Source organism: Camelus bactrianus, chromosome X (genome assembly GCF_048773025.1).
Source record: "Camelus bactrianus isolate YW-2024 breed Bactrian camel chromosome X, ASM4877302v1, whole genome shotgun sequence".
Taxonomy (NCBI): domain Eukaryota; kingdom Metazoa; phylum Chordata; class Mammalia; order Artiodactyla; family Camelidae; genus Camelus; species Camelus bactrianus.
Window position 1 is genome coordinate 46,221,005 of NC_133575.1, and position 144,179 is coordinate 46,365,183.

General features: G+C 36.7%; 1 protein-coding gene and 1 pseudogene across 4 annotated transcripts; one reads left to right on the forward strand and one right to left on the reverse strand.

Moving 5' to 3' along the window:
• Positions 1–9,322: 9,322 nt before the first annotated feature.
• Positions 9,323–106,945, reverse strand: HEPH (hephaestin). 4 transcript variants are annotated; one of them, XM_074359027.1, is made up of 21 exons: positions 106,802–106,945; positions 98,630–98,835; positions 96,728–96,972; positions 95,523–95,735; positions 94,618–94,800; positions 93,245–93,499; positions 90,778–90,946; positions 89,464–89,600; positions 79,805–79,936; positions 76,696–76,907; positions 75,578–75,728; positions 73,039–73,251; positions 66,628–66,841; positions 64,937–65,076; positions 64,016–64,147; positions 20,605–20,711; positions 19,283–19,508; positions 16,616–16,755; positions 15,587–15,749; positions 12,615–12,659; positions 9,323–10,224 (listed from the first exon to the last, which is right to left on the reverse strand). In XM_074359027.1, the coding sequence occupies exons 2-21, from the start codon at positions 98,803–98,805 to the stop codon at positions 9,992–9,994; spliced, it is 3,486 nt and encodes a 1,161-aa protein (XP_074215128.1). In that variant the 5' UTR covers positions 98,806–98,835; positions 106,802–106,945; the 3' UTR covers positions 9,323–9,991. The 4 variants fall into 4 exon arrangements, with proteins under 4 accessions (XP_074215128.1, XP_074215127.1, XP_074215126.1 ...); XM_074359026.1 differs by lacking the exon at positions 106,802–106,945 and adding an exon at positions 105,179–105,464 and having other exon boundaries at positions 9,323–10,221; XM_074359025.1 differs by lacking the exon at positions 106,802–106,945 and adding an exon at positions 105,179–105,463 and having other exon boundaries at positions 98,630–98,832.
• A 6,914-nt stretch (positions 106,946–113,859) lies between these two features.
• Positions 113,860–113,956, forward strand: LOC123613897 (U6 spliceosomal RNA; annotated as a pseudogene).
• Positions 113,957–144,179: the final 30,223 nt, after the last annotated feature.

Here is a 144,179-nt window from a genome sequence, read left to right on the forward strand (position 1 = left end):
CTCTGTCTTCCACTTCACTGATCAATTCCTCTGTATCATTTAATCTGCTGTTGTTTCCTTCTAGTGTATTCTTCAATTCAGTTATTGTATTCTTGATATCTGTTTAGTTGTTGTTTATCTTTTCTAACTCTTTGTTAAAAGCTTCTAACTTCTCACTCTGTACATCCTTCTTTTCCTGAGTTCTTTCATCATCTTTATGATCATTACTCTGAACTCTTTCTCTGGTAGACTGCTTATCTCTACTTCACTTAGTTTTTCTTCTGAGGTTTTTATCTTGTTCCTTCATCTATATCTCTTAACATAGTATTATACCAGATGTGGTCTAAGTACCCCTGGAAATGCATGAGACTCTTCTAAGGTTAAAGTATCAAAGACTGTGGAAGAAATTGAGAGTAGTGATTGATTCAGTTGTTAGAACTCAAAGGTTTATGCAAATGAAGGTATTATCCTGGGACTTTGGATTAAAGCAGGAAGAGGATTGAACAGGTAGTCAGGAAGCCTAGGTTGGGGACTTCCATTTCCAGTCGTGAGCAATGGGAGCTGGACTTATCATCTTACTTTGAATGACTAGAAGAATAAAATATATTTATATTAAATAACTGTTGTAAGATATTGAAGAACAGGCAACATAGAACTGTGATCTCTGAGACATGAGAGTGAAGTGAACTTTATGATTTCCCTAGCTTATTACCTGAAGGCAGAGACTAGGTAATAAAGCACCACAAGGAAAAACCAAAACTTCCCAGTGGTCTTACCAAATTGATGAGACAGGGAATAGAATTCAGAGAGAGTAAGGAAGCTAGAATATTCAGGGGAGGATACCAGAGAAGAGGTAGCTGATTGGAGAAGTAACTCCACAAGCTGTAGAATGTTCCTCTTCAGACTTCAGCTAAGTACTGAATAGTAAACATATGTAAAGACTCTTCCCAAAGCCAGTGAAAGAACCAAAATGATTAGAGGAAACAGTCCTTAGGTAATACATGGACCAGAAAAAATCCCTGTTCCTTGCAGCCAGACTTATAATTAATGGGGTATGAGGTAGAGAATTCAGAAGGAATTTGTCTCAGCAGCTTAGAAAATCTAGCCTTAGACTAACTGCTGCTATAAGTCTGTCTAACAAAGCCTAAAAACAATACTTGAAATAATTAAATTGTCTCCAAGTAGTTTAGCTATGCTTCAGAACAAAGATCAAAAATACTTATAAGAATAAGAAAATATACAGCATGAGCTATTAAAATTTATAAACTAAGCCACCACAATTAGTAAAAACAGACATATGGATCAATGGAACAGAATAGAGAGCCCAGAAATAAACCTACACACTTTGGTCAACTAATCTTCAACAGAGAAGGCAAGAATATACAATGGAGAAAAGACAGTCTCTTCAGCAAGTCGTGTTGGGAAAATTGGACAACAGCATGTAAATCAACGAAGTACAGAATGGGAGAAAATATTTGCAAAAGATGAAACTGACAAAAGTTTAATTTACAGAATATATAAACAGCTCATACAACTTAATAAGAAAAAAACAAACAACCCAATCCAAAAATGGGCAGAAGACTGAAATAAGCAATTCTCCAATGAAGACATACAAATGACCAATAGGCACATGAAAAAGTGCTCAATATCACTAATTATCAGAGAAATGCAAATCAAAATTACAATCAAAAGTATCACCTCACACCAGTTAGAATGGCCATCATTCAAAACTCCACAAATAACAAATGCTGGAGAGGCTGTGGAGAAAGGGGAACCCTCCTACACTGCTGGTGGGAATATACTTTGGTGCAGCAAATGTGGAAAACAGTATGGAGATTTCTCAAAAAACTAGGAATAGACTTACTGTAGGACCCAGTAATCCCACTCTTGGGCATATATCCGGAAGGAACTCTACTTCAAAAAGATACCTGCACCCCAATGTTCATAGCAGCACTATTTACAATAGTCAAGACATAGAAACAGCCTAAGTGCCCAATGACAGATGACTCGATAAAGAAGACGTGGTATATTTATACAATGGAACACTATTCATCCGTAAAAATGACAACATAACGCCATTTGCAGCAACATGAATGGCCCTGGAGAATATCATTCTAAGTGAAGTAAGCCAGAAAGTGAAAGAAAAATACCATATGAGATCCCTCATATGTGGAATAATAATAATAAAAAAAAAAGACAAATGAACTTACATATACAAAACAGAAACAGAGTCACAGACAGAATACAAACTTGTGGTTGCCAAGGGGGAAGGGGATGTGAAAGGATAGCCTGGGAGTTTGAGATTTGTATATACTGACAGGTATATATAGAATAGATGAACAAGTTTATACTGTATAGCACAGGGAAATATATTCAAGATCTTGTAGTAGCTCATGGTGAAAAATAATATGAAAATGAATATATGTATATTCATGTATGACTGAAAAATTGTGCTGTACACCAGAAAGTGACACAAAATTGTAAACTGACTATAACTCAATAAAAAATAATAAAAGTAAATATCTTTTTTCATCCTTCACACTCAGCCTTTCTGTATCTTTAAAGCTATAGTGAGTCTCTTGTAGACAGCATATCACTGGATTTTTAAAAATTCCTCCAGCTGTTCTATGTCTTTTGATTGACAAAATTAATCCATTTACATTTAAAGTGATTATTGATAGGTAAGGACTTACCATTGATGTTTTGTTAATTATATTTCTGACCACTTTGTAGATCTTTTTCCCCTTGCTTTCTCTCATGTTGTCTTTCTATGTAATTTGATGACTTTTTGTGTTGTTATACTTTGATTCATCATAATCTTTTTTATACATACTATAAGTTTTCCTTTGTCATTAGCATGAATCTTACATAAAATATCTCATTGTTATAACAATCTGTTTTAAGCTGAGAATAAGTTAACATCAATACTTTAACTACTTGCCCTCTTACATTTTAGGTTTTGATGTTATAATATAAATCTTTTTAGAATTGTGTATTTTATAATAAATTTTGTAGTCATAGTTATTTTAAATATTTGTTTTTTAAATTTAAACTAGATTTGTGATTTACACAGCACTATTACACTAGAAATTATGACTTTGACTATATATTTACATTTACCAGTGAGTTTTATAGATTCATATGTGTTTACAATGTTAATTCACATCCTTTCATTTCAGTTTTATGAACACCCTTTAGCATTTCTTGTGAGGCAGGCCTTGTGATAATGTACGCTCTCAGCTTTGGTTTGTTTGTGAACATATTTATCTCTCTTTTATTTCTGAAACACAGCTTTGCCATGTTTTGTATTCTTGATTGACAGTTTTTTTTTCTTTCAACATTTTGAATATATAATTTCACTGTCTATTAGCCTGCATAGTTTCTCCTGAGAAATCCACTAATAATCCTTTGGGGCTCCCTTGTATGTGACAAGTCGCTTTTCTTTTGCTGATTTCAAATTCTCTCTTTGACCTTTGACAGCTTAATTAAAATGTGCCTAGGTATAACCCTTTTCTGATTCAACCTATTTGGGTTATTTTGGGCCTTATGAATCAGGATGTTCATTTATTTCTCCATGTTCAGCAAGTTTCAATCATTATTGCTTTCAATTGACTGTTATCCTTTTTTGACTCTTCTAGGATTCCCATGATGTGTATTTTGTTTTTCTAGTCGGTATCTCACAAGTTCCACAGGGTTTCTTCAAGTTTTTTCTTCCTTTTTTTTCTCTTTTTGATACTCTGCATAATTTCAAATGTTTTATCTTCAAGTAATCTGATTCTATCTTCTGCTTAGTTGAGTCTGTTTTTAAAATTCTCTATTGAATTCTTCAGTGCAGTCATTGTATTTTTCAGCTGTATGATTTCTGTTTTTTATGGTTTTTATTTATTTGTTGAACTTCTCATTTTGTCCATGTATTATTTTTCTAGTTTTGTTTAGTTGTATTTGTGTTCATGTATTTCACTGAACTTCTTTAAAATGATTATTCTAAATTCTTTTTCAGATTGATTTTAAACCTACATTCTTCAGGCTTAGTTATGGGCCTTTATTAATTTCCTTTTGTTCTATCATCTTACTTGATTCTTCCTTATTTTTGTATCCTTGCATCAGTACCTGTACATTTGAGTAAGTGGTTTCCTCTACCATAATTTTCAGGTTCAGTTCAGCAGGGTAAGTTTTTCACCATTCAGCTCTGTTTGGGGTATTGGATGGATCACTTAGTAACATTCACTTGCAAGTGGGGACTGCTATTGGTGTTGCTAGCTGGATGAGACCATTGCCTGTTTTCTGTAGAAGGGTACCACTGGCTGGGCTCTGTGGTTCGGTGGGCCTGCTGGCCAGGCTCTGCGTTCAAGCAGGGTCACTGCATAGTCTCCCTGATGAGGCAAGCTTATTGGGCTTTGTAGTCAGTTGGGGATACTAGCTCTCCAATCATCGTTCATTGTTTGGTGCTGTGGGCTGTGTTCAGTAATCAGGCAAAGATGTGGACTGGACTCTGGCTGGGCAAGGTTGTAAGCAGGGTTCAATGGCTGCACAGGTCACTGTTTAGGATCCCTGGTTATGCTAGGCCAGATGCTATGTTTGACAGTTGGGCAGGGATGCTGGCTTGCCTCCCTGCTTGAGTGGGGCTATAGGATAGGTTCCTCAACTGTCCAGGTACTCTGGCCTTGTAAGACTAGAGGCTATACTCAGCAGATAAGTAGGGTTGTGTTTTTGCTTCCTTGCCCATGCAGGGCTGTAGAACTTGCTTTGTGTCCAGTATGCTGGGCACCTAATTCAGGCAGAACTGCCAAGCAAGCTCACTGGTCAGACAGGGCCACCCTTTGTCTCTGCCAATGGGCAGAGCTGTTGGCTGGATTCTCTTCTCAAGTGTCACTGAAAGCAAAAATATGGCCCATCAAAATCTAAGCACTTGTTGCTATTAGTCCTATCCCCCTTCTCTATGTTTCATCCCTAATGTTTAAGTCCCACAGATTGCCCAGTGACCCCCAATAAGAATGGGCTTCCTGAGAAGCATTTTACAACTCTGGGGTAGCTGGAGATCTATCTTTGGCTCTCTTTTCTCACTGGAAAAACAATGGAATCAGAGAGGCCCTCTCAGTGTGGTGTTGTGCTGAAAGGTGAGGCTGTCAAAATAAAGCTGCTCTTCTTACCTTCTTAATATGGCCCTTTATCTCTGTGGTCCAGTGTGATACTTCTGCTTCTCCTCCAGGTTCTGGGATTTTCCAATGTTGTCTTCTCTATAGATAGCTTATATTTGGTCTTCTTGTAAGAGGTGCTGAAGTTGGAATGACCTATGCTGCCATCTTGATGATGTCACCTCCCATGTATGCAGAATTTGCATTGATAACCCATTTCAATTCTGATAATGGTGGTTTGTAACTCTATTTTTATCTTTGCCAATATTTCTAGTTTTATTAATTTTATTTTTTCATTAATGTTTTTGAAGAACTAGTTTTTAAGTGTTTTCTCTCTTTTTTTCCAATTATCAGTTTCATTCATTTTTGTCCTTACATGTATGTTTTCCTTTTTTCTGCTTGCTCTGGGTTTGTTTTCTCTTTGCTTATACTTCCTTTATGCAGAAACTTACTTTATTAACTTAGTAAAGACTTTTCCCTTTTCTAATACATTTTAGTTCTATAAATTTCCCTCTCAGGTCTGCTATGGCTATATCCCACAAATTTTGATATGTTTTGTTTTCATTTCCAATCATTTTCATGTATTTTCATTATTTCCTTTGATATATCTACTTTGATTCATGGGTTATTTAGAACTATATTGTTTAATTTCTGAGTGTTTGGAAATTTTCCACTTGTCTTTCTGTTATTAATTTCTGGTTTGGTTCCATTGTTGTCAGAGAGCACACACTGTATGATTTCAATTCTTTTAACGTTGCATTTAACAGCAATGTTGAAATAATTATTTTGTGGTCCAGTAAATAGTCTGTTTTGATGAATGTTCTATGCTTGTTTGAAAAAAAAGTGTATTCTGCTATTCTTGGTTTCTGTTGATTGATTGTATTATTCAAATAATTTATATCCTTATTTACCCTTATTTTTGCTTTTCTATTTTTCTTTCTTCTTTCCTGATGTTCAAGGATTGTTTATTTCATCATATTTCTTCTACTTGGGCAAATTTCTTTTAGGTGTCATATAAGGGTGGCTCTGCTAGCAACAAATTCTTAGTTTTACTTGCACTTAGAATGTCTCTTTTTCTCCCTTTATTTACCTTTTATTCCTGAAAGATAGCTTCACTGGATGTACAATTTGTGACTGACAGTCCTTTTCTTTCAGTACTTGAAAAACGTTGGGCTACTTCATTCTGGCCTCCAGAGCTTCAGATAGAAATCCATTGTCCCTCAAATTGATGTTCTCCTATAGGTAATATACAGCTTCTCTTTGGATGTTTTTAAGTTTTTTCTTTGATTTTAGTTTTTAGAAATGCAATAGGCTATATCTTGGCATGGATTCCTTTGTGTTTTCCTATTTGAGGTTCATTCAACTTATTGAATCTGTAGACATATCTTTTGCCACATTTGGGGAGTTTTCAACCACTATTTCTTTGAATATTTCAGTCATATCTTCTTTCTTCTCTTCTAGGAATCCATAATGTAAATGCTGGATTTGTTGCTTTTATTGTATAAGCTCATGGGGCTCTCTTCACTCAGTCCATTTTCTCCATTTGCATTGAGTAAATTCTGTTGATTCACCCTCCAGTCACTAAATTATCTGTCATCTCTACTATTGCACCCAACCAGTGAGTTTTTTTTTTTTTAATTTCAGCTATTCTCTTTTCCAGTTTCATATTTGTTTTCCTTTTTATAACTTTTATTGCTTTGCTGAGATTTTTTTTTAATTTATCTCAAGAATATTTGTAATTGCTTGTTGAAGCATTTTTATAATGGCTGATTTAAAATCCTATTCAGGTAATTTGAATATCTGATTCATCTCAGTGGTTGTGTCTGTTGGTTGTCTTTTCTCATTCAAGTTGTGATTTTCCTAGTTTTTGACATGGTGGAAATCTGAACCATATTAAAACAATGTGTTTTAGAAGGCAAAAACCTTGCTTATGTTTAGCATGCAAGTCCTGCCATAATTTTGTTTTCCAGTGGCAATGGAATGTTCAGAGACATTCAGAGACTTTGCTGTGCTGGTTTGTTCTGCTTGATTTCTCTGATGTCACTGGGGCTCCTGTTGATCCCTGCCAGAGCCACTTATTTTCTCTGGGCAGGGAAAGGGATTCTCCAGCTTGCAGGCGCAAAGAGTGCTTCCTTAGTTGCAGCTTGCTATGTTGAGATTTTCCTTGCAGTTGCTTCCTAATATCTAACTGGGGGGAAGGGACTGTTTAGCCAGCAGAGATGAGAAGCAGCTTCCCTGGCTACTTGGTGTCAGCAAGGGTCTTCCCCAACCCCCCTTTCCAGTGTCTCCAGACCCACTGGTGGTTGTCACTAAGACTTCTCTTTGACCTTGGGCTTCATTCTGCTAGGTTAAGTGTTAGGGACATGCCCAGTTGCTGTGTTTCTCTGTTCTTCTCCAGGCTGCTTTCCTATTTCTACCTTTTCCAGTCCTTCTATTGTTGCTTCTTTTATTATTTCCAGTTTTTATTTATCTCCAGGAAGAGATGAGTCTATGGCAGCTCATCTAAACTGGAAGTCCAATTTATTTTTTCAAAAGTGACTTTTCTGCATGGAGAATCAATTGTAGAGGATAGAGTGAATGTAGAGGAAAGAAAGCAGGAGGCCATCACATAAGTCCAGGTAACAGATAGTTGTGCTTTAGACTGGGATGATAGCAATAAAAACAGAAACAGATGAATAAATAAAAGATATTTTTGAGGTAAATCAAACAAAGACTCACTTATGTGCTGACTTAGGGGATTTCTGGCTTGAGCAATTGAATGTATGAAAGTGCCACTTAATTGTCAAAAACGTTTCCTATGTTCCTACAAGGATCAAACCCACCACCACAAAGATACATCCCTTCATGAAAGACATGGGCTTGAGCTTATGTTCCCCAATATGGAGCAGAATTATACACTCAGAAGAAATATATTCTCATCCCACTTACTTCTACTTGTCTCAGATTCATGACTAAGACCAAGTTAATAACTTTTCAGTTGCTAGTTAATAACTAATAATTGACTGGAGTCCCCAGAGTACACTGGCTTTTAAATAACCTCCATGTTAACAACACACTGACAGTTCTGCTGTTAAGTGCATTGATTATACAATGGCTTAAATACCCTCATTTGATTTTATGACTAGCAATCCAAATCTTATCCTGCCTCTGCTCCTGATATATTTCTGAGATTTCCAGTAAAGCTCTCCACAAAGCCATTGATCGCAGTAAACCACGATGAATGATAGGCTCTGGTCTGTGTTTTAACCTCCAATCTTCAACATTATTTGGCAATTGAACATCAGTTCTGTGAGTTTCTACATTTAATCTGGAAGGATATGATAAATAGGCAGACAGGTTTGCTGAAAAGAAAGGAAAGTTGGATTCAATGTAAGTACAAATGATGGAGATTAGTAGAATTTCCATGATATAGAAGGATGAAGCAGGTATTTAGAGTCAAGTAGATGAAGACTTGAATCCCTGCTTAATTTGTAGCTGAATGATCTGGGGCAGAGTCATTTACTCTTTCTGATCATTTGTTTACTGAATCCTAAAACAAAGTAGCACCCTGAAAGAACTAAAGTAAGTCAAATGCAATCAAGTATTAGATGCTTTGTAATGTATAAACCACTATGCATTTCAGTCATTGTTTCCACTCTCCTTGATGTGTCTTCTGTTCTCCACTTGCCATGTAAAAAGGTATTATAGATAATGTAGTAAGAGTGGGCCATTGTATCCCATCCCTACTCTATCTCTTGTCTGTGTTCTCTCATCCAGGTTTTAGAGAGCCTTGAAAGGAATATTGCTTTAAATTACCAGAGGGAAGGGCTCTGTCCTATAAAGAGGCCCCCAATATCGCAAGTAGACCTCTCACATCCCTAGCTGCCAAAAGAGCCCTCTAGATCTGTGCCCACCTCTCCTTGCTGAGTGGAAAGGTTTCAGCCCAGTCTTAGCACTCTATTTCCCTTTTCTTAGCATTCAGAATACATTTGGCGCTTAAGGGCCAAAAGATGGTTCCTGCCACTCTGATGTTGAGGCTTCCTCTAGGACAGCATCTTCACTTCCAAAACAAAAACGTGAAGGGTCCACAAAGGATAGGCAGAGATTCATTCTATGTCCAACCCTAGCACAACCGTCACAAACCCTCACTCCCTGAGTGCTCTCTTTTTCACAGTCACAACCTCCCAGAAGACACAGAGACAATCAAAATCACCAAGTTCACTCTTACAGTGTTTTAACAAGCACTTTAATGTACCAGAATTTCTGCCTGAAACATGGAGAGGACGCTCAACATTCTCTTTAGGAGGACTGGCTTCCTGAGGAGCTTCTGGCTCCAGAGGTTGTGGTTGCTCATGACAACAGTATTCCATTTACCCACTTCTCCAAAACAGTCCACTGCCAAGGAAAATCAAAATACAATTTGGATCTTCAAATCCCACCCAGCCATTCCCCATAATGCTTATGTTCTTAGCTCTTAGTTTAGATGTGGATTATCTTCACAGCTCACTTAGCCTTGGTTCAGAATGAAATTGCCTAGGTCCTGGAAAGTAGTAGAAACCTAATCAATGAGCCTTACTTTTGGTATCTACTTTGTGAGAAGAATCAGCTTTTAGAAATTTCCAGAACTTCCAAGTGTTAATGGGTGATATATCTGTTGAAATTTGTGATATACGATATTAGTGGGCTTACCTATCCCCAGGTCCCAAAGTGGAGCAAAGAAACTAAAGAAAAAGAAAGCATATCATTTCCATGTAAATAAATAAGTGAAGAAACACTCAGATGAGTTTGATTCTCTCCTCTGCCTCTGTATCACTCACATCCCTTTGACAGTGGAATCAGATGCTAGTCTATGGCCTGATGGGAGTGTATTCCTGATGTACAGTTCCAGGATCCATCTGTTACTGCTTGAGAGACAGAAGCTTGAAGCTGTCATCTAGGATGGACCTCCTGTTGCGCCGTAGCTTTCTCTGCCGATGCTGGTACCACACCACACCACAAAGAGCCAGAGCAATGAGCAGGAGAATAACACCCATAGCAATCAAGACAGAAGCCAGCAACTCAATATCCTTTACAGGGATCTGCATGCCCAGCATCCTCACATTGCCTTCTTCAATGTTTCTGAGGATTGCTGCTGAAATGAAACAAGAGGAAAATGAGGAGCCTAGGTTGGAGAGTACTCTAAAAAGGCATCTTTTACTGTCAACACCCAGGAGAAGAGAAATAAGCCCATCCAAATAAGACAGAAGAACTGTCTTTATCCCCAAAAGATCAGCCAATGATGATAGATTCAGAGGACAGAGAATCAGTGTAGCAAAATGTCATAGCTGAGAAAATCCTTAGGAAGCACTGAGGTTCCAATTCCCCCAAGAAAAGAGCTCAGATTCAGAGTGAGAAGGTCCTTGACATATTTCTTTAAATATATAAAGGTCTGAGATGTAGAAAAAATAAGAATTGGATTTGGTTTGCATGGTTTCAGAGGTTAGAACTGGGAGCAGTAAGTAGAAACACCTGAGAAGCAGTTTGACTCAATCCTCTAGCTTATCAATATTCACTTTGAACACTGGAGTATGACAAAAGCCTGCCACTGTGCTGTCTGATCTCTTACCTCTTTGGGTCATGGTAACACTGAAGTCACATTGATCTTTCTAGGTGAAATACCTGATTCTTTTAGTTCCTGGCTTACAAACTTTTGATGATCTCCAATTAACCTAAGGAGTAAAGCTCACACTCATCAGGCATTCCAACTCTCACAATCAGGCTCTATGGTACCCTACTCTTATTTACCTTGTTTACTACTCTTTAGCCACAACAACTCATTCTTTGTTGTCCATAATGGGCTATCCTCCTTCAGACTTCCAAGATTTTCTCAAGCTGCTCCCTTTGCCTGAACACCCTTTCTTCCTCCTCACCTTTCTATCCCCAGCTTAAACATTATAGGTCTCAGCAAAGCTTTCATCAATTCAGTTGGACAGTTAATGGTCCTTCCTTCTGTGTTTCCAAAGTACCTGTACTATTGGTACTTCAACAATTTACTTGCTTGGGCCAATTCCCCTCACTTCTGGATTTCAGTCTCCTCTTTTAAAAATGGGGATAATAACCATACTTATTTCAGAGGTTTATTGTGAAGTTTAAGTGAGTTAATATTTATAAAGTATTTAGCATAGTACCTGGAAGGTATCAAATGCACAATAATTAATAGTTGTTATTATTATTTGTCCCTTTTTAAATAATGTGTATCATCCAGCACTGCAATTATTGTTTCTGTGTCTCATTCCACTTTTAGACTTGAATCTCCTGGAAAATAGTGACTACATCTTACTTTTTTGGTGTTCCTGTAAGTAAGCATGTGTTTAGCGATTATATAACTGGATGAATGAATGTTCTTACAGAACTGAGAGAAGATGAACTATAATGAGTTCAAACAGAAACTGGAAAACATCCTGGTTTTGAGTTTGTATTCTATCACTTACTCCTCTTATGACCTTGGAAAAATCACTCCCCATCCCTCAGTTTCTCATAAAGAAAATATTGGGTTTTATTAGATCACCAGTTTTGAGGATTTTTGTTCCCACCATGGAACTTTTCAACAAACAAGAGTTTATGAAGATGTTTGTATGTATATACACACAAATATGCACAAATGCATATATGTATATATAAATATGTATAAAAGTATAAATATATGCACAAAATATGTATATACACACAAATATCTGTGTGTGTGTGTGTGTGTATATATATATATATATATATATATATACAAAAACATACACTTATATGTACAGCTCTCCACTCTCTCCACCTCACCTTACCTCTCCCCAACCCCTCTATGTCATACCCTAGTCCCCTGTTTGACAGTTTATAAGACTCTTAGGCAGATCATTGGGACTATTCCAAACAGAGCTGAAAAATCTCCAGACTAAACCGGTGATCTCTAACATTCATTGTTTCATAATTTTCTGAGCCTTTCTCAGTCCAGGTACAAATGGGGTGGAAAGTGAAAGCACTATTTTAACTGAGCTTGGATAAGACAAGAATCTCTATTTTCTTGAAGGGCTCTTGGTTCCAAAGAGTCAGTTATTATTCCATGGATGCAAGCATAAAATTAGCCAGTGCAGACCGAATGATATTTTTCCTAGTTTCACACTGTCCCTGTGGGTAAAACATCACTACAGATAACTCCTTCACACACAACTCAGCAAGATCTTGAATTTTCTTCCCCATCACATATTAGATGGGAGGCCTAAGACAGGAGTCTTCAGCTGGAAATGAGGCTATTTTCCCCAACTCAGGAGGTTGGGCATGGGGGTGAGAGAGAATAAACCTGCTAAAAGTTTATTCTCTGAATTCTGCTGAACCTTAGGTTCTTGGCTTCTGAAGTCTTAAATAAATCTCAGGATGCTTTCTGCTAGTGTTGTGGTCCACATTTCAGTCATGTGAAACCCATCTTCTAGAGACATTGCACATTTCCCCAAATGCATAACACGTATAACTACCCACTCTATGCATCATTCTCCCTACCTTTTCCAATTTCTTCAGTGATGGTGGTGGTAGTGCTTAAGTGTTCTAGAAGGAAAAAAAAAAGAGGTTAGTCCTGTTTTTCTTCCTACCTATCCACAAGCTTGTTGTAGGATGTTAGCATCGGTTTGAAGAAACTGTCTGTGGTATAGTAAGCAAAATGATGGTGCCTTGAATTAACTATCTTATATTCAAAATCAACATTGGTATGTTAATTTAATTTTGAGCAGTGACACAAAATACGAGCAAGTGCATAGGCTTAAGAGTCCAAAAGATAAGTCACCTCTCTGCCATTATTTACATATTTATTGGCACTTTCTCAATCTCCATTATTGCTCTCTTTACTGCCCTTTTCCAGCCTCCCTTCAGGAAGCCCCTGCTCTTTGTCAAACTTATATCCCTGCATATTCAGCCTCTTCTCAGAATACTTCTTCTTGTTATTTTAATGAGGCTGAGCTCTTCTCTGAGGACTATGCTTCTTTTATGTCCTCTCAATACTGCTTTGAGATTATTTATTATCCATTCCCTCTTTGCAAAGATCCATCCCTTTTGAGGCTCCTATTATTTGACTAGAAAAACCACAACCACTTATTGCCACTGTTACCTAACAGTTCTCTTCATTCATGGAAGTCTTTGGTATGTGGCTCAATCTTACTCCTCCTCAATTCTCATCATGAGTGTTGACCTATCCAACACTGAAGCCTCACAATTTTTGGATTGCTTAGCTCCAATGACTTTCATATATACTCCAGTTCTGTCAACCACTACTTTGGTCACATTGGACTTATTATGCAAAATTGCTCCACTTCAGAAATCTAAAATTTAACAACAGCATCCTATCCTTTCCATGCTCTTATGCTATTTATTCCACTTCACCTGTTATTCTGTCATGAAGACCTCTAACTCCTGGACCCTTCTATTTTTTCCTAGACCCACCAGCTTCATCCTGTCTTCTCTTCTGTCCCTAGTCAGGCTAAATTCCATTGTCCATCACTTCAACTACTAACTTGTGGGTTTTATAATCATTCACTGAAATCCCAGTAACTATGCTTTCCTTGCATTTTTTTTTTCTGGTATGCTGACTGCTGGTGGGGAAGCATCGCATCACACAATTTTAAAGATCAGTATCCTTTGTGTCCAACTTTAAGTTCTGAATGCTGCTTAGCAATAATTTATTTTCCATCACTCGGAATAACTTTTTTTCTCATTTTCCAGAGTGGTTATTTCAAACCTATGCCCACTTTCCTCAAGCCCCTTATCCTACTATCTATCTATCACTCTCAGCAGATGACTCTCTCTTCCATCACAGATGAAACACAAATGAATAGAGAGAAATAATCTACCTTTTTGTCAAGCCTCTCATCCAAATCTACACATTAATCCTTTTCTGTTTTCTCTCTTATTTTAGTAGAAGAAAATGACCTTACTCTACTTTAATCTTTTATTGTAGCTCTGATTTTCATCACCTGCTTCTTCACCAGGGTCTTTTTCTCAACAATTAGTTCTTTATTCCCTACTTGTCTTCAACTCTTCCCTCTGGTTGGCTGTTAACTCATATGTGGTTGGAACAATATCAAATTAGATCACAGTAGGGTATAAACAATCAAAAAGGCAAACAGATAAGATTTATGGGCTGGCTCATTCTTATAAAGAGATATGAGCTATCCTTATTCATGGAAGTTCTTTGATGATGTGTACTGATAGCCTCTTATCTATTAGATAGTCCATATTTGGGATGACCCACTATTACATGTGGAGACAGTCTGTCACTTTGGATTTATAGCATATTGATCAATATAGCATCAATTCATCACTTTGGTTCTGAGGGCTGACAGAACACAACAAAGAATTCTGTGTGCTTGTCTGGGTGGTGGAAACAGTAGTAGAATAGTAACTGGGAGACACATTCTAGCAGTATGGGTTACCAGAGAACAAAGCTTTCCAAAGATATAGGAAATCATAGTGTACAATCATTTGTCTCCATCCCTGGGTGTAAATGGCAGAGTTGTATCTTCTACCCTGGTTTGCTAGTCCTATTTGAATGCCCAAAATGTTTTCCCACTTTCTATTCCTGCTGATAGAGTGCCAATGGCTGGGAATTCCAGAACACCTCCCCTAGTACTACCAGTTTTCAAAATAGTATGATTTAAAAAAAAAAAAACATAAGAGAAAAGAAACTCCCCTGATTCCTGTGGGTCCCAGGAGGTTCTATAGGGCCTCTTAGAAGGGGGATAGTTCTGAGTACATATTCATGTAAAGAGGCTTAAGAAGTGAGATACTGCCCTTTAATGATCCAAAGACATACAATCCAACACAACCTACCCTTCTATGTTCTTGATGATGAATGAAGATTGATTAGTAAAGAAATTACCTCAGCTACTCCTTCATTATATAACAAATGTAAAGGAAAAAAAAAACTTTTTCCACCCTTGGTAGCAACTCTGGGATAAGCTGTAATTGATGGACAATATCTCTTTCTAGTCTTAGACAGAGTTGTTCCAGGACAGAAATGACTGCCTTTCACAATCCCAACAAAACAAACCAATTAAGATGTTACTTTTAGAATTATATTTCTTTTTCTTTTTTTTTAAAGAACTCATTAGCAAGATTCTTTGAAATAGTCAGTGCCTCTAATAAACTCTGAAATAATAAATTTATATACAAACTAAATGTATTCAAAGGAAGCAAACCTTCACTAAGCATCAATGCATAGAGTTCAACCAGTTTCAGCCTAGGTCAATCTATGTGAACTCAACAGGTGTCAAAGAAATTAGGAGGGGACCAGATCAGGGGAGCAATAGAGAATGAGAAATATTTGTTGAGAGAATACCTTAGGGTGAATACCTTTTCTGTCTCAAGCCCTGGTTCTTCTAGGGATGAGAAGGACAGGTGCAAGACACTTCTTGGGATTATCTGGCTCCTATAAGCTGGATACAGTGCTAGAAGATAATCTATCTTGGTTAATTAGGCCTTACCTCTTTGGGACAGGACCGTAAAGAGGGTCTCCATGCCAGCATGGACATGGTCTGTAACATGGCAGTGCATCAGCCATGTCCCAGGGTTGCTGGCCACCATCTCCACAACCTCAAAAGTCCCTGGGAACAGATCTACCACATCTGCCCGGTAGCTCTCTCCACTCTGCAAGAGAGATTGGGGATGGGGGAGAGAAGATGAAGGGTATAGAGATCATCTCAGAGCTTATAGGAACTAAAGGCTTGGATGTCTACATCAGGGTCTTGAGACTCCAAGATTTGTAGACCAGAGAGCAACTTAAAAATTCCACCTTATCCATCTCCCCTATGAACCCACCCATACAAACTGACTCAGCAGAGGAGACTCTCTCATCCTTACTTTTTCATAAAGTGACCTAAGTTAAAAGCCATTCCAGCTTTCATTAGGGGGCTAAAAAACTGGTATCTCCATAATTTTCATCAGGTTTAAGCCTTGACCCCAAAAAGGATCCACATATTTCCTTTAGAAATGAAACTCAATTGTTTCTCCTCCATGTCATCACCTTTATCAGAACTTCTAGATCTTTAAGTCTACATTAATGCCTACAAGTCTGACCCTTTTTCCTAAGACTAAATTTTCTTCCTCAAAACCTACATGTTTTTCCATGTAGTTCCTAAAGTAAAGTTCTTATAATGGATTAAGGACTTTCAGAGTTTCCGAAATATCACTCTGAAATTCCTTGCTCTTAGGATGACTGTTCACTGAGTCTCAAGTCCTTGACTGAGATCCAATTACATTCCTTCAATCTCCTTATCCCATAAATGAGCCACTCATTTCTTCTATATCAGAGGGGAAAGCTAAAACCTAGAGAGAAATGTCTGACCCATGGATACAAAGCCAAACTAGAATTCCCAGTTTAATACTCCATGTACAAGAACTCTCGTCTTTTTAACTGATTATTATCTTGTTTCTTGCTATTCTCTTCTTCCTTATTGGGTATCAAATCACTTTTCTAATCATCCCTGAGGGACTCAGCCCTCTTTCCAGCTCACCCGATAGAGAAAGCTTTCTGCATGGAAATGGATAGTGTGTAGGTCAGTTTCTTGGCCCATGGCAAGCATGTACCAGGCCACTCGTTCTCCTTGGTACATGGTAAGGCCCTTGAGGTTGGCATAGAGCTTTCCATTAATGGCTGTAAAAGAACAAAAAGTATTTTATATCTCTCATTTTGACTTTCCATTGCCACTGCCCTAGAGCTAATAGCTATCATCTCTAATGATAGCAATAGCCTAACTTCTCTTATCTCTATTCCATTTGTCCTCCTTTAGTCTATCTTCCACATTGGTGTTATAAGAGTGGTCTTTCTAAATAACTAATTTGACCAAGGCATTTGGCTACTTAAAATACTTTTAATAGCTCCCTCCTGCCCAAAAGATCAAGTTCAAGACTTCTTATCTCAGTCAACAATGTCCTTTAAAATATAACCCCAAACTACCTTCCCAGACTCGCATACCACTATCCAACACATTTATTCTCATTAGGGTGATTTCTTTACCAACTCCTCTGATATGGCTCAATATTCATGTTCTTTGTGTCCTTGCTCATGCTTCTGATCTTCTCTTCCAGAAATTCTGCCTCTCTTTATCCATCTTTTCAAAGCCCAGTCATACCTTCATCTCCTCCAAGAACACTTCCCTGATCTAGCTCCTCTTAGTATCTCTCATTCCCTGCATCCTCTTCCACTTGTCCAGTACTCTCTGTACCACTCTTTGAAATTCACCAGAAACTGCTTTTTCCATTTGCTTATCTTTTTATTTGGGGAATTTCATATCCCCTCTAGGTTGCAGGTTTCTAGTTAGCAAGAAGTGAATGTATGTACTATAGTACTATAATTTCCTTGTATTCTTCAGAACAATCATAAGACACCTAAGCCTACAATAATTTAAAAAATAATACTTGTCACATTCTTGGAATAAATAATGATATTAATTCATGGGATTCATCATCTGCCTCTTCCCAGGCCACATCCTATGCTTCAAAGATGACAAACCACTTATCATCATGTTAATACACATTGTCAAAACTATACTCAGGGTACCTTCCCCCACTTTTCATATTCTCACAGAGGGAAGATAATTTCCACTCCATATCCCAAGAGGGGAAATAATGGAAGGAGCATTTATAGCCTGCTTCTGTATTTACTCTCACCAAATTGTGCATTTTGTGTGAGAAAAGGAACCAAATATGCTCAACTCAGCCCTTTCTGATTCTTCTCTCTCTTGGATCAGTCTGACCACAGAAAGCAGTGCCAATGATTTACTACTACATTGTGGAAAAGATTCTGCCCCTGTGAAGGAGGAGAACTATTGTCCCTCTATGTCAGGGACATGGGTCGAAAATCTATCCATTACAAGGGGAGTGTTAGCAAGCCCATTTAGTTGCAGAGCTAAATTCAGTTTGCCTTCTTGGTAAGTTCATATTTAATCTTAAGCATCTCGTCTTTTTCTCAGTTGGTTCAGGAATATGGAAGGAAGGGGAAGGATATTATTTATTTGCCCTCAGATTTCAACATTATTTATCTCTTTACCTCCAGTGCCTCTCTGAGTGTTCAACAAATAATTGATAGGTAGGTATATAGGTAGGTAGGTAGGTAGGTAGGTAGGTAGGTAGATAGATAGATAGATAGATAGATAGATAGATAGATAGATAGATTGATACCTGAAGATTTTGGATGAATAAACACATAAACAAGCAGATGGACATGGGCATTAGCCAAATCCCTGCACTAGCAAGATCTTTGTCCTCATTCCCTTTTTGTCTTGGGCAGTTTATTTCTCTGATTTGAAAGGAGCTAACAATTTCACTTTGTAAGATTTGTGAATCATCTGTTCCAATGTGAATCACTTATATCTCCATTAAGGGGAAATAGCTAAAATCTGTGTGATAATGAGATAGTACTTTTGAGTTCCATTAAAGTCACTATTAAAGGTGCAACATATCCTCAAATCAAAGAAATATTGCACTCCACTGCACTAAGTTCTTCCTCTTATTTGAGATTTTCTCTTTCTTCAAAAAAGAAAGATACACAAATCTCTAGAACAAAGAAAGGCTTGGATGCACAATTTCCCTCCAGAATCCATTGGAGGATCAAAAAGCTCTTATTTGTATATAATAAAAACCCAGCATGCTGCTCTCTAAGGCTCTCTCCAATTCTTCAATCTGTAAATTGAAACTTTGTTTTAAAAATAGACTACAAGGCAAGCTGTTCTTCATCTATCTATATTAGAATTTATTGAGAAAGCAGATCTCAGATCCAGAATGGTAAGGAAATAAGATAATATTGAGAAAATAAACTGAGAATTTTTAAGCAGAGGGGCCCTAATCAGCCAGTGCATCAGGTATATTGAGGGTAATGAATGTCCAAATTGCCTTCTTTAATATGTTAAAATGTGCTGGTGTCACCACAGCAGCTTTAGAGTCAACTTCCTGCTTTCTGGCACCTGATTAAATGTGGACCACATTATCTGTTCTGTGTATAAAATGTATAATACTGTAGTAGGAGATATTTCTTTTAATTTTTCCCCATTCCACCCTCCTACCTTCCTATCCTTTCAGGAATTATGCTCCCTTAGGCAGTGATGGGTCTATCAGATACCTCCATGCAATCGTGCAACCAGTAAGGACTTGTTTGGAAGAGAGGTAGGTTCTTTTCTACAGACCATGCATTTTATTGCTCTCCAAGAAAGTTTCATCTTGTAGGTTAACACGGCCTGGCTCCTGGGGTCCGTGAGTTGCCACATTCTCCTCCAGATACCAAGACTGGTTCTCATCAAAAATCAAGAATAGCAAGACAAATTCTCGGTCCATGTCACGCCGTCCTCCATAGGGCTCCAGGATGCCCTTTCGGCAGATGGTCAAGGGTCCCACCAGGCCACTATACATGTCCTGAGGATAGGAGGGAAGGGGAGAGGCTGAAATAGTTGGAATTGTTCCTGGGTGGTAGTGCTATGCAGGGAGCCAGGCTGATAAGCACACTGTGTTTCCAGCACTTCATCATAATGTCTTGCATTTATAAGCATCTAAGCTGTATTTTCTAAATTCATCCTCACAGTCATCTTGGAACACAGGTAAAATGTGTTATCTCACCTATGCTTTAGCTCAGCTGGATTATTCATTGATCTCCAAACCTACCAATCACTTTCACAACCCAGTACCTTTTTCTCAGGCTGTTTCTTCTTCCTATAATGCCCACCCCTCCACCATATCCTTTATCTTATGTCATACTGCTGTTCAGCTTTCAAAGCACAAGGTACATGTACCTACCATTATGATGCCTTCTCCATTTCTCTCTGATTCATCTCCTTCTCCAAGAAGAAGTAATCACTGTCTCATGGATCCCCCACAGCACTTTCTATTATATGGTTTTAAGGAGCTGCTAATACTGTGCTATATTTAGAATATATTATATATATATTTATACTCATATTTTAGATTTTTACTGCTAACATTATGTTTATATTCATCTGCCTCCCACAACCAGATCACACTCTTTGAAAAATGGGAACTGTATCTTACATTCATATCATCCAAAGCGCCAGGTAAAATGTCAAAAATGTAGTAGGCTCTCAATAAGTGATTGCTGATAGATGGCTGTGGATGAGTGGCTACATAGGTATGCTCATTTTCCAAATAAGTGAAAAGAGGCAGAATGACTTGTCTGAAGTCACTCCAAAGGCAAGACAGAACCAAATCTTGGCTAGAATTTCAGTCTCTTAACAACCAATTCTAGGTTTCTTAAAAGAGAACACATTGCCTTATATGATCCAAGAAGAAACAAGGAAGAAAATCCTCAGAACAAATATGAGTACATATTCCTTTCATCTCTCCTATATATTAAAATAAACTCAGCATTTGAGCAATTTCCCCAAAACCCTAGGCTTCAGGTTTGGGTTTCTTACTACATCTGTTTAATAGCTTCTTTTTTGCCAACCAGTCTGCCCATTTCTGAGACTCACTTCCAGAAAGCCAATATTGTCTTTACCTTGATGGGATCCACTGAAGAATAATAGATCCAGGAAACACAAGCAGAATCATTGGGCCCAGGGCCAGATCTCTCTGGGATGTTCCACTGGTAAGTGAGAACCTCACCTAGAAACGGTAGCAGGAGTCTAGTTGGACCAGGTTAGAAATTTCTCCCAATTCCCGGGTCTCCCTAAAAGTCTATGCTGAGTGATTCCCAGGACCTATAAGATATTTCTCCATCATTTCCATACCAGTTTTCATTTTTTGTGACTTTATTTTTCTCCCACCTGGGACACTCTCACCCTCTCTTCTGCATCCCTATCCTAAAAGATCCAGGTCCAATCCTCTGGTAAGGCAGCTCTGCTACTGTTCTCTCTGCTTACAATGTCCTTCCTTCTTTGACTTTGTTTTGGTCTCCTTTTCCTGCTGCTGCTTCCTATAAGCAGCTGTTTCTTCAAGGCTCTGTCTCTAGTCTTCTCCTCTTTTTCCATACTTTCTCCATGGAAACTTTCAGTCACTTTCTGATCTGTATGTATTGATGACTCAAATACTTAGCCAGACATTCCTTATCATTAAGTACCAATCCAAAGTTTTCATTTAGATACTGGGCATCTTTTAATTCATTTAAATTAATTAAATATTTTTGACAGGATTAACAGATACAAACTACCATACAAAAAACAGATAAGCAACAAGGATATACTGTATAACACAAGGAAGTATAGCCATTATATTGTAATATCCTATAATGGAGTATAATCTGCAAAAATATTAAATCACTATGCTGTACACTTGAAACTGACATAATATTATAAATCAAAGATCTGAGCATCTTTTGAAGATTATCTTAATACCAAAAAATAAAGTTGCTATGAACTCACATTCCTCCTTTGAAGAAAGAATGCTGTTACTAAGTCTGTGCTCCCAGTGTCTAGTAATTATGTCAAAACCCTTCTAGTTACTCAGATTCAAAACTTGAGTCTCCTTTGTCTCCCCATGGTCATACACTGAACCTCCAACCAAATGGCAAGTCTTATTGATTGTACCTCTACAATATATTTTATAACCATATACTCTTCCTTCCAATTCTCAATATTTCTGCCTTAGTTTAGACTCAGTTTTAAGATTGGACTACTATGAAACCTCTTAATATGCTTATCTCCCTCCAAGTCTTGCCCTCTTCAATGCATCTTCCAACTGATGCCATATTAATTTTATAACAGCTTTATTGAGACATAATGTGCAAACTAATTGACACATGTAAAGTGCATAACTCAATAGTTTTTAGTATACTCACAGAATTTGTAACCATCATTATGACCAATTTTAGGAAAATCATTACCACCAAAAGAAATCCCTGCACTTCTTAGCCATCATTTGCTAATCCACTCTCATACCCAAGCCCTGGGCAACAACTAATCTACTTTATGTCTCTATAGTTTTGCTATTCTAAGCATTTTATACAAATCCGATTATGCAAGAGAGATGTCAGCAAGATGGTAGACTAAGGAGGTCTCAATACTCATTTCCCTCCACAATAATGACCAAAACAAAGAATAAAGAACTATATACCCACTAAATGACTCTGAGATAGCTCCAGAATACAAAGAAGAATGTGAAGCAACCTAGTGGAACAAAAACAAAAAATAACTGAAGATGGCCAAATAAAAAAGTGTAGAGGAAATATCTTAACTATATCACTCCTGTCTGTCATAGCTAGGCATCAAGAAGGAATCCCCACTGGGGAAATGGATAACAGGAGGACACCAGCATCCCCCACCACCAGGCAGTCTTTCTTGACACTGACTCATCAACTTAACTGCCTGAAGTCCATGACCCTATGCCACCTCTACAAGAAGGAATCACCATCATGCTGCCCCAATCCAAAAAGAAGCCATAGCTTCTCTGCACCACCAAGGAGGAGCTGCCATCAAATCACATGCAAGAAGAAGCCTCCATTTCCCTGCTCTCCCCAGAGGAGCCACTGTTCTGGCCCCTACCCAAACAGCCATGGCAAATCTGCCCTTCCCCCAAGGAGCCACAGGTACTCTGCCTCTAGCTCTACGAGGAGACACTGCTGATATATCACACCAGAGAAGGAGCTGCCACTGCTCCACTCCCTTAGAAGGAGCCACCACCACTGCATCCTACTGAGAAGGAGCCACTGCCCCTTATCCTACCCCCATAAGAAACTGCTGCCCTGACAAGAAGCCATCAATGCTGCATTTGCCAGGAGAAGCTACTGATTCTTTGTCCTTCCCCAGAAGGAGCCACCACTGTTCCCTACTACCCCAAAAAGGATCTGCTTCAACTTCTCAGCCAAAGAGACACTTTGCTTCCCCAAAAGGATCAATCAACACTCCCACCCTCAAGAAGGAGCCATCAACCCTCCAAGACTCAACCCCTCCAAGAAGGAGGCTCTGATGTGTCCCTCCCACACAAGGAGACACCACCTCTGTGTTTTTCCAGAGAATGAGTTACTGCTACAATGACACCCCTGCACGACGAACTGCTGCCATTTAGCCTCCCAAAGGAAGCTGGCTCTGTTCTGACTCCACTACTTAGAAAGAGTTACTACTGGTCCACATCCACTACAATAGCTACCACTTGACCCTTCTCTCTCAACAGGAGATGCTCTTCCCCTGAGACATCAGCACCACTGCAGCAGTGAGTGATCCCACACCACAAAATTCTGGAGCCAAAGCTGTTTCTGGGCATCCCAGACACAGCTGCACATGCACCCACATTGTGGTCTTGGTGCCAAAAGGAGTGCTTTCATTTATCTCTGCCCCATGGGGGAAAATAAAAAGGAGGATTCAACTAGTCTTCACCATTGAGACCTCAAATAATCCTTGTCACTACTGTGGACACCTGCAGACTTGGCCACTGAGGATCACTGCAGTATTCACTGACACCAATCTCAGTTAATGGAGCTGTATGTAAACCATACGACTGTGCCCTTCGCAGAGACAGAGCCAATGCTGATCGCCCACAGAGCCAAAGTTGCCACACTCCACCCAGCTAACACCATTGCACCCAACTGTAGGTGAAGGGCTTTCCCCATGGCAGCCAGTCCATAAATTCTGCAAGAAGAGGTGACTGATTTCTCAAAAGTGGAGATATGATTGGTTCCTATGTATCATTCAAATATCAGGCTAAATATCACTTTCTGAGGAGCCTGTTCTGACCATAGTAACCAAGCTTTAACCCGTTTATCCAGAATACATAAATAACTCTCTAAATCTAACAATGTGAAAACAAACAACCCAATTTAAAATGAGAAAAATTTGCTCTCGAGAAGATGGCAGAGTAGAAGGGCGTTCACAGCTCACCATCTCCCACAAATACACCAAGACCCACATCCACAGACCCACTCAGCCAACCAGAGCACCTGTGGAACTCCAACAGAACATCGCCCTCTTCAAAAGATAAAGATGCCAAAAATCTGGTAGGAGAAAAGGAAAAAAGAAAGAACAAAAGGCAAAGCAGAGCGGGATGGGTCCCGCGGGGAGGGAACGGCAAAGGAGGACTTGCGCTCGTTCGCTGAGGCCAGAGGGACGGAGGGGGAGCCTCCAAGGTTGGATCTATACGGAACAGCCCTTGACTGACAGAACTAAGTTAAATGGGCACAGAGGGTCCCCCCGACACCCAGCCTGAGATGCGGGCCAGCAGCGGTGGGCAGGGCCAGGCTGCACAAGCCAGGTGGAGGACGGGGGTGGCTGCACGGAGGCACCCCCAGGGTAACGCAAGGGGCTGCGTGCGTGGCTGTGGATGCACAGGGCAGAACAACCTGGGCCCTCCATAAAACAGCAAGGTTGATGTGCTCTCGGGGGAAGGGTGCATACACCCATCTCTGAAAACCCGCGGAAACTTTTCGGGGGAAGAGAGGCGGGGCTCAGGCACAGCCGCCATATCCTCCAGCGCTTAGCACCCAGGCGGGGGCGGGGGCGAATATGCAACCGCACTGAAGGGCTTAGCAGCCTCAAAGGCCAGACTGAGACTGGCCTGCAGCCCAGGGAAGATAGGATCCTTCCATCCTGGTCCCTCAGACAACTTGCTACTCAAAGACAAACAAGGAGCTAAGCTTTGGCCTGAGCAGGGACAAGGCTGTGCCTGGGTCTTCCCCGAGCCCACCTGTGGAGTGCTGACCAGGGCTGAGCGCGCATCCACACAGAGCAGCGGACCTACCAGCGCCGGGAGAGGGAGAGTGGCCCCCCGAATTTTGGTCAGGAACACAGCCCCTGACCGAGGTGCTGGGAGGGGGCAAGACCCGCCCTCCTACCTGGCCAGGCTGCAACATCTGACTGTGGCATCCAGAGGGGCAGTGACCTGCCCGCCCACAGTAGAGGAGAGCTGCACCTGAACCAGTGTTAGGAGGAGGCGCGATGTGCTTGCCAACAGGTGCTGGGAGCAGCACAGAAGAGGGCGCCAACGGAGGGCCTCTGAAAACAGCAAGCTGAGCTTCCAAAAGAGGACGAAGACAAAAAGACTTCACATTAAAAGCACACAGACTCCAGGAGAACACCGACACCCTCCCCTTCTTTTTTAATCTGTTTTAACCTGTTCTATTTTCTATTACCCTCTTAATTTTTACTTCTTAATTCATTTCTATTTCTCTTGGGTTTTGATGTCCTGTTATTGATTAGACAAAGGTTCCAAATACATCTATTCATCTTCCCCCAACTTTTTTTTTTAAAGGTTTTAAAAGGATGTCTCAACCCAATTGATACTCTGCTTCAACTCGCTTTTCTATTATTCATTATACACTGTTTTCAAACCCTCTTTCTCCCTTCTTTTAAAATTCTTTCTCTCTCTCTCTTATTTTTTTTTCTTTTTTTCCTACGTTCTATTCCTAAATAGGCATTAGATAGATAAAATCCTTAAGGACCAAAATAAACAACTGATACTCCATAAACCACAGTGCCAAAGAGGTATGAGCAAGATGAAGAAGCAGAGAAACCTTTCCCAATTAAAAGAACAAGAGAAATCCCCTGAAAGAAAGATCAATGAAGTAGACATCGATAGCCTACTAGATTAAGATTTCAAAAAAAGACTGATCAAATTGCTGAAGGAATTAAAAGAGATAGTGTTTAGAGATATAAAATATGTCAAAAATGAAATTGAACCTATAAAGAAGAGCCAAGTAGAATGGGTAAACTCATTGACAGAGATGAGGAATGATCTAATAGCTGTGCAAAGCCGACTAGATAATGCAGAGGAACAAATTAGTGATCTAGAAGACAGGGCAATAGAAAGCACCCATTCAGAAAAACTACAAGAGAAGCAAATAAAAAATAATGAAAATAGCATAAGGGACCTATGGGATAATATAAAGCATCCGAATCTTCGCATAATAGGGGTCCCAGAAGGAGAAGAAAGATCAAAGGGGATTCAAAAGGTTTTTGAAGAAATCATGACTGAAAACTTCCCAAACTTAAAGAAGGAATCAGACATCCAAGTACAGGAAGCTCAGAGGGTCCCAAACAGGAAGAACCCAAATAGACCCACACGAAGACATATCATAATCAAGCTGGCCAGAGTCAAGGATAAAGAAATGATTCTAAAGGCAGCAAGAGAAAAGAAAAGAGTAAGTTACAAGGGAACCCCCATAAGGCGCTCAGCTGATTTCTCAACACAAACACTACAGGCCAGAAGGGAGTGGCAAGATATATGCAAAGCCCTGAATGAAAAAAAGATGCAGCCAAAGATCCTTTATCCAGCAAGGCTATCCTTTAGGATAGAAGGAGAAATAAAAAGTTTCACAGACAAAAAAAAGCTGCAGGAGTTTAGCAACACTAAACCCATGCTAAAAGAAATATTGAAAGATCTATTCTAAATAGAAAAGCAGCAGGATGCTACAGAAATGAGAAACTCACACTGGAAAGGTGATAACTCATGAATTACAGATAAAGTAAACACGAAATTATTAAAGAAGACATACAAATCACTGAGAGTGGGAGAGGGAGGCAGGGAAATATAGAATATATTTTTTTCTTTTTTAAAAAAATTTTTTAAAAGTAGGATGGGTTTGAGATCATGTTACTATCAGTTTAATAAAAACAGTTATAGTAATGGGCTAATAGACTTACAAAAAGGGGTAACCAAAAACTTACAAGGGAGTCACAAAAATTAAATAAAATCCATGATAATACAAAGGAAAATTACCAAACCACAAAAGGAAGAAGAAAGGAACAATGAAGATATACCAATTCAACTGCAAAGATAAGTTCAAAATGGCAATAAACACACATCTATCATTAATTACTGTAAAAGTTAATGGACTAAATGCTCCAGTCAAAAGACATAGAGTGGCAGACTGGATAATAAAGCAAGAACATTCAATATGCTGCATACAAGAGACCCACTTTAGGGAGAAGGACACATATAGATTGAGAGTGAAAGGATGGAAAAGGATATTCCATGGAAATGGAAAAGCCAAAAAAGCAGGTGTTGCAGTACTGATTTCAGACAAAATAGACTTTAAAACAAAGGCCATAAAGAAAGATAAAGAAGGATATTTTATAATGATTAAAGGAGTGATACAAGATGAGGATATTACACTCGTTAATATATATGCACCCAATATAGGAGCACCTAAGTACATACAAGAATTACTAACAGATATAAAGGGGGATATTGATGGGAATACAATCATAGTTGGAGATTTTAACACTGCATTAACAACAATAGACAGATCTTCCAGACAGAAAATAAAAAAGGCAACAGAGAAATTAAATACTACAATAGAAAAACTAGATTTCGTGGATATTTTCAGAGCATTACTCCCCCAAAAAATAGGATATACATTCTTTTTAAGTGCACATGGAACATTTTCCAGGATCGATCATGTACTTGGGCACAAAAGAAACCTCAACAATTTTAAGAAGATAGAAATTGTCTCAAGCATCTTTACTGACCACAATGCCATGAAACTGGAAATAAAAACAGAGAAACAAAGGAGAAAAAAAGGAAAGCATGGAGATTAAACAATATGTTATTGAAAAAACAATGGATCAATGAGGAAATCAAAGCTGAAATTAAAAAATACCTTGAGACAAATGATAATGAAAGCACAACCACTCAAAACCTATGGGACACAGCAAAGGCAGTGCTAAGAGGGAAGTTTATAGCGATACAGGCTTTCCTCAAAAAAGAAGAACAACCTCAAATAAACAGTTTAACCCACCACCTGAAGTAATTAGAAAAAGAAGAACAAACAGCCCCAAAAAGCAGCAGAAGGAAGGAAATAATAAAGATCAGAGAGGAATTAAATACAATAGAGATTAACAAGACCAAGAAACAATCAACCAAACCTAAAGCTGGCTTTTTGAAAAAGTAAATAAAATCGACAAACCTCTGGCCAAACTCACAAAGAAGAAAAAAGAGAGAGCACAAATTAGCAAAATAAGAAAGGAAAATGGAGAAATTACAACAAACAAAATAGAAATACAGAATATCATACGGGAATATTGTGAAAAACTATATGGAACCAAACTGGATAACCTAGAGGAGATGGACAAGTTTCTGGAAACATACTGTCCACCAAGACTGAATCAAGAAGAATCTGAACACTTGAACAATCCCATCACTAGAAAGGAAATAGAAATAGCAATTAAAACCTCCCTACAAATAAAAGTCCAGGACCGGACAGCTTCACTGGGGAATTCTACCAAACATACAGAGAAGAAGTCATACCAGTCCTTCTCAAACTCTTCCACAAGATTGAAAAGGAAGAAATACTCCCAAACTCATTCTATGAAGCCACCATCACCCTGATACCAAAACCAGGCAAAGACAGTACAAAAAAAGAGAATTCTAGGCCAATATCACTGATGAACATAGACGCCAAAATCCTCACCAAAATTTTAGCAAATAAAATCCAACAACACATAAAAAAGATTATACATCATGACCAAGTGGGGTTCATCCCAGGGACACAAGGCTGGTTCAACATACGCAAATCAATCAATGTAATACATCACATCAACAAGAGAAAGGACAAAAACCACATGATCATCTCAATCGATGCAGAAAAAGCATTTGATAAAATTCAACACCCATTTATGATAAAAAACTCTCGCCAAAGTTGGTATAGAGGGAACATATTTCAACATAATAAAAGCTATATATGACAAACCTACAGCCAGCATAGTACTCAACGTTGAAAAACTCAAAATCTTCCCACTAAAATCTGGGACAAGACAAGGATGCCCACTATCACCACTCCTATTCAACATAGTCCTGGAAGTCCTAGCCACAGCAGTCAGGCAAGGGAAAGAAATAAAAGGGATCCAAATTGGAAAAGAAGAGGTAAAATTGTCATTATATGCTGATGACATGTTACTATATATAGAAAACCCTAAAAGGTCCACACAAAAGCTCCGAGAGCTGATTGAAGAATTCAGCAAGGTAGCAGGTTACAAAATTAACGTTCAAAAATCAGTTGCATTTCTTTACACTAACGATAAATCAACAGAAGAAGAAAGTAAAGAAACAATCCCCTTTAAAATAGCACCCAAAATAATAAAATATCTGGGAATAAATCTAACCAAGGAGGTGAAAGAATTATACACAGAAAACTATAAACCATTGATGAAGGAAATTAAAGAAGACTTTAAAACATGGAAAGATATTCCATGCTCTCGGATTGGACGAATAAATATTGTTAAAATGGTCACACTGCCCAAGGCAATCTACAGATTTAGTGCTATCACTATCAGATTACTCAGGACATATTTCACAGAACTAGAACAAATCATAATAAAATTTATATGGAATCATCAAAGACCTAGAATTGCCAAAGCATTACTGAAGAGAAAGAAAGAGGCTGGAGGAATAACTCTCCAAGGCTTCAGACAATACTATAGAGCTACAGTCATCAAGACAGCATGGTATTGGTACCAAAACAGACATATAGACCAATGGAACAGAATAGAGAGCCCAGAAATGAACCCACAGACTTTTGGTCAGCTCATCTTCGACAAAGGAGGCAAGAATATACAATGGAATAAAGACAGTCTCTTCAGCAAATGGTGTTGGGAAAACTGGACAGCAGCATGTAAAACAATGAAGCTAGAACACTCCCTTACACCATATACAAAAATCAACTCAAAATGGATTAAAGACTTAAACATAAGACAATATACAATAAATCTCCTATAGGAAAACACAGGAAAAACATTATCTGACATACATTTCAAAAATTTTCTCCTAGAAGAAATAAAAGCAAGAATAAACAAATGGGACCTAATGAAACTTACAAGCTTCTGCACAGCAAAGGAAACCGGAAGTAAAACAACAAGAAAACCTATGGATTGGGAGAAAATTTTTGCAAGTGAAACCGACAAAGGCTTGATCTCCAGAATATATAAGCAGCTCATACGACTCAATAAGAAAAAAATAAACAACCCAATCCAAAAATGGGCAGAAGACCTAAACAAGCAATTCTCCAAGGAAGACATACAAATGATCAAAAAGCACATGAAAAACTGCTCAATATCACTAATTATCAGAGAAATGCAAATCAAAACTACAATGAGGTAACACCTCACACCAGTCAGAATGGCCGTCATTCAAAAATCCACAAATGACAAATGCTGGAGAGGCTGTGGAGAAAGGGGAACCCTCCTACACTGTTGGTGGGAAGGCAGTTTGGTGCAGCCACTATGGAAGACAGTGTGGAGATTCCTCAAAAGACTAGGAATAGACTTACCATATGACCCAGGAATCCCACTCCTGGGCTTGTATCCAGAAGGAAATCTATTTCAGGATGACACCTGCACCGCAATGTTCATAGCAGCACTATTTACAATAGCCAAAACATGGAAACAGCCTAAATGTCCATCAACAGGTGACTGGATAAAGAAGTGGTGGTATATTTATACAATGGAATACTACTCAGCCATAAAAACCGACAACATAATGCCATTTGCAGCAACATGGATGCTCCTGGAGAATGTCATTCTAAGTGAAGTAAGCCAGAAAGAGAAAGAAAAATACCATATGAGATCGCTCATATGTGGAATCTAAAAAACAAAAACAAAAACAAACAAACAAACAAAAACAAAGTGTAAATACAGGACAGAAATAGACTCACAGACAGAGAATACAGACTTGTGGTTACCAGGGGGGTGGAGGGTGGGAAGGGATAGACTGGGATTTCAAAACTGTAGAATAGATAAACAAGATTACACTGTATAGCACAGGGAAATATACACAAAATGTTATGATATCTCACAGAGAAAAAAATGTGACAATGAGTGTGTATATGTCCATGAATGACTGAAAAATTGTGCTTTACACTGGAATTTGACACAACATTGTAAAATGATTAGAAATTAATTAAAAATTTTAAAAAAATAAAATAAAATGAGAAAAGCTTTGAAAAAATATTTCAGTAAAGATAACATAAAAATGACAAATAAGCAAATGAAATGCATTTAACATTTTTAGCTATTTGAAAAATGCACATTAAAAGCAGAATGAGATATTGTAACATATCTGTCTGGCTAAAAAGGTAGAGATGACACCAAGTGCTAACCAGGATGCCGAAAAAGTGAATTTCTTATACATTAGTGGTGGGAATGTAAACTGGGAAACAATTTGGCAGTTCCTTATAAAAGTAAATATCCCCTTACTGTGTGACTCAACAACCCCTTATCTATGTGTCTGCCATAGAGAAGTGAGAACTATGTTCATATGAAAGCTATACAGATACTCATAGAAGTTTTATTCATAAGTTTATAAGAACCAAACCTGGATGGAACCGAAATATTCTTTAACAGTGAATGGTTGAACAAATGTAGTTCCCTCTAGATAGATAGATATGTAGATAGATAGATAGATGGATAGATAGATAGATAGATTGATAGATAGATAGATAGATAGATAGATAGATAGATAGATAGATAGATAATTTCCTGGAATAAACCAACTATGTAGAAATGGAGTACAGATTAGTGGTTGCCTGGGAAGATGGAAGGTAGAATGTAACTGCCCTGATTTCTAATTATGTGGTTACTCTAATTTATACATGTGTTAAAACTCATACAACTATATATCTTAAAAAGTTAATGTTACTGAAGTACAAAAACAAAAAAACAAAAAACAAAAAAAACCACACAGGCATTCAGAGGTATTGATCACTGGAGAAGATATTATAGGAGAGTTGAAACCTGGTCTGAATATTAAGGAATGAAAAGGGCAAGCAGAGTCAAAGGGGAAAACATTCAACTTTCTTCACTCCCAACTAATTTTCTTCACAACCAACAAATTTTCTTGAACACATAATAGGTGCTAAGTTTTGGGGGTAGAATAGTGAATAAAACAACATGATTCCTGTCCTCTTGTAATCTAGTGGGGGAAGTAAACAATATGTAAATAAACAAAAACTTGTGGAATCACAAACATGGGTAAGTGCTATGACCTTGGGAAGAACCCGACTTTCCTCCACCTTCTCTTATCCTAACTCCACTTTCTTCCTCATATAGCCTGAATCACCATAGTTAGCACTTGAAACATTCTTTTACAAATGTTCTCAACTTTCATGTCACTTGCCTACTTTGTTCTACACACTGCATACACTCTCCAACCCCTACTCCCATTCATAATACCTTCCAGTAAATCAGTAGTACTTAAAATGTAGTCCCTGGACCAGTAACATAAGAATCTACTTAAGAACTTGTTCATAGTGCAAATTACTGGAATCCTCTCCACACCTACAGAATAAGAAACTCTGAGAGTGGGCTCTATGGTTTAATAAGACTTTGAGGTGACTCTTACGTTTATTAAAGTTTGAGTACCACTGCCCTCCCTAGATCTATTTTATAATTTTCCTCCTCTGATCTTAGACCAGGAATTGCTGAGCACAATTGAAGAAATGCACAACCCTGTGTATCGTTGCCTCCTCAAATTTATGATTTCCAATCTCAGTTGTGTCCTCAGTGTTGTCTGGTAATTCTTTTACTTGCTCTTCACAGCTCCATATCCTTTTTCCTTTGATGACAATTCCAAACTATCACCTCACTCAAGTCCCATCTGCTCCTTACCTCTCCCCTTTCAGTAGAAAATTTCCATGTCAATTCAAGAGAATAATAATATTTGCAAGCACTTGTATAAAATTTACAATCTCATAACTTATTTAATCCTCACAAACCCTTAAAAGTAGATATTTAAATTATTATTAATAATGACTATTAATCATTAATATTATTATCAATAATAGATAAAGTAACTGAGGCTTATAGATGTTAAAATTTTTTCCAAAGGACACATCATAGCTGAAATTTGAATACATGCAGTCTAGCTCCAGAATTCATGCTCCTACCACTCTATGAATGCTCTCATCCCTCATATTCTCACTCCCCATCCTATCAGCATATCTGTATTCATATCCACCAAGCCCTCCAGCTCCAAAGGAGCTGAGCAGCCTCAGAGAAGCCTATTATAACTCAAGATTAGTACTTCTATGAGAACTCTTAGTCCCATTCCCTCCCATTTCTTACCAGACTCAGACCTCCTCTCCCTCTTGGATCTTCAACCTCTCCTCCAGTGATTCCTTCCCAAATATGAAATATGCTCATCTCTACTTTCTTTCTCCTGTTACCTCAAGATACTGCCTTCCCTAACTTATCTGTCTTCCCCAAAGCTATGCTTTTTGAAAGTTTTGTCAGCATTTACTATCTCCACTCCCTCCCTTCCAATTCACTGCTCAATTCTCCACAATATGGCCTCTGCTACATTTATCACTCCACCAGAACTACCCTAGTTATAACCTCTTTTAAAGGTTTATTTGTGTGTCCTACCCCAAATTTACATGTTAAAATCTAACCCCCCAGTACCACAAAATGTGCCTTTATTTGGAAATAAAATGTTTACAGACTTCAGTAAGTTTAAACGAGGTCATTAGTGTGGGTCTTAATCCTATATAACTGGTGTCTCTATAAAAAGGGGAAATTTGGCCATAGAGGCATACACTGAGGAAAGATGAAGTGAAAAGACATAGGGAGATGAATGGTCATCTACACACCAAGGAGAGAGGCCTGGAACAGAGTTTTGCCAACAGTCCTTAGAAGGAACCAACCCTACTAACGTCATTATTTTGAACTTCTAGTCTCCAGAAATGAGAAAAAAAATAAATTTTTATTGTTTAAGCCACCCAACTTGTTGTATTTAATATTACAGTCCTAGAAAACTAATACAATTTCCAACAATGCCCATACTATCAAAGCCAATAGGTACTTTAGAATCCTTATGTGTTTGTCCTGACCTTGTGCCTCATGTCTCAAAAATTAAGCCAAATTACTATGCTAACACTATCACCCCAAAATACACCAAAAATCTAACACTCTGATAGTGTTCCTAGCAACTTCCCAGGAACCTTCTCATTTAGCACCTAATTCCCTTATATTCTGGTCTAGGCCTCTTTCTCTACCTCACTTACTCCTGCCTCTCATTGAAGCTTAGCTCCTGCACTTTGCAACCCAACTTTGAAAACTGAAAAAATATAACTGAGAATGTCTGACCCCTCCCATATCCACTGAAGGCCTCAAACTTGGCCTTATCCTTTCTTTTGCTCTGAGCTACTTCTTTCTTTAATATAATCCAAGCTAGGAAGTTGATCATATGATGTTTGTGAGTCATCTACTGTAATGTCAAGCAACCAACTCCCCATCAAGGAAAAGTAGCTAAAACCTAAAAGTCAATAAGACACTATGGGTCAGGCTGCATTAGAGTAATTATTACAGCTATGCTTTGCTCACAGATCAAGGATGAGAGGTTAAAGAAAGTAATCCTCTCTGGCACATCTCACACTGGATTGCCTCAATAGGACCTTCTTCCCTACTTCTAGTTTTAGCTTCTCAAAATAACTTCTAAAGCCAGCCTGCCTAGCTGGCTACCTAGATGAATGAAGGCTGCTTGGCTGCTGGAGGGTGGGAGATAGGGATAAGCATAGAACTCAGGAAGTATTCTCATCTACTACAGTGTTTGACACCTTAGACCACTCCTTGCTTAAGATTTTATTTGACATCTACATACCACTCCCACCTGTTTGACTCACCAACTTATGTTCCCTTTTGATCTCTTTCATTAGTCTGTCTTTCTCTACACATTTTTTTTCATTCTAGAATAAAGTAATCAATAACAATATTTCAGGCTAGTAAAGTAATACATTTACACAAAATGTGTATAAATGCTTTGAAAAAGGTCTAGAAGGAAACACTCAACATTAAGAAGAAGGTTCACCTCTGGAAAGAGATCTGAGATTGACAGTGGACCAAGGGGAGTTTTGTTTATGTGTACTGTTTGAATATTTTATAATGAGAATGCATTCATTATAAAATATTACTTCTATGATTAAAAATGCATTAAAATATATACAAATAAAACATGTTCAATGTTGAATATTTTACAACTACTTAAAGTTTATAAAATTAAAGACACATTATCTCTTATATATAATGTGATATTTAAACATCAGTGTTTTCTTACATTTAAGTGCATTTTCTTTTACTATGTATAAATATATGTAGGTTGGTAAGTATATGTACATGTGTACATATGCCTATTTTATTATAAATTTGGATTCATAGTTTTAAATTTAGTTTTGTATCATGACTTTTATCATTTAACTTTACATCATTGGCACTTTCCAAACTTATTAAAACATTCCAAAAACAGACTTTAATGGCTATATAAATTCTACATCTTGTGTATTTGCCATAATTATTCTGTTTTCCTCTTGTTGGACATTTAGGTTACATCTACTTTTTTTCTAATACTGCAAAAGGCTTATACCATTTTAAACCCTCCAAGGGTAGTGCACATTACACTGTGTTCCCAGTAATACTGATTATTATAATTTAAAAATCTTTTATAATTTGAAAATCAAAAGAATAAAATACAAAGATACAACATCCCCCCCAAAAAAGAGTAAGATTGATTTTACTTGAAATTCATTATCTAAAACCTCAAATGGGCCCTCTATACTGTTCAACAGTCTTATTCTGTCTTTCAAAAAAGCTTTTTCCATCCTCTGAATCAACAACTTTGTACATTCTCCTTTTTCTTCAACATTCCTATTGCAGCACACACACCTTGACACCATTTGAATCAGAAAACCGAAGCCATCAGAAGAGTACTCTCATTATTCCACCACAAAATCTGCAAGTCTTTTTTATTTGTACCAGTTCTCTCTTTTTTATTGTTCTAGTTACAACTAATAAAGCATCTCTTCCTTTATCAAATATTAATTCTCCTCACACATCTTCTGGATCCTATTCCCTCCATTTTTCAGTTACCTTAATCCTTTAGTTTCTCTCTCTCTCTGTAGATCATTTACATTAGCACATGGATATGATCTAGTACAATACTGTCCAATAAAGTAGCCATTAGCCACATATGCCTAGTGCAACTAAAAATGAATTTTTAATTTTAATTAATTTTAATTTTAATAGCTACATATGACTAGTGGCTATGGCATTGGACAGTTCAGTCCTAGAATATCCCTTTTAAATCCTCCCCTGGATTCCACATTCCCTTAAAACTATGAAAACCCATCCTTTTTAGTACTTTTTACAGCCAAGCCTTCAAAAAAGTTGTTGATACTCCCTACCTTCACATACAAACCTACCTTCCACTTTTTAGTTCGTATAACCTGACTTCTGTTCCCATTATTCCACTGAAATGTCTCTTGTCAAGGTCACTAGTGACCTCAGTGGTGCAAATCTTCATTAGTTTCCTATTGCTGTGGTAACATATTACCACAAATTTAGTTGCCTAAAACATGCAAATTTATATTCTTACAGTTCTGGAGGTCAAAACCCAAAATGAGTCACACTAAGCTAAAATTAAGGTGTTGGTAGAAATACATTTTTTTCTGGAGGGTCTAGAGGAGACTCCATTTCCTTGCCTTTTTTAGCTTCTAGAAGGTACCTGCATTCCTTGGCTTGTTCCATTTCCAATTTTCAAACCAGCAACAGCAAATCAAGTTCTTGTCATACTTCATTATTTTGACCTCCTTTTTTGCCTCTTTCTTCCACTTATGAGGACCCTTGTGTTTACAGTCAGTCCACTGGATACTCTAGGATAATTTCCCTGTCTAAATTCACCTTACTAGTAACCATAATTTTATTTGCAATTTTAACTTCCCATTGCTATGCTCTAGGGATTTGGATGTGGATACCACTGAAAGGCCATTTTTTTGCTTACCACACAATCCAGTGGTAACTTTTTCTTTCCAAAATGCTTCCACCTTTCAGCAACATATGACACATGTAACCACAGCTTCATTTTCAAAACACTCACCTTTTTTTGTTTCCTTGACATCACAGTCTCCTCAATTCTTCTTACCTTCTAATCATCTTCCTTTCTTTACCTTTAAATGATGCAGTTCTCCAGAATTCATTCTGGTCCCTCTTACCTCCACATATTGCTTTCAGGTAATTTAATTCAGTTCCATGGCCTTAAATATCATCTATATGTTTTTGACTCCCAAATATATATCTCAAGGTCATGACTCCTGCACTTTCATGTTATACACACACACACACACACACACACACACATCTAACTCCTTACTCCACGTAGATGTCTTATGGACATTTCACACTTAACTTTATTCACAAACTTCTTGTTTTCTCTTCAGGTCTACTCTCTCATTACCCACTTGTTCAAATTGAAAAGCCTAGGAGTCACTGTGAGTATATACTAGTAAAAGGAAGAATGTACAACATGATATAACTATTATAAAAATTTATGCACTCAGTAAACAAGTCCAAAACTTATCAAGCAACTCTTGACAGACCTTCAGACAGTAAAAATTACAACAAGAATTGTAGCTGGGTATTTTAATACATCCCTCTCTGAAATGGCTATATCAAGCAGAACCAAAATAAGCCAATATATCAAAGTGTCAAAAGTGAAATTAATAACCTTAAGCTGGTAGATAACTATCAGAATATTTCTATAAAGACTTGCAAAAAAAATACCAAAAATTCATTAATCCAAATCAAAACCCCATTATAATTTATGTGTGTGAGGCAGTAAAAAATAAAGCTTAATTGAATTCTAATTCCAAAAGAGTATAGATTGTATTATAACCATAGCTCAGCACTTCTGATAGGATTACATCTCAAATTCCTATTGCTTAAAAGTGTGATGCATTTTCTCTACCCTCTTCCTCACTTCTTTCCATAAATCATCATGGTCCAATAGAACATTCTATCGTAATGAAAATGCTCTATATCTACATTGTTCATATGGTAGCCACTAGTCTCATGTGACTACTAAGAATGTGAAATGTAGCCAGTATGATTAAGAACTAAGTTTTTTCATTTTATTTAATTTCAACTAACTTAAATTTAAATATACATATGTGGTTCATGTTCACTGTTTTGGACAGTGAATCTCTAAATGTTTAGCTCTTCATGAATTCTAATACTTGCTTCTGCCAAGTACCTGGATGCACTACCAAACACTTTTTCTATTCAGATAGTATCTTTAACATATTATAGTTTATTTACCTTACATCATAATATTTAATTGTTTTAGGTTCACTGAGTTGTACACACAAACATAATTCCACTAATAAGTTCACTAAATTTTAAATAGGTAATTAATTATACAGAGATCTTTGTGGAGTTATTGTGTTATACAATACTTTAGTAATGTTTTGGGGAAATGGTTGGGGTTCTTAGATAAGCTGGGAATTCATTATTTTTCCCATTTGAAATAATGGAATAAAGATTTCCACTGTCAGAAAATTCACTCTTGAACATGTTTTCAGAAATTAACTAAACTTGGGTTACAAGTGATATTTGTATATAAAAGCCTACACCCCCAAAACAAAATATACACTTTATTTTCAAATACATGGGGAATATATACAAAGATAAATTATGTACTATATCATAAAGGAAATGACAAATTCCAAAGAATCAAAAGCATACAGATAATGTTCTCAGACCATAATACAATAAAAATAGAAATAATTTTAAAAGAATAGTTTTAAAAGTCTCAGAAGAAATGATAAAGGAAGGAGATCAGTTTATAACTCCTAAAGAAATAATGGATACAGGACTGATTAATCAATGTATAAGTAGTTTTGGCAATGCATAAACCCACCAAACAACATAATCCCTAAAAATGTGACAGCTAGATATTATATGCCTATCAAAGTAATAAAAAGGAAATATTCACAACCATGTAAACAAAGTGGAGATAAGTAATCTACCCAATAAAGAGTTCAAGGTAATGATAATAAAGATGCTCACCAAACTCAGGAGAAGGATGAATGAACACAGCAAGAATTTCAACAAAGGGTTAGAAAATAAATGAAAAATCAAATAGAGCAGAATACAATAACCAAAATAAAAAGCACACTAGAAGGAATTAACGGTAGATAATGATACACATGAATGAATCAGTGATATGAAAGACAGAGTATTGGAAATTACACAAGCTGAACAGAAAAAAATGAAAAAAAAGATAGTTTAAGAGACCTCTGGAACAATATGAAGCATACAAGCATTCACATTATAGGGTTCCAGAATGAAAAGAGAGAGAGAAAGGAAAAGATAACTTATTTAAAGAAATAATAACTGAAAAAGTCCTTAAACTGGGAAAGGAACAGACATACAGGTCCAGGAAGCAGCAAATCCCAAACAAGATGAACCCAAAGAGGTCTATGCCATGACACGTTACAATTAAAATGGCAAAATATAAAATATAAAGAATTTTTTTTAAAGGAGCAAGAGAAAAACTGCTAGTTTTATATAAGCTAACACCCATAAGATTAGCAGCTAACTTTTCAAGTGCACATGGAGCATTTCCAAGGATAGTCCACATTCTAGGCCAAAAAAAAAAAAAAAAGGCTCAATAAATATAAAAAGATTGAAATGAAATCAAGCATATTTCCTGACCACAGTATTATAAGACTAGAAATCAACTGCAAGAAAAGAAAACTGCAAAAAACAGAAATGTGGAGTATAAATAACATGTTACTGGGCAACCAATAGCTTACTGATGAGATCAAGAAGAAATTGTTTTTAAATACCTGAAAATAAATGAAAATGGAAACACAACAATTCAAAATCTATGGGCTGTGAGTTGAGCCAAGATGATGGTGGAGTAGAGAGACTCACAGCTTGCTCTCTCCCACAAATACACCAAAAATTACATCTACAAACCCATTGAATTGCACAAAATACCTACTGAACTCTGGCAGAGTGTCTCTCATTTTGAAATACAGGAGGATTCTCACAAAATCCAGTAAGGAAAAAAAAAAGGAAAAAGAAAAAAATGGTGCCAGGCCAGCCCTGCAGGGAGGGAGTGGCATAGGAAGAAATGTACCCTCATGCTGGAACACCCCTTCTCCAGCTGGTAGGTCAGCAGGGACAGAAGCAAAGCTTCCAAGGCTCAGAGGAAAAAGTGGCAACAGTTTGGTTCCCTGCATTCCTCAGACCTAGGGCTAGCTAGCAGGGACAAGCTGGGACTGGCTGCTGGAGATCAGTGAAGACCCCAGGCAGAGGGCTGGGGCTCACTGTACAGAGACAGCCTCAGGGGACTAGAGGGCAGTATAAGCACTGGCTGGGATATATGTGGAATAGAACAGCCTGGGACCCCTCATAAAAAAACAACACTGTTGATGTGTCTATGGTGGGGGGGAAGGGGGCAACACAGCTGCACCATAGCTGCTTACTCTGCTTTTGGTGTGTTCTTGTGAGAAAAGAAGTGGACCTGGGTCATAGCCATCACTGCTGTGGGGAAGCAGGGCTGAAAACTGAATCCATACCCAGCGGCCCTGCACTTCACCGGCGGGACATATATTTTTACAGCCCCAGGCATAGAGGGCAAATTTACTCTCTCTGGTCCCTTTGTGGACCCTGCCTCTGGGAGGAAAAAAGAGTGAGTAGAATTCTAACATATGGCAGGGGCGAGTCCTGGTATTTACAACAGGCCTGCTTACTGTACTATATGTAGAGGTGGAGCTGGGGTCTGCTCTGACCCTGTGGCACACCACAGATTCAGCTGTGTGGCTGCACACTTGCTATGGTGGGTCCTAGTGCCTGACACTGGTGGATCTGCACTGGTGGTTCCTGGGGCTCAGAACCTGGGGGACATCAGAGCAGGAGGCTAGAAGAAATGGACAAGTTTCTAGAAAAAGTCCACCAAGAGTGAATCAAGAAGAAATAGATCATTTGAAAAGAACAATCACTAGAAGTGAAATAGAATCGGCAATGAAAACTTCCATGCAAATAAAAGTCCAGGACCAGATAGCTTCACTGGAAAATTCTATCAAACATACAAAGAAGAGCTCAAACCAATCCTTCTCAAACTCTTCCAAAGATTGAAGAGGAGGGAATACTCCCAAACTCATTCTATGAAGCCATCATCACACTGATACCAAAGCCAGACAAAGACACTACCAAAAAAGAAGCTATGTGCCAGTATCAGTAATGAACATAGATGCAAAAATCCTCAAAACATATTAGTAAACAGAATCCAACAACACATAAAAAGGATCATACACCATGATCAAGTTGGATTCATCCCAGGGACACAAGGGTGGAGCAACATACACAAATCAATCAATGTGATACACCACATCAACAAGTGAAAGTACAAAAATCACAGGATCATCTCAATAGATACAGAAAAATCATTTGATAAAATTCAACATCCATTCATGATAAAAATAAAAATAAAAATTCTTACCAAAATGGGTATAGAGGGACATATCTCAACATAAAAAATGTTATTAATGACAAACCTAGAGCCAGCATAATACTCAACAATGAAGAGATGAAAGGACAAAACAAGAATGCCCACTCTCAACACTTCTACTAAATATAGTATTGGAAGTCCTAACCATAGCAATGAAACAAGAAAAAGAAATAAAAGGGATCCAAAATGGAAAAGAAGTAAAATTGTCATTATATGTGGATAAAATACTATATATAGAAAACCCTAAAGGCTCCACACAAAAACTACTAGAGCAAATAAAAGAATTTGGCAAGGTAGCTGGACACAAAATTAACATACAGAAATCAGTGGCATTCCTTTGCACTAAAAATAAAATATCAGAAAAGGAAGGTAAAGAAACAATCCCTTTTAAAATTGCATCCTTCAAAGAAAAAATAGAATTCTTAGGAATAAATCTGACCAAGGAATTGAAAGACTTATATGTGGAGAACTACAAAACGCTGACTAAGGAAATTAAAGGGGACTTAAAGAAATGGAAAGATATCCAATGTTCTTGGATTGGAAGAATTACCATTGTTAAAATGGCCATACTACTCAAAGCAGTCTGTAGATTTAATGTGATTCCCATCAAATTACCTGAGATATCTTATACAGAATTAGAACAAATAATCCTAAAATTTATAAGAAATCACAAAAGACCGAGAATTGCCAAAACATTATTGAAGAAAAAGAATGAAGCTGGAGGAATAACCGCCCCAGACTTCAGACAATACTACAGAGCTACAGTAATCAAAACAGCATATTATTGGTACAAAAACAGACATATGGATCAATGGAACAAAATAGAGAGCCCAGACATAAGCCCACAAACTTTTGGTCAATTAACCTTTGACAAAGGAGGCAAGAACATACAATGGAGTAAAGACAGTCTCTTCAGCAAATGGTGTTGGGAAAAGTGGCTAGCAGCATGTAAATCAATGCAGATAGAATATTCCATCACACCACACACAAAAATAAACTCAAAATGATTTAAAGAGTTAAACATAAGACAAGACATTATAAACCTCTTAAAAGAAAACACAGGCAAAACATTATCTGACATAAATCTCAGCAATGTTTTCCTAGGGAAGTCTATCCAAGCAATAGAAATAAGAGCAAAAATAAACAAATTGGACCTAATTAAACTTACAAGCTTTTGCATATAGGCACATGAAAAAATGTTCAATATCACTAATTATCAGAGAAATGCAAATCAAAACTACAATGAGGTAACACCTCACACCAGTCAGAATGGCCAACATTCAAAAATCCACAAATGACAAATGCTGGAGAAGCTGTGGAGAAAAGGGAACACTCCTACACTGTTGGTGGGAATGCAGTTTGGTGCAGCCACTGTGGAAAACAGTATGGAGATTCCTCAAAAGACTAGGAATAGACTTACCATATGACACAGGAATCCCGCTCCTGGGCATATATCCAGAAGGAACCCTACTTCAAAATGACACCTGCACCCCAAAGTTCATAGCAGCACTATTTACAATAGCCAAGACATGGAAGCTGCCTTGATGTCCATCAACAGATGGCTGGATAAAGATGAGTTGGTATATTTATATGATGGAATACTATTCAGCCCCCAAAACTGACAGCATAATGCCACTTGCAGCAACATGGATGTTCCTGGAGAATGTCATTCTAAGTGAAGTAAGCCAGAAAGAGAAAGAAAAATGCCATATGATATTGTTTATATGAGGAATATAAAAAAGAAAAACAAACAAAACATAAATACAAAACAGAAACAGACTCATAGACATAGAATACAAACTTGTGGTTGCCAAGGGGGCAGGGGTAGGGAAGGGATAGACTGGGATTTCAAAATGTAGAATAGGTAAAAAACATTATACGGTATAGCACAGGGAAATATATACAAGATCTTAAGGTAGCTCACAGAGAAAAAAGTGTGACAATATATGTATGTTCATGTATAACTGAAAAATTGTGCTCTACACTGGAATTTGACACAACATTGTAAAATGATTATAAATCAATAAAAAATGTTAAAAAATAAAATAAAATAAAAAATAAAAATAAAACCTTAAAAAAACACAAGCTTTTGCACAGCGAAGGAAACCATAAACAAAACAAAAAGACAACCTACAGAGTGGGAGAAAATATTTGCAAAAGATGAGACTGACAAGGGCTTAATTTCCAAAATATATAAACAGCTCATACCACTTAAAAGAAAAAAGCAAACAACCCAATCCAAAAATGGGCAGAAGATCTAAACAAGCAATTCTCCAGTGAAGACATGCAAATGGCCAATAAGCACATGAAAAAAGGATTAATATCGCTAATTATCAGAGAAATGTAAATCAAAACTCCAATGAGGTATCACCTCACACCAGTAAGAATGGCCATCATTCAAATGTACACAAATGTCCACAAATGACAAATGCTGGAGAGGCTGTGGAGAAAAGGAAACCCTCCTACACTGCTGGTCGGAATGTATTTTGGTGCAGCCTTTATGGAAAAAAAACATTATGGAGATTCCTCAGAAGACTAAAAATACACTTACCATATGACCCAGTAATCCTGCTTCTGGGCATATATCCAGAGGGAACATTAATTCAAAAAGATACATGCACTCTAATGTTCATGGAAGCAATGTTTACAATAGTCAAGTCATGTAAACAATGTAAATGTCCATCAACAGATGACTGGATACAGAAGTTGTGGTATATTTATACAGTGGAATACTACTCAGCCGTAAAAAATAATAAAATAATGCAATTCACAGTAACATGTATGTCCCTGGAGAATGTCATTCTAAGTGAAATAAACCAGAAAGGGAAAGAAAAATTCTATGTGATATCACTTATATGTGAAATGTAAAAAAACAAAAGACTAACTTATTTACAAAACAGAAGCAGGCTCACAGACATAGAAAAGAAACTTATGGTTACCAGTGGGGGATGGGATAAATTGGGAGTTCAAGATTTGCAGATACTAACTAATATATATATATATATATGTGTGTGTGTGTGTGTGTATGTTATTAGCTATATAATAAATGAAGACGTTTATAGTGTATAGCATATGAACTATATTCAATATCTTATGGTAACTTATGATGAAAAAGAATATGAAAACAAATATTTGTGTGTTCCTATATGACTGAATTATTGTGCTGTACACCAGAAATTGACACAACATTGTAAATTGACTATACTTATAAAAATATGTAAAAAAGAAAATTAAAAAACTTCCAAGGTAGAATACTCTACTCAGGAAAGTTATCATTCAGAAGTGAAGAAGAGATAGAGTTTTCCAGACAAGCAAAAGATAAAGGTGTTCATCAGTACTAAACAGACCTTATAGAAAATGCTAAAGGGACATCTTTAAGCTGAAAAGAAATGGCAGTAATTAGTAACAAGAAAATGTGTGAAATTATAAATCTTTCTGATAAAAGTAAATATATAGTAAAGTCTATGGATTAATCACTTACAAAGCCAGTAAAATAGATAAAATACAAAAGTAGTTAAAGTAACAATAGTTACAATAATTAGTTAAGGGATATATACAGTAAAAAGACATAAAATGTTACATTAAAAACATAAAAAATGGGGGGAAAGAGTAAAAATGCAGCAGTTTAGAATTCATTTAAACTTAAGTTGTCAACAACTTAAAATAGAGGATTATAAATAGAGTTTGTTGTATGTAAACACCACAAAGCAAAACCTAATGTAGATACACTTAAGATAATGAGAAAGAAATCTAAGTATATCACTAAAGAAAGTCACCAAACCACAAAGGACATGAGCTTGAGAAGAAGAAACAGAGGAGCTAAAAATACAGCCAGAAAACAATGAACAAAGTGGAAATAAGTACATACCTACCAATAATTCCCTTAAACATAAATAGACTAAATGCTCCAATGAAAAGATATAATGTGGCTGAGTGGTTTAAAAAAGTTGTATGTTGCCTCCAAGAAGCTCACTTCAGATATAAGGAAACCTACAAACTGAGTGGATGGAGAAATATGTTCCATGCAAATGAAACCAAAAGAAGGCTGTACTTATATCAGACAAAACAGATTTTAAAACAAAGACTGTAATAAGAGACAAAGAAGGCATTACATTAAAATAAAAGGGTCAATCCAATAAGTGCATATAATATTTATAAATATTTATACACTCAGCATGAGTACCTAAATATATAAAACAGATATTAACAGACCTAATGGGTAAGATAGTAATAAAATAACCATAGGAGATTTTTGTAACCCACTTACATCAATGGATAGATCTTTCAGAAAGAAAATCATTAAGGAAACATTAGCCTTAATGGTACATTAGACCAGATTCACTTAACAGATACATATAGAACATTCTATGTAAAAGCAACAGAATGAATATTATTCTCAAGAGCACATAAACATTCTTTAGTATAGATCACATTGTAGGTCACAAAACAAGTCTTAACAAATTTAAGGAGACTGAAATCATATGAAACATCACTTCTGACCACAATGGTATAAACTAAAAATAATTTACAAGAAGAAAATTAGAAAATTCACAAGTGTGTGGATGTTAAATAGCATGAAACTAAACAACCAATGGTTAACAAAGTAATCAAAAGACAAATTTAAAAATACCCTGAGACAAATGAAAATAGAAATACAATATACCAAAATTTATGGGGTACAGAAAAAGAAGTTTTAAGAGGGAAGTTCATAGTGATAAATGCTCATCTCAAGCACACAAAAAATCTTAAATAAACAACCCACCTTTACACTTCAAATAACTCAAAAAGAAAAAAAAAATCCCAGTTAGTAGAAGAAAGAAAATAACAATTATAGTGGAAAAAATAAACTACCACTAAAATGACAATAAAAGGTCAATAAAACTAACAAATGGTTCTTTGAAAAGGTACTAAAAAATTGGCAAACCTTTAGCTAGACCCACCAAGAAAAAGAGAGAGAACTAAAATAAATAAAAATAGAAATGTAAGAAGATATTACAACTGATAATACAGAAATACAAATGATCACAGGAGATTACTTGGAACAATATTATGACAAACTGGACAACCTAGAAGAATGGATAAACTGCTGGAAACATACAATCTTCCAACACTGTTTCATAAAGAAGTAGAAAATCTGAATAGACTGATTACTAGTAAGAAGATTTAATCAACAAAGAAAAGTGCCCAGTAGACAAAAACAATACTCCAGGACCTGAAATCTTCACTGGTATATTCTACCAGATATTCAAAGAAGAATTAATACCAATCTTTCTCAAACTATTCCAAAATATGGAAGAGGATAAAACACTTCAAAACTTATTTTATGAGGCCAGCATTACCCTGATACTAAAACCAAACTAGGACTCCATGTAAAAAGAAAATCACATACCCATAACTTTCATGAACATAAGTGTAAAATCCTCAGCAATATATTAGCAAACCAACATCAACAATACATTAAAAGAATCATACACTATGATAGAGTGGGATTTATTCGAGGGATGCAAGGATGGTTCAGAATTCAGAGATCAATCAACGTGGTATACCACATTAACCAAAATGAAAGGCAAAAATCATATAATCATTTCAATAAATGCAGAAAAAGCATTTGACAAAATTCAACATCCATTTCTGATAAAAAAAATATTCAGTGAAGTGAGTGGAGACAGAATATACCTTAATATAATAAAGGCCATAAATAACAACTCCACATATAATAAATTCAATGGTGAAAAACTGAAAGATTTTCCTTTATGATTAGGAGCAAAAGAAGGATACTCACTCTCACCACTTTTATTCAACGTAGTATTGAAAGTCCTAACAAGGGCAATTAGGCAAGAAGAACAAATAAAGGGCATTCAAATTAGATAGGAAAAAATAAAGCTGCTACTATTTGAATGTAACATGATATTAAATACAGAATGCCCTAAAGACTCCACCAAAGAACTTTTGGCATAAACAGATTCATTAAAGTTTCAAGATTAAATATCAACAAACAGAAATTCATACAATAATAACAAATAGTCAGAAAAAATAATAAAATAATTCCCATGTACAGTTGTATCAAAAAAACCTGAAATACTTTAGAATAAAATTAAACAAGGAGGTGAAAGACCTGAACAATAAAACCATAAGACATTGATGAAAGAAAATTAAAGAAGACACAAACCAAATGGAACAATATTCCTTGTTCATGGATTGGAAGAATTAATATTCTTATAATATTCATACCACCCAAAATGATCACAGATATAATGCAATTTCTATCAAAATTACAATGGCATTTTTCAAAGAAATATAACAAACAATTCTAAACTTTGTTCAGAACCACAGAAGAACCTGAATAACCAAAGCAATCTTGAGAAAGAAAAACAAAGCTGGAGGCATCATGTGCCCTGATTTCAAATTATATTACAAAGTGACTGTAATCAAAACATTATGGTACTGGCATAAAAACAGACAGCTATATCAGTGAAATAGAATAGAGAGCCCAGAAATGAACCCACACTTATATGGGCAATTAATATACCACAATGAAGACAAGAATGTACAATGGGGAAAGATAGCCTCTTCAATAAATGGTGTTGGGAAACTGTACAGCTACATGCAAAAGAGTCAAACTGAACTACTTTTTCATGCCATATACAAAAAATAAACTCAAAACAGATTAGAGACTTAAATGTAAGACCTGAAACTATAAAAATCCTGGAAAATATAGGCAGTATACTCTTTGACACAGGTCTTAATAATATTTTATTCCATCTGTTTCTTCAGGCAAGAGCAACAGGAACAAAAATAAGAAAACAGTATTACATGAAACTACAAAAGGTTTTTCATAAAAAATACTTTTTTCAAAGAAATGAAAAGGCCACATACTGAATGGGATAAGATACTTGTAAATACGATATCCAATAAAGGGTTAATGTTCAACATATACAAAGAACTCATACAACTCTCTCCCTCTCTCTCTCTCTCTCTCTCTCTCTATATATATATATATATATATATATATATATATATCTCATATGTGTGTGTGTATATATATATAACCATATATATATATATGGATATATATATACATATACATATATATGAACAATCTGATTTAAAAAAATGGGTAGAACACTCCCAACGGTGCCCCTGAGGGAACTCAGGATATGAAAGAACAGGATACTGGCCCTGGATATCTAGGTGCATATCAAATGAATGATTTCAAGGAGCCCAGGCCTTTTCATGTTCACATACATAGAAAATCACTGAATTCCTTAACTTGAGATATCTGGTTTTCTTTAACTGACAGTAATTTTTGATGTTCTGACTACTTGGTCCTTGTTGTGAAAACTCATATTCTGGCTTCTGCCTTGCCACTTTGGAACAGCCTCTTAAAGTGATCTGAGATGCTGTGTCCCAGGCTCAATTCCTAATAAAATATGCCAAATAAAACAGAAAAAATTGGTAGATGACTTTTTTCCAAACAAGTTATCCAAATGGCCAACAAGTACAACAAAAGATGCTCACCATCATTAGTTATCAGGGAAACGTGAATCAAAACTATGATATCATCTCATGTCCATTAGAATGGCTATTATTAAAAAGGCAAGGAATTACAAGTGTTGAGAATGTGGGAAAAATGGAACCCTTGTGCATTGTTGGTAGGAATGTAATTTGGTGCAGCCACTATGGAAAATAGTATGGCAGTTCCTCAAAATATTAAAAATAGAACTACCATATGATCCAGCAATTCCACTTCTGGGTATTTACCTGAAGAAAATGAAATAACTAATTCAAAAAGATATATGCACCACCATGTTTATTTCAGCATTATTCACAATAGTGGAGACATGGAAACAACCTAAATGTCCTTCAGTGAATAAATGGATAAAGTTGATGTGGTATGTGTGTATATGTATATATACAAATATATGTGTGTGCGTGTGTGTGTGTGTGTGTATACACACAATGAAATTCTATTCAGCTATAAAAAATGAAATCTTTCCATTTATGACAACATGGATGGAACTTTAGGGTATTATGCTAAGTGAAATAAGTCAGATAGAAAAAGTCCAATATCATATGTTCTCATTTATATGTTAAAATGAAAACAAACCAAAAAAATCCAAGGTCATAGATACAGAGAACAGATTGGAAGTTGCCAGAGGCAGGGGTTAGGGCTTGGAAAAAATAGGTAAAGGCAGTCAAAAGGTACAAACTTCCAATTATAAAATAAATAAGTGAATGGGATGGAATATACCACTTGCACATATAGTTTATAATACTATATTGTATATTTGAAAGTTGCTAAGAGAGTAGATGCTAAAAGTTCTCATCATAAAAAATTTTAGATATGTAATGGTGATGGATGTTAACTACACTTATTATGGTGATCATTTTGTAATATATACAATTATGGAATCATATTGTACATCTGAAACTAACATAATATTAAATGGCAATTATAATTCAATAAAAAAGAAGTCTCATCATACAAAAACAGAATTGTTGCTGTCATTACCAGAGATGAACACAGTGTCTATTGGAAAGTAGTCTGGGCCTTCAAAACCGACTTCAGGTTCTGTAGTGTAGTGATGGGTACCTTTCAGGAGGCTAGTGAAGAATACATGAGTTTTTTCCCAAAATCGTAACCTGTGTGCATCTTCAAAAGACAGTCTCTATCACACCCTTATATATCCAGTTGGTGAATTGGTTACAGAAAGGGTTTTACTGAAGGCAGTTTTTATGATGTCTTGTGATCAATTGTATAAAGTGCTCTAGTTTTAACTTGTGACATTTTTATAGTAAATTGTTTATAATATGTTGCAATTGTACTTAATTCAGCCCATCTTTTACTTAGGATGGCTGTTTATAGACATAAATTATGTGAGCACTGTTGATTTGTAGTTGACCACCTGTTAATTTGTGGAAGAGATGGATGATAGTTTTTGATTCTTGTGATGAATGTCTCTGTTAATAATTTGTTGCTTAGCTCTTGAGGTACTAGAATTAATATACATGTATATAGCATGCTTCTGAATTACAATTTATTATTTAATCTAGATGTTTAACAATTGGGGCCATTAAGTCTGACCACACATCAATATTAGAATTGAATAAGCAATTTGGAGTCCAATATATTTATTTAAAGGAAGTAAACATACAATAAACCTAGCAAAACAAGTCAAAGAGGGGAAGAGCTGAGTTGTTTAAGACATGGTTGAGAAAACTTGCACTCTATATGGAAAAATTTAAATGGATCCCTAGCTAATAGCACATAGAAAAGTAGATTCTGGAATGGTTAAAGATCTGAATGTGACAAATAAAATTATAAATAGAAGATAATATAGCAAAATATTTTTGGGACCAGAAGAAGGAAGGACTTTATAAACAAAACTTCAAAAGCACAGGTTATGAGGACCAAATTTGATGGATTTGATTACAAATGTTTTTCTGGTCAACAGAGAGTACCATGAACAAAATGGATGGGTGAAATATTGGGAAAATATATCTGTAATGTATAAAGCAGATAAGAGACTAATAATTAAAATACAGAAACTCTTGAAGGTCAAAAAGAAAAATCTGTCTAGAAATTCCAATCTATCTAGAAACCCCAATCCAGCCATCTACTCAAAATACATCCAGAATCAGAACACTTCTCCTTCCATTAGCTCTATCAGGCTCGTCTGAGCTTCCATCATTTTGTACCCAAATTAATCTAATTATCTTGGTCTAATTATCTTTATTGTCTCACTCCCCAAGTGATCTCATGCATATATAATCTTTAAATATCATCTACATGCTGATAACTTAAATCTCTATCTTGAGTTTACACTTCTTCTCAAATCTCCAGACATGTGTAGCCAAATACCTACTTGATATTTCCACTTGGATGTCCAATAGACATCGTAAACTTAACATATTTCAAACTGAAACCCCACCCCCTCCAAACTTGCATAAGTCTTTTCCATTTCATTAAATGACAACTATTTCCATTGGTCTAGACCAAAAACCTTGGAATCATCTTTTTCTGCTCTTTCCCCATCCTATCCCACATCTAAATATCTCATTGGATTTACTTTAAATCTTCATCCTAAATATGACCACTGCTCACCACTTCCACCTATACCATCCTGGCCCGAGCTACCATCATCTCATCATCTCTCACCAGAATTACTGCATTACTTCACAGATCATCTCCCTAACTCCTCCCTTGCCTCCTTACAGTCTCTTCTTAACACAGCAACCAGAATGATCATGCCAAAATGTAAGTTAGATCATGTCATTTCTCTGCTTAAAATCCTTCAGTGGCTTCCCAATCCACTCAAGGTCCCTATAATGGCCTATAAGATCCAACATGATCTGTTTCTTGTTCTTCTTCCACTTTAACTTTCTGATCTTTTGTCCTACCCTTTTCTCTGTGGTCCACTCAACACCAGAATACTAGCAGCCTCACTGTTCTTGATCATGCCACATGCATTCTTGCTTCAGGGTCTTTACTCTTGCTGTTCCTTTTTCTTGGAATACTCTCTCCTTCCACCAAATTTTTTCTCACAGTTGCCTCCCTAGCATTTTCTATCCCTCAGGTCACAAATTAAATGTCACTGCCTCAGGAAGATCTATACGCCTCTCCTTCCACCTTGTCACATTATCCTCTTCTGTTTCCTTTATACAACTTACCTGATTTTGTAAACATATATGTACCCACTTGGCTTCTTACTTATTACCTGCCTTCTCCCCTAGAATGTAAAAGTTATGAGGGTAGAGGTCACACTGGTTTTATTAGTGAATTTGCCAGACTTCATTTTTATTAGTGACCCAAACTTTTTTGTTTTGTTAGACATTTGTGTTTCTTCTTTCATTAATTTCTTGTCTATATATGTACACATTTTCTTTTGCAATGGCCACTGTTTTTCAAAAAGTATCTTTCATATAGTAACAATGTCATATATGTTAAACATCCTTTTTGGGTCTCAGACTTAGAAAAACCTATCCCCACCCTAAGTTCAGATAAATGTTCACCTATATTTCTTTACAATTCTTTTATTTTTAAACTGTTTTACCTTTAATCCATTTGTAATTTATTTTAGCATATGGTAATAAGCAGAGATCTAATTTTATTTTTCCCAAGGAATAACAACTAGTCCTAAAACAATACACAGTGCTCCCTCAGTATCCATGGGGGATTGGTACTAGAAAACCACACGAATACCAAAATCCATATTGAAGTGCCTTATATAAAAATGTATAGTATTTGCATATAACCTACACATATACTACTGTATACTTTAAATCATCTCTAGATGACTTATAATATCTGAAACAATGTCAATGCTATATAAGTAGTTGCTGGCTCATGGCAAATTAAAGTTTTGTTTTTTTTAATTTCTGGAATTTTTTTCTGAATGCAGTTGACCCATGAACAGCATGAGGATTAAGGGTGCAAACCCTCCACACAGCTGAAAATCCACATACAACTTTACAGTCTGTCCTCCAAATTTGTGGTTCCTCATCTGTGCATTCAATCAACCATGTATTGTGTAGTACTATAGTAAATATTTATTGAAAAATCTGCATATAAGTGGACCTGTGCAGTGCAAATCTGTGTTGTTCAAGGGTCAACTGTATTTTCCATCTGTAGTTGGTTGAATCTGTGGATGTTGAACCAGTAGATATGGGGAGCTGACTGTATTGGTAAATTTTTCCTTTCCTCCACTGAAATGATAGCTTTTTCTAATATTAAACTTTTATACATACTCAGCATTAGAGACAAGGGGTATGATTTCAATGCTATTGTGATGGCATTATCACAGGAACATAAGAAATCCTGGCTCTTACTCCTCTACTTGAGGCTTTTGACTAAGGGAACTATAAAGAATAGTAGCCAAATGAGAATCAAAATGCTATTTCCTTAATAACTGAGCCAGTGTCCACTAAGTCCTATTGCAGAACTCTGATAACAGATGAGTTGAAAAACTTTGACTTAAAGGACTAAAAAAAGCTTCCTCTTTCTAACTCCTTGAAACTAAGATGTTTACATCTGCAGTGCAGAAATTGTCCTAGTTCATGTAACCAATTTTTCTTTATGTTTTATTTATTTATTTACTTATTATTGTATTACTTATTTTTTTATTTTGTGGGGGGAGGTAACTAGGTTTTTTTTTTTAGAGGAAATACTGTGGTTTGAACCCAGGACCTCATGCATGCTAAGCATGTGCTCTACCACTTGAGCTATATCCTCCCCCCTTCATGTAACCAATTTAAATATTTGCAGGCCTAGGTCAACTTACCACATGGAAGCAGACAGTGCAATAAGGAGTGCTGAGATGAAAGAAACAGTAAACCTGCCCAGTAGTAAGACATTGTCCAACAAAGATCTTGGGTTCTGAATAATCAGATTAATAACATCTCCCTCTTGAGGACCTCTAAGGATGGAGGTAGAAAGATGAAATGTGGGCTGGTAGTGGAATTCTCACTGCTTTAGAATGAGTATTTCAATGTGGTATTCCCAGTGCTGTTGAAAAAGATGGAGTACATTAATATTTTTGCATTATAGGGGTCCCAGAAAGTGAAGAAAGAAAGGACCTGAGAAAAGTTTTGAAGAGATACTAACTGAAACCTTCCCTACCTTGGGAAAGGAAACACTCACCCGAGTCCAGGAAGCTCAGAGTCCCACATAGGATCAACCCAAAAAGGACTACACATAGGCACATAATAAACAAATTCACAAAAATTAAGGATAAGGAGATAATATTAAAAATCAGCAAGACAAAAGCAACAAATAACATACAAGGGAACTCCCATAAGGTTATCAGCTGATTTTTCAGCAGAAACCCTTCAGGCCAGAAGGGAGTGGCATGATATATTTAATGTGTTAAAAAGGAAAAACTTACAGCCAAGAATACTCTATCCAGCAAGGCTCTCATTTAGACTTGATGGAGACAACAAAAGCTTCACAGATAAACAAAAGCTAAAAGAATTCAGCACCTCCAAACCAGCTTTACAAGAAATATTAAAGGAACTTCTCTAGTCATCAAAGCACAAGGAAAGAGAACAAAAGAAGAAAAAGAAAAAAAAAAGCAGATTGCACCTCCTCCTAGCACTGGGTCAGGGGCAGCTCTCCTCTGCTGTGGGCGGGCTGGTGCCCACTATCACCACTCCTATTCAACATAGTCCTGGAAGTCCTAGCCACAGCAGTCAGGCAAGAGAAAGAAATAAAAGGGATCCAAATTGGAAAAGAAGAGGTAAAAGTGTCATTATATGCTGATGACATGTTACTATATATAGAAAACCCTAAAAGGTCCACACAAAAGCTTCGAGAGCTGATTGAAGAATTCAGCAAGGTAGCAGGTTACAAAATTAACGTTCAAAAATCAGTTGCATTTCTCTACACTAACGATAAATCAACAGAAGAAGAAAGTAAAGAAACAATTCCCTTTAAAATAGCACCCAAAATAATAAAATATCTGGGAATAAATCTAACCAAGGAGGTGAAAGAATTATACACAGAAAACTATAAACCATTGATGAAGGAAATTAAAGAAGACTTTAAAACATGGAAAGATATTCCATGCTCTCGGATTGGAAGAATCAATATTGTTAAAATGGTCACACTGCCCAAGGCAATCTACAGATTTAATGCAATCCCTATCCAATTACCCAGGACATATTTCACAGACCTAGAACAAATCATAATAAAATTTATATGGAACCATCAAAGACCTAGAATTGCCAAAGCATTACTGAAGAGAAAGAAAGAGGCTGGAGGAATAACTCTCCAAGACTTCAGACAATACTATAGAGCTACAGTCATCAAGACAGCATGGTATTGGTACCAAAACAGACATATAGACCAATGGAACAGAATAGAGAGCCCAGAAATGAACCCACAGACTTTTGGTCAGCTCATCTTCGACAAAGGAGGCAAGAATATACAATGGAATAAAGACAGTCTCTTCAGCAAATGGTGATGGGAAAACTGGACAGCAGCATGTAAAACAATGAAGCTAGAACACTCCCTTACACCATATACAAAAATCAACTCAAAATGGATCAAAGACTTAAACATAAGAAAAGATACAATAAATCTCCTATAGGAAAACACAGGAAAAACATTATCTGACATACATTTCAAAAATTTTCTCCTAGAAGAAATAAAAGCAAGAATAAACAAATGGGACCTAATGAAACTTACAAGCTTCTGCACAGCAAAGGAAACCGGAAGTAAAACAACAAGAAAACCTATGGATTGGGAGAAAATTTTTGCAAGTGAAACCGACAAAGGCTTGATCTCCAGAATATATAAGCAGCTCATACGACTCAATAAGAAAAAAATAAACAACCCAATCCAAAAATGGGCAGAAGACCTAAACAATCAGTTATCCAAGGAAGACATACAAATGATCAATAAGCACATGAAAAACTGCTCAATATCACTAATTATCAGAGAAATGCAAATCAAAACTACAATGAGGTATCACCTCACACCAGTCAGAATGGCCGTCATTCAAAAATCCACAAATGACAAATGCTGGAGAGGCTGTGGAGAAAGGGGAACCCTCCTACACTGTTGGTGGGAAGGCAGTTTGGTGCAGCCACTATGGAAGACAGTGTGGAGATTCCTCAAAAGACTAGGAATAGACTTACCATATGACCCAGGAATCCCACTCCTGGGCTTGTATCCAGAAGGAAATCTATTTCAGGATGACACCTGCACCGCAATGTTCATAGCAGCACTATTTACAATAGCCAAAACATGGAAACAGCCTAAATGTCCATCAACAGGTGACTGGATAAAGAAGTGGTGGTATATTTATACAATGGAATACTACTCAGCCATAAAAACCGACAACATAATGCCATTTGCAGCAACATGGATGCTCCTGGAGAATGTCATTCTAAGTGAAGTAAGCCAGAAAGAGAAAGAAAAATACCATATGAGATCGCTCATATGTGGAATCTAAAAAACAAAAACAAAAACAAACAAACAAACAAAAACAAAGTGTAAATACAGGACAGAAATAGACTCACAGACAGAGAATACAGACTTGTGGTTACCAGGGGGGTGGAGGGTGGGAAGGGATAGACTGGGATTTCAAAACTGTAGAATAGATAAACAAGATTACACTGTATAGCACAGGGAAATATACACAAAATGTTATGATATCTCACAAAGAAAAAAATGTGACAATGAGTGTGTATATGTCCATGAATGACTGAAAAATTGTGCTGAACACTGGAATTTGACACAACATTGTAAAATGATTATAAATCAATTAAAAATGTTAAAAAAAAGAAAAAGAAAACAAAAGACCTACAAAAACCAACTCAAAACATTTAACAAAAATGGCAGTTTAAGAATACACCTATCAATAATTACCTTAAATGTAAATGGATTAAATGCTCCAATCAAAAGACATAGACTGGCTGAATGGATAGAAAAAATGAGACCCATATATATGCTGTCTACAAGAGACTCATTTCAGAGCTAGAGACACATACAGGTTGAAAGTAAGGGAATGGAAAAAGATATCCCATGTAGACGGAAACCAAAAGAAAGCTGTAGTAGAAAAGTTTATATCTGAGAAAATAGATTTTAAAATAAAGACTTTTACGAGAGAGAAAGAAGGGCACTACATAATGCTTAAAGGATCAATCCAAGAAGAAAATATAACAATTGTAAATACATTTGCACCCAAAATAGGAGCACCTCAATATATAAGGAAATTTTAATAGACATAAAATGAGAAATTGACAATAACACAATTATAATGGGGAACCTTACACCCCACTTACACCAATGGACAGGCCATCCAGACAGAAAATCAATAAGGAAATACAGGCCCTAAATAACACATTAGACCAGATGGACCTAACTGATATCTATAGAGTATTCCATCCCAAAACAAAATACACATTTTTCTCAGGTGCACATGGAACATTCTCCAGAATCAACCACATGCTGGTCCACAAATCTACCCTCAGCAAATTTAAGAAAACTGAAATCGTACCAAGCATCTTTTTAGACCACAATGCTATTAGGTTAGAAATCAATTTAAAAAAAAAACTGCAAACATGTGGAAGCTAAACAATATGCTACTACACAACCAGTGAATCATGGAAGAAATCAAAGAGGAACCAGGAAGTCAAAAAATACTTTGAGACAAATAAAAATGAAAACACAACAATCCAAAACCTCTGGGATGCAGCAAAAGTAGTTCTCAGAGGGAAGTTTATAGCAATACAAACCTACCTCAAGAAATAAGAAAAATCTCAAGTAAACAACCTAACCTTACATCTAAAGCAGCTGGAGGAAGAACAAACAAGCCCCAAAGTCAGTAGAAGAAAAAAAATCATAAAGATTAGAGCAGAAATAAATGAAATAGAGACTAAAAAAAGAAAAATCAATGAAACTAAAACTGGTTCTTTGAAAAGATAAACAAAATTGATAAGCTTTCAGTCAGACTTATCAAGAAAAAAAGGAAGAGGGCCCAAATTAATAAAATCAGAAATGAAAAAGAAGTTACAATTGATAACAGAAATACATGGGATCATAAGAGGATTCTATGAGCAGCTATATGCCAACAAAAATGATGACACAGAAGAAATGGACAATTTCTTAGAAAGGTACAATTTACCAAGACTAAACCAGGAAGAAATAGACAATATGAACAGACCAATTACCAGTACTGAAATTGGATCAGTAATTAAAAACCTCCCAACAAACAAAAGTCCAGGACCAGATGGCTTCACAGGTGAATTCTACCAAACATTTAAAGAAGAATTAACACCTATCCTTCTGAAACTATTTCAAAAAATTGCAAAGGAAGGAACACTTCCAAGCTCATTCTATGAAGCCATCATCATCCTGATACCAAAACCAGACAAGGATATCACAAAAAAGAAAATTACAGGCCAATATCACTCATGAATTTAGATGCAAAAGTCCTCAACAAAATACTAGCAAATGAACTCCAACAATGCATTAAAAGGATCATATAACATGGTCAAGTGGGATTAATCCCAGAGATGCAGGGATTTTTCAATATATGCAAATCAATCAACATTATACACCACATTAAGAAATTGAAGAATAAAAACCATATGATACTCTCAATAGACGTAGAAAAAGCTTTTGATAAAATTCAACATCATTTTATGATCAAAACTCTCCAGAAAGTGGGCATAGACCAAACATACCTCAACATAATAAGGGCCATATATGACAAACACACAGCTAACATCATACTTAATAGGGAAAAGCTGTAAGCATTCCTTCTAAGATCAGGAACAAGACAAGGATGCCCACTCTCACCACTTTTATTCAACGTAGTTTTGAAGTCTTAGCCATAACAATCAGAGAAGAAAAAGAAACAAAAGGAATCCAAATTGGAAATGAAGAAGTAAAACTGTCACTGTTTGTAGGTGGCAGGATACTATACATAGAAAACCCTAGAGAAGTGACCAGAAAATTACTAGAACTCATCAATGAATGTGGTAAAGTTGCAAGATACAAAATTAATATAGAGAAATCAGCTGCACTTCTATACACTAAAAATGAAATAGCAGAAAGGGAAATTAAGGAAACAATACCATTTACCATCATTCCAAAAAGAATAAAATATCTAGGAGTAAATCTACCCAAGAGGCAAGAGACCTGTATGCTGAAAACTGTAAGACACTGATGAAGGAAACTGAAGATGACATAAAGAAATGGAAACAAATGCCTTGTTCCTGGATTGGAAGAATCAATATTGTTAAAATGGCCATACTGCCCAAGGCAATTTACAGATTCAGTGCAGTCCCTATCAAATTACAACCACATTCTTCACAGAGCTGGAACAAAAAAATGTTAAAATTTGTATGGAAACACAAAAGAATAGCCAAGACAATCTTGAAAAAGAAAAATAGAGCTGGGGGAATCATGTTCCCTGTCTTCAGGCTATACTACAAAGTTACAATAATCAAAACAGTATGGTACTGGCACAAATACAGACACATAGATCAACGGAAAAGGATAGAAAGTCCAGAAAAACCCACACATGTATGGTCAATTAATATACGACAAAGGAGGCAAGAATATACAATGGAGAAAAGACAGTCTCTTCAATAAGTGGCGCTGGGAAAACTGGACAGCTACCTGTAGAAGACTGAAATTAGAACATTCTCTAACACCGTGTACAAAAATAAATTCAAAATGGATTAAAGACATAAATGTAAAGCCAGATACTATAAAAATTCTAGAGGAAAAATAGGCAGAACACTCGCAGACATATATTACAGCAATACATTTTTTGAACCAGCTCTGAGAGTAATGGAAATAAAAGCAAAAATAAACAAATGGGATCTAATTAAACTTAAAAGCTTTTGCACAGCTAAGGATACCATCAACAAAAGGAAAAGACAACCTACAGAATGGGAGAAAATATTTGCAAATGATGTGACTGACAAGGGGCTAATTTCCAAAATATACAAACAGCTCATACATCTTAATATGAAAGAAACAAACAACCCAATCCAAAAATGGGCAGAAGACCTAAACAAGCAATTCTCCAATGAAGACATACAAATGGCCAATAAGCACATGAAAAAAATGTTCAGCATCGCTAATTTTCAGAGAAATGCAGATCAAAACTACAATGATATATCACCTTACACCAATTTGAATGGCCATCATTTAAAAGTCAACAAATGATAGATGATGGGGAGCGTGTGGAGAAAAGGGAATCCTCCTACACTTTTGGTGGGAACGTAGACTGGTGCAGCCACTATGGAGAACAGTATGGAGTTACCTTGAAAAAGTGAAAATAGACTTACCATGTGACCCAGCAATCCTATTCTTGGGCATATATCCGGAGAAAAATAAAATTCAAAAAGACACATGCACCCCAATGTTCATAGCAGCACTATTTACAATAGCCAAGACATGGAAACAACCCAAATGTCCATCAACAGATGACTGGATAAAGAAGATGTGATACATATATACAGTGGAACACTACTCAGCCATAAAAAATAATGAAATAACGCCATTTACAGCAATATGGATGGACCCAAAGATTGTCATTCTAAGTGAAGTGGGCCAAAAAGAGAAAGAAAAATGCCATATGACAACATTTATAAAAGGAATCTAAAAAAATAATAATTACAATAATAATAAGGACACAAATGAATTACTTACTACTTATAACTAAGATGATTGGTTTCTTGAATATGTGTAAGCACATTTGACTGTCCTTTATGATTGGATTACCACATTCTGTTGATTCTTATTTTGTAGTTGGCTTTATTCCTTTGATAACTATGTAAGTTTAAAAAGCTAAACCTCTAATCTGTTCTTAGAGACAATGATCAGTACATATATGTAAACTAAAAGAAATGTGCAGTATACTGCATATATGTATTTACATGCAATCTAATGTGTACATGCAGTCAGTGTAATAATTCTACTTAATAAATTGAGAAAGGAAAAAAAGTAAAATAGAACTTTGGGTCTGTTTCAGAGATTTTTATATTGTACAATGAATTTTTTTTTAAAGTATCATGATGCTTTAATTATTGTACCTTTATAGTAGTGGGTTGTGCTAGTCTTCTCAATGTTTTTTTTTTTTTTAATTGAAGTACAGTTGATTTACAATACTGTGTTAGTTTCAGGTGTATAGTACAGTGATTCAGTTTTTTTCTGATTATATTCCATTATAGATTATTACAAAATATTGAATATAAATCTCCATGTTAACACAGTAAATACCTGTTGCTTATCTATTTTATGCATGGTAGTTTTTATCTGTTAATGTAATATTCATAATTTGTCTCTTCCTCACTCTCTTTCACCTTTGATAACTATACTTCACTAAGTATAATATTCTCTAGGTCCATTCTTCTCATTAATCTTTTAAAAGCATTTCTTGGCTCTTCTTGTCCAGGTGTTCTTTATGCTTCCAAATGAACATTATATACAATCACTTCATTTAAGTAAAATCATGTTCAATTGTGATTTTAATTAGAGTTGCTTTAAATCTATAAATTATTTAAGGTCAATCACCTCCTCTTAAATAATGGTATTTTACAAAGTTCCATTCTCAGCTCAATATTATTGTCACTCTATACACTATCTCACCAGGTGATCTCATATATGATAATGAACTAGATTATCATCTATTGTAGTTACTGGTGACTGTTAAATCTCTACATCTATTCCAAATGTCTCTTCCAAACTACAGAACTATACTCAAACTGAGTATAACTTCATATACTTATATGTGTTCTCATTTCCACCTGGATGCCTTACAGGTGTCTCATATTCAAGACATTTAAAAATAAACTTAATATCTTCACCCCTAAACAAACAAACAAACAAAAACACCCCCTACTTTTTTTATCTTTTGTGAGTGGTACCACCATCCAGGTGTTTAATCCAGAAATTGATTTGTTATCCTTAATTCCAATACCTCCCTTATCCCCTAACATCTGTACAATCATCATGTCTTATTCATTATCTACTAACATCTTTCAAAACCCATCTAATTCTATTAATCCTCATTGCCTACCACTTTTGTTAAAGTTATTATCACTTCTATGGATTATTACAACAAACTTCTTACCCCTTGTTTCCCTGCTTCCAATGTATCCCTTTTCTCCTTTTAGTCATTTATTGATGATTTTTAGTACTTGGATCACCGTTTTCCTTTCCACCCCAATCTCCACCACTCTGCTGAATGACTTTAAAATCTATATGGATGACTCATCCAACACTCTAGCCTATCAGTCCCTTGATCTCCTTAATTCCAGTATCCTTCACCACCACTTTACTTTAGCCCTTGGTCAAACCCCAGACTATCTCATCACTTGAAATTGCTGTACTTAAGTCTTAAAATTAAAGCACACTTACTATTTCCACTCCCACACCTCCCAATTACTCTTTAGTCCATAATAACCTGGCTTCTTTTCCCATCAATTTATTAAATGCACCAGTCATTCATTTGTTGCTGTATCCAATGGAAAATTTTATGTTCTTATCTTATTTAACATCTCAGAGGAAGCGGAACATGTTGGTCACTTCATTCTTGAAATGTTCTTCTTTTTAATATTTTTGATGCTGTCTTATCCTGGTTTTCCTTCTAACATCTTGCTCAGTTTTTCTCTTGTTTACTCTTCAATTAGTACTTCCCTTAAAAATTGTTTTTCTTCAGGGTCTTATTCTAGGATTGCTACTGTCTCACTGAGTATACTCTTCCACAGTGACTGTATTCCTTTGCCTTCAATTACTATTTAAATGTTGATCACTTTCACATCTATCCCCTTAGATCATACCTTTCTCTTGAGCTCCAGATCTTTACATTTATTAGAGATCTCTATTTGGTTGTATTACAGACATCTCAAATTCAAGAAATTCAAAAGTGAGCTTATCATCATTCAATGTCCCCCATTCCAAATCAACGTCTTCCCATGTTCCCTATATTGGTGAATAACATCACTATTTACTTGGTTGTCCATGCCAAAAGTCTGGGACTCATTTCAGAATTTTCCTCCAAATATGTGGGTATCATTTGAAGATCCTTCTCCTTAACACCTTCCATATCCAATTAATCACCAAGTTCTGTTCTTTCTATTTAATTGGTCTTTTTAGGACCTATCCCCTTTCCTCAATTTCAAATTTCTTCTCTTTTACTACATATTGCATTTTCTACAATTGGAGCTTCATTTTCTCTGCTTTTCTTCCATACTATCCCTTTACCTGTATACTTCTTTCTCATCCTTTACAGTAGTGGTTTTTAAAATGTAGTTCCTGATCCAGCAATGTCAGAATCACCTAGGAACTTGTTTGAGCAAATTCTTGAGCCCTATTCCAGACTTACTGAGTCAGAGGCTCTGGGAGTAATCCTAGCAAACTATGGTTTAACAAGCCTTCCAGGTGATTCTGATGCATACTAAAGTTTGAGAACTACTGATTTAGATCTCAGATAAGGCATTACCTACTCTGGGGAAGCACCCTTGACCATCCCAAATTAAATTAGGTAACCTATTCTACACCTCCATAGCACACTTATAAAACCTCTATTTAGCACTTCAAACACTGTGTTAAAATTACTACCTTACTTATATCTATTTCATAATTGCCCCAGTTTTTTAAGGGTAGGAACAGATATTATTTCCCACTGTTTCCATAACTTCTAACATTGTTCCTGTACCCATTAGGGTTCCAGTAATTGTTTATTCAATGAATGAATAAATGAATGGAAGACAATGTGGTCAAGTTTATGGTAATCCTATATTTAGTATTAGGAGATTAGTATGTGACTGGGGTTAAGATTTAGTCTGTCCTAAGGGGACAACAACGTTATATATGGCTGAGGTTCAGGATCATTTTGTGGTCTGGTACAGGCCACTTTCTAGTCATGATGATAGCCAAGGTTAACTTCATATCTAGAGAGGGTTAGAAGCTCAACCTGTATTCAGGATAAGGATGGTATAAGACTCCATATGTGGCAAGTGTTGAGGATGTTTTTGATGAAACAAAAGACCTAAGGCATATAGCCTGTTCTGAGATTGAAAGAATTAGTAGTTCATAGAGACAAATTATGTCTGTGGCTTAGTCTTGGCTAATATTCCTATTTCTGTTCTCTAAGATCATATATTTTTTTAAATGAACAAGCCAGAGGGCTTAAACAGAGGTGCTTCACATCTTTTTTCCTTCAGTAAGTGTTCCTACTCACCAGGCTCAGCAGCCAGTGGCCAGCCAGTGCTAGATTCTAGCACTCCATGGGCATGCACAGAGTAGGGGCGGCTAGCATTATTCTTGAACACCACAGTTAAAATATCACCAACCTCTCCTCTGAGAAGTGGACCTAACATATGCAAAAGAAGAAAAAATCTCATTAGTGGAATAGTCAAACAGGGATGTTAAAAGAATTTTTTAAAACGTACATACATAGGAGCTCCCTAGAATTAAAGGTTTGCCCCAAGAATGAGTCCCAAAACTGAAAGTCATGATTGACTCCATTTTCAAATTCAGAAGCCCTTGAACTGATACTGCTACCAACAGGATGAGGGTATTTCAACAACAAGATTACATCTCCAATTACTCCCACTTTTCCCACCTCAGCTCTCTTTATATAATAGCCCAAGGTTCTAGATAATCATGGCTCTGTGGAGTCATTGTTGGTAGGGAGTGAGAGTTTGGCACAGAGAATTGCTGGGTTCTCTTCAAGGGCCAGTGGGTCCCTTCTGCATAAGGACAAGAATGAGGAAACCCATTGGCCCCTATGAAAGTGAAGAAACTACAGCAATAATTAAACTGGGGTGCAAGGGTAATACTGGTTCCCTGTACCATTTTTTTCTTATGCTTTGATGTTCCTAAGTTCCCCTGACTTTAGCATTAAAAAAAATCACTCTCACAGATCCCTAGATACAGAGACCTGGAAATCCTGGTTCAGGTTGCAGCAGAATTAATGAACTACCCCATTTGATTGCTTATTTTTATGGTTGATTTAGAAAATTTGACTATAGTTCCAGCATGCTATAAGGAAAAACTGAAAACTGATAATGGGGAATGGAGAGGCCTTCCTGATATGACACAGCCTCCTTAGGAACAGCACAGGCTTCTAGACACTAGGAGGGAAGTAGAATTCCCTTACCTAAGATTCCCAAGTGCTCCTCTGCTCCAGTCCTTGGCTGTGGGATCCTGAATGTACCATCAGTGTATTCCCTGAATACAGCTTTCTTGTATCTGGAACCCAGGAGTCCATCACTGTTGCTCAGGAAGATATGACCATAACTAGAGGAATCCAAAGAGTGGTATTAACACCTGGCCCTCAACCCTTCATTTTCAGATATGTGGAAGCCACGTCAGACCTAGCCTCATATCACAGATAAAAGATATAAGAAGGAGGGAACCTATTCCTTCCCATGTCAGATTGTCCACTGCATTGGCTGTATAACTGCAATTAAAGATGGCAGATTTCAATATCTATTTATATTCTCTTATTTGCCATCATCCAGATGGGAATTTATAGTATGACTAATATGGCAAGAACACCGGGATGATAATCAGAAGCCTTGGAATCTAGCACCAGCCTTAAAGATGTCACAGATGGAATTGGCCTGACAAAAGGACTAACTGCTTCTGTTGCTGGAGGGTAAGAGGTGGGAAGACATAGGAAGAAAATTAAATCTTACAGATTTCTTCTTATGAAATGTTTTCCTGTTTATAAAGAGCTTTACTTTTTGTTTTATCATTTGACATTACCAATTGGCTGATGAGGTAGGTATGCCTTAGAAGTGGAGTTCAGTGATCTAGAGGTGACAGGACTTATCTTCATCGATACTGTCAGCCAGAAAAGGAGCCAGGACTTGGGTTCAAATCTGGTCAAGTTCTTTCGACTATACCACATTACTTTAAAGATGAGTAAACCAAGGCCCAGAGAAGGGAATTTTTCTAGATTGCAGAACAAGTTAGGAAGGCTTTAACCTTCAACAACCAACATAAATAATTGGCAAAGAGTAGTGAGAACACCAAAAATAAACTATGGTGGAAATTGTTAAACTGCACCTTAGTCTTCATTCTCCCCTCCTTCCTTTTTAATAATAGAATCACTCAAGTTTTAGCTGAGCAAGTGACTTCCTAACCAGAGATTATACTTCTTAGACTTTCTTGCAGCTGAGTATGGGCATATGATTAAGTTCAGAATAATGGGGTATGAGAGAAAGTAATATATACAATTTTCAGGTCATTGCCTTACAGATGGTACTGCTTGCCCTGGATTTTGTCCCCCTTTCTTGATAGCTTGGAATCACTGCAACTGGAATATACATGTTAGTTCCAGAGATGAAAGTAAGTATTATGTGTGACTAGTTTACCTATTGACCCTGAACAACTCATATCTATACTATTATGCAAGCAAGAAATAAAATTCTAACTTATTTTATCTACCTTATTTTGGGCTTTTCCTGCTATATAGCTTAGCCTCTATCTTAATGACATTTTGCCAAGGAGCAGCTGAACTTGGGGTATTCAGTCCCTTTAGTAAACTCTCCAAAACTTTTAAGTCCTAATATAGGTGCTTCTGGCTAACCAGAGGAAAAGAGGCAAAGATTGAGAGCATGAGGGTGTGAGCAAGGTCTTTTACTTCAGCTCTACAGTATAGCAACATAGAAGAAGCACTGAGTTCCAGCTTACCTGTGTTCTAGTCCCTGCTCTACATCTGTTGGTATCTTATTAGGTGACTTTAGATAAGTGCCTCTTTGTCTCAGAATTTCAGTATCCTCCTTAACTGTAAAATGACCCAGAATCTCTGAAAGTGTGATCTCTTTTTTTCTGAAGACTTACCTGTCCTTCTCAGTCTGGTTGTGCCATTCCAGTTCCCAGCTCCTGTCAGGGCAATAGTCCCACTCCACCTCTTCCGCCATGATGTAGTAGATTCTTGCAGCTTGGTAGTGTTGACGAGGGTTGGCCTGGTGACCAGGACACTGGGAGACATTATAGATTGCCCTCATCCCTGCTTCTCTATGGCTGCCTTCCTGGCAGTAAATCTCAAATATCCCTAAGGTAGGAACAGAGAGCAAAACTTGAATCAGAATAGCTCTGTGTAGTGCTTGGGGAGTTTCAGCTTCTCTATAGGCATATTGCAGAGAGTGTGTAGCTTCAGATAAGATTCTTCTATACATTAGACAAAAGATTATTATAAGTTTATTGAGAGTAATGAGCACAGAGGCTAAGAGTTCTGGTGCCAAAGCTACACTGTCTGGGTTTAAAACTAAACTTTGCCACTGGGATGACCAAAATCTTTCTGTTTACCAAGGGCTTCCCTAGTTCTAGCATTGAAAGTCCCGTGTCCTTGGAAATTCCTCAGTTCTGAGCAAACTGTGATGGTTGGTCAACCTATCTAGCACTTATTACCTATATAATCTTCAGAAAAGTTTTAAGTCTCTGTTTCGGTTTCCTCATGGTAAATGAGATAATTTTAGTTACTTTATGGGGTTGTTTTAGAATTAAATATGATAATATATACATATTGCTTGGCACAGTATATAGTAAATGTTCAACAAATGAAACTATAAGTAAATAAAATTGTAATAATTATTATTTAAAAGATGGTGTTGACCAATTTTATCACTTTTCTACCAAATCCCAAAGAAATACATGTGGGCATATGCGTATACATATACAAACCTTATATATGTCCCAGTTTGCTCTTAAATGTCTGAATTGTAGAGATGCTCAGACCTGTTCTCAAGGTCCAAGTTTCGATGTCAAGGATACAAAGCCTCATATAGACTATTGGTCAGGAGAGGCATAATTTCTTAGGACATTTTTTTCAGCATCCCTTTCCTTACTGCTCACTCTCTATCCCACCACTACAAATTCTTCTTCCAGGCTTTTAAAGGCCTCTATGAGATGGCTCCAAACTATTCAACAACTTCACTTCCCATTCTGCCCCAAATTCAACCAGTACTTTAATTGAATTTGTCACTGATTGCCCCTCTCACATATCCCATTCCTATCTTGAAATTATCACTCATGTTGTTATTACTTTTCTGGAATATACCTTCCATCTCCTTCCCCATAAACATCTATAAGAGGTTATTCATTCTCTAAGACCTAATCATGATTCATCTCTTCCAGAAAGCCCTCCCTGACTATTCTAGCCCACATTGGCCTCGACGCTCTTGGCCTCTCTACTCCTAGCATATTTTATATCAAAACCACATAGTTAAGGACTTATTGCTCCTCTCTTTAAAAAAATCCTTTCAAGAGGGGAGGGTATAGCTCAAGTGGTAGAGAACATGTTTTGCATGCATAGGGTTCTGGGTTCAATCCCTACTACCTCCATTAAAAATAAATATACCTAATTACCTCCCCCCACCAAAAATAAAATAATATAATAATAAATTAAAATAAATAAATAAATAAATAAATAAATAAATAAATAAATAAATAAATAAATAAATAAATAAACTGTCCTTTCCACTAGTTTATAGACTTCTTGGGAAAAAAAAATCTGTTCTTTTCTTTCCATATCTATTTCTTAACTCTTCTATTTTCCTATCCCCCATATCTATTCCATTAATAAATCCTATCATCTTCTTCAAAATCATCCTTCCATTTCCACTCTACTTCCTTAGTCAAAGCCACCATCATTTCTCACCTGGAAAATTTCAATAGTCTCACAACTCTCCTTTCTGCCTCTTCCCCTTCCCTCTTCAAACATTCTCCACACAGGATCCAGGGTCCTCTTTAACAAATATGATCCAGAACACATTACCCCCTTGCTTCAAATGCTCCATTCGTACTCAGAATACAATCCAAGCTCCTCACTGTGGTCTACAAAGCCTTACATCATATGACTCTTGCCAACCTCTATGATTTCAAGTCATGTCAGTCTTCTTCTAACTCACTACACTCCAAGCATACTGGCCTTCTTTCCTACCCTTGAACAAGCCATACTTGTTCCCACCTTAGGACATTTGCACTTGCTTGGAATGTTCTGCTCAGAGATCTTCATATAGCTCCTTCCTCTCACATATTTAGGTCTCAACTTAAATGTCACATTCTCATAGAGGCCTTCCCTGAATACTCTCTCTTTAATGCCCCTATCATTTTATTGCATCATTGTATTTAATTTTCTTCATGACATATATCATGATCTGAAATTATCTTACTATTTTATGTCTGTGTTTTTGTGTGTTTATTCTGTATTTCCCCTGAGAGTAATGGTCATGTCTATCTTTTCACCTTTCCACCCTAGTCTTAGCACATGGAAGATGTGCAATGAATATGTGTTGAATGAAAAAATTTCTGGGCAAATGAAAGACTATATACACTGCCCAAAAATCATAGCTTAGGAGTTGGTGTGGATAAGAAAGTATGATGATCATTGGAGGGAATGAGAACAAATAGAATACTTTCTGGGAGAGTCATGTGACCTCGGACTAGCAAATTGTCTGAATTCTCTCATATGGACATTGTTTTCCTAGATGCTTCTCTTTCAACACACTTCTGCCCTTGGTATCTGAGTCTCTTCCTACCTATTTGACCAATCTTTTATCTGTCTCCTTATTCTGGCATATCTTCTCCCTCTTTCCTCTTAAATGTTGATTTTTGCCTTAAGTTTTATTTCCTATAAGTTTACATGCTTAAGAACCTGAACTATGATAACACTCAGATATCTCTCTCTCTAGCCTGGACTTCTCCTCCAAAGTATATATTTTCATCCACAGCTACCTACTATAAAATCCACACCACTTGGATTTCACTAGGAACTTAAAACTCAACATGCCCCAAAATGAGTACTTTCTATCCACATGTTACTACCCTTCCCTTGCTCCTGTGTTTGCTCATTTGGGTAATAACACCACCACCCATCTAGTGCACAAGATGAAAACTTCAGACATCCTTTCTCTTGCTCAGCCCCTTAGCAAATTCTTGTCAGATCTCTCAGATATCCTTTAACTTTGCCCCTTATCTGCATCCTTTATGCTCCCACCTATTGTCAGGCTCTCATCACCTCTTTCAAGGCCCTCCTTCTCCAGCTCCTCTTAAACCTTATTTCTTGGTATTCCTCAACAATGGTGCTATTAGCATGTTGTGTGAGATTGCTCTTCATTGTTTAAGACTTTCTTACTTATTGCAGAAAGCTTTAGCATCTCTGACTCCCATTCTCTAAATGACAGTATCATACTCCTCATGTCCACAGACATTGTGACAACTAAAAATACTTGCTCACATTTCCAAATACATTTTAGCATACTACCTTAGTTGATAACCACTGAATAAAATCAGTCTATGCAACTTTTGTAGGCAGATGCTGCTTCCAAGTCATTGCCCATATGATTACTACTGCTATAATGCCCTCTTTACCACCCATTCCATTTCTTTGCCTACTGACAGTTTATTTATCCTTAAAGACTCAGCTTGAATATCTGCTTTTCTAGAAAAGTATTACTCCAAATACAATCAGGCAGAAGTTGTTAAAACTTACTGTGTATTACCATAGCTCTTGGCTGTTAGCATTATCATAGCATTGTGAATATTGTTTAGACACCTATCTCCATTTTACACTAACTGTGAACTGCTTCATCCATCCTCACATCCATAGCATCTAGACCAACAAGTGGAAGAAAACAGATGTTTACTATGTTTGGGGAAAATCTAATTGTAAAAGAAAGGGAAAGTTAAAAATGAGGAAGAAAAAGGAGAAACAGAGGAAGACAAGGAGAGATAAAAGAAAAGATACAGATTAAAGGAAAAAGAAAAGAAAACAGGAAGAAAGGAAAAGGAAAAGGAATAAGATAAAAGAAAAAGGAGATAAAGAAACAAAAATAAAGAAGAGAAAGGAATTGAGAGAAGGGAAGCCAAGAAAAAAAAAAAAAGGAAAATCAAAAGGAAAAAAAGAAGCAAAAAAAAAAAAAAAAAAAGAAGAAGAAAAAAGGATGGAAAAGAGGAAAGAAGGAAAGGAAAAAAGAAGGGAGATGTAAAAAAGGAGAAAAGCAAAACAGAAAGAATGAAAAAGAGAAAAAAGAGAGAAGGGAGAAAAAGTAATGGGGGAAAAAAGAGGGTAGGAAAGGGGGGAAAAGAAAAGAATAAAGAGTGAGCTCCACTGATGAAAAAGAGGAAGGAAACCCTGAGGGACCAGAGCAGTAATAAATATTCTCATCACTGCTAAGAAATCTAACATGAAGTTGGTGGAAAATAATACATTACAAGCTCTAGCTTTTTTATCTGCCACTTTCCATGGCACTCAAAGTTCTAGTGTCAGTAGTTCTATTGGAAGACCTGAGATGTATTATTCAGGATGATATTTTTAAATACAAATGTATCATTTCTATTAAATGCAATTAATATTTAAAATTTAAATATTATTAGAATTTAAAGCAAAACAAAAAGAGGATTAAAAAAGTCACCAATAAACCTGCAACATTCACACTCTTAACATTTTGCTGCATTTTTTCTGGATATTTGTTTTCTATTGTATTAAACATAATTATGAGTACCCCATAAACAACATGTTGAATCTCATGGTGATATTTTTAAGCCACCTGCAAGGCTGCTTAATTACATATGTATATTTACCAATCTTTGGGGGTCTACTCACAATGGCCTCTCTTAATCTTAATCAAAGACCAAATTCCCAAGGGCAGAATAAAGGAGATTAGATTAAATAGATCACCAAGGAGTAAGAATCAATAGGGCTTGATCAAGAAGGGGCAAGAGGAAAAAGAAAAAAAAAACTAGAAACAGCATTCCTAACCTGAGAAAATCATTTTCCCCCTCGAGGTCTCTGTCTCATATTTCCATTAGTAAAATAAGTGAATTAAGATTGTCTCAAAGGGGGTCTACCAGTTCCAATGTTCTACAATTCAGGAACTCTTCAGAAAGTGGAGAGTATGAAATGACTGGAAAATGTAAAGTTAAAAAAATGGGCTTTTGCTAGTAAGAAAACTCGGGAATCTTGACTATGAGTAAACTTTTAAGCCTTTACTCTTATAAACTCATTCACTTCCTCTCCCCCCATACTACTGATCAGAATGTTTTTAAGCCATCTACAGTCACTCTCTTAGGGCTGTAGTGTGGCACAAAAATAATTTTATTCATCCAAAGTAAGAGTAAGCTCTGGAGAGGTATATAGAACTGGCTGAGGAGCCTGTAATTTTGTAGGAAGGAGATTAAATGTAGAGTTTAGCTTTGGGGCCAAGGCTAGATAGAAGAGTCTTTCTTTTTCAGAAGTTCCCTATCCCAGCACTCACTGCAAGCATTTATTTCTGTTGTTCCTTTCAGTCCCATTAATGGTTGTTTCCAATTTGCTAACAACAACTCTCCTTCACCAAGAAAGCATCCCAAGTGGATGGGCAGAAATAGGGACCCACGAAGTCTGTGGAGACCTGATTTATGTCAAATGTTTTTCAAACCCAGTGCCACGCTGAAATTATTAATTGTTAAAGTGACTTGCTTCATTTAGACATTTTTCCCCCCAGATATGAATGAAATTTACAGAATAAAAATAAAAGTTTAGTGGGAACTGCATGGAACTGACAGATTTTCCTTACAGTCACTATTGCCACCTACTGCCTGGAAAAATAATGCACCCTAGAAACTGCAAGGGAGAAGGAGATGGAAGGAGGAAGGGAGGGAGGAAGAAAGAAAATAAAGGAAGAAAGGGAGGAATGGGGGAGGAATAAGCAAAACAAGAAGGAAGAAATCTAGCCACAGAGAGTGATTAGACCAAAATTAAACAGTAAATTAATAAAAGAGCTTGAACTAGAAGTTCTTGTGTTCTGATTCCTAGGATGAAACTGTTACAGCACACCCCACCCTACTCCCACCAGAAGTTTGAAAAAAATTCTCACAGAATGTCAGAGTTGGAAGGCCTAGGTATATCTCCTGGACCTCTTTCCCAATGCAAGGATTGTATCTATAGAATTTTTATTTGGAGCTATGTGGCCAAGTCTACTCTCTGCCTATATAAGAATTGTCCTGATATTGAGCAGCATCCCTACTTCTTTCCTGTTGTTCCAGAAAGAAAGCTTCCTCAGCTCTTCACTCTATTCTGCCTGCAGCTGAGAAGAGAATCCAAATAACCAGAACATGGAGTAAACACTGAGGAAAAAGAATACAGAAGTGTTTTGAAAACTTCCCTAGTACCCTCAACATGAGTCTTCTTTTCTCTTCACCATCCCCCCACCTCACCCACCCCCATGCCCAACAGTTTCTCAGCCTAGGGCCAACTGCTAAGGAACTTACCAGGGTTGTCGGGCTGCATGATGGCCATGACAAAGGTGTGAGGAAAAAGCATGGCTGCACTCTTCCTCATGCCCTGAAGCTGCACAGTGTTTCCCTGGAATGTGACCCCATGCACATCAGTCTCTGTGCCCAGGCCGAGCAGATGCCAGGCCACTTTATCACCCTTGCACATGTCCAGATTGGGCAGATTAGAGAACAGAAACCCGTTAATGGCTAGAAAACAGAAACACAAGACAGGGTGGGGAGATGAGACTAGACTACTCTGGCCAATAGCATGGCATCAGCTCTGTACTAAGATTTCCCACAACTTGAAATTTCTGAGTTATTCTCTACTCTTCTGCCTTCTTCCCTAAGCGACTTTAGTTCTACTTAGGAAGGCCTTCCTCTTTGGGATGAAAGCCCAACTGGACTTTCTGACTTTACCTCCTGCTCCTCCTTTTCCATGTTCTACACTGAACTACTCTCCACTACCACAACTCCTTCACACACACACACACACACACAAGTACCAATCTCTCCTGTTCCCACTTTCTTGAAACTCTCATCCTTTGGCTTCTGTAGCACCATACTTCCCTGGTTCTCTTACAACTTCTCTGATTGTTCCTCTTCCATCTTGTTCTCATTCTTCACGCCTTTGTAAAGTGTCGGGGTTCCCCAAGCTTCCATCCTCAGCTTTCAATCTGCTTCCTTCTCTTTATTTTCACTTCCATTGCCACTGGCCTGAACACCTGCAAAAGCCTCCTCCCTGGGACTCTTGCCTGCAATCTATCTTCTCACTCTCTCACACACACATATACACCATTATCCTGTGAGCTCTATTTGGCTTTGCATTCCCAAGATCTTAAACATGGTAGGCATTTAGAAAACACATGTTTACTTTTCACATGCTGTTCCCTCTGCCTGGAATAAACTTTCCTTCTCGTGTCCCACTACAGCAAATTACTACACATCCATCATGTCCAAACTCAGATGTCACCTCTTCTGTGAAGCAGTTATTACAATCTTTCTAGTTTCCTTGAAATTTTCCCCAACAAAATTCTGCTATATCACTTATCAGAATCCAATAATTTACTTACAAATCTATCTCCCACTCTAAATAAACCTAACAGGAAGCACATCATTTTTTCTGTATTTGTGTGACTGCCCAAACACCTGACACGTTGCCTGGTACTAATCAGGTGCTTTATAAATTCAGACTGGAATAATCTTGGTTTGTAGGACTATCTTAATATTCCAGTTGATGTAACTTGCTGGTAATAAGAACCAAGAGATGGAGCCAAAAGACAACACAGTCATTCTTGATCCCCCACCACCCTCCATACTCTCCTCAAAAATATGGGAAGATCTGCTTGAAGCTGATATAATTTCAAAGTCCATACATCCACTGGGACCAGCTTTAATGAGTAACTTTATTTGATAATCTCCTGAAATGTGATAGGAAAATTGCTTAACTCCTGATTCTGCTTCCCCTGTCTATAATATTTGATTGCAAACCTATTCAAACCCCAAGTCTCAGTTCAAGTAGTCCCTTCTTCTGGTTAACCTTTAATTGGATTGTTCCTCATTAACGTTCTCCTCCTTTGAACTCTGTCACATAAATGCTGTTCTACAAAATTTAGCACTTAATCATAGTCTGTCTTAGATTGTTCCAAAAATGTTTTATGAGTGTTGTTAGGGTGTTGTTAGTCTCATCTCATTGCAAAATGTTGAGAGCTCCTTGGAAAGTCAGACCATATATCCCCACTAATTCATTCACTCACCCACCTACTCATTAATTTAGTAGTTGACTAGTTCCATAAATATTTACTATGCATTAGACCATGTAAAGGATTCACAAATAAACAACAAACAATACTCACCTTTAAGGAGACTACATTCTAGCAGAAGTCAAAAGCCATGTAACAGATAACTACAATATTGATGAGTTTTTGGAATTGTTATTAAAATGGCCTGATAAAAATACAATAGTAGTTCAGAAGAGGGTGTCATTATCCTGGGTGTGGGTGATAAGAAATTGTTACATGGAGGAAGTAGTTTTTGAGTAGGTCTTAGAGAGTGGAAAGAATTTACACAGGCAAAGAGCAAAGATGTAAGGAGGGGCATTTCAAGTGGAGGACAAAGCAATGCAAAAGTATGAACTCAGAAAAGTATAAGCTATGTCTATATAGAGAAAAGTATCTCTGGTTGGTTGGAGTATGGGGTTGAGAAGCAAGGGTAGTGAGTGATAAGGGAGGAGGAGAAGAGTTTGGAAAATTATCATCCCAGCTTACTCTTCTCATTCTCCAGTGGATCCTTTGTGTGTAATCATTATTTCACAGTACCTTTTTCCAGTGTCACCCGTACTCTGAAGTAGAACATAACACAAGAAGGTGCTAAGTATAAGATCTGTTCTCTTAGGTTCAATCCCTCAGTTAGCTAATCTCATGGGCAGAACTGACCAATGCTGTCAGTATTTTCAAGAATGAGTCATGATTAAGTCTAGGTTAGACTTTATTCATAACCTCTTAGTTGTAGCTCAGGGCAAAAGCACTCCCCATACCATGCATCCGATTGGAGTCTTGGAAACCCTTGGCATCCACTGAGAGCAGACGGGAATCCAACATAGCAGTTGCTTGGTTGGCATTGCTGTACCAGCTCTTGTTCTCATCCAACACAGTGAAAAGTAGAAAGAATTCTTTATCCACCCCTTTCTGTAGTCCCAGTAGAAGAGAACAGAGGGAAGAATGACAATAGTTTCAGCAATTGTGGACTGTGTAGCTCCAGACCCAAAGATCCCTGATTATTTCCCATTTCCTTGTCCAAACACAGAGCCAAGCCCATATCACCTGCTTAGAGCTGCAGTTGTTTCTAGGAAATTTTTCCGAAGGTAAATTCAAATTGCAGGTGGGTGAAGGAGGTTAGAATAGAGTGATATGACTGGAAGGGAGGGATGTATGAAAAAGGGTGGGAAAGAAGGACAAGATGAGGATTATGGAGAAGAGTACAGGGTGTTCTAGAACACAGCTTAGAGTCAAATGGGGAGAAGAGTGGGAAAGGTGCCTAGGAGATTAGGAGAGGACTCTCTGGGATGTGGGGAAGAATTAGAAAATATACTATTTTTATTATTCAGTATTAATTATAGTAATATTATTGTTATTACTGCCAACATTTATTGAGTGCTTACTATGTATCAGACACTCAGACACTGTGTTAAGCACTTTATATGGGATATTTTAATTAATCTTCACTGAAACTGAAGATACCTTCTTCCATTGTTAACCCTTTACTATAGATGAGGAAACTGAGGCAAAGAGAAATTAAGTAATTTGCCCAAGGTTACAAAGCTGAAAATGATTAAACAGATATGAAAGAAGACAAGCAAATAGTAAAGCAGATTTAGGAATTAGGAGCAAGGTTTAGGGGCCACTGAAGTTAAAAAAATGAGGAGATAATAGGAGAATTTAAAATAGAAAGGAATGGAGACTAAGGTGTGTGTTTGTGAATGAAAGAATAGCATGCAAGATAGCATGAGATCACCAAATATTAATTTTTGATTTAATAATTTGTTTTTTTCCCATCTCCTCACCTCTAGAACCCCATTCCATTCTGAATTCTTATTCAGCAACCCAGCCTCATCCTCTTCCCAGCAGGCTTTTCAGCCAGAAACCCTGGCAATACCTGTTTGCCATCTGCACCCAAGGCACCAGCCTTGCACACCAGCAAGGGGCCCACCAGACCAGAATTTGTATCTCTTATGGGATCTGCAGCAGAGAAGTACATCCAGGTAAGACAGGCAGGATCTCGAGCAGTGGGGCCGGCATGGGTGGGGACTGTCCAGCGGTATGTTACTTTCTCAAAGGGGTTGGCCACCAAGCCGGGGTGGGATGAGCCTACAGGGAAAACATAGAATTCATTACTCACATTGGCTAGAATGAGCATCATCATCTCCAAACAGTAGAGCAAACATTATAATCCCACAAAGGCATTTTGGGGCAGTAGTAGGAGCAGCAATAACATGGAATATAGAATATTGAAAAGGATCCTGGGTGGGAGTCAGAGTGTGGATTCTGGTTCTGCCACTAATTGTAATATGAACTGGAGAAATGTAAACTTCCCCAGGTTTCAGTTTTCTAAACTCATAGGACTTAAGAATTAAAAGGGCTTTTAAAATTTATTTGGACTATCCCTCACATAAAAATACACATTCATCTGTTTTTGTATTCCTACTTCTGCTTAAAAATATTCAGAGATGGAAGATTCACTACCTGCCATCATAGCCTGTTTCATCTTTGAACAGTTCTAATTGTTGAACACTTTTCTCTCTATATACATATGCATGTGTGTGTGTGTGTGTATATATATATATATATATATACACACACACACACTAAGGCTGTAATTTCTTAAATGGACACAAGTAATGGTCAAACAATGCATAGAAATTTTATTTAAAAATTTAAAACCTATTAGTAATCAAAGAAGTACAAATGAAAACTGTTAGATAACTTTTTTGCCTGTCAAATTAACAAAATTTTTAAACATTATCATACTCAGCGCTGGTGAGAAGTGGTTCAAATGGCACCTACTCCTCTCACTCACCTATGAAAAGGTTAATTGTAAATGAAAATAGCCCTTTTGGAAAAAAAAATTGACAGAACGTATCACAAGTCTTAAAAAGTTTATGCCCAAGAAAAATGATACAAAATAAGTACTGAAAATTTTCAACCTAATGCAAGTAAAAACGAGTTTTGTTGTTGTTTGCCTTCAAGACTGACATTTTAACAAACATTAAAATGGCTGCCCGGGGGGATTGGGTATAGCTCAGTGGTAGAACACATGCTTAGCATGCGTGAGGTTCTGGGTTCCATCGCCAGTACTTCCATAAAAAAGAATTAAAAAATTGAAGGGCTGCCCTGTGCTGGTAAGGTTGTAAGAAAATGTGTCCTCCCTCTCGGTAACTGTTCATAGAACTCCACATTGATATGATTGCAAATTTTTCCATAAAGCAATTTGGACGTAGGTACCAAAATTTTTCATGTGTGTACCCTTTGTCACAATTCCACATCTTAAAAATATATTTTGATGAAATAATCATGAAAGTATGCAAAGAAACACAAAGATGTTTGGAGTATAATTTTGTTGTGGTTTTCACCTTTTATTTATTTATTTTTAAGGGGTTAATTTTATTTTTTATTGAAGTGTAGTTGATTTACAATGTTAGTTTCAAGTGTACAGCAAAGGAATTCAGATATACACACACACACACATACACACACACACACACACACACATATATATATATATATATATATATATCAGATTATTTTCCCTTATAGGTTATTACTAGTAATTGAATATAGTTCCCTGTGCTATATGATAGGTCCTTGGAGTGTAATTTATAATATGGTGGTATATAATTTAGGGTGGCTTTAACTTACTTTTCTTATTCATTCACCGTTTCTAACTCTTTAAATTTTCAAACAAACAGAAAATTTTAAAGGATAGTACAATGATAACCCTACTACTTGGAGTTGACTGTTAACATTTTGGCATCTTTAATATACCTAAATTTATGTGTATGTATATCTACACACACACATACACATACAGTTTTTGTTTGCTTTTTCTAAATCATTTGGAAGTAAAATGCAAGCGTCATGACATTTTACTTCTGAATACATCAGTAAGTACTCCTATTTACCACAATAACATTACCACAGCTAATAAAATACCCTAACACCATCTAATATCCAGTGTATATAAAAAAATTTCTGACTATCTTCAAAATGTCTCTTTTTAGAACCAAAATAAGCAAGGTTTGCATATTGCATGTGATGTTGTCTCTTTGATTTTTTTCCCCTATGACATTGATTTATTTTAATAGAAGTGTAGTTGTTTTACAATATTGTGTTAGTTTCTCTTATACATCCTAGTGATTCAGTTTTTTATACACACACACATACATATACACACATATACATATATACACACATATATATAATCCTTTTCATATCAGTTGCACTGTAGAATATTATTTCATACCAGATTTGTCTGTAACTTTGCCCTTTATGCTTTCAGTATTTTTTTAATATATTTTTGGCTTGGGATTAGCATGTGTTAATATTATTCTCAGAGAAAACAATAAATTAATTACCCAATAATTCCACTTCTAGGATTCTCTCCTGATATAGTAATCCAAACCAAATGTATGTATTGATTCATTGCAACATGACTTACAATATTAAAAATAATGAAAGCAATCTACATGTTCAAACAACAGAGGATAAGGTAAACAAATTATGGCAAATCCATGACATAGAGTATTATATAATCATTAAAATTTTTATAATATTATAATGGCATAGAAAATGGACACAATATAATAGTAAGTGAAAACAGTATGATAAAAAACCATACAAAAATATTATCACAAATCTATAATTATATACATTTGTATAAACATGTATAATATTAAAAGGTATTCCAAAATGTAATGGCAATTTATCTATGAATGATGTTTATTTATTTTATAATTTTCCATGTTTATCAAAATTCCATAATATATACATTTTATTTTTATAACCAGAATATATTTAAATATATTTAAAAGTAATTGTCTCTTATTGACCTCAGCTCTGCCTCTCTATAATATGCATTCATTCAACAACATCCATGCATGACAATTAATTCTGCCTCCTTCTCTCTCTTTCCCTCCCCTATTTATTTATCTTCTAGAGCTACCTGCTATAACATGCAGCCACATTACTCAGAAACCCTGCCTTCTCACCATCATTGTACACAGTTCCCTCGGAGTCCTTCTCATAAAAGACCCCATGAGGCTGTATGCTGAATGGCTGGGAGGCACGGTTGTAGAAGATCACCTGGATGGTGTCACCCACCTCAGCCCGGATCACTGGCCCTATGACATGATAAGGAGAGACAATGGGAATGAAAATAAAGATGACCAGGGAGGATGGAAACAGAAGAGGGAGGGAAAGAAAAGAGAAATGAAAAATATGGAGAATTTTCCTTTCTGCAATAATAAAAATAATCCTTTTCAAGTATGTTTCAATTAAAAGTTATAAAAACACTTCAAAATCCATTATCTCATTTTGATACTCAAATATCATTCTAAAAATACAAAACAGACTATAGCTTCATTTTACAGATGAGAAAACTGCAACTCAGAGAACTGGAATTGATCTGCCCAATTTGAAATAACTCATTAGGAATAGAGCCAGGTCCTGAAGCCAGGGTTTTCTCCTGCCCCACTGTAAGGTCCAATTCCATTTCTCCTATCTTTATTCCCCCAGTTCCCACAGCTGCATTTCCTAGTAGGATACATCTAAATATCTGAACTTCCTTCAATCCTAAACTGACTCTAAGCAGATGAAATTATTTATAAACTCTATTCAGGCCCTGGACTAGATAGTCTAGCCATGACTTCTAGACTTTTCTTTGCTCCACGACCTACCACATATAACTGTGAATGAAAAATATTGTCAGCCATATCAGTAAACAAAGATGCTGTGGCCATCAGGTCATCAGTTGCTACTGTTACCCCCAACAGTGAACAGAAGGAATTCAGGATGTGGACAAGCAGCCAGCCTGGTCTCTGGTGCCACCAATGGTGCACCCTGAGTGAACTCAGGATACTGGTTCTAGATAGCTAGGTGCATATCAAAGGAATGATTTCAATGAGCCCAGACCTTTACATATTTTCATACATACAAAACCACTAAATTTCTTACCTTGAGATATCTGGTTTCTTTAATTAACAGTAATCTTTTGATGCTCTGAATACCTGGTCTTTGCTGCAAAAACTTATATATATCCTGGCTTCTCCCTTCCCTGGGTGGAACTGCCACTTAGAGCAAACTGCGAGGTTGCCTCCTGGGCTCAAGTCCTCAGAAAATCCACTGAATAAAACATAACTTTTAGGTTGTGCATTTTATTTCAGTTGACATAATCTCGCTTGGGTCAGCTTTGAGTGCAATACCAATACTGTAGTTCAGAATTTCTGGCTTGGTATTTGCTCAGTTTCTCCACCTAATGCCCCACCCCTGCTCAAAGATTATGAACCAACACCCCACTTACAATAATGGACAAAATAACTAAATAAAACAGAATTGAGAAAAGTGGGAGACAAACCACACGACAGGCCAACTATAGCTATCATATATGGAACATTCTACCCACAAGAACAGAACACACATTCTTCTCAAGTGCACATAGGACATGTTCCAAGATAAAACAAATGTTAGGCCACAGACTAAGTCTCAATAGACTTAAAAATATATCATACAAATTATCTTCTCCATCCACAGTGAGATGAAGTTAGAAATCAATAACAGAAGGAAAACTGGAAAATTTACAAAATTTTGGAAGTCAAGCCACACAATTTCAAACAAGCAATAGATCAGAAAAGCAATCACAAAGGAAATTAGAAAATACACAGAGGAAAATGAAAATGACAACACAACATACCAAAGCATGAGATGTTAGTGAAAGAAGCGCTGAGGGGTAAATTTATAGCTATAAATAATTTAAAAAAATGAAAATTCTCAAATAAACAACTTAATTTTACAACTTAAGTAACTAGGGAAAAAAACTAACTTAACCCAGAGGGGCCAAGATGATGGAGTCGAAGGATGCTGGTAGTTTACTCTCTCCCACAAATACACCAAAACTCACATTCACGGACCCACTCAGCCAACCAAAGCACCTGCCGAACTCCAACAGAACATCACCCTCTTCAAAAGACAAAGATACCAAGAATCCAGTAAGAGAAAAGGAAAAAAAGAAAGAAGAAAAAGAAAAGCAGTGCAGGACTGGTCCCAAAAGGAGGAAGCAGCACAGGAGGAATAGCGCTCGTTCGTTGAATCTCCCCCTCTCCAATGGAGAGGTCAGTGGGACAGAATGGGAGCCTCTGAAGCTTGGTTCTGTACGGAGCAGCCCTTGACCAACAGAACTAGGTTAAATGGGCATAGAAACTCTCGGCAACTCCCAGCCCTAGAGGCAAAGTGGCAGGTGGGGGATGGGACAGACTGCCCCAGCTGGGTGGAGGACTGGAACAGCTGCACTGAGACACCACTGGGGGACTGCAGGGTGCTGAGCACTGTGGATGAGTGGCTACACAGAGCAAAACAACCTGGGCCCTCCATAAAACAACATGGCTGATGTGCCCTGAGGGGAAGGGTGCTATACCCCCATCTCTAAAAACCCGCTGAAAGTTTTTGGGAGAAGAGAAGTGGGACTCAGCCACAGCCACCATATCCTCCAGTGCTTAGCACTCAGGCAGGGGCAGGGTTGAGACCTGAATGCAAACCTAAGAGCTTAGCAGCCTCAAAGGACAGACGGAGACTTGTTTACAGCCCCAGGCAGATAGGCTATTTCTGCCCTGGTACTTCAGAGAACTTGCACCGCCAAGACAAACAGGGAGCTGAGTTTTGTCACAGAGCAGAGGCAGGGCTGTTCTGCCATCTTCCCCGAGCCTGCCTACACAGAGGGGACCTGGGGTGGAGCTGGCAGCTGCACAGAGCAGGGGAGAAACCGGTGCCAGTAGAGGGCAGCCACCCGCCTTTCTGGCAGGAGCACAGCACTTGATCACGGTGCTGGGAGGTGGCGCGATTCACCCACCTACCTCACAGAGCACAGCATCAGACTGCAGCATCAGGAGGGGGAGTGAACCGCCCACCCACCATGAAGGAACACAGCACCTAACCTCAGTGTTGGGAGGGGGTGCAATCTGCTTGTGGACAGGCACTGGGAACAGCACAGATGAGGGGTGCCAACAAAGGGCCTCTAGAAGCAGCAAGCTGAGTTCACAAAACAGGGCGAAGACAGACTACTCGATAAAATCAATAAGAGCGCACAGTCTCCATGAGAACACATATCCCTCTTTTTTTATCTGTTCTATTCTCTATTACCTTCTTAATTTTCACTTTCTAAACAATTGTGTATGCTTCCAGTTTTAATCCCTTTCAAATTTTCCTTTAAAATATTTTATTATTATTTTTAAAGATACACAGAATTTCATTTATATTTCTCTTGGTTTTGATATCCTGTTATTCATTATACACAGATTTCAAAAATTTTTTTGCTGTTTTCTCATTTTTAAAGGTTTTTAAGACATCTCAACCCGACTGCTATTCTGCTTCAACTTGCTCTTCTATTATTCATTAAACACTGTTCTCAAACCTGTTTTTCCTCCCTTCTTTTAAAATAATCTTTTTATTTTATCTTTTTTAATCTGTCCTATTTTCTATTACTTTTTAATTTTTACATTTTAAACAATTGTATATGCTTCTAGTTTCTACCCCTTTTAAATTTTTATTTTAAAATATTTTTATTATTTTTATTTTTAAAAATCCACCTGATCTCCTGTTATTGATTATACACAGGTATCAAATACTGATTTTTGCTCTTTTCTCCTTTTTTTAAGGTTTTTAAAAGACATCTCAACTCGATTGCTAGTCTGATTAAAATTGCTCTTTTATTACTGATTATACACTGTTTTCAAAATTTTTTTCTCCCATCATTTAAAATTCTATTTCTCTCTTTTTTAAAACCTTTATTCCTGCATACGCATTAGATAGATAACTAAATAAACTCCTTAAAGACTACAATAGATAACTGATACACCAAAAGCCACATTGCCAGAGAGAGATGAGCAAGATGAAGAAGCAGAGGAACCACTCCCATTTAAAAGACCAAGAGAAATCCCCTGAAAGAATGATCAATGAAATAGACATTGATGGCCTACTAGATCAAGATATCAAAAAAAAAGTGATAAAAGTACTGAAGGAACTAAAATAGATAGTGTTTAGAGATATAAAATATGTCAAAAATGAAATCAAAACTATATAGAAGAGCCAAGTAGAATTGGTATACTCATTGGCTGAGATGAGAGCTGATCTAAAGGCTGTACAAAGCAGACTAGATAATGCAGAGGAACGAATAAGTGATCTAGAAGACAGGACAACATAAAGCACATAATCTGGACAGCTGAGAGAAAAACAAATTAAAAACAATGAAGACAACATATAGGACCTATGGGATAATATAAAGAGTGCAAATCTATGTATACTAGGGGTTCCAAAAGGAGAAGAAAGAACAAAGGGGATTGACAAGGTATTGGAAGAAGTCATGACTGAAAATTTCCCAAACTTAAACAAGGAATCAGATATTGAAGTACAAAAAGCTCACAGGGTGCCAACAGTAAGAACCTAAACTAACTCACACCAAGACATATCATAATCAAGATGTCCAGAGTCAAGGATAAAGAAATTATCCTAAAAGCAGCAAGAGAAAAATAAAGAGTGAGTTATAAGGGAACCTCCATAAGGCTCTCAGCTGATTTCTCTACACAAACACTACAGGCCAGAAGGGAGTGGCAAGATATATTCAAAGTCGTGAATGAAAAAAAGATGCAGCCTAGGATACTTTATCCAGCAAGGCTATCTTTAGGATAGAAGGAGAGATAAAGAATTTCACAGACAAGCAAAAACTAGAAGAGTTTAGCAACACTAAACCCATGCTAAAAGAAATATTGAAAGGTCTACTCTGAAAAGAAAAGAAGCAGGATGCTACAGAAATGAGAAAATCATAACTGGAAAGGTGATAACTACCATGAATTCCAAATGGAATAAACATGAAATTATAGAAGAAGACATGTAAATCATAAAGAGTGGGAGAGGGAAGCAAGAAAATATGGAGTTTTTTTTTTCTTTCTTTTTAAAATTTTCTGTTCTCAGTAGGATGGGTTTGAGCTTATATTAATATCTGTTTCATACAAACAGTTATAGTAATGGGATAATAGATTTACAAAAAAGGCAACCACAAGCCAAAAACATACAACGGAATCACAAAAACTAAATAAAATCCAAGATAATACACAGGAAAATTACCAACCACAAAAGGAAGAAGAAAGGAACAAAGAAGAAATACCAAATCAACTGCAAAGAGAAGTTCAAAATGGCAATAAACACACATCTATTATTAATTACTGTAAATGTTAATGGACTAAGCACTCCAATCAAAAGACTAGAGTGGAAGACTGGATAATAAAGCAAGAACCTTCAATAGGCTGCATACAACAGACCCACTTTACGGAGAAGGACACATATAGTTTGAGAGTGAAAGGATGGAAAAGGACATTCCATGCAAATGGAAAACCAAAAAAGCAGGTGTAGCAGTACTGATTTTAGACAAAATAGATTTTAAAACAAAGGCCATAAAGAAAGATAAAGAAGGACAATTTATAATTATTAAAGGAGTAATACAAGATGAGGATATTACACTCCTTAATATATATGCACCCAATATAGGAGCACCTAAGTACATAAAACTATTACTAACAGAGATAAAGAGGGATATTGATGGGAATACAATCACTGTCAGAGATTTTAACACCATATTAACATCACTAGACAGATATTCCATACAGAAAATAAATAAGGCAACAAAGAAATTAAATGATGCAATAGAAAAATTAGACTTGGTGGGTATTTTCAGAGCATTACAACCCTCCAAAAATAGGATATATATTCTTTTCAAGTGCACATGGAACATCTTCTAGGACTGATCATGTACCTGGGCACAAAAGAAGCCTCAACAATTTTAAGAAGATAGAAATTATCTCAAGCATCTTTACTGACCACAATGCCATGAAACTAGAAATCAAATACAGAGAAAGAATTCAGAAAAAAAAGAAAGCATGGAGATTAAACAGCATGTTACTAAAAAACCAATGGGTCAATGAGGAAATTAAAGTTGAAATTAAAAAATACCTTAATAAAAATGAAAATGGAAACACAACTAAACAATATTTATGGGATCCTGCAAAGGCAGTGCTGAGAGGGAATTTTATAGCGATACAGGCTTTCTTCGAAAAGAGAAGAACAATCTCAAATAAACAATCTAACCCACAAGCTAAAAGAATTAGAAAATGAAAAGAAAGTGCAAAAGTCAGCAGAAAGAAGGAAATAATAAAATCAGGGAGGAAATAAATAAAATAGAGATTAAAAACACAATATAAAAAATCGATCAAACTAAAATCTGTTTTTTTGAAAAAGTAAATGAAGTCGATAAACTTCTGACCAAACTCACAAAGAAGAAAACAGAGGGAGTACACATAAGCAAAATAAGATAGGACAATGGAGAAATTACAACAAATAATGCAGAAATACAGAATATCATATGAGAGTATTACGAAAAACTATATGGAATCAAAATGGATAACCTAGAGGAGATGGACAAGTTTCTGGAAACATACTGTCCACCAAGACTGAATCAAGAAGAAACTGACCACTTGAACAAACCGATTACTAGAAATGAAATCGAAACAGCAATAAAAACCTCCCTACAAATAAAAGTCCAGGACCAGACGGCTTCACTGGGGAAATCTACCAAACATACAAAGAAGAACTCATACTAGTCCTTCTCAAACTCTTCCAGAAGATTGAAAAGGAGGGGATACCCCCAAATTCATTCTATGAAGCCACCATCACCCTGATACCAAAACCAGGCCAAGACACTACCAAAAAGAGGGATCAAAGACCAATATCACTGATGAACATAGGTGCAAAATTCCTTACCAAATTATTAGCAAATAGAATCCAACAGCACATAAAAAAGATACACATCATGATCAAGTGGGGGTCCATCCCAGGGACACAAGGGTGGTTCAACATACACAGATCAATCAATGTAATACATCACATCAACAAGAGAGAGGACAAAAACCACATGATCATCTCAATAGATGCAGAAAAAGCATTTGATAAAATTCAACCACTATTTATCGTAAAAACTCTCACCAAAGTGGGTACAGAGGGAACATATCTCAACATAATAAAAGCTATATATGACAAACCTACAGCCAGCACACTACTCAACAGTGAAATACTCAAAAGCTTCCCAATAAACTCTGGGACAAGGCAAGGCTGCCCCCTATCACCACTCCTATTCAACATAGTCTTGGAAGTCCTAGCCACAGCAAGCAGGCAAGAGAGAGAAATAAAAGGGATCCAAATTGAAAAAGAAGAAGTAAAAGTGTCACTATATGCCAACGACATCTTACTATATATATAGAAAACCCTAAAAGTTCCACACAAAAACTACTAGAGCTGATTGAAGAATTCAGCAAGTTAGCGGGTTACAAGATTAATGTTCAAAAATCAGTTGCATTTCTTTACACTAATGATGAATCAATAGTAGAAGAAAGTATAGAAACACTCCCCTTTAAAATAGCACCCAAAGTAATAAAATACCTAGAAATAAATCTAACCAAGGAGGTGAAAGAATTATACATAGAAAACTATAAACCACTGCTGAAGGAAATTAAAGAAGACATAAAAAAATGGAGAGACATCCCATGCTTCTGGATTGGAAGAATCAATATTGTTAAAATGGTCATACTGCCCAAGGCATCTACAGATTTAATGCAATCCCTATCAAATTACCCAGAACATATTTCACAGAATTAGAATAAATCATAATAAAATTTATATGAAACTACAAAAGACCTAGAATTGCCAAAGCATTACTGAAGAAAAAGAAAGAGACTGAAGGAATAAGTCTCCCAGGCTTCAGACAATACCATAGGGCTACAGCAATCAAAAAAGCATGTTATTGGTATGAAAACAGACATATGGACCAGTAGAACAGAATAGAGAGCCCAGAAATGAACCCACAAACTTTTGGTCAACTAATCTTTGACAAAATAGGCAAGAATATACAATGGAATAAAGACAGTCTCTTCAGCAAATGGTGTTGGGAAAACTGGACAGCAGCATGTAAATCAATGAAGCTAAAACACTCCCTTACACCATACATAAAAATAAATGCCAAATGGAGCAAAGACTTAAACATAAGACAAGATAAATTAAACCTCCTAGAAGAAAATATAGGCAGAACATTATCTGACATATATCTCAAAAATATTCTCCTAGAACAGTCTACCCAAGCAATAGAAATAAAAGCAATAATAAACAAATGGGAACTAATTAAACTTAGAAGCTTCTATATAGCAAAGGAAACCATAAACGAAACAAAACAACCTTTGGAATTGGAGAAAATTTTTGCAAAAGATGAAAACTGACAAAGGCTCGATCTCCAGAATATATAAGCAGCTAATATGACTTAATAAGAAAAAAACAATCAACCCAATCCAAAAATGGGCAAAAGACCTAAATAAGCAATTCTCCAAAGAAGAAATACAAATGATAAATCAGCACATGAAAAAATGCTCGGTGTCACTAATTATCAGAGAAATGCAAATCAAAACTACAATGAGGTATCACCTCACACCAGTCAGAATGGCCATCATTCAAAAGTCCACAAATGACAAATGCTGGAGAGGCTGTGGATAAAGGGGGACCCTCCTACACTGCTGGTTGGAATGCAGGTTGGTGCAGCCACTGTGGAAAACAGTATGGAGATTCCTCAAAAGACTAAGAATAGACTTACTGTATGACCCAGGAATCCCACTCCTGGGCATATATCCAGAAGGAAGCCTACTTCAAAAAGACACCTGCACCCCAATGTTCGTAGCAGCAGTATTTACAATAGCCAGGACATGGAAACAGCCTAAATGTCCATCAACAGATGAATCAATTAAGAAGATGTGGTATATTTATACAATGGAATACTTTTCAGCCACACACAGACAAAAAAATGACAACATAACACCATTTGCAGCAGCATGAATGTCCCTGGAGAGTGTCATTCTAAATGAAGTAAGCAAGAAAGAGAAAGAAAAATAATACATGTGATCTCTCATATGTGGAATAATAATAAAAAAAAGAACATAAATACAAAACAGAAACAGACTCATAGACATAGAATACAACCTTGTGGTTGCCAAGGGGGTGGGGGGTGTGTAGGGACTGACTGGGATTTGAAAATTTGTAGACACTGACAGGCATATGTAGAATAGTTAAACATTATACTGTGTAGCACAGGGAAATGTATACAAGATCTTGTGGTAGCTCACAGTGAAAAAGAACGCAACCGTGAGTATATGTATGTTCATGTATAACTTTAAAATTATGCTCTACAGAGGAATTTGACACAACATTGTAAAATGACTATAACTCAATAAAACTGTTAAAAAAATGTGTTCAATGGGAAAAAAAGGTTTCATAAGTAAAATAAATATAAGAAATGTTATATACTCTATTACCATTTTGGAGATTCAAGATGAACAAAAAAAATCCAAACCTCTGAGAAGTCCTGCATCAAATAACAGTATTTTTAACTTAGTGTTTTTCATATATATTCAGACCCAAAACCCTTTTCACAAAATACTCATCTCTTGGGACTCATTTAGGGAAATGCTGGTCTCGAGTGTGCCTCTGAGCTGCTCACAGGCTCCAGTTTCTAAAGCCCCCCCCCAGTTTTCTGGCTGTATTCTATTAAATTCACAAGTTAAGGATTCCTCACCCAGTATTCCAAGATGCTTCTCTTCCTCCACTTGCACTCTTTCCTGGAATGTCTCATCTTGGAAGGCCTCATATCGAACTTTCCAGTAAGTACCTCCAATTCGGTTGGAGCTCTTCTCGAAGAATCTATGTGAGCCACTGGCATATAAGAAGGCAAACTTCACATGATTTATCCACGTATAAATAGACTCCCATCTCACCCTTGTTCTCATCGTTGTAGGTTTTTGTGGTTATGAAGGATCTCAGAGATCATATAGGTTAACTTCCACCTAGAGAAGGTATCTCCTCTGGTGACACCACTAATCAGTGATATACAGCTTCTGTTTGAACCTTCCAAAAGTCAGGGGACTAATTCTCAGAGAATACAATTCCTCTTACTGTTGGATATGTTTAATTGTTGGAGATCTTTATGTTAGGTTGGAATCTTGCTTGCAAGTTCCAGACACTGGGACAAGTTCTATTCTCCAGAGTTAAGTAGTCTTACATCTGTTCTCAGTCATCCTCAGGTACTCAAGATTCTTTCTCCCCTTAATCACTAATATCCTTCATTCAAAAATGAAAGCCCACTAACTTAGCAAGACCAGTTGCAGATTCTAAAAGTCATGCTGAGACCCAAGTGCCTACTTTCCTATGTTTTCTGCAGATCCGTTATAGTATTTCCTACTGGAAGAATGAACATGATGGATATCCAAGAATTTTCCCCTATAAACTCTCTTAGCCATCTATCAAATGCCTCTTTTGGAAAGACCTGGAATCACTGATAGCCCAGTGAGTCAGCTTAACATAAGGCCTAGCAACTGATTAGGGCACTAACCTTCTGCTCTACCTTGCCCACATATGAATCATGGATGATGCATAAGAATTTGGAGAAATTCCTCCAAAAGGATGGTCATGGAATGGCCACAAGGCACGTTGCCTCCCCTCTTCCTATACTTCTCCAAGTGCATTTTATACTTCAGCTTAAATGTCTCCTTCATACTACTGTAAAGAAAGGAAGGAGCAAAGAGGTAAATAATAGGTAAATTAAAGAAGAGTTTGAGAATTTCCATTTCAACTGTTCTGGTCCCACCTGTGCCTTGTTTTCTGCTTGGACCTTTTGCTGGGGATATGACATAACCGTATGAAAAGCTTTATTGCTTGCTCCCCAAGAGCAACTCTTCTGGGGGCCACAAGAATTTATCTAACAGTTATGTCATGTAGCTCCAGACAGACAATGATTGTGACCCCTCATGTGAAATGAGAGATTTCTGAAGGGGAGTAATAGGTGTTTGTGGCTGGGCCCAGGGGTAGGGAGAGAGAGCCCAATGTCTCTTACCTGCCTGGCTCCCTCAAATTCTTCCCAGTACTCCCATCATGACCCATTGGGCCATAGTCCCATTGAATCTCATGGGCCTCAATGAAGTACTGCCGGACTTTTCCTGTGAGGAGGTTCATGGGAGGTGCCGTGGAGCAAGACTTGACCTTGTAGAGTGCTTGCATGCCATCTGGAAGTAGAACATCATGGCTGGCTCCATTCCACTCGATATGTATTTCCTCCAGATGGCTCACCTCTCTCTTTCTCTTAATGTTTCCCCCTCCTGTCTTCTAAAAGCTCTTTACCCCTTCCCCTAAATGGGCCAGTTTTTCTCATTCCTTAAGAATCTGTCTGGGAGAGAGGGAGCCCAAGTGGGAATTTAAGTATCTCTACCTGCTCACCACCACTGACTCATTTATATTTCCTCACTCTTTCCTCCACAAAATGCTTACACTTTATATATTTACATTATTATATACAAATATATATATTTTATATACCACTTTAAATATATATTATATATTTAAAATATATAATTTATAATTATGTAAATTAGATATAAATTATATAATTATATCATTAAATATATAAATAATATAGATCGATATATATAATATTTGTATATATATTACATAACCAGAGTTTAAGTCCAAGTCTTATCACTACCTGTAGGACCTTACGTAAGTCACTTGCTAAATCTGAGCTTTAACCCCTGATTTGTAAATGGTGAAAAGAGGGAAATCTACCACTCTAGGCTGGTTGGAGCATCAAATTTAAAAAAGAGGAGTAAGTTAATTGTAAATTGAGAAGCTCCCAAAATAATAGAACACCTTGTACACATGCAGATAAATTTCCACACTTGCAAATGTCAGGAAAATGTAGATTCTAAGTAGTGTTTCCAAATGTGGAAGATGTTATATTGAGGCATAGTGGTAATGGAAGATACCGCCTTATATTTGCTTAGATATCTATAGAGGTCATTCAGGTACATTATATCATTTGAGTCTCACAATATCTCAAGAAGATTTGAAATCTGAAATTAGAAATCTGAGGTATTAAGAAGGAGGAAGTAAGGACATTTGCTTTTATTGAATGTGTATTATATGCCAGGCCCTGTGTCAGGTGACTTATGCATGTTATCTTCTTCAATCCTCATAACTAGCCTGTGAAACAGACTTTTAATGTCTGCTTTTACCAATGAAGGAAACTAAGGTTCAGAGAGGTTAAATAACTTGCCTAAGATTGCACAGCTAGTCAGCAATAAGGATTTAAGTACCTATCTACTAAATGTAAATTTGAGTACCCATTTTCTTCTCTTTGTATCCACTATCTTGGTCCCATCATTTTCCTAGTCTCTAAGATTCAAAATTCCATTATGTCTCTGAAACCTCATTACAACTTTATAAGGTAGGAATCATTATTTAAACCTCAGATGAGGAAACATAGACTCAGAAAAGTGATATGACTTACCAAAGTTAACTAACTGGTGGAACCAGGTTTTGAATCCAGGCATGCCTGGTTTTAAGGCTCATCCTTGCTCTACTATCACACAGCATCTCTAACCTCCAACTATATTCATATTCCCGTACCCAGTTACCTTTGGGACTGAGGGCAGACCCTGGATGACAGAACATGAATAACTGACCTTTATTTGGTCAAACCTACCATTCCAGTCTCATTATCCCACCAGTCTATAACTCCTCACCTATTCAAATCCACTTTCATATACTCAAATATCACTTTCCTGACACTCACCTAATTTACTATACATCAAATAATTCTAGAAAGTGAGAGCTGAAGAGGATCTTAGAAACTATTTAGACAAAGTCCCCAATTTTATATACATGGCAAATGAAGCCCAGAAATGCAAAGGAAAATTTCCAAAGTCTTGCAGTGATTCTTTCAGAGCTGAGACAACTTAAACCTTCTAAACCTTCATCTACCTAATACTCTTTCCATTGCCTCATATGCTCTTCCTTACCTCTGATGCTCCTCAGTGTACTGTGCCATCACTTCAATCATTCTCCTTCTGAAAACCAAACCTTCTACACCTATTGCTGTTGGGTTCCTACTTGTGTCATTACTTGCCCACAATATTCCGTGATCTCTTGCAGAATCCTTACTCTTTTTTAACTAATTTCTCCTTCACTCCCTGTCTCTCTGTTCAATCAGCAACAAATATTATCAGGTCTTAATTCCTTGGAATTCTGAGCAAAAAAAAAAAAAAAAAAAAGGCACCTTAAAATTCCACTCATCCATTCCTACACTATCTTACATTAGAGAAGGGGAAGATGAAACCCAGAGAGGTGTGCCCAGGTCACCCTGTAATTTAATAGCTAAGCCAGGAAAGAATCTTTTTCCCCAGAATTCTAGACTAGTGTTTTATAATTTATACCCAACTGTCTCACCTGAAAGACCAATTTTATGGCCCCAGGCTCCTGATAACCATTACTCTTATACTTGAAGGATCACAGATGCTAGATCTCACCTTGCAAGTGACTATTCACTTGACAGCTAATTAACCAGGTGCCAGGTTCCTGAGGCACCATTTCAGTAGTCACAAAGGTGGCTGGAAAGATGTGAGCCACATCAGTTCGGTGACCTCGAATGGTCAGCATCTGTCCATGGAAGAAAGCTGTGTGGACATCTACCTCATTGCCCATGCCAAATAAGTGCAAGGCCACACGCTTCTGTGCACACATGCTTAGCTCTGGTAAGTTTCCAAAGACAAAGCCATTGATTGCTGAAAAAGAACACCCAAAGAAAATATCAGAGTTAGGAAAGGACAACCCAATGAGAGAAGCCTTATCATTTGATAATGATAATAGATAACATTTAGATGAGGTTTTAAAGAGCATACTGGATGACCATATGCATTATCTCATTTAAATCTCACAAACAGCTTTCAGAAATAGGCAGGTATTGTTGGTCTTATGTAAAAAAAAAAAAAAAGAAAAAAGAAAAAAGAAAATCAGGCTCAGAAAGGCAAAGTTACTTCTCTCCCGAGGCCACAGAGTTATTAAGTGGTTAAGCCAAGATTTCAACCCCACAACCTGAGGACGCTTTCTAAGAAATGGAGTTTATTTCACAAACTGTTCTTTCCTTCTAGGTCAATTTCCTTCTGAAATTTCCACAGGACTGTTGTCAAGTTAGCTGACTAATTATCATGGTTATTACAAGCAATTGGTATAAAACCCAAGAGAAATTTGAGCTGTCAAAGCAATCCTCTGCCTCTTCCCTCTGAGTTTTCACCTCCCCTTGGGACTCTGATTTTGAGCCTACCTCTGTCACCAAGGACAGGTAAATCACTCCTATAATTAACAAAAGCCAAATCAACTTGTTTCCATTTCTAAAATCAGTACTCTGTCTATGCCTCAGGGCTTTTGTGCCTTTAGTTTGTTTTAAATTTAATTAAGATGATAAATTCCCTTATGGGAAACCATTTTTTTCCTCCACAAAGTGGGTAATTTTCTCCAGATTGCATCTTTTTAGAACAATGAATGATTAACTAATTATATTGGCAGGCAACCCCCACCAAGGTGACGGAGCACATGGTGCATGACTTTGGTGTCAACAGCCTGAGCCATTCCACTTTATGAGGCAGGGTATCTGGTGGCAAGAGCACTGTCTATGCAGTCAGATAAATCAGGGTTGGAATTTTAGCTGTGCTATTTATTTTCTGTGTAATACTGGAGGTTCAGTTTCCTCCTGAGTAAAACAGGGAAAAGCTGCCTACTACTCCTGGTCCTTGTGAGGATTAAAAAGGACCAGATGTGTGAAAGCACCCACTAAACACTAGGCCCAGTGGAGACCCTCCATCAGTGTTCACCATCATGGTATGGCCACCTCTTTCCACCTCACCATGCATCTTATTGCTCTCCTGAAAGGCTTCATCTTCTTTGTCTACTGAGGCAGGGTCTGAGCAGTAGGTGGCAATGTTCTCATCAATATGCCAGCTAAGGTTCTCATCTACCACACTAAAGAGCAGGAAGAAATCTTTGTCCACGTCTTGCCGCCGAGGAGGGGAGTTCCCATCCAGGGTTCCTAGGGCAAGTAAGAAATATACCCTTAAGAACTTTCTTTCTTTAGCAACAGTAAGCTGCAAGGGATACTCATAAGAAAAGAATAGAAAGATAGGGGCCTTAAGGGTCTGTCAGAAAAGTTAGATAGAGCCTTCTGCTGCTAATTTCTATTTCAAAACTCCCCAGATAAAACCACCAATTCAGTTGAACCTTGGGCTTGAAGGCAGGGTGTATAGGATCTAGAATAAGTTCCTTCCACTATGCCTGGCTATGTCTTCAACCCAGGGATCTAATCTGACCATACTTAATCAAAATACCCAGTTCTTCAGGTCTGATTATACCTTAAACATACCTTATTTCCAACCAAATTCACAATTCTCTCCAAATCCTGATGGCTTTCAATCCTATCCACATAAACTGTTAACACGTGCTTTACTTTTATGTGACTTGACTTCCATCATTACTAATCAAGTTTTTCAAATGAAATAAGAAAAGAAAAAAGAAAGTAGCAACGTGTTTTTTGGTAACATTTTTGGTTTTTGTTTATTTTTAGAAACAAATATGTGATGAAATAGAAAAAAGATAGTTAAAATGGTGTTTGGCAGGATTTATTCCTGCTAATAAACCTGGGTGCTAAATTAATATGCCTCAGGCTTCTGCTCAATATGTAGGTAACTCAACTATATCACTGCTTCCCCTAGAAACTTCAAACTGCATCTCAGAGCTCACACTTAGGGTCTATACCTCTTTTACAGGTTATAAGGGGTCCAATGAGGCCAGTAGCAATGTCTCGTGGAGCATCTACATGAGAATGGTAGATCCAGGTGAGGCATGCTGGGTCAGCTTCAGTGGGTGCATGACCTTCTGGAATGGTCCAGTTGTAGATGTGACTGCCTCCCGGGGGAACAGAGTCATCAGTTTTCAGCCAACCAGAGGAACCATCTGGGTACAAGGAGCCTAGAAAATAAAATTGCACATGCCCAGTCCCAGAGTGAGTCAAAGGGAGCCTGGCAGATATAGAAACCTAGAGAAGGTTGACATATGGGACATCTAGTTCTAGTCTTATGGAGGGTAGACTTCTAAAGTCCAGCATAGTGTTGCTCACAACCTGAGGAGGGCACAGATTCAGGTAATTCAGGTAGTCAAAGAACCCTAGATCTCACATCAACAGTGGGTGGAGAGGTGACAGCCCTTGGGGAAGGAACTATGGCCATGAAAAGTGCTGCACAGCCTAATCTAGTAGTGCCCTGGTGCAAAGCCAATGACATGGAGGCAAGAGAGAACACAGAATTTCCTTCCTTCAAACATCACTTTGGAAAACAAACAGCAGACAATCACAGAATTTCAGTCTAAAGGCAACTTAATGATAAGTTGGTCTACTTCCCATTTTATGGAAGAGGAAAAATAACTTACCCAAGGTCATACAGTGAGTTAGCAGCCAAGTTAGAGCATTCTGACTTCCCTCTCTATTCCACTTACTCATTGTTGTGTCAGTATTATAGGCCATTGGGCCTGGGATAGTGGGAGATACAGATGAGTAACACAAACTCCCTCTTAAGAAAAAAAAAAATGGATCTTTTGGAAGACTGTGGCATTAGAATAATGCTCCCTTACTTTCAGAACAAACTCATCTCTTTTCAAAGCACAACTATTTTAGGGGAATGTTATTCAAGTAATTATTTGTGATAAAAGGTGAATTGAATCTCTACATTCTTAATGAAGAATCTGAGGTCCAGAGAGGGGCAGTGGCTTGTGCAAAGTCAAACAGAGTATGAATAGCAGAATTGATAACAGTATCCAGCCATGTTTTCACTGAGGAGAGTCCATGACACCTCAGATCAATAAGGAAGAAAAGACTATCTTTGTTCCCAGCTCTTCTCTCTCAGATGGCAGTAATGGAAAAAGGATATTTGTTGTGGGCAGGAAAAGGAAAGGGCAAACTGATTTACCTTCTGAGTCCTTCTCATAGAAAACACCATGGGGGTGTATGGTGTAGGGACGAGTGGCAAAATTTTTCAGGTGAATAAGGATGACATCTCCCACTTCAGCCTGCAACACTGGCCCCAGGAAGCCCAACCACGCCGGCTGAAACATTTCATCCATGTATGAGCTATCCATATACTCCTTGTAGATGGTCTTCTTGTAGCTGCTTCCTATTCGGTTCTTGTCAGACTTTAGGAAGCTGGAAGCTACTCTGGGAAGGAAGGAAGGAGAGTCACAATTTTGTCTTTTTTTTCCAGAGGAGGCTGACTAAAGAGTCAGAGCTCACACTTAGGGCCTATACCTCTTTTACAGGTGTCCAATGAGGCCAGTATCAATGTTTTTTGCCCTATCTTTGTTTAGGGCAAAACAAGAGGAAGTGGGGTTGTACTAGTCAAAAGATGAAAGCTTTAGGTTAGAATCTAATTGTGAGAAGTATTAAGTTAAAGCATATGCATGTATTTGTATTTCAGCACTTTTAACCTACAAAATGGCAATTTCATGCAGTACAGCCTAATATATGGTAATGGGGAGGCAATAACTATGGACTGACTCTTTAAGTGATCAACTCCCTATCCATGTGCCTTGACTTAGTGTTGTCCTGCTATATACGGGAAGTCTTACAGCATAGTGGTAAGATCACAAATGTGGAGCCAGGAAGTTTCAATTAAATGCCATTGTTGCCATTTCCAAATCTGTGGGACTTTGAGCAAGTTACTTAATTTCTCTGTACATAGTTTCCCCATCTGTAAAATGGAGATAATCACAGTACCAATTTCAGACAGTTGTTACTGGTGACTTAAGTAATCAAAATATCTAAGAATTTAGAAAAGCATCTGGAAAACAGTAAATACTTAACAAATGTTAACTGTTGATTCAAAGTATTGGGGATAGGGTATAACAAAGTTATCTGTTAAAGACATTTTTAATATAAAGACTCTGTGCCTCCAAAACTAGATAAGTCGAAAGATAGTTTGTCAAAAAAGACAGCTGATTTTCCTACTCTAATTCTTCCTAGAGAGATCTGAGATGTTACAATCAACTTTGGAAAACTCTGAGATTTTTAAGAAACAAAGCAATTCATGATCACAAAAGATTTTTAAAATATATTCTTTTGATTTTTTTCTCAATAGATATTTGTGGAACACCTGCAAAGCTCTAAGATTAAGAAAAGTTAATCCTGTGGGATCTTTGAGAGGCAGAATGGTGAGAAGAGTATGAGCTTTGCATCCACATTACCCAGGTTTGAATCCTAGCTCTCCCGTGTACTAGCTGTGGAACTTGGGCAAGTCACTTGATCTCTCTGAGCCTCAATTTTCTCACCTACAATAATATTCATACTCTCCTTTTAGAGTTTTTGTAAGAATCAGGTTAGACAAAGTATGTAAACTTCTAGTATGGTGCCTGTCACAAAGTGTTACATAAGTGATAGCTACTACTATTCTTTCCCTGATTCTAAGGTTGATATTATATTTTTACAACTTCACATATCTCAAGTCAGTATAGTTCCACTGAACATGGCAACATACCTACAATACACACATCTTACAAACCCTGTATATATTTCAAGTTTCTTGTTTAAAGGCTAAACAGCTATTACTAAAACAGCATTGTGGATATCACCTTAGAATCAAGGCAATACGTAATGACCTTTTGAACCCTAAAAGTGTTGAGGCATTTCAGTATGGAAAATCAGACTCCTCCTGAATCAACTATTTCTCGTCTCAGGAAATGTGTCATTGGAGGTACAACACAGAGATCAGGAGCAGTTTGTAACCACACCCTGGGAAAAGGTCCTCAAGAGCTACCTATTGACCTCAAGGGTGTCCCTCTACAACTCCAGCTCTAATTCCACAAGAGATTAAACCTACGTGTCACTGTCCAGAGGCTGGTTCGTGATGACATTTCTTCCCTTTGGAGCATAGTTCCACTGCACATCCTGGATGCCCAGATAGTAGACTCTAGTGGCCCCATCAGTCAGTTGGAGCCACAAGGGTTGCATGAATAGCAGAGCCCAGAGGAGACGGCTTGATTCCATGGCCCACATTACTCTGGGGAACAGGCAAATGAATAGCTGCTGGTATAGAAGAAAGAGAACAAAAGTGCTTTGCATGTATCTGGAAAATGAAAGAGGCAAGAGCCAGACAGAGTGACTGAGAAAACAAAACCCAATGAGCCCAGAATATACACCTTTCCTGATTCTTTTCAACAAGTGTTCAAGGATCTCTAAACATTGGACTTTAGAGGGCAAAGTTAAAAGTTCACTTGTACTGACAATTATGTATTAGTTCCTTCAGAAGAGAAATCAGGATCCACTTCAGCAGTGTATAAAGAAGAATATACTCTGTTCCAAAAATCAGGAGACAGGCATCAGAAGCCTGACTGAGTCATTGATTCACTTGGTATCTGAATCAAGTCACTGATTCTGCCTGTGTCTCTCTCTGCTTTCATCATTGCCTCTTTCCATCCTCTATTAACTGCATTTAAAGGCAAATGAGAATTCACCAAAAGACATTTACTAGAATGTTCATAGACTCACACTGGAAACAGCCAACATGTCCATGAACACTGTAATGAATGAGTAAATTGCATTTTATTCATGCAGTGGAATTTTATATAGCAATGATAATAAACAAACTACAACTATATGTGAAAATATAGATGTCTCTCACAAACATAATGCTGCAGAAAGAAACCAGACAAAAAAGAGTACACACTGTATAACTTCATTTATGTAAAGTACAAAATCAGGCAAAATAATCTATGCTGTTAGAAGCCAGGATAATCTTTGCCCTTGGGGTAAGGATCAGTGACTGCTAAGGGAAGGGGAGAAAGGGTTCTAGGTAATATTCTGTTTCATGATTCATTTACTGGTTACATGAGTGTGTTTAGTCTGTGAAAATACATTGAGCTGTGAACTTATCACATTCTCAGAAGAAATGTTCTCTGCTGGTTCTCTGCCAAGCACAAATTCATTTCATGTGTCCAATCCTGAGTCAGAGTTAGAATTAAACCTCTAGCCTCTCACTCCACTACATCAGTCAGGCAGTTAGGCTTCTTAGGGCTGATATGAAGTACTCAGTCATACCAGACACAGCCACAGTCAATCCCAGAAACACAAATAATGTAACACAAACAGACATAGATATACATTTACATACACTTAGACACATGAAGTCTTATCTAAAAGCAGAGGTGCACAAACTTGCATCCAGACATAGAACCACACTGTCACATAGAGTCTTAGTCACTTTCATCATCATCATCATCATTACTGTCATCACAGCAATATTTATTGTGTGATCGTGGCATGTCAGGCATTGTTCTAAGTGTTTTACATAGATTAAATCATTTAATCCACACAACAACACTATGAAGCAAATGCCAGCATTATCTTCATATTATAGAAGGAGAAACTGCAGAACAGAGGTATAAGATAATCTGTCCAAGCTCACCTAGTTAACAATCAGTAGCATTGGGTTGTAAGCTCAAGGAAGTATAGGTCCAGTATCTGGTTTTTTTTTTAATTGAAGTATAGGTGACATAATATTATATTAGTTTCAAGTATACATGTTCTTAATCACCATGATATACTACCTTCTACAAAATATACTTGTGCACTTACATGCATATACACAGAGAACATATACAGACATATCTTGTTTTATTGCACTTCACTTTTTTGCACTTTGCACATATTGCGCTTTTACAAATTGAAGATTTGTGGCAACTCTGCATTGCCAGATGATGTTTAGCATTTTTTAGCAATAAAGCATTTTAAATTCAAGTATGTACATTGTTTTTTTTCTAGACCTAATGCTATTGCACACTTCATAGACTACAGTATAGTGTAAACAGAACTTTTATATGCACTGGGAAACCAAAAAAATAATTTGTGTGACTCATTTTATTGTGATATTCACTTTATTGCAGTGATCTGGAACCAAATCTGAAATATCTCCAAGGTATGTTTGCATATGCCTATAGCTGTAGTCACATGTGGGAAAACTCCATACACTCTGAAACATGCAATCACATGTACTTATGATCACTTCTAGAAACAGACACATATACTCAAATAGGCAGAGATACATCTAATCAATATCATTCATAATGATGATAATAATGATGGTAGGTATCATTCATCAAGAGATTACTACATGCTAAATACAATGCTCAGCTTTTTATATGAATTATTTCACTAAATTCTCAACCTAAGCACATAATATAGAGACTATTAATCAAAAATAGAAAACCAAATATATGCACAGACTCACATATGGATAGGAAATTCCCAGATATTTACCTTGATTGATAAACAAAACTTCTCACATTCCTCCACACACAGTAGTAGCCCAAATATTAATCCTTAGTCTTTATATGACATTTGGCAGAAAGCCCTTGCTTGATAGCTGAAAAGTCTTGTTCTTGGATTCTTCTTTCTAAAGCTTGGCTTTCTCACTGACCAGCTGTGTAGCTTTGAGTAATACTTAACCACTCTGAATCTGTTTTCTTATCTATAAAATATGTATAATAATATAAGCCTTGGAGGAGTAAGTTAGAAAACTTGCATGAAAGAGCCCCAGTACAATTAATACTTAGAATGTAACAAACAGTAACTGCTCATTTCCTTCTTCCTTCTCCTTCTTGGCTACCATTTGTTAATTGATTCATCACTGTCTCCCACACATCATATGTTCTGTATTTCTACTCTAAGGACTAACTTAAATCCTCATTGCTCCAGAAAGTTCTCTCTAGCCTCTCCATTTTACTGTCCTCTGAAGGACTACTTACTCTCTATATCATCCAATTGCATTGTCAGACTTTGTATTATTATCTTTCTGTCTCATAAGCTGCCTCATGAACTGTCTTTATTTACCAGATTGGACTATAAACTCCCTGAGGGTGGATGTCACATCTTAGAAGTCTGTATATTTATTGGCAAATGTGGTGATGGGAGCCTTGTAAGTGTAACATTAACAGCTACTGTTAAAGTGACATAAAGCAACATAGACATACATTTTTCCCACCAGGTAACTCTAGTTCAAGTTCATCACTGGTCCAAAGAGTGACCTTAAGCAAGTTACTGCACCTTAGTGAGCCTCAGTTTTCTCATCTACAAAATAATAGAGCTGGACAAATAGTGCTTACTCTTTTGGGGTCATGGATGTTTGAGAATATTATGAAATGCAAAAACACAGAACTACAAAATGTTTTATATAAAGAGCTCTCAAAGAGTCCTTCTAGCTCTCACATTCACTGATGAAACACAGGTGCAGTCACATGTACCAACATATAGTACCATATATTTTCACACAAACAGCCATGTCCTCAGCAGGGAAAAAGTGTCTTTGATTCAATGAACGTCTGAACGCAACATGCAAACCTCCTTTAAACTTGCTGTTGTGCCTTAAACTTAACTAGAGATAAACTTGTCCCAGGTAAGAGCACCACAACTGGAGAAGCACGTGGTTAACTTGGAAATATTCCCAGAAAAGACTGATACAGAAGTTCAGCATACAGTGAACAAGTATTCAAAGGTGGTGATTAATGAACAAAAGGACTAGACAATAAAACCTGAGGAAAAATACAACTTAGATTTTGCCTAACACTTTCCAATCTACAGTATGTTTTTCACATCTGCTATCTTATTTTATTCTCAAACTCTTATGAGATAAGGATTTTCTTCCCTATTTTGCATCCAGGTAACAGCTTTGGAATCAGATTACCTAAACGAATCTTGGCTCCACTTTTCTTAGCTGTGTTACTTGATAAAGTACTTCACTTCTCTAACTATAGTGTTTTCATCTTTGAAATGGAATTAATACTATTTGCTACATCTCAGAGTAGTTGTGAAAATTAAATGAATTAAGATCTGTAAGTGCATAGAACACAAATAAGTACTCAAGTGCACAAGTAAGAGATCAAAAAATATTCGTGACTATGATTATTATAGACAAGGAAATATGTTTAGAAATGAAAATTGCCAGGAACACAAAAGTGTAACATTTTAGGGATAGCTGCAATGCATACACACTCATGAGTTCTTTTATACAGTAACAAATACCAAGCATACAGGCACATGTAAATGGCTGAGATTAGATTCTTTGGAAGCAACATTATATAATGGAAAGAACCAAAACTTTTGAGTCAGATAAACTGAGGTTTGAGTGCTGTTTTCAGTTGTCTTTGAATGAAATAACATCAAGGACTTAGTAGGTATCTGGTAAACATAAGTTTTCATTCTTTCTAATCACTAACTTCCTTTTTTATTTCCAAAGCTGCATTTGTTGTTGTTATTGTTGTTGTGGTTGTGGCTTTTAATTTAGTTTTACCATATATTATAAAAACAGAAGAAAATGATAACATTCCTTTAGAATTACTTGGATATTTCATGGTAAGATTGAAAAATTTAGACTCTAGAAAGAATAGTTTCTAGTTCTTGATTCACCATTTATTAGTTGTATGACATGGAGCAAGTCACCTAGTTTCCTGAGCCTCAGTTTCCTCATCTCTTAAATGGAGATAATCTCTGCTTTGGGTTCCTCATTAGTTTGCTATAAAGATTATATGAGATGAAGGATTTGAAAACTCTGTGCAAACTTTTCACTTAAGCAAGGCTATTTCCTCTCAGCTGAGCCCACAGGAGGAAGTCTTATAGAAAGGCCAGAATAAAGAGGAAAAATAAAAGGGAAAGATAAAAGGAGAAATGAAATAAGTGAAATAAATAAAATAAGTAAGATGAGCAAGAATCATGGAGGAGAGTAAAAAAAGAAGGAGAGAAGGAAGAGGTGCTCAAAGGAGGAAAGAGAGAGACAGAGAGAGATTTCTAGGATTCTTCAAATTAGACATAGTTTATTTTATATACACTGAGACCAGTCAAACCTTACTTTCCTATTATCCCAATGTCACCTGGGCCCGGTCCCCATCATCCATGACAGTTTGTGTCACTTTTTCCCCTAGAATTTGCAACTTGTTCCTTTGGTGTGACAATTTTATTTTCTCTCTGAGTTGGAATAGACTGGCTTCTATAGGTTCATCCTAGACAAAGGATCACTCAACTGGACACAAGAATGCTGATTAATACTTGAGGTTTTGTATGTAATCTCAGTAGCCTTCCTAATAGAACCCTCCATCAAGACTGATCTTTTGGCCTTCTAGTTCCTTAAAGCTTTGTGGCTTTTTCTTCACCTTGTGACTCAAAATAGGTCCCAGATGGGGATTTTCTCACCTTCTGTGGGTATGGGAATTTCTTAACTTGGAGGGAAAATGTTGTAAGCCTCAAAAGTTTCCAGATAGTACAAGCACAATTTATATTATTATTTAATCATTATCATTGTATCCTTGCATGTCAGAGTTGGGTAAACTGAGGCCCACAGAAGAAGGGGTTCACCTGAAGACCTGAGAGCTAGTACTAAGGCTCCTGATCCTCTAGCCTGGCAATCATGTCCAATATATCATCACCGTACTGTTCCTGGGACAAGTGATTTCACTATATAGTTGCATTTTTTAAGGAGGATACTTCATTTCCTCACACCCCAGTTGTGGTATCATAGAAAATATACTGATTTAAAATTAGAAGACCTGGATTCAAATCCTGTTTCTTGCCTTTCATAGCTATGTGACTTCAACAAGTCACTTTCACCTATTTGAGCCTCACTTTTCTCATCTAAAACTGAGAGGGTATTTATTTCACACAATTGTTTTGAAGCTCAAACAAAGTAATTGATAGATGAGCCCCTAGCAAAGGACTTCAGCAGATGCTCAGTAAAAAGAAAGAATGTATTACAGATTTATACATCCATAAAGACCTTTAGAAACTAGCTTTTTTCAGTCCCTTGATATTATGTATAGAAAACTGAGACCAGAGAGATGAAGGGGTTTGCTCAAAGTCAAGAGGCAGTTATTTATAAAGCCAGAATCTGAATTTATATTTTCTAAAATATTTCTTCTGTTTCGGCACTAAGTGTGAGAAATAATTCAGATTTTAAACTGATAGCTTAGTTCAGCTATTATTTATTGCCAATCTGGATGTTAAAGTATAAAACTAAGTGATTATTTTTAAGTGCTTGATCTTCCCATTTATGTAGTCCTCAGATATGTCACCTCACAATCCCACAACCTGTGAGACAGAAAATGAGCTCACTATTTAAACAGGAAAATTAACTACTCTCTACAACCCCAGGATCATCTCTGAAACAGTCGAGCCAGTGTGCTCCTGGCCATTTTGGCAAGAGGAACAAAGAAAGCCTATTGTCCACTTTAACTTCCTTGCTCACCCAGGCATGCTTCCTCCAACTTCTCAGCCACTGGCTTTCTCTCCTAGTGGGCCAGGACTCCCCTAAAAGCAGCTGAATAAAGATTTTCACAAAGAAAAGGAGACAAAGTAGGGTTTGGAAAGAGAGGAGAAAAAATCTTACCTTTGCTGGAGAAAACCCTTCCATATTCATGTCAGCGGCCTAGTGATGCTGAACTGCAGACCCCAGCGTGAGTCTGCCAGGCCTGCTCATTCAGTATCCTGGGTTACAGGGCCTTTCTCATAAATTAAATTCCGGGCTCCAATTTGGCTGGTGTTACTGGGGAGTGGTGAATGGAGGCAGGGGCATTTCTGGGTGCCCTCTTTTCCAGAAACTAAACTACTGGAATGTCCTGTTCCGGGCCTGGTTTGGTACAAAACCCGGGATGGTTCTTTGACCATATCCGGGCGTTTTCCAAATCCCGGTTAGGATCCCAGGAGGAATTACAAGAGGGTGGGCTGCATTCCTGTTATCTCAGCTTGCTAGTTGGTATTTGCTGAGAAGGGGAGGAAATGCACTGTCAGTGTGGCCAATCAGAGCTCATAGAAGGATTCCAATAGCCCTATTTAAGAAATAGAGCCCTCTGTAAGGGTTACAAGATGTGGTAAGATCCCCCATCCCCACCAAATTTTTCCTTTCTTTCTGTGAAGTACAGTTATCAACACTGCCTGTTATTCTGAGGCCATGTTTACTTGGTAGTAGAAAAAAATAAAACTGGTAATAAAACAAAGAGCTTTCTACATGTCAGGCTCTATGTTAACCACTTTACATGCATTCTCTCATTTAAGCTTCACAATTATCCTGTGAAATGGATACTCTAATTCTCCTTATTCTACAACTGAAGGAAAACAGGCTCTGAGAGGGAAGGTAACAGTTGAAGATCACACAATTAGGAAGTAAGAGAGGGGGGAGTTTTATTGGATTTGTCCAGACCTTTAGAGTCCACACTACCACATTGTGCTACTTCAGAGGGAAACACAGAGCCCTTTTGCAATGAGGGAAGTGACTTCAACCCTATTGAGTGCCGGCTGTCCACAAGTTACTACTAGATTTTTTAAAATGTACATTAACTCTGCCTCTGCCATTTTTAGCAGCTCCTAGAGTGAAACCCCAGGGCTGTATTAATCACATTTTCCATCAAGTAGACAAGATGTAGTTAGAAGATAGCCTGGATTAACATAAGTCAACATCCTAAAATCTAAGAAGGCTCAGGAGTATTGGAAATATTAAATTAAAAAAAAAAAAAACCCTAAACTTAAAAAAAGGTAAAATGGGCCCTAAAATTTCAGGGTGTAACTGGAGTTTGATTTATTTAAAACCAGAAGCTGTACTTGTTCCTGCTGGAAAGAGAGGATAGTGAAAATCACTGGTCTGAGCATAATGACCTAGGTTCCAGTCCTGGTTTGGTCTTGAAATAATCAGCTATACAATCTTGGGTCAGGCCCTTCTCTTCTTTGGGCCTCAGTCTTTCCATTTGTACAATGAGGACTTTACATATGGACCCTCCCAGCTCTATAAATTTACATATCTTTGATTCCATGAAGAAAACACATTCTAGATATTACGAGTGGGGGAAGAAAGAGTTAGTTTTAAAGATAAAATGTTTAAGAAAAGAATGAGTAGAGTAATTCATGGAGAAAAAGGTGAGAACCCCATACCTCTTTGGAAAAAACTATGTCTACCCACCAGAACCAGGTATAAGAAGGAGACAGGTATGATGGCTGTTCTACCACCAGATATCCTTACATTGTGATGAGGAGATCTTGGCTAGGAGCAGATGCCGTTCCCCAGGCAGTCTCGGCAAATTTTTCTCTCCTGGGTTTAAAGAGTCTGGAGCAGGGTCCAGGGAGGAAGACTTTCAAAGACTTAGCTGGTGGGGCAAAGTCTGGGTCATAAACCACTGGAGTTGCTTAAGGGTGCCTAGATACTTAGGAGCTGCTCCCACAGCCTGCACCCCAGGCTAAGCTAAGTACAAACAACAATAAGGAGAAGAAATGAACTACTATTTCTTCAGTTCCTTTGGAAATGATCAGTGATCAAAGGAAGCTAGATCAGGCCACAACAGCCGGTGGGGTTATCTGCCTCTTCCCAAACTTGGCATGTGCATGAACCTGGAAGCTAGAGGGGGAAGGTGGAGTTCAAACCCATTAGCTGGGATCCAAGTACAGGCTTAAAGACATTTATGACAGGGAGGGGAAGGGATAAGGTCTCTGTTCTGACTCATGAAAGACAACAATAAACAGATCGTATAGACACACTTGAGTCAGCACAGTGAAGGCTGTAGGAGGCCAGCTAAGCTAGATTTCTGAGACTGTATTATTCATTTAGCAATTCACTGAGAGGGCACACAGTGCTTACTTATGGAAACCCTAGGCATATTTCTGGTGCTTTTCCTCAGGGGTCACCTAAAAAAGTTTAAGTTTATACTTATAGACCAAGGATTGATAAACTATTTCAGCAAAGGGTCAGTTAATAAATATTTTATGGGCAGAACATAGTTTCTTTCTTTCATAACTACTAAAATAGGCCATTGTTGTACATTGGGTACATCTATATACCAATAAAAATTAATTTACAAAAACAAACAATAGACCAAATTTGGTTCATGAGGTATAGTTTGAAAATTTCTGCAATATAGACATTTGCAATAGGGCAACATTATTAAGAGTGTGGAAACTAGAATAAGACATCCTGGATTGAAATCCCAATTCTGCCACTTCCTGATTCTGTGATGTTGGAAAAGTCATTTAATTTTTCTAAACCACAGTTTTGCCTCTGTAAAATGGTGATTATAATAGTATCTATTTCATAGGGCTGTTATGGGGACTGAAATAAAAATTTACATATAAACTGTTTAGCACACTGACTGGCACATGGTAAATGCAGAAAAATGAGCTTTTCAAAAATGTTCTCCTAGAACAGTCTACTCAAGCAATAGAAATAAAAGCAAGAATAAACCAATGGGACCTAATGAAACTTACAAGCTTCTGCACAGCAAAGGAAACCATAAGTAAAACAGAAAGACAACCTATGGAATGGGAGAAAATTAATACAAATGAAACCGACAAAGGCTTGATCTCCACAATATATAAGCAGCTCATAAGACTTAAGAAGAAAGAAACAAACAACCCAATCCAAAAATGGGCAAAAGACCTAAACAAGCAATTCTCCAAGGAACACACACAAATGATCAATAGGCACATGAAAAAATGCTCAATATCACTAATTATCAGAAAAATGCAAATCAAAACTACAATGAGGTGTCACTTCACACCAGACAGAATGGCCATCATTCAAAAATCCACAAATGACAAATGCTGGAGAGGCTGTGGAGAAAGGGGAACCCTCCTACACTGCTGGTGGGAATTCAGTTTAGTGCAGCCACTGTGGAAAACAGTATGGAGATTCCTCAAAAGACTAGGAATAGACTTACCATACGACCCAGGAATCCCACTCCTGGGCATATATCCAGAAGGAACCCTACTTCAGGATGACACCTGCACCCCAATGTTCATAGTAGCACTATTTACAATAGCCAAGACATGGAGACAGCCTAAATGTCCATCAACCGATGGCTGGATAAAGAAGTGGTGGTATATTTATACAATGGAATACTACTCAGCCATAAAAACCGACAACATAATGCCATTTTCAGCAACATGGATGCTGCTGGAGAATGTCATTCTAAGTGAAGTAAGCCAGAAAGAGAAATAAAAATACCATATGAGATTGCTCATAGGTGAATCTTAAAAAAAAAAAAAAAACCCTAAAACTAAAACAAAAAAAACAAAGCATAAATACAAAACAGAAATAGACTCATAGATATAGAATACAAACTTGTGGTTGCCAAGGGGGAGGAGGGTGGGAAGGGATAGTAGGGATTTCAAAAGTGTAGAATAGATGAACAAGATTATACTGTATAGCACAGGGAAATATACACAAGATCTTATGGTAGCTCACAGAGAAAAAATGTGACAGTGTATATATATATGTTCATGTATAACTGAAAAATTGTGCTCTTCACTGGAATTTGACACCACATTGTAAAGTGATTATAAATCAATAAAAAATGTTAAAAATTTTTTTCAATAAAGAAATACATCTAAATTCTGCTTTTCTCATTCTTAGAAAACAAGTTGTATTAATTTATGGTGAAAAGAAAGACTGTTTCAAGAACCCTAGTTTTAGTTACCCTACTAAAGAAAGTACAGTGATTTTGGACAACTTATTCTGAGTCATGAGACTGACTCCTTCACCTGTAAAATGGAAAAGGGTCTAGATTTGTGGTTTTTCAAAATTATTTTTGGTGACAGAACTATTTCCCCAAACAGAATCTTATAGTAAACATCCACTATCTATGTAAGGTGAAAGTGGTTTTATTGGTAGGCCTAAGAGGAAGAAAGGAAATGGGCAGGGTTGCGTATACCCAGATGCCTACTCATATGTATGTTTGCCCACACGGACAGTGTGGTTAAACCTGGAGCAACTTCATTGACACTAAAAGCATATTTGAGAAGAAGAGGAACAGAATGTGCTTAAGGTCCATCACGTCTCAAATTCTGTCACTAACCCAACCCTTCATTTATTCATTTACTCAGTCAACATTTCCGGGTAATCTGTGTATGGACAATAACAAGAGCATGGCCCTGAAAACTAAAATTTGAGGATCACAGGGAACTTTATGCTAGGAAAACACTACCCAGTGTGAGAAGTATGGAATTTGAAGTCAAAAAGACTGGGGTTTGTATCCTGACTGGCTTCTTCTGAGTTGTGTGACCTTGGGCAATTCATTAACCTTTTAGGGTATCTGTAAGATAAGAACAATAACACTTCCATGACTAAAATATTGTGAGGATTAAATAAGCTGGCATTTGCATAAACCCTTGGCACAATGCTCAACACCTTAGGGACCTCCAATAAATGTTCCTTTTCTTTCACTCTTTCCCACAACAAAATTTACTGGCAGTATCAGGTACCTGGTAAAAAACAAAAAGCCACAGGCAGTGCCCTGGCATAGCCAGTCTACCTGCTTTATCTCAGGAATCTCTGATGAGCTTTCCCTTAGCAGTTCTTAAAAGGAAGGCCTCTGTGGAAAAGTGGAGGGGCTCAGGGAGGAGGGGGCTGTCCCCTAGAGACTGCACCTCTGAAGCCACTGTTCCTTCTTTTCATTCGCCACCACCACTTCTGATCAGCAGGCTCCATCATGCTTTGAAAGGTTTGACCTACACTGCTGTGACATGTTACTCTCCTGGGTTCCCTCAGGGGACACTGTCTGGTTTTTGAGCTCTGGTTCTTGAATTCTACTTGCTGCTTTCTTTACTCCTTCCAAGGCAGCAGGTGTCACACTTGAAGATGCACCAGAATCCCTTGGAGGCTTTGTTAAGACATCGAGTTTCTGCTTCAGTAAATCTGGGATGAGGACCGATAATTTGCATTTCTAACTAGTTCCCAAGGGATGCTGATGCTGCTCACATGAAACTGCACTTTCAGAACCACTGCTTAAGGCTAAGGGACTCTGGATTTTTTTTTTAACATTTTTATTAAGTTATAATCATTTTACAATGTTGTGTCAAATTCCAGTGAAGAGCACAATTTTTCAGTTATACATGAACATATGTATATATATATTCATTATCACATTTTTTCTCTGTGAGCTACCACAAGATCTTATGTATATTTCCCTGTGCTACACAGTATAATCTTGTTCATCTATTCTACACTTTTGAAATCCCGACTATCCCTTCCCAACCCCCACCCTCTTGGCAACCACAAGTTTGTATTCTATGTCTATGAGTCTGTTTCTGATTTTTATTTATGCTTTGTTTTTTTGTTTTTCTTTTTGTTTTTGTTTTTATTTTAGATTCCACATATGAGCGATCTCATATGGTATTTTTATTTCTCTTTCGGGTTTACTTCACTTAGAATGACATTCTCCAGCAGCATCCATGTTGCTGAAAATGGCGTTATGTTGTCAGTTTTTATGGCTCAGTAGTATTCCATTGTATGAATATACCACCACTTCTTTATCCAGCCATCGGTTGATGGACATTTAGGCTGTCTCCATGTCTTGGCTATTGTAAATAGTGCTGCTATGAACATTGGGGTGCAGGTGTCATCCTGAAGTAGGGTTCCTTCTGGATATATGCCCAGAGTGGGACTCCTGGGTCACATGTTAAGTCTATTTCTAGTCTTTTGAGGAATCTCCATACTGTTTTCCACAGTGGCTGCACTAAACTGAATTCCCACCAGCAGTGTAGGAGGGTTCCCCTTTCTCCACAGCCTCTCCAGCATTTGTCATTTGTGGACTTTTGAATGATGGCCATTCTGTCTGGTGTGAAGTGACACCTCATTGTAGTTTTGATTTGCATTTTTCTGATAATTAGTGATATTGAGCATTTTTTCATGTGCCTATTGATCATTTGTGTGTGTTCCTTGGAGAATTGCTTATTTAGGTCTTTTGCCCATTTTTGGATTGGGTTGTTTGTTTCTTTCTTCTTAAGTCTTATGAGCTGCTTATATATTGTGGAGATCAAGCCTTTGTCGGTTTCATTTGTATTAATTTTCTCCCATTCCATAGGTTGTCTTTCTGTTTTACTTATGGTTTCCTTTGCTGTGCAGAAGCTTGTAAGTTTCATTAGGTCCCATTGGTTTATTCTTGCTTTTATTTCTATTGCTTGAGTAGAGTGTTCTAGGAGAACATTTGTGAGATGTATGTGAGATAATGTTTTGCTTATATTTTCTTCTAGGAGGTTTATTGTATCCTATCTTATGTTTAAGTCTTTGATCCATTTTGAGCTGGTTTTTGTGTATGGTGTAAGGGAGTGCTCTAGCTTCATTGCTTTGCATGCTGCTGTCCAGTTTTCCCAACACCATTTGCTGCTGAAGAGACTGTCTTTATTCCATTGTATATTCTTGCCTCCTTTGTCGAAGATGAGTTGACCAAAAGTTTGTGGGTTCAGTTCTGGGCTCTCTATTCTGTTCCATTGGTCTATATGTCTGTTTTTGAACCACTATGATGGTGTCTTGATGACTGTAGCTCTATAGTATTGTCTGAAGTCTGGGAGAGATATTCCTCCAGCCTCTTTCTTTTTCTTCAGTAATGCTTTGACAATTCTAGGTCTTTGATGGTTCCATATATATTTTATTTTGATTTGTTCTAGTTTTGTGAAATATGTCCTGGGTAATCTGATAGTGATTGCACTAAATCTGTAGATTGCCTTGGGCAGTGTGACCATTTTAACAATATTGTGTAAATACAGGACAGAAATAGACTCACAGACAGAGAATACAGACTTGTGGTTACCAGGGGAGTGGAGGGTGGGAAGGGATAGACTGGGATTTCAAAATTGTAGAATAGATAAACAAGAATACACTGTATAGCACAGGGAAATATACACAAAATGTTATGATAACTCACAGAAAAAAATGTGGCAATGAGTGTGTATATGTCCATGTATGACTGAAAAATTGTGCTGAACACTGGAATTTGACACAACATTGTAAAATGATTATGAATCAATAAAAAATGTTAAAAAATACAATATTGATTCTTCCAATGGGATATCTTTCCATTTTTTAAAATCTTCTTTAATTTCCTTCATCAATGTTTTATAGTTTTCTGTGTATAATTCTTTCACCTCCTTTGTTAGATGATACTCTGGCTTTTAAGCTTGCCCACCCCCACTAGTTAACTTGCACTGCAGACCGATCTCTACAGCTCTCGACAGTCCTGCTTTTCAAGTATTCAATCTTTGCTTCCAGATCGAAAAAATATATTTTATTTAGCCTCCTGGTACGTCATTTATGTGGAGTCTCCATGAGTGTCCTCCCAACACCTACTTGTCCACTGCCTTTGCCTCAGATCCTTCCTGGTTGCCTTAGTTGAACCTCCCTTTCTCCTCCAGTCTCAGTTAACATGTTTTGTTTTTTTTTTTCTGGCTGCCATCCTTGAACATCTCTATAAGTGACATCAGATTCTCCTTCCAACTTTCCTCTATATTCTCATGTGATTTCTTGAATATGGGCTCTGGGCACAGTTCTGGCTGTAATCTTGGCTCTCCCTCTCCCTAAAGTATGTGATCTTGGGAAAGACACTTGAGCTCTCTGAGCCTCAGTTTGTCATCTGTAAAATCAGGCTGGGAAAAAAATGTAAGAATGTCTGTAAAAGGGCCCTAGTACAGCACCTGTCACATAGTAAGATATTGGTAAATGTTAGTCTCTTTTTCCTTATTTCCTCTACTTTCCTCACATCAGCTTACCTGCACTCCCAACAACTAGAGATCTGGCAGCATATAAGAAGGATAAAACAATTCAGAAATAAAATCTTTAATTAGTGTGAAAGAAAATGGTAAGTGAGAGAAGGAGGTTCCATACAAATTACTATAACTTTTAAGACAAGGAAGAATTCATTTTCAATGGGTGGGCCTAAGAGTACATTTTATGGATGACTGAATGGTATCATTTTCCTTCCCACTCCCATTTCTCAAGCCAGAAATCTGAATGGCACCCAAGATTCCTGACTTCTCTCTCACTCTCCACACCCATTTTAACAACAAATCTTGTCACATTTATATTTTAAATATATTTTGAATCCACATACTTTTCTCCATCTCTACTGCCATAACTTTCATCTGAGCCATGCTCATCTCTTGATTGCATTACTGTAATAACCTCTTCATTGTTCTTTTTACCTTCATTCCTGCCTCCCACAATCAGCTCTTCAAATAACAACCAAAGCTGTTTTTTTTTTTTTTTTACAAAACACAAATGTGATTATGTTTTCCCCTTACCTAAACCCTTCCAGCAGTGCTTGCCTTATTGATTGAAATTAGAGTAATACAGAGATTAGCAGGGCTCCTGGGTAAGTATGACATTCAAACTAGTGAAAGTTTCCTCGTGTGTGTGTGTATGCACATATGGAAATATCTACAAAATATATCATTAAGTAAAAGGTAAGGTACAGAAGAATGAGGATCTTGTGTTTGTTTCATACATACATACACACACATACTTCTCTGTGTATACTCAAATGGGAAGATAAGGAATTTTTCTTCTGGAAATCATCACAAAAATATTTTAACAGTGATTTCCTATAAGGAGAGTGACTTAGTTGGGGAGGAGAGTGAATTTCATCTTTTATTTTGAACTGTTTGAATTTTCAAACCCATACATCAACTTATTTTTTAAAAAGGTTATCTGGAAAGTGAATATAAATTGACCTTTGTTTCTCTCTTTGTATTTCTATGTATGAGAAATTTATAACTGTTATATTCAGGAAATTAACGACTTCTCATTTTCTCTAGGATAAAGGTCAAACTCTATAACATGGCCTATATAGCCCTTTGTGACCTAGACCCTCCCAATCTTTCTAGCTCACTGTTTGCCCTTCCTCACCTCATACCCTATGCTCCACACATGCCAGAGTTCTGTCAGTTTGTCAGTTTTCCGAAGTACTATGTACTTTCTCTTACCTCCAGACTTTATATGTTGTTCTACATGGCTCAAACACTCTTCCCCCTATTCTTTCTCCCACTCATCTTTTGAGTCTCAGTTTAGAATTCCTTTCCTCCAAGTGATCTTCCCTGACTTCCTGTGTTTCTCAGTTAGGTGGTCCTGCCATGTGCTCCCAATGCAAAATGTATATTTAACCATAGTTTATTAAAATTACTTGTTTAATGGCCTGTCTTTGCAGTTTATAACAGAAGCTCTGTGAGTTCAGGGATCACATCTTTCTTGCTTCCCATTGTAGCCTAAGAGCCTAGCATAACACTTGATATAGACTTGGTGCTCAATGAACATTTGCTAGATGAATAAATGCATAAATGATGGACAAGAATCAATAAGACATCCTTAGAACATGGTCAGCAAAATCCTAATAGAAAACAGCTACATTTGTAAACTTCATGTTTCAATGTTTGGGAAGATGACTTAGGTGGAAGTTTTCCAATTTTAAGGTTGACTTAGTTGTACCTGATAGTTTCACTGTTTGACCAACAAGTCTGTTCCCAAAAAGAGTGTATCTATCACTGTTAGTCCTTCTGCTATTCTAATTGACCCATTGTAACCAGCCTGTCCCTATTTTTCTGAATACCTGACCCCCAAATCCTCCTGGGTTACCTAGAAGAATATTGAGGAAAAGAGGCCTCAGAAAGCATGAAAGATGTTTGCTTCCCAATTAGGTTGCTTCACGGGGCTCTTAAAGGAGCTCTTACTTGTTTCATATTTTAGGTTAAGCAGCCATGTAGACCTTAATTCAAAAAAAGAGTTATTGGCAAAATAAACCTGAAAACTCACAATACAATTTTCTTTCTTTCTGGCTTTACAAACTCTATTTGGATGCCTCCAATAACTGAGAGCTCACAATCTTCCAAGACAACTCATTCAAATTTTGGGTTACTTTTATTTATATTTAAATAGCCACACATCTGCCTTCTTCTACCTTCTGTTTATTGATAACTTTCTCCATTGAATTCAGGACTCCTAAGCAAAAATTCTAGTCAATGCCACCTCATTCCTTTTCAATAGCAAAAGAGCTAGTTGTCTTGGGGAGAATATTTCTCTTCCTGGGCACCTACAATGCAGTGCTGGTTCCCAAGTCCCACCTTTTCTTTGTTCTCATTCCAATAATTACTTTGTTCCCAGAGAGCTGTGGTAATAAATGCCACAATGGTGGCTGGCCTAACCACTGGCTGGAGGAAGTAGTCATCTCCATGATATGATTTAAGGGACTCAAAAACATCTTCACTGCCTCAAAAAAATGACAGCTTAGTTTAGTGAAAGTGTACCCAGTGGTGAGAGTCATATTCCAGACCTCACTATGCCATAACCCCATGTGTTACTTGAGGTCAGCTATTTTCCTATTTTGGTCTTAGTCTTCTCACTGATAGAAGGAGAGCCTTTCATTAGCCAGTCTTTTAGATCCCTCCCAGCTTTCACATCTTGTATTTCTGTGATTCAGTCTTTTGGATTAGTGCCCACCAACATCCAGAAAGCATACGCAGGTGCCTAAACATGATTTATAGGCACTCTGTTTGCATGTGTGACTTTATGGCAAGTTCACCATATGGGGAAATAAATTATATGCAGTTTCAAACTCTGAATTTCTATTCACATACATAAAATGCAGGTATTCTCACAATCCTCTTAGAGGATTGTAATACTGGGCAGATTTCTTTACCTCTCTAAGAGGTAAAGCTAAAGGCAAGTAAATACATTGTTTCATAGAGGCTCCAGAAGGAATGTAACCCTGTTGACACCTTGATTTTACCCCAGTAAGACCCATTTTAGACTTCTAAACTATTAGAAGTATAAGATAATAAATATGTTGTTTTAAGCAACCAAGTTTCTGCTAGTTTTTTATACCAGCAAAAGAAACTTATACAAATGTCAAGAGACTTAATTCTGAATCACGCTATTGCCATATATTAGCTGTGTATTATTGAGCAGATTACTTTACCTCTCTGAGATTTAGAGTCCTCATCTATAAAATGAGGAAAACTACCTTTCTTGTTAACATCACAAGTAGCTCTGAATACCAAATTAAGTACAAGTGCCATAGAAATGTAAGGTGGAATACTTCTGTGAAATAAAAACATCATAAGAAAAGTGGAAAGATAATCAGTAGACCAGGAAAAATATCTGCCACATATACAACAGGTAATGAATTACTATCCAATTACCCAGAATGTCAAAGTACTTGATGAAAAAAGAAAACCCAAATGGAAAATAAGCACATCTTTTCAAAATTGCTCAAACTAGTCATCAAGGAAATGCAAGTTGAAAATCAAAGCAGCAAGTGATACCATTTTTCACCAGCCAAGTGGGTTAACATTCTTAAAACATTTCAAAGATTGATAAAAGTATGTCAATGTGTGAGGTAACAAACCCTCTCATACTCTGATGAAAACTATACATTGGAGACACCACCACAAAGAGTGATTTGTTAATATTTACTAATATTTAAAATGTATGTGCTTTATACTGTAGCATTTTTTGTTCTTAGATATTCACCAAATTGAACACAAATGGACAAGGATGTTCATTGCAACATCATCTATAGTTATTGCTGTAGTTAAGACAAATAAACTATATTATTACAATAATATGGATTGCTATGAAGCAATTTAAAATTAGGTCAGGGATTTCTGGTCAAGATCGTATAGTAGGACCACGAGCTTGCATCGCCTTGTGACTACAACAAAACCACAACTGACTACTGCAACAATAACAACAAGGCTGGAACCCAGCAAAAAAGATCTTCTTAAACTGGGAAAATAAAGAAGGAACCACAGTGGGATGGTAGGAGGGGTGTGCTCATGATATAATCGGGCCCCATATCCCCCAGTGGGCAACCCAGAAGCTGAAAAATAATTAAATCACAGAGGCCCTCCCAGAGGAGTCAGAGTTCTAAGCCCCATGTCAGGATCCCCAGCCTGGGGTTCCAGCATTGGAAGGAGGAGACCCCAGGATGACTGGTTTTGAAGGCCAATAGGGCCTAGCTCCAGGAGCCCCACAGGACCAGAGGAAACAGAGATTTCATTCTCTCGGGAAGCCTACACAGAATCTTGCATATGCCAGGTCCAAGGGCAGAAGCATTGATTCCATAAGAACTTCGGCCAGACCTACCTGCTGCTTTTGGAGGATCTCCTGGGGAGGTATGGATGGCTACAACTCACCTAGGAGACAAAAAAGCTGTTGACAGACATGCCAGGAGTGTTCATCTACATGAGCTTTCCTGGAGGCTGACATCTTGACTGGATCATTAGCACCAAGACCTGGCCCCACCCACAGCTTGTATGCTTAAGGGCTGGGAAGTCTCAGACCAAACAACATACTAGGTGGGAATACAGTTCCACCCATCAGCAGACTTCCTGAGCCACAAACACCTCTAGACATGGCCCTACCCATCAGAGGTCCAGGACTAAGCTTCATCCAGCAGTGGGCAAACACTGACTCCTCCTGCCAGGAAACCTGCATAAACCTCTAGTCCAGTCTTATCCACCAGGGACAGATACCAAAAATAAGAAGACAACAATCCCAAAGCCTGTGGGAGGAATCCAAAAACATAGGCCAGACTACATTAGGATAAGCAAGACCCTGGTCCTTGGGTGACAAGAGATTAGTGTACTGCTAGAACACATAGGACATCTCCCACAGACAGCCACTTCTCCAAGGTCAAAAAATGTAGCTGACCTACCTAAAAATACAAATAGAAAGATAGAAAATATGAGGAGGCAGAGGAATATCTCCCAGGGCAAGGAACAAGATAAAATCCTAAAAGAAGAAATAAATGATGAGGAGATAAGCAATTTATCTGAAAGAGAGTTTAAAGTATTGATGGTGAAAATGTTCAGAGAACTCAAGAGGAGTATAGATGCACAGAGTGAAGTTTTTAGCAAAGATTTGGAAAATATAAATAATACCCAAACAGAATTAAAGAATAAATTCATTGAAATGAATGACACACAGAAAGAACCAAGAATAGACTAAAAGCGTTAGAAGAATGGATCAATGAGCTAGAAGACAGATTAGTGGAAATCACTATTGCAGAACAGAAAAAAGAAAAAAATAATAAAAAGAAATGATGATAGTTTAAGAGAACTCTGGTACAATATGCAATGCATTAATATTCACATTAAATGGGCCCCAGAAAGAGAAGAAAGAGAGAGAAAGTACCTGAAAAAATTTTTGAAGAGATAATAACTGAAAATTTCCCTAATTTGGGAAAGAAAACAGTCACCCAAGTCCAAGAAGCACAAAGAGTTCAACACAGGATCAACCCAAAGAGGAATATACCAAGGCACATAGTCATCAAACTGACAAAAATTAAGGATAAGGAGAAAAAAATAAAATCAGCAAGAGAAGAGCAACAAATAACATACAAGGGAACTCCCATAAGGTTATCAGCTGATTTTTCAGCAGAAAATCTACAGGCCAGAAGGGAGTGGCACGATATATTTAAAGTAATGAAAGGGGAAAACTTACAACAAAGAATGCTCTATCCAGCAAGGCTCTTGTTCAGATTTAATGGAGAAATCAAAAGCTTCACAGATAAAGAAAGCTGAAAGAATTCAGCACCACCAAACTAGCTTTACAACAAATCTTAAAGGAACTTCTCTAGTCATCAAACCATAAGAAAAGAGAACAAAAGAAAAAAAAAAAAAAAGAAGAAAAGATCTATAAAACATTGCTTTGGCAGTTTGGGGTCTTTTATGGGTCCATATAAATTTTAGAATTGTTTGTTCTAGTTCTGTGAAAAATGCTGTGAGTACTTTTACAGAGGTTGCATTAGATCTGTAGATTGCTTTGGGTAGTACAGTCATTTTGATAATGTTGATTCTTCCAGTCCAAGAGCACAAGGTATCTTTACATTTCTCTGTATCATCTTCAATTTTCTTCATCAATGTTTTATAGTTTTCAGAGTATAGATAGCCTCCTTGGTTAAGTTTATTTCTAGGTATTTTTTTTTGTTTTGATGCAATGGAAATGTTTATGCCAGATATAAAATTCTGGTTTTTGAAGTGAAAAAAAAAGTGAATGAAAGGCCACAAGTGGCAAAATATCCTTCTTTCTAATGTGTGAGTTGTATTCCATTACATATATATGCTACATCTTCTTTATAAATCGATCAATCAATCAATCAAGACTTTATTTTTGGGGGGGAAAGGAGGTAATTAGGTTTGTTTGTTTGCTTGTTCATTTATTTATTTATTTATAATTTATTTATTTATTTATAATGGAGATATGGGGATTGAACCCAGGACTTCATGCACGCTAAGTACAGACTCTACCACTGAGCTATACCTTCCCCTCAAGAAAGGTTTTAAAAAGACAATTTTTATATCCAAAATAAACAACTGTGCAGAAAACAAAAATAATCATAGTACATACTACATAGCTCACCTTACATAGCTTTTTGGAATCATAATATAACTAAAACTTGATATAAATAAAACCTTAATGAAAATAAATTTCAATAAATGCAGACAAGCTATATTTGTGAATAGAAAGCCACCTTGAACACTCTTCCCAGTCAATGTGAATCAAAATGCCAAATGACTTTTTGTCTTATTTTCATTAATTTATTCAAAATTTCATATGAAAGAATGAGGTGGGATTTTGTATGAAAATTCTGAAAACAGAATTCCTTGACAAATACTAAAACCTAATTAAACTGCAATAATATTTAAAAATGATATCAAAAATGAAGATGATTGATGGATGGATAAAAGAATGCATAGATGGACATGGGATAAAGCAATCAAGCATATTAAGATGTTAATGTTAGAATCTAGGTTGTAGGTATATGGATATTCTCTGAAAAGTTTATTAAAATTTACTATATGTTTGAAATTTTTCATAATAAAATGATGAGGGAAGAATACATTGATTCGAAAAAACATTGACAACAAAAACTAATATTCATATTTGTGTTATAAAGATAGATTATATTTAAGAGAGACTAGAACAGGTGCAGAATGATATGACACCACTCCTGTTCAAAATATGCTAATATAACAGTATTATGCATTTTCTTTAGTTAAAATATGTATGTATTCGTACAGTTACAAAACAATACATACAAATGCATAAATTACATATACCATCACAGAAGATGTATCGTTTATATAAAACACACAAACAGAAAAACAAATAAAATCATAACAAAAATCTAGAGGGAAGAGGACAATGTGTGTATACCAGGAATGAGGTGATGGTCAAAAGGACATTAGCTTAATCTGTAATGCTTTAGTATTTTACAAAAATAATGTTGTCAGAAATCTCTTTAAAAGTAAAAGCTAAAATTATATAAAATTATAAATATATTATAAATATATATATATATTTTTTTTCTCATTCTCCTCATTAAGGACCCAAGCTATCTGTGTCAGGCATGAACTATGAATACTTATTGCGCCTTACCACAGCATCTTCCCCAAATGATTCCTTTCCTCCTTGGGCCTAACACTTTGTCTCTACCTCTTGGGAGACTAAAGAAAGCCCTCTTTCCCTTCAACCCCTGGTCAAACCTATGAAGTGATTAATTGTGAAGGCTCTGGAGACACCCCACAAGTAAAGAATTTCACTTTGATTCTCTGCTGCTTCCTAGGTGTGGCATTTAGGCAAGTTTCTTAAAACCTCATTGTGCTTCAGTTCTCTCATCTATAAAATGGAGATCATAATACCCCACAAGGTTGTTTTGAGGATTACATGAATAAATACACGGTAAGTATGTAGAATAGACCCTAGCACATATAAGAATCTTAATAAAAGTTGGCTAGTGTTACTCATAAAATCTGCATGATTTTTACTAATAGTTCTGACTGCTATGTTTTAGCCAAAGGAATCCATCATTCCTGCTTCTCTGATTCATTTTAATTTTATAAGAAATTTAAGGAGACTTTTCTTTCTGAGGCAGTGGTTAGATACAAAAAGATTGTAAAGCAAAAAATTATAGATGCCAAAAGGCAATGTCAGTTTACACCAAGAGCCTAATTTGGGAGTATAAACATGTTTGACTGCAGCATCATCCTCACTTGAAATGTTTTTCTTTTCACTTTCCACTAAGCCAAATCCTTCCTGTCCTTAAAGGATAAGTGGAAATTCCATCTTGTCCAGAAAGTCTTCTCTGGCTCTAGTCTTCATGAATTGCTTTCTCCTCCAAATTCCTACAGCATTTTTAGTTGGTATCATGATAGCATAGCTTTTAGTCCAATGATACCTCATATAACTTTCTAGTAATTCATTGTAGGAATTTTGTCTTAGAATGATATCTATCATCTCCCTAATTACCAGGACTGAGTCACGTGACTCACATGCAGGTTACCTTTCCTTCCTTACTACTCCTAGTAATGGAAAGAAATGCAATGAGCATTGCAGACACACAGTAGTCTGATTGCCAAGCCTTATGTGAAGGAAACTGTGTACTGTTTAAAAACAGATTGACTGAGAACTCCTAATGGCAGGTATAATGTTCTGCACATAATAAATATCTATTGGATGAATGAATAAAAGAGCAGTAATGCTGGCACACACTACAAAAAGTATAAAATAGATAAAGCAAAATCTAATGATCTAGTGAATACTTAGATTAAAATGGCTATTCTGGCAAAAGGAATGGTTTTACGGAAAGTAAACAATTTGTTTCAATTGTTTTTTAAATTTTTTATTGATTTATAATCATTTTACAATGTTGTGTCAAGTTCCAGTGTAGAGCACAATTTTTCAGTTGTACATGAACACATATATATTCATTGTCACATTTTTTTCTCTGTGAGCTACCATAAGATCTTGTGTATATTTCCCTGTGATACACAGTATAATCTTGTTCATCTATTCTACACTTTTGAAATCCTGACTATCCCTTCCCACCCTCCTCCCCGTTGGCAACCACAAGTTTGTATTCTATGTCTATGAGTCTATTTCTGTTTTGTATTATGCTTTGTCCTTTTGCTTTAGTTTTAGTTAGTTTTTTTTTAAATCCACCTATGAGCAATCTCATATAGTACTTTTATTTCTCTTTCTGGCTTACTTCACTTAGAATGACATTCTCCAGCAGCATCCATGTTGCTGAAAATGGCATGATGTTGCCAGGTTTTGTGGCTGAGTAGTATTCCATTGTATAAATATGCCACCACTTCTTTATCCAGCCATCTGTTGATGGACATTTAGGCTGTCTCCATGTCTTGGCTATTGTAAATAGTGCTGCTACGAACATTGGGGTGCAGGTGTCATCCTGAAGTAGGGTTCCTTCTGGATATATGCCCAGGAGTGGGTTTCCTGGGTCGTATGGTAAGTCTATTCCTAGTCTTTTGAGGAATCTCCATACTGTTTTCCACAGTGGCTGCACCAAACTGCATTCCCACCAGCAGTGTAAGAGTGTTCCCCTTTCTCCACAGCCTCTCCAGCATTTGTCATTTGTGGATTTTTGAATTATGGCCATTCTGTCTGGTGTGAGGTGATACCTCATTGTAGTTTTGATTTGCATTTCTCTGATAATTAGTGATATTGAGCATTTTTTAATGTGCCTATTGATCATTTGTATGTCTTCCTTGGAGAATTGCTTATTTAGGTCTTTTGCCCATTTTTGGATTGGGTTGTTTGGTTGTTTCTTCTTAAGTCGTATGAGCTGCTTATATATTCTGGAGATCAAGCCTTTGTCAGTTTCATTTGCAAAAAATTTTCTCCCATTCCGTAGGTTGTCTTTTTGTTTTACTTATGATTTCCTTTGCTGTGCAGAAGCTTGTAGTTTCATTAGGTCCCATTGGTTTATTCTTGCTTTTATTTCTATTGCTTGAGTAGACTGTTCTAGGAGACATTTGTGAGATAATGTTTTGCCTATATTTTCTTCTAGGAGGTTTATTGTATCTTGTCTTATGTTTAAGTCTTTGATCCATCTTGAGCTGATTTTTGTGTATGGTGTAAGGGAGTGCTCTAGCTTCATTGCTTTGCATGCTGCTGTCCAGTTTTCCCAACACCATCTGCTGAAGAGACTCTCGTTATTCCATTGTATATTCTTGCCTCCCTTGTTGAAGATTAGTTGACCAAAAGTTTGTGGGTTCAGTTCTTGGCTCTCTATTCTGTTCCATTGGTCTATATGTCTGTTTTTGTACAACTACCATGCTGTCTTGATGACTGTAGCTCTATAGTATTGTCTGAAGTCTGGGAGAGTTATTCCTCCAGCCTCTTTCTTTTTCTTCAGTAATGCTTTGACAATTCTAGGTCTTTGATGGTTCCATATAAATTTTATTATGATTTGTTCTAGTTCTGTGAAATATGTCCTGGGTAATCTGATAGTGATTGCACTAAATCTGTAGATTGCCTTGGGCAATGTGACCATTTTAACAATACTGACTCTTCCAATCCAAGAGCATGGGATATCTTTCCATTTTTTATAGTCGTCTTTAATTTCCTTCAGAGCAGTATTGCTGGCACACACTACAAAAAGTATAAAATAGATATAGCAAAATCTAATGACCTAATGAATGCTTAGATTAAAAAGGCTATTTTGGCAAAAGTAATGGTTTTAGGGAAAGTAAACACTTTGTTTCCATTTTTTAAAATAAAAACCTTCTACTGGATAAATCTTGATCAAAAAATGAAATTTTTGGTAGAAGTCATCTGTGAAGCTATCTGGTTCTGGGTTTTTATTTTTCGGGAGGTTTTTGATTACTGATTCAATCTCCTTTCTCATTGTTGGTTTGTTCAGATTTTCTATTACTTCATGATTTAGTCTTGGTAAGTTGTGTTTTTCTAGGAATTTATTCATTTCTTCTAAATTATATAATTTGGGGCATATTATTGTGCATAGTAGTCTTAAGATCCTTTGGATTTCTGTAGTATCAGTTGTAATGTCTATTCTTTCATTTATAATTTTTCTTCTTAGTCTAGCTAAGATTTGCTAAATGTGTTTATCTTTTCATAAAATCAACTCAGCCAGTCTTCTCTATTGGATTTGTAGTCTCTAATTCATTTATTCTCACTCAAATCTTTATTTCCTCCCTTGTGCTAAGTGAAATAAGCCAGAGAAAGAAAAATAATTTATGGTGTCACTTATATGTGGAATCTAAAAAAGAAAAACATGTCAATTTCTTAGAAGCAGAAGATTAGAAGGGCACTTGTTGCCAGGAGCTGAAGGAAGAGGAAATGTAGGTCAATAGTTAAACATTTTAAAAGAATAAATTCTGAAGATCTACGGTACAGTGTGATGACTATAATAAATACTACAGTGTTGTATACTTGAAAGTTACTGAGAGAAGATCTTAAAAATGCTGACCAGTAAAGAAGAAAAAATAAAAGAGTTAGCTATGTTAACTATGTGAGGTGATGAATAGATGTGTTAATTAACTTAATCTTGGCAATGTTGAAATTCTACAATGTATATGTATATCAAACTGCCACCTTATACACTTTAAACATATATAGTTATATTTGTCAATTATTCATCCATAAAGTTTAAAAAAGACAATCTGTAAATCAAAAAGAAATAAAGATTTTTTTGATCAATAGAGGGAAGTTTCTGGAAGTAAGTTTGAGGCCTTGTTATGTGACAGTTTTGAACAATAGAAGAAAGTTTATGGTAACAAGGATCCTGTTTTGTGATCTGAAATAAGAAGAATTACCAGTTTATAATACAAAATCCAAATTCTCATCAATCGCAGAAATGACTTAGTACTAAATAAAACAGTTCATTCCATTAGGAGATTGGAGAGAAAACAATTATGTATATTTAAATAATGTAACTATGAAATGCATTTTAAAACCAGCTTCTTTACAAGAACTCAGTAAATTCACTTTTTTTATTTTTAGAGTTCTCAGCTAGAAAAGAAAAAGGGGAAAAGTTACAAACTCTGGTACCCCAAGTGAGTCATTTCTATGAGATATGTGTTGGAGTTTTGTAAATTTTAAAGTAATAAAATAGTATATAAACACAGGAAACTTTTGTCAGCATTTCTCCATCATTCACGACTCCTAGTTAACTATATGTCATGATTATGACTACAGTTTAGTGCCTGATTACACAGCTCTAAGTCTGGAATGCATTTAAGAAATGAAAATAAGGAGCAAGATGACCTCTCTTCTATGTTTCATAGATCTCTTACTTTTCAACAATATTTTTCTCCTCCTCCTTCCCCGTCTGTCTCCTTTCCTGCTTCTCTCTCATTCCTTTCCACCATTAATTCCATTTCATTGCACCCCTTTCTACAGACTTTTTTTTCAGCATCTTGTTTCTTTCTCTTCTTCACTCATTCCCATTTTCTCCTGTTCTTCAACCTTCTTTGCTGTCTCAATCACTCCCTTCTTTGACATCTTTCACAACTCTTATTTCTGTACCTAGCTTCTTGTGTTTGTCTCTGCCTTTGTTTCTCTGTATTTCTGTTGTTCTCTTAGTCTCTGTCTCTCTTTATCTTTTGCTGACTTTTTCTTTAATACACACCAACTGTGCTCAAATCTCTCAAGTTCTAGATTACTCAATAGGAACTTTAATCTAAAAATTTCGACCTATAACTTTACATCAGTTGGTAGTGTTTCATGTTAATCTCCACCCATCATAGAGCAAATTGCTGTTATTTATAGTAATTTTAAAGGATATCTTTGTAAAAAATTGACTTTTTTTTTCAATGTTGGTGACACTTTAAATGCAGTTTCTCTAGCTGTCACAACAGCAAGGCAGAAAATAATTGCCTAGGCTGAACCAAAACATTCAGGAAGACTGCTTGAGAAGCTTAGGTAAACACTAAGGAATTAAGACTCTGGGCATATTTGTTTCATTTTGTCTTTTCTATGACATCAAACTGTAGTGAAATGTCAGGTGGCCAAAATTTAGTACCAGCTTTGGCACTAGTTTTTTTCATCTCTTTATGACCTCAGAATTTTCATTTAATAGCAAAAGCCTTATAATCCCCATCTGATAAATGAAGAATAAAAGCCCCTGGATGCCAGATGCAAATACAGCCTCTCAAGATCAAGTGAGATAATAAATATGAAAGTATTATGGGAAAGCATGATGCCTTTTACATGAGAGTTCAACATTCTTATGATCTTTAATGACTCACTCATTTTAGAATAGATCTAGGATCCTTACCTAAAAATTAAAGTTCAGCATCATAAAGACTAAATAAAAGCATTCTAAAATGTACCCAATAATGAACTCTGAACTGAACATACCCAAGGGTGGAATGCTGAAATTCTCCCTGATGACTTAGATTTTGATGAATTGGCTGATAGTTAGCAAATGGCTTTACTAAACTGATATGGAGAAGGAAATAGGCCTTTACTCTCTTTTCTTCCTTTCCCGTGAATGTGTCTCTCTCATCATCATCATAACAGCAATGATTATGCACACTCTTCTTCCTTGTGCCATGTCAACACTGGTTCAAATATAAGTGCCCTCTGATCACTTACAACCTAAGACAAACAATACAAATGAGGTGGTATTTTTTTTTTAATTGACATTCAAAGATAATAAGGAACATAGATGAGAGTTGCAACTTGGCACAGTGAAAACGGCTAGGAGTCAAATGTGTATTTTTTAGTTCAGGTACAATTCCTGATTTTCTGTGTGATTTAAAGCCAGTTGTATCATCTTTCTGAGACTTGGTTTTCCCACTGTGAAAGGACAGCCTGAGACTAGATTATCTAAGAAACTCTTTAGTCTTGGAATTCTATGAGTTAACAATCAGATGAGGCATTTTATTTTTTTCTTTCCTTTCAGGTCCTGATGACTACCAATAGTGAGTGAAGTTGTAATTAAATGCTTTTTTTCCTAGAAAATGGTGCATATAACTTCCTGCTCCACCAATATGGAGTAATTCCATTCCCCTTAGGTTCTCCCACTTACAACAAAAAGTTCTTAACATAAGAAAAACTAGCCTAGGAAGAGTTTGAAAGATTTAAAGGAATCAGGCTTCCTAAGGACCATGAGACTTGAGGAACAACACAGGATATGATAGTGAACTCCCTGAGTTTGCTGATTACCCCTCTGCACATATCCTATGCAAGACCTTCCAGAATTCTTCTACTTAGAACCGCCAACAATAGACAAGCAAACAACAACAACAACAACAAAAACAAAAACACACACATTTCCAAGAAAAGTCTATTTCTTTTAGCCAAAATACCTGGGAAATTGTGTACTAACAACAGAAAATCTCTCTGGCAATTCTCACCCTACTTTAGCTAAGCATCAATGGAAATAAAACACAACTATATACTTACTTTATTTTCACTTATTTTCAAACCCACCTCACTCCTTCCATTCCTATCCCAATAAAGCAAGTGGTACTATCTCCTTCTGGGTGAGATCATCAGAAGAAAACCAGGAGCTAATTTTCCATCCTCTAAACAGAGAACTAATCTTTTGGTGGTGCCAATGGGGCCCAGAGGAAATTTATCTTCCACCCCTGTCTAAAGAAAGTAATCAGGCAGTGCTCTGATTCCTCCACAAGGTTGGTGTCAATGGGTCCATTTAGAAACTGAGTCAGCTAAATGGAAGCATACAGTGGTGAAGTGAACTTCCACCTCCACCTAAGCAGCAATAAGACTTAAAGAGGTTACCATTAGACTTTATCCTCAACCCCAACCTACAGGTGGAGAGCTAAGCTTCCACACCCACTCGATATCAACAAAACAGTACAAATGAGTACTCTTTCTTCTTAACCTGATGTTAGTGAATCCCAGTGGGGAGCTGAATTTCCATCCCCTCACAACATCAAGGAGGCAGAATAAGATGGCAGTAAGCAAGTTGAAAATGAAATTTTTAAATAATTTAATTTGTTATATAATCAAAAATAAAAACACTTAGGAATGAGTTTAACAAAATAAAGTGCAAAATTTGTATTTTGAAACAAAACTTTATTTGAAAAAGATTGAAATAAATGGAAAGACACTTCATGCTCATAGATCACAATATTTAATATTATAAGGTGACAATACCCCCCTCCAAACTGACTTAGAGATTCAACATAATCTCTTTCAAAATCTGAGCTGGTTTTTTTTGCAGTAACTGAAAACTAAAGCTTATATGGAAATTTAAGGAACCCAGCAAAACCAAAACAGTCTTGAAAGAAAAGAACAAAGTTGATAAACTTAAACTTTCCATTTCAAAATTTACTTCAGATCTACAATAATCAAGATTGTAAGGTACTGGTCTAAGGACAGACATATAGATCAGTGGAATAGAATTAAGAGTCCCATAAAGTTATAGCTCATTTATTTTCAACTGGGTGCCAAGAAGATGCAATGAGGAAAGAATAATTTTTACAATAAAAAAATGCAGGAACAAATAGACATTAAAATGCAAAAGAATAAGTTTGGACCTTTACTACCTTGCACTGTATACAAAAATTAACCCACAGTGAATCAGACTTGAATGTAACAGCTAACAATATTAAACCCTCAGAAGAAAATATAGGCTTAAATCTTGGCTTAGTCAATAATTTTTATATATGACACCAAAAGCACAAGAGACAAAAGAAAAAATAGATAAATTTAACTTCATCAAAATAAAAATATATTGTGTTTTTCAAAGGACACTATCAAGAAAGTGAAAATATAATTCAAAATGAAAGAAAATATTTTGCAGATTATATATCTGATAATGAACTTGTATCTAGAATACACAATGAACTATTACAACTCAATAATAAAGATACAAAAAGACATATAATGCTATAAAATATGGGCAAAAGATCTGGATGGACCTTTCTCCAAATAAGATATGTAAATGGCCAATAAACAAATGAAAAATTCTAAACATCATTAGTCATTAGGGAAATGTTAATCAAAACTACAATGCAATGAGATACTACTTCACGTCCTCTAGGATGACTATAATAAAAAAAATAATTACATAACAAGTGTTGGCAAGGATGTGGAGATATTAGAACACTCATATATTAATGGTGGGAATGTAAAATGGTACAGTCATTGTGGAAAAGTTTAGGAGTTAACAAAATGTTTAAAGATTGAGTTGCCAATAACCCAAAAAGTCCATTCTTAGATATACAACCAAGAGAAAAGAAAACATATGTCCAAACAAAAATTTTTACATAAATGGTTATAGTAGCATTATTATTAATAATAACCAAAAAATTAGAACAACCTAAATATACATCAACTGACGGATAAGTTAAAAAATATGTCATATACACACACTGGAATATTGATCAGCTATGAAAAGCAATGAAGTACTGATAAATGTTACTTCATGGATGAACCTTGAAAGCATTATGCCAAGTGAAAGAAACAAAAGTCAAAGAATCACATATTGTAGGATTCCATTTATGTGAAACATCCAGAAGAGGAATTCATAGAGTTAGCAAGTAGATCAGTGCTGTGCTTAGGCCTTGTGGTTTGGGGGTAAATCTAGAGTGAATGCTAATAGGTACAAGTTTATTTTTGTGGTAATGAAACTGTTCTAAAATCATGTTGATACTCACATAACTCTACAAATATACTAACAACATTAAATTGAACACTTTAAATTGGTTAATTATATGTTATTTAAAATATATCTCAATAAAGCTATCATTAAAAAAATAAAAATACCTTGAACTAAATGAAAATAAAAATCATTCTATCAAAATATGTAGAATATAGCTAAGGCAATGCTCAGAGATAAATCTTCAACACTAATGCTTATATTAGAAAGGAGGAAAGGTGTGGGAGGGTATAGCTCAGTGGTAGAGTGCTTAGCATGTAGGAGGTCCTGGATTCAATTCCCAGTACCTCCATTAAATAAATAAATTCAGAGTGCTAAGGACACAAAGCAAATAAGACATGAAAAGAGCTCTCAAACATATTGTGGAATGGAAAAAAGAAAGGAGGAATAGTTGAAGCTGTGGTCAAGATGGCGGAGTAAGAAGGCCATGAGCTCAATTCTTCCCCTGGGCACACCAAAATTACATCTACAGAGTGACTATTGATGAGAAAAGCTGAAAGACTAACAGAAAAGATCTTCTATAATGAAAATATAAAGAAGGAACCATAATGAGATGGGTAGGAAGGGCAGGGACACAGTATACTCAAGACCCATACCCATGGGGATGGGTGATCAACAAACGGGATGATAGTTACAATTGCAGAGGTACTCTACAAGGAAAGAAGGTTATATTCAGCAATAAGAAGGCTACAAATTAATTTTTCTGTCTGAGTGCAGTGGGAGAAACAGCTCTAATGTCACTAAACCTATTTATTATCTGAAGTCAACCTGTGCCCCAAGTTCCTGGCAAAACATGTTCACTGGTTTTGCTCTGCAAACTATTGGGTCTGTCTGTCCTTCTCTTGGCCCAAGCATCACTTGATAGCACAGCTTCCAGGTTTCCTCATCAGCCCTTCTGGTCAGATGGGGTTAGAACCACAGTGCGTTGGGCTATGTTTCAGCTCTTTTACCTGGGCAGGGAAGGGTGGGATCACTCCAGGTAACTCTTAATTATCCTAACAGGCTCTCTGGTTGGGAGGTGCCAGAAACCACCCTCAGACTTTGCTATGAACTAATCCCCTTGTCTTTCTGTAGCAAGGGAACGTATTGGCTTTTCTCTGGGAGTGATCAGCTCAGCCTACCTGCCTCATGGCTGGAGCACCACTGGGCCACACAGTTCCAGGTATTCTCTCCAGCTCTTCTGACCAGTTGTGGCCTGGAACTACATCAGGTAGGGCTATGTCTCAGTTTGCTTTCTTGGACAGGAAGGGAAGGGGTCACTCCAGGCAATTCTCCATTTCCCAAACAGATTCCTGGTTGGGAGGGGCTGGGAGTTACAATCAGCCTTGTCTATGATTTAATTCCCCTGTCAATTTTTAGCAGGCAAACCCTTCACACCTGGTGTTGGCTTTGATTTGGGGGCAATCCTCTCTGCCCATCCATGTTTTGGCTCAAGTATTGCCAGACTACATAGCTTCCAACTGTTCTTGCCAGCCTCTCTGGTCAGATGTGGCTGGGATACACTCCCCAAGGTGGCTGGGGCTGTGACTGAGCTCCTGACATGGGCATGGGCTAACTAGGCTCTAGGGACTCAAAACTCCCCATTTGAGGTTCTGCATCAAGCAGATTTGCACCTTGTTGAGTCCTCTAGTCATATTGTGCCACAATTTTGTTCTGCAGATAAGTAAAACCATTGATTAAGATTACTTCTTGGATACTGTAGATATGACTTGGATCTGCCAAGATTCATTCATGTGCTGGTTGTTACAAGCCTCTGCTCCCTTCTCCAACACAGATTCCTCACAGATTCTCCTGCAATCCCGATGTGGCAAGATCAAAGTAGGGGCTCTCAGAAAGTGACTAAAATGCTGCAGAGTTCTCCTTGTTCCCCTGGGTTCTCGTTTCCCACTGGAGGGACAGTAGTCAGTGGAGACCTCTCAGTGTGATGCTGCAGTGGTCTTGGAGAGGAGCAAAGCAGTCAGCATGTAGTTGCTCCTCTTACCCTTCTAATGTGGTCTGTCTCAGTCTCTGTGGTGAAGGGGGATGCTTCAGGCTAACCCCTGTGTTCTAGGATTTTCTCAATGGTTTATTGCCCAAGAATAGTTGTCAGTTATTCTTCTTGTGAGGGGGCATGGAGTAGGGAATGTCCTATGTTGTCATCTTGATGATATCACTCTATCAGTCTTTCACTAAGTATTATGTTAGTTGTAGGCTTTTTGTAGATGCTCTTTATTAAGTTGAGACTATGCTCTGAAATTATTCCTAGTTTGCTCAGAGTTTCCTAATGTTAAATCAGCTTTGACTACTTGGAATGGATCCCACTTGATCATGCTGTAAACTGCTTTTTATATATTGCTGGATTCAATCTGCTAATATTTTGAGACTAAGAACGTGAGAAATTTCTCTGTAGTTTTCGCTTCCTTTTTCCCCCTGCCTTCCTTCCTTCCTTCCTTTTGTTCTTTCATTCTTTTTTTTTTTTCTTTCTGTACTGTTTTCTTCTGGCTTAGTATCAAGGTAATAGGGGGATCATAAAATGAGTTGGGAATTGTTTCCTACTTTTCAATTTTTTGGAAGAGATTTTACAATATTTGTGCTAATTATTCTTTAAGTACTTGTAAGAATTATTCAGTGAAATCATCTGGACCAATAGATTTGATTCCAGGAGATTTTTTAAAATTACAAATTCAGGTTTCTTAATGATTACAGGACTATTCAGAGGCTCTATTTCATCTTAGTTGAGTTTAAGTAGTTTGGGTTTATCAGTAAATTGGTCTATTTAACCTAAGTAGTCAAATTCATCCATGTAGAGTTGTTTGTAGTATTCTCTTATTATCATATTTATGTATGTAGGATCTGTAGATTATCCCATTTTGTGCCTTATGCTGTTTATTTGTGTCTTCTCTCTTTTACCCTTTGTCAGCATTGCTAAAAATATACAATTTTATTAATATTTTGAACATCTAGATCTTTGCTTAACTGATTATGTCTATTATATTATTAAATAACATACAACAGTGTTAATTATATTTATCATGTGGAACATTGCATCCCCAGTATCTTTTTATTTTATAACTTCAACTTTGTACCTTTTGACTACCTTCTTCCAGTTCTCCCTCCCACCAACACAACACGTTTGGTAACCACATATCTGATCTCTATTTCTCTGAGTTTTCGTTTTTGAAATATAATTGACCTACAACACTGTTAGTTCCTATAACACAATATAGTGATTTAATATTTCTGTAGATTTCAAAATGATTACAACAATAAGTCTAGTTATATATCACTATACAAAAATATTACACAGTTATTGACTATGTTACCCACACTGTACATTCCATATCCTTAATACATTTATTTTGTAACTGGAAGTTTTAACTTCTTAATCTCCCTATATCTTTCTTCTTCCACACCCTTCCCCTCTGGCAACCATCAGTTTGTTTTCTGTATCTACAAGTATGCATCTGGTTTATTAAGTTTGTTCATTTGTTTTGATTTTTGATTCCACATGTAAGTAAAATCACAGCATTTTTCTTTCTCTAACTTATTTCACTTAACATACTACACTCTAGGTCCGTCTACGCTGTTGCAAAAGAAAATATTTGATTTTTTATGGCTTAATAATATTCCATTGTGTGTATATATATATATGTTATATATTATACACACACACAAGCACATCTTATTTATCTAATCATCTAGTGATGGTCACATCAGTTGCTTCCATATATTAGCCATTGAAAATAATGCTGCAAAAAAACATAGTGAGCATATATCTTTTCTAATTAGTGCTTTAATTTCTTCAGATAAACACCCAGGAGTGGAATTGTTGTGTCATATGATACTTCAATTTTTAACTTTTTTCAGGAATTTCCATACTGATTTCCATAGTGGCTACACCATTTTACATTCTCATTAAAAGTGCATTAGGGTACCGTTTTCTCCACACCACTGACAACTATTGTTTGTTATCTTTTTCATGATTTCCATCTTGATAGGTGTGGGGTGGTATCATAGCATTGGTTTTTTCAATTTTTAATTTTTTTTATAGAGGTAAAGTTGGTTTACAATATTTTATTAGTTACAGGTATACAACAGATGATTCAAAATTTCTATAGATTGTAATTCATTTATAGTTATTATAAAATATTGGCTATATTTCCAATTTTGTTTTCTTTTGAAGAATCAGCTCTGAGTTTCATTGATCTTTTCTAGTATTTTAGTGTCTATTTAATTTATTTATTTATGCTATGATCTTTATGATTTCTTTCCCTCTACTAATGCTGGGTTTTGATTTGTTTTCCTTTTCTACTTCTTTTAAGTATAAGGCTAGGTTGTTTATTTGAGATTTTTCTGTTTTCTGAGATAGAGTTGTATAGCTGAATTTTACTTTTTGAACTGCTTTTGCTGCATCTCATATATTGTGGATTGCTATGTTTTGTTTTCACTGGTCTCCAGGTGTTTTTCATTTCCTCTTTGATTTCTTCAGTGATGTGTTTGTTGTGTAGCACCATATTGTTTAGCTTCCATGTGTTTGTGTTTTTTGCAGTGATTTTCATATGATTGTTTTCCAGCCTCATAGAGTTGTGATCAGAAAAAATGCTTCATATAATTTCAATTATCTTAATTTACTGAGACTTGTTTTGTGGCCTAACATATGAACTATCCTGGAGAAAGTTCCATGTGCACTTGAAAAGAAATATATATAGGAGATAGGCCAAGATGGTGGAGTAGAAGGATGCTCATAGCTCACCTTCTCTCACAAATACACCAAAACTCACATCCACAGACCCACCCAGCAAATCAGAGCACCTGCTGAACTCCAAAAGAACATTGCCTTCTTCAAATGACAAAGACACAAAGAATCTACCCCAAGGAGAAAAGGAGAAAAGAAAGAAGAAAAAGCAAAACAGTGCAGGACAAGTCCCATGGAGAGGGAGTGGCATAGGAGGAATAGTGCTCATTTGCTGAGTCTCCCCTTCTCCAACAGACAGTTCAGTGGGACAGAGGGGACATCTCTGAGGCTCGGATCTACACAGACCAGCCCTTGACCAACAGAACTAAGTTAAATGGGTACATAGGGTCTCTGCAACCCCCAGCCCTAGCAGCAAAGTGGCAGGTGGGAGACGGGACAGGCTGCCTGAGCCAGGGAAAGGACTTGGGTAAGCTGCACAGAGGCAACCCTGGGGGACTGCAGGGTACTGTGCACTGCTGATGAGTGGGTACACAGAGCAAAACAACCTGGGCCCTCCAAAAAACAACATGGCTGATGTGCCCTGGGGGGAAGGGTGCCATACCCCCATTTCCAAAAACCTGCAGAAAGTTTTGGGGAGAAGAGAGGAAGGGCTCAGCCACAGCTGCCATATCCTCCAGTTCTTAGCACCCAGGCAGGGGCGGGGTCAAAACCTGAATCCATACCTAAGGGCTTAGCAGTCTCAAAGGCCAGACTGAGGCTTGTTTACAGCCCGAGGCAGATAGAATCTTTCTGCCTTGGTACCTCAGAGAACTTGCGCTGCCTAGACAAACAAGGAGCTGAGATTTGACACAAAGCATGGGAGGGGCTCTTCCACTGTCTTCCCTGAGCCTGCCTATGAAGCACAGACTGAGGTGGAGCAGACAACTGCACAGAGCAGGGGAGCAACCAGCACTGGGAAAGGGCAGATGGCCACTCACCTTCCCAGCAAGAGCGGAGCACCTGACCGTGGGGCTGAGAGGGGACGTGACCTACTTGCCTACCTTGCTCTAGCACATCATATGACTACAGTGTTGGGAGGGGGCACGACTTGCCCACCTATCTTGTGTGAGCACACCATCTGACCACAGCATTGGAAGGGGAGTGACCTGCAGCCTAGTGTGCTGTTGGGAAGGGGTGTGAACTGCTGGCTTTCCCTGCACGATGGCAGTATCGGGAGGGGGCATGACCCGCCTGCCCCCCATGTAAGAGCACAGCACCTGACCACAGTTTTGAAGGGAGGGTGATCTGCTTGCTGACCTGCACTGGGAACGGATGGTGATCTGCTTGCTGACCTGCACTGGGAACAGCATAGACCATGGGCGGAAATAGAGGGTCTCTGGAAGTAGCGATGTGAGTTTGTGCAGCAGGGAAAAGACAGAAAGAACTGTCTATAAAATCATTAAGAACACAAAGTCTCAATGACAACACAGCCAACTTTTTTTTTCTTTCTGTTTTACTTTTATTTTATCTGTTATATTTTCTATTAACTTTTTAATTCTTACTCTCTAAACAAGTGCATACGTCTACATTATAATCCCTTTTACTTTTTTCTTTTAAAATATATTTTTTTTAAATCCACCTCATTTCATTTTTATTTCTCTTGGTTTTGATCTCCTGTTGTTGATTACACTCAGGCTTGAATTTTTTTTGTTCTTTTCTCCTTTTTTGAAGATTTTTAAAAGATGCCTTAACTAGATTGCCATTTTATTTTAACTTGTTGTTCTCTTACTGATTATACATTGTATTCGAAAATTTTTTTTTCTTTTTCTCTCCCTGCTTTTACAATTATCTCTCATTTATTAAGTTTTCTTCCTGCATAGGCTTTATATAGAAAAATAAGTAAACTTGTTGAGGACCATAATAGTTAACTGATACTCCATAAACCACAGTGCCAAAGAGAGATGAGGAAAATGAAGGAGAGGAGTCACTCCCAATTAAAATAACAAGAGAAATCCCCTGAAAGAACAATCAATGTAATAGACATTGATGGCCTATTAGATCAATATTTCAAAAAAGGAGTGATCAATGTACTGAAGGAACTAAAAGAGATAGTGTTTAGAGATATAAAATATGTCAACAATGAAATTGAAACTATAAAGAAGAGTCAAGTAGAACTGGTAAGCTCATTTGCTGAGATGAGAGCTAATCTAAAGGCTGTACAAAGCAGACTAGATAATGCAGAGGAACGAATAAGTGATCTAGAAGACAGGACAACAGAAAGCACACAATCAGAACAGCTGAGAGAAAAACAAATAAAAACAATGAAAACAATATAAGGAACCTATAGGATAATACAAAGTGTGCCAATCTATGCATAATAGGGTTTCAAGAGGGTTAGAAAAAGCAAAAAGGATTGAAAAGGTATTTGAAGAAATCATGACTGAAAACTTCCCATATATAAAGAAGGAATCAGATATCCATTATACAGGAAGCTCAGAGGGTCCCAAACAGGAAGAACCCAAACACACCTATACCAAGACATAACATAATCAAGATGAACAGATTCAAGGATAAAGAAATGATCCTAAAGGCAGCAAGAGAAAAACAAAGAGTGAGTTACCAGGGAACCCCCATTAGGCTTTCAGCTGATTTCTCTACACAAACACTACAGGCCACAAGGGAGTGGCAAGATATATTCAAAGTCCTGAATGAAAAAAAGATATAGCCTAGGATACTTTATCCAGCAGGGTTATCCTTTAGAATAGAAAGACAGAAAAAGATCTTCACAGACAATCAAAAACTAGAAGAGCTTACCAACACTAAACACATGCTAAAAGAAAAGTAGAAAATTCTACACTAAATAGAAAAGAAGCATGATGCTACAGAAATAAGAAAATCATAACTTGAGAGGTGATAATGAATTACATGAATTATCATGAATTACAACTGGAATAAACATGAGATTGTAAAAGAAGTCATGTAAATCATTAAGAGTGGGAGAGGGAAGCAAGAAAATATAGAGGTTTTTTTTTCTTTTTTAAAATTTTTTTTCTCATTAGGATGGGTTTCAGCTTATATTTATATCAGTTTCATACAAACAGTTTTAATAATGGGTTAATAGACTTACAAAAAAGGGTAACCACAAGCCAAAAACTTACAAGTGAATCACACACACACACACACACACACACAAAATCCAAGCTAATACAAAGGAAAATTACCAAACCACAAAAGGAAGAAGAAAGGAACAAAGAAGAAATACCAAATCAACTGCAAAAATAAGTTCAAAATGGCAATAAACACACATCTACCATTAATTGCTGTAAATGTTAATAGACTAAATGCTCCAATCAAAACCCATACAGTGGCAGACTGGATAATAAAGCAAAAACTTTCAATTTGCTTCATACAAGAGACCCAATTTAAGGAGAAGGACACATATAGATTGAGAGTGAAAGGATGGAAAAGGCTATTCCATAAAAATGGAAAAATCAAAAACCAGGTGTAGCAGTACTGATTTCAAACAAAAATAGACTTTAAACAAAGGCCATAAAGAAACATAAAGAAGGATGTTTTATGATGATTAATGGAGTAATACAGGATGAGGATATTACACTCATTAATATATATGCACCCAATATAGGATCACCTAAGTACATAAAACAATTACTAACAGAGATAAAGGGGGATATTGATGGGAAAACAATCATAGTTGGAGATTTTAACACTGTACTAACACCACTAGACAGAACTTCCAGACAGAATATAAATAAGGCAAGAGAGAAATTAAATGATACTATAAAAAATTAGATTTGGTGGATATTTTCAGAGTATTACACCCCCGAAAATTAGGATATAAATTCTTTTCAAGTACACGTGGATTATCTTCTAGGACTGATCATGTACTTGGGCACAAAAGAAACCTTAACAATTTTAAGAAGACATAAATTATCTCAAGCATCTTTACTGACTACAATGCCATGAAACAAAAATCAACAACAGAGAAACAAAGAAGAAAAGAGGAAAGTATGGTGATTAAAAAACATGCTATTAAAAAAACCAATGGGTCAATGATTAAATCAAATTTGAAATTTAAATACACCTTGAAACAAGTGAAAATGACCACACAACCACACAAAATTTATTGGATGCAGCAACGGCAGTGTAAGAGGGAAGTTTATAGAGATACAGGCCATCCTCAAAAAACAAGTACAATCTCAAATAAATAATCTAACCAACCATCCAAAAGAAGTAGAAAAGGAGTAGCAAAAAAGCCCAAAGGTCAGTAGAAGGAAGGAAATAATAAAGATCAAGGAGGAAATAAATAAAATAGAGATTAAAACCACAATAGAAAAAATCGATCAAACCAAAAGCTCTTTTTTTGAAAAAATAAGTAAAATCGACAAAGCTCTGACCAAACTCACAAAGAAGAAAAAAGAGAGAGCACAAATTAGCGAAATAAGAAAAAAATGGAGAAATTACAGCAATTAACATAGAAATACATGATATCATATGAAAATATATGAAAAACTATATGGAAACAAAGTAGATAATCTAGAAGAGATGGGAAAGTTTCTGGAAACATACAGTCCACAAAGACTGAATCAAGAAGAAACTTACAACTTGAACAAAACTGATCACTAGAAATGAAATCGAAACAGCAATAGAAAACCTCCCTACACATAAACGTCCTGGACCGGATTGCTTCACCGGGGAATTCTGCCAAACATACAAAGAAGAACTCATACCAGTCCTTCTCAAACTCTTACATAAGATTTAAAAGGAGGGAATACTCCCAAACTCATTCTATGAAGTCACCATCACCCTGACACCAAAACCAGGCAAACACATTACCAAAAAAGAGAATTATAGGCTAATATCACTGATGAACATAGATGCCAAAATCCTCACCAAAATATTACCAAATAGAATCCAAAAATACATAAAAAAAAATGATACATTATGACCAAGTGGGGTTCATCCCAGGAACACAAGGGTGGTTCAACATACTCAAATCAATCAATGTAATACATCACATCAACAACAGAAAGGACAAAAATCACATGATTATCTCAATAGATGCAGAAGAAGCATTTGATAAAATTCAACACCCATATATGTTAAAAACTCTCACCAAAGTGGGTATACAGGGAACATATCTCAACATAATAAAAGCTATACATGGCAAACCTACAGCCAGCATAGTGATCAACGGTGAAAAACTCAAAAGATTCCTACTAAAATCTGGGACAAGGCTGCCCTCTATCACCACTCCTATTCAACATAGACTTGGAAGTCCTAGCCACAGCAATCAGGCAAGAAGGCAAAATAAAAGGGATCCAAATTGGAAAAGAAGAAGTAAAAGTGTCACTAATGCAGATAACACGATACTATATATAGAAAACCCTAAAAGATCCACACAAAAACTTCTAGAGCTGATAGAAGAATTCAACAAGGTAGCATGTTACAAGATTAATGTTCAAAAATTAGTTGCATTTCCTTACACTGATGATGAATCAACAGGAAAGGAAAGGAAAGAAACAATCCCCTATAAAATAGCACCCAAAGTAATAAAATACCTAGGAAAAATTTAACTAAGGAGATCAAAGAATTATACACAGAAAAGTATAAACCATTGATGAAGGAAATTAAAGAAGACTTTAAAAAATGGAAAGATATCCCATGCTCCTAGATTGGAAGAATCAGTATTGTCAAAATGATCATACTTCCCAAGGCAATCTACAGATTGAATGCAATCCCTATCAAATTACCCAGGACATATTTCACAGAACTAGAACAAGTCATAATAAAATCTATATGGAGCCACAAAAGACCTAGAATTACCAAAGCATTACTGAAGAGAAAGAAAGAGACTGGAGGAATAACTCTCCCAGACTTCAGACAATACTATAGAGCTACAGTCATCAAGACAGCATGGTATTGCTATAAAAACAGACATACAGACCAATGGAACAGATAGAGAGTCCAGAAATGAACCCACAAACTTTTGGTCAACTAATCTTCGACAAGGGAGGCAAGAATATACAATGGAATAACAAGAGTCTCTTCAACAGATGGTGTTGGGAAAACTGGACAGCAGCATGTAAAGCAATGAAGCTAGAACACTCCCTTACATCATACACAAAAATAAACTCAAAATGGATCAAAGACTTAAACATAAGACAAGATACAATAAACCTCCTAGAAGAAAATATAGGCAAAATATTATCTCACATACATCTCACAAATGTTCTCCTAGAACAGTCTACACAAGCAATAGAAATAAAAGCAAGAATAAACCAATGGGACCTAATGAAACTTACAAGCTACTGCACAGCAAAGGAAACTATTAGTAAAACTAAAAGACAACCTACGGAATGGGAGAAAATTTTTGCAAACAATGAAACCGACAAAGGCTTGATCTCCACAATATATAAACAGCACATATGACTTAATAAGAAACAACCAAACAACCCAATCCAAAAATGGGCAGAAGACCTAAACAAGCAATACTCCAAGGAAGAAATACAAATGATCAATAAGCACATGAAAAAATGCTCAATATCACTAATTATCATAGAAATGCAAATCAAAACTACAATGAGGTATAATCTCACACCAGTCAGAATGGCCATCATACAAAAATCCACAAGTGACAAATGCTGGAGAGGCTGTGGAGAAAGGGGAACCCTACTACACTGCTGGTGGGAATGCAGTTTGGTTCAGCCACTATGGAAAACAGTATGGAGATTCCTCAAAAGACTAGGAATACACTTCCTTAATCATTACTTTGCACTTCTCAGTATATGTGTTTTACATCTTTTGTCAGATTTATTCCTAAGTCTTTTTTATTTGAATTTATAAGGTTTTTTATACTTTCCTTTTCTGTTATTTTATTGTTAGTATAAAGAAATTCAATTGATTTCTCTATGTTAACCGTATCCTGCTACCTTGCCTAATTCTTTTATCAGCTCTTATAGATTTTGTGGGGAGATTTTAGGGTTTTCTATATATAGTAACTTGTCATCCACATATAGTGACAATTTTACCTCTTCTCCTCCAATTTGGATCCCTTTTATTTCTGTTTCTTGTCTGACTGCTATGGCTAGGACTTCCAATACTATGTTGAGTAGAAGTGGTGAGAGTGGACATACTTGCCTTGCTCCAGATTTTAGGGGGTAGAATTTAACTTTTCACCATTGAGTATTATGCTGGTGATAGGTTTGTCAAAAATAGCTTTTATTATGTTGAGACATGTTTCCTTTATACCCATGTTGGTAAGAGTTTTCATCATAAATCGGTGTTAAATTTTATCAAATGCTTTTTCTACATCAATTGAGATAATCATTTGATTTTTGTTTTTTCTTCTGTTGACGTGGTGTAACAAGTGTATTGATTTGCATATGTTGAACCATCTTTGTGTCCCTCGTATGATTCCAAATTAATCATAGTGTATACTTTTTACTATGTTTTGTTGGATTCCTTTTGCTGCTGTTTTGCTGAGAATTTTTCATCTATATTCATCAAAGTTATTGGCCTGTAATTTTCTTTCTTTCTTTCTTTCTTTCTTTCTTTCTTTCTTTCTTTCTTTCTTTCTTTCTTTCTTTCTTTCTTTCTTTCTTTCTTTCTTTCTTTCTTTTTCTTTCTTCTTTCTACTATAATTATCTGCCTTTGGTATCAGGGTGATAGTGGCTTCATATAATGAGGTTGGGAGTATTTCTTCCTCTTCAGTATTTGGAAGAGTTTGAGAAGGATTGGTATGATTCCTTTGTATATTTGGTAGAATTCCCCAGTGAAGCCAAATGGTCCTGGATTTTGTGTGCCAGGAGTTTTGTTTTTGTTTCTGATTGTTTGTTTTTAACATTGCTGATTCTTTTCCACTTCTAGTGACCAGTCAGTTCAAATTATCTATGTCTTTTTGATTCAGTTTTGGTGGACTTTATGTTTCTAAAGACTTTTCAATCTCTTCTAGTTTGTCCAAATTTTTGGCATGTATTTGTTCATGGTATTATTAATTAAAAAAAAATTAGTGATTTATAATAATTTTACAATGTTGTATCAAAGTCCAGTGTAAAGCAAAATTTTTAAGTTATACATGTACATATGTGTATATGTACATATATATATGTATATGTATATGTATATGTATATGTATATATATATATATATATATTCACTGTCATATATTTTTCTCTGTGAGCTACCATAAGATCATGTATATATTTCCATGTAATATACAGTTTAATCTTGTTTATCTATTCTATGTTTTGAAATCCAAATCTATCCCTTCCCACCCCCTGCCCCCTTCACAACCACAAGTTTGTATTCTATGTCTATGAGTCTGTTTCTGTTTTGCATTTATGTTTTCTTTGTTTGTGTTTTGTTTTCATTCTTTATAGATTTCACATATGAGCGATCTCATATGGTATTTTTCTTTCTTTTTCTGGCTTACTTCCTTTTGAATGACATTCTCCAGCAGCATCGATGTTGCTGCAAATGGCGTTATGTTGTCGGTTTCTAAGGTTGAGTAGTAATCCATTGTATAAATATACCACCACTTCTTTATCCAGCCATCTGTTGATGGATATTTAGGCTGTCTCCATGTCTTGGATATTGTAAATAGTGCTGCTATGAACATTGGGGTGCAGGTTTCATTTTGAAGTAAGGTTCCATCTGGATATATGCCCAGGAGCGGGAATCCTGGGTCATATGGTAGGTCTATTCCTAGTCTTTTGAGGAATCTCCATACTGTTTTCCACAGTGGCTGCACCAAACTACATTCCTACCAGCAGTGAAGGAGGGTTCCCTTTTGTCCACAGCCTCTCCAGCATTTGTCATTTGTGGACTTTTGAATGATGGCCATTCTGACTGGTGTGAGATGATACCTCATTGTAGTTTTGATTTGCATTTCTCTGATAATTAGTGATATTGAGCATTTTTTCATGTGCTTATTGATCATTTGTATTTATTCCTTGGAGAATTGCTTGTTTACGTCTTCTGCCCATTTTTGGATTGGGTAGTTTGTTTTTTTCTTATTAAGTCGTATGTGCTGCTTATATATTGTGGAGATCAAGCCTTTGTCGGTTTCATTGTTTGCAAAAATTTTCTCCCATTCCGTAGGTTGTCTTTTTGTTTTACTTATGGTTTCCTTTGCTGTGCAGAAGCTTGTAAGTTTCATTAGGTCCCATTGGTTTATTCTTGCTTTTATTTCTATTGCTTGTGTAGACTGTTCTAGGAGAACATTTGTGAGATGTATGTGAGATAATATTTTGCCTATATTTTCTTCTAGGAGGTTTATTGTATCTTGTCTTATGTTTAAGTCTTCAATCCATTTTGAGTTTATTTTTGTGTATGATGTAAAGGAGTGTTCTAGCTTCATTGCTTTACATGTTGCTGTCCAGTTTTCCTAACACCATCTGCTGAAGAGACTCTCGTTATTCCATTGTATATTCTTGCCTCCCTTGTCGAAGATTAGTTGACCAAAAGTTTGTGGGTTCATTTCTGGGCTCTCTATTCTGTTCCATTGGTCA

Bases quoted from the DNA above. Each gene is read 5' to 3' on its own strand.
- HEPH (XM_045509201.2), bottom strand. From the start codon at position 105,208: ATGAATATGGAAGGGTTTTCTCCAGCAAAG. The intron at 93,500-94,617 runs GTGAGGTGGAAA...GTTCTTTTTCAG, and splicing joins GGAGAGCAATAAGATGCATG to CAATCAATGGCTTTGTCTTT. The intron at 16,756-19,282 runs GTCTGTAGAAAA...GTTCTTTTACAG, and splicing joins GGAGAGCAATAAAATGCATG to CCATTAATGGAAAGCTCTAT.